The 144,179-nt window shown below is 44.6% G+C and overlaps 1 protein-coding gene across 1 annotated transcript; it reads right to left on the bottom strand.

The window, feature by feature from the left end:
* Nucleotides 1-44,745: 44,745 nt before the first annotated feature.
* Nucleotides 44,746-127,798, bottom strand: PELI2 (pellino E3 ubiquitin protein ligase family member 2). The gene is made up of 6 exons (XM_083618010.1): nt 127,224-127,798; nt 88,320-88,449; nt 59,046-59,147; nt 54,656-54,853; nt 52,932-53,120; nt 44,746-50,795 (listed from the first exon to the last, which is right to left on the bottom strand). The coding sequence occupies exons 1-6, from the start codon at nt 127,298-127,300 to the stop codon at nt 50,229-50,231; spliced, it is 1,263 nt and encodes a 420-aa protein (XP_083474136.1). The 5' UTR covers nt 127,301-127,798; the 3' UTR covers nt 44,746-50,228.
* Nucleotides 127,799-144,179: the final 16,381 nt, after the last annotated feature.

The raw sequence follows: 144,179 nt of genomic DNA, 5'->3' as shown, positions 1-144,179 counted from the left end.
CAGCAGTGGGAGGTCCCATAAGCAAAAGTGGTGCTTCAAGTTAAGAACAGTTTCAGGTTAAGAACGGACCTCCGGAAGGACTAAAACTGAGGATTTGCAGAAGAGCTGAGGGAACTCCAAAAAATGTATTTGTGAAAAATTGTGTTATGTGTTTTTATATTTTTGTATTGTAAAATGAATAAAAAATAATTCAAAAAAAAAAAAAAAGAACGGACCTCCGGAACGAATTAAGTACATAACCAGAGGTACCACTGTATTGGGAAATGGTTTATAATGAGCTGAAAAAAATGTTTAAAATAACTTCCCCCCAAAAAAACCAAAGTCCTTTTTGTTAGGAATAATCCGGACAGAAATTCCCAGATATCAGAGAAATTTATTTATGTATGCCACAACAGCAGCTCAAGTTTTGTTAACCCAAAACTGGAAAATGAAAGAGGTCACAGGTGAAGGGGACTGGCAACTTAAGGTGTTAGAATAGGCAGAACTTGCAGGTTTAACATATAAAATAAGAGAGCAAGAAGATCGTATATTTAAAGAAAAGTGGAAAATATTTAGTGTACCAGCTGAAAAGGCTGGCCGCATTAAGATAAAACCAACAGTGTAATTATTGTTTGAGGGATGTAAAAATAGAGAACTGACAATAATTGTTTTAGTAAAACATGAAGGAAGAGAAGGTAAATAAAATAAACCAAGGAAGGAGACAGAGGGAAGTCGCTGGATATTTAATGGTAAGTAAAATGTTTGGGACACAGGTGGCGCTGTGGGCTAAACCACAAAGCCTAGGACTTGCCGATCAGAAGGTCGGCGCTTTGAATCCCCACGATGGGGTGAGCTCCCGTTACCCGGTCCCTGCTCCTGCCAACCTAGCAGTTCGAAAGCACGTCAAAGTGCAAGTAGATAAATAGGTACTGCTCTGGCGGGAAGGTAAACGGCGTTTCCGTGCGCTGCTCTGGTTCGCCAGAAGCGGCTTAGTCATGCTGGCCACATGACCCGGAAGCTGTACTCCGGCTCCCTCGGCCAATAAAGCGAGATGAGCGCCACAACCCCAGAGTCGGTCACGACTGGACCTAATGGTCAGGGGTCCCTTTACCTTTAAACATTTGTTTTGTTTGTAAAATTGAAAATTCAATAAAAATTATTTTAAAAAGAAGAAGCAGGTCTTCATGCAGTGGATAGTTATATTGTGGAGCTTGCTCTCACAGAAGGCAGTGATGGCCATCAACTTCAATGTATTGTTATGCTCCACCCCAATTTCCACAAGCAGAGCTTGTTTACCAGAGTCTGTGTTCCCTTTGGGACAATGAGGCAAAACAGCGACTGTGGTGTCTTTATGATATTTGGTTTTCTTGTATCTACAACCTGCACCTAGATGGAGGGATTGCAGGGAAGATCCGAAACCAGTAAGATCAAGTATTTTCTAAAGACTGGAACAAATTTGCAATTTATTTAAAAGACCACTGTAAACAGTTAAAATCTTTGGCATGGATGTAAAGACACTTGTTATATGAAATTTGTTATGGCAATTATGGTTATATAACAGATAGATAAGGATAAAATGCAGTAAATTTAATCTTAGATGGAACCCATGGAGGGAGGGAAGGAGGTCAAAGGGTTCGAAATAACTCTGTATTTTAATATTTGAAATGGTTTTGGTTTTTATGTATAATTTTTTTAGGAAATGCAGAGCATTTACGTCTTATGAGGGTCTGGCTTCCCCATTAAGGGCAGCGTTGGATTCACAGGACAGCAAAGAGCCGTCTTTGTGTCTCTTTGTTCCAGCCTATCACAGAATTGTAGAGTTGGAAGGGACCCCAAGGGTCATCTAGTCCAACCCCCTGCAATGCAGGAATCTCAGCTAAAGCATCCATGGCAGATGGCCATCCAACCTCTGCTTACAAACCTACAAGGATGGAGAGTCCACAACTTCCCAAGGGAGACCATTCCACTGTCAAACAGCTCTTACTGTCAGAAAGTTCCCCCCAATGTTCTTGTAACTTGAAGCCCTTTGTTCGAGTTTTTCCCTCCAGACCAGGAGAAAACAAGCTTGCTCCATCTTCCATCTGGACGTTTATTGTTTGTTTACAGATAGTTGCCTTGGGGATATTATCTTGTGATGATTGCAATAGTCACTGCATCACCACCCTGTTCTTTCCTTTATTGCCATCTTCCATGTGACGGCCCTTGAAGATGGCTCTCATATCTCCTCTCAGTCTCCTCTTTTCCAGGCTAAACATACCCAGTTCCTTCGACCATTCCTCATCAGGCTTCGTTTCGAGATCCTTGATCCTCTTGGTTGCCCTCCTCTGCACATGTTCCAATACCCTTCCTAAATTGTGCTGCCCAGAATTGGACACAATATTCCAGGTGTGGTCTGTCATTGCCAGCTCACTGGGCATTCTGCCTCCCCCCTTCTCCTTCTTGCTGCTAACTGCCTCCAGGGGCCTCTTCCCAGCCTACGTCATTCAAAGTTGAAGCCCATAGCCTGTCCTTTCCCTCTGCCTACTAACATTCAGCAAAGAAGGGGACCCCCTTGCCTGGCAGCCTTGCCCTCTGATGGTTTCCCTGATGGGCCTGTAATAAACGAAAATCTGCCCTTATTCCCTTATGGGGGACACAAGAGCCCTTATAGAGTCCTTTGTAGGTTCTCCATCGGTCGGAGAAAAGAACAGAGGCCAACCAGAGAATATTGAGAAGCAAAGCAGCTCGTAAGCCTGATCTTTATTGAACTGTTGCAACAGGGTGCTCCCCTCACACGCAGGAAAGGAGAAGGACCCAGAAGCAAGGTGTGCCCGGCCTTATATAGACATTTTAAATTGCCCACCTTGGAGTCCAAGACCACCCCCAGAAACATCACAGAAGGGGGGTACCTCAAGACCACCACCCCAGATACATCATACCTACATCACAGAAAGGGAGGTCTACAGCAGAAATCTGAGTGCGTTGTTTACCTCCTGTCATTCTTTACCTCCTGTCTGGCAAGTTACCTGTTAATGCTTACTTGATTGGATACCCTGGGGAGCCTGGGCAGTCTTTTGTAATGATAAATACTTAGTTCCTGAGCCACGTCACAGGCTCACCCTATTCAAACACAGTCATACCCTTAAGACAGGATTTGTGAGGGAAAAGACAACGGGGAGGCTTTTCCATTTTCCTTTGACTTTGCAAAGAAAACATTTGGTCAGTTTGGGAGCCAAAATGGCTTCATGGCTGTTTTCCTGTTCTGCTTCAGATATGTGGTTTATATATTTATGTACACATTTGCTTGGTAGATTTATGAACATTTATTACATATATAAGACCTTTTTTATTATTTATTTCAGGCCACTGCTTTCCTTTGTCCCCTACTAATGGCCCATCCAGTGAGCTCTGCAGAGCAGTCTTGTCTTGTCAGCACAACTAAATCCAGGGGGTTTCCATGTTTGGCAAAGTTTAATCAAACCTTGATCAATCCTAACTTTTACTAAATCATAACACTTTTGTAACTAACACGGCTATCAATGGCTACTAGACAGAATGGCTCTGTTCTGTCCCCACAGTTAGAGGCAGCAATGCATCTGAATACTAGTTGCTGAAAACCACAGGAAGGGAGAGGTGTCTTGTGTTTGAATCCTGCTGGCAGTTTTCCCACAGGGATCTGGTCAGCCACTGTGAGAACAGGATGCTAGACAAAATGGCCACTGGCTTGATTCAGCAAGGGGTAGGTCAATAGACAGCAGCCACGAAATTAAAAGACGCCTGCTTCTTGGGAGAAAAGCAATGACAAACCTAGACAGCATCTTAAAAAGTGGAAACATCACCTTGCCAACAAAGGTGCGTATAGTAAAAGCTATGGTTTTCCCAGTAGTGATGTATGGAAGTGAGAGCTGGACCATAAAGAAGGCTGATCGCTGAAGAATTGATGCTTTTGAATTATGGTGCTGGAGGAGACTCTTGAGAGTCCCATGGACTGCAAGAAGATCAAACCTCTCCATTCTGAAGGAAATCAGCCCTGAGTGCTCACTGGAAGGACAGATCGTGAAGCTGAGGCTCCAAGACTTTGGCCACCTCATGAGAAGAGAAGACTCCCTGGAAAAGACCCTGATGTGGGGAAAGATGGAGGGCGCAAGGGGAAGGGGATGACAGAGGACGAGATGGTTGGACAGTGTTCTCGAAGCTACCAGCATGAGTTTGACCAAACTGCGGGAGGCAGTGGAAGACAGGAGTGCCTGGCGTCCTCTGGTCCAGGGGGTCACGAAGAGTCGGACACGACTAAACGACTAAACAACAACAACAACAACAACAACAACAACAAGGTCAACATTGTGTGGCAGGCTCAGTTCTCACAAGGCAGCTTTTACAGCCTCACACTTGTCTGCACATAATTCAGGAATTGTTGGCCAGGGCGAGGCACTGTTTGGAGAGGCATCACTCACTTTTTGCCATAGGTCGCCTGCCACTGACTCAAGCTCCATTCGGGACTCCTGAATAGAGCTAAAGAAACAGACATTCGTATTATCCAAACATTTGAGTCTCTCTGCAAATATTCACATGGAATAAAGGAGCCCAGGTAGGACAGGATCTCTCCACTAAGAGATTCCCTGCCCTCCTTTATTTACACTCGTACCTTGTTTTGCAACCGGGATCCATTCCGGAGCCTGGCCACTAGCCAAAAAGGACGGAGGGCAAAGCATCGCGTCTGCGCGTGGAGTGGTTTGCGCTTCTCCGCATGTATGAGCAGCAAACCCAAAAGTAACCCGTCCCGGTACTTCCGGGTTTGCCGTGGACGTAGAACGGATGCTAGACGAGGCGGACGTTCGCCGAGGTATTACTGTATTTCTGTTTCCCTGAACAATCTTTCTGAAACTGTGGTGTTGTGCGATTCTTAAACCTTTGTGCGCCACCTTCTGCCCAACTTCTCTCACTATCCATACATTTTCCTTTCTTTGCCTTTTGGCCAGAAGATGGCAGCAATACTTTATTTTTCCCTTTATGGCCAATTCATTCCCGACTTAGTTTGTCTGTTCCAGTTTAAGCTGCCGCTGGGGAATTGCTTGTTCAAATGCTCTCACTCCGTGCACATGGAGAAGCAACATACTTGGGAGAAGAGCCATGCCAGATAATTCATCCCAGACATACTAGCTTTCCTTGTAAAGTGCGTTGTAGTGGTTGAAAGTGGCAGACTAAGACCTGGGGTTCAAATCCCCATTCAGCCATGAAACTCTCTGGGTGACCTTACAGGGTTGTTGTGGAATTAAATGAAGAGGGGAAGAACCATCTACTTCACCTTGAGATCCTTGGCGAGACGTTGGGATAAGGTAAAGGTAAAGGTACACCTGACCATTAGGTCCAGTCGCGGATGACTCTGGGGTTGTGGCGCTCATCTCGCTTTATTGGCCGAGGGAGCCGGCATACAGCTTCCGGGTCATGTGGCCAGCATGACTAAGCTGCTTCTGGCGAACCAGAGCAGCGCACAGAAACGCCGTTTACCTTCCCACCGGAGCGGTGCCTATTTATCTACTTGCACTTTGATGTGCTTTCGAACTGCTAGGTTGGCAGGAGCAGGGACTGAGCAACGGGAGCTCACCCCATTGCGGGGATTCGAACCGCCAACCTTCTGATCGGCAAGTCCTAGGCTCTGTGGTTTAACCCACAGCGACACCCGCGTCCCTGAAGTTAGGGTATAAATGCAATAAATAAGTAAGTAAGTTCAAGAAGGTTTCCAGCCTTTACTACTTTTAGCACACCTGAATTAGTAATATGCACTAGTACTAAATGAGGCTAAGGCATATTTTGCAGCAGGCATTACAGCACATCCTGGGAAATTTAGGTTTTGCACGGTTAAAGTGTATTAAAGAGCTCCATAGCCCTAGTACAACAATTCCGCTTTTTTAAAAGGAACGGAAACGCATTGAAAAATGTTGGATGAATGAACGACTAACAGGAAGATGCATAAACTTTGCGCTAAGTGCATGAAATCCAGCGAGAGAGCACTAGACGTTTTCCGGCAAGTGCTGCCGGCGTGCTCTAAGTTCGTCTTTATCTGCTTCTTGTCCTGCCAACCTTTATCGCCCCCCCTCCAGCTGTCCCTAGGTGCTTTTCACCTGCTATGAAAGTCGCTTTTGCCTGGCTGACAGCAGAACAGTGATGCCTGGCGTGGGGGGTGGGAGTCAATGGAGATCTCTCGCCTCCTCTGGCAGTGCATGAGCTTTGAGTCACCCAGCGGAGTTCTTTGGCAGTACAGTCATACCTCGGGTTACAGCCACTTCAGGTTGCGTTTTTTCGGTTTGCGGACCGCCGAAACCCGGAAGTACTGGAACGGGTTACTTCCGGGTTTCAGCGGTCGTGCATGCACAGAAGTGCTAAATTGCCGCATGCACAGATGTGCCGAATCGCAACCCGTGCATGCGCAGACGTGGGTTGCGAACGCTGCGGGTTGCGAACGTGCATCCCGCACGGATCACATCCGCAACCCAAGCATCCACTGTAGATGCAGGGCAGACAAACTGAGCATCCTCCTTGCAGGGCACACCATTGGTTCCTGGGACTCACTGTCACAAGATGGGGTAATGGCCACTGGCCAGGATCTCTTTAAAGGTCACATTCCACTGATGGGTATGAGCCACAAGAACATAAGAAGAGCCCAAGGACTCATCTAGCCCAGCTTCCTGTTCTCACAGTGGCCAGCTGCAAGCAAGTTCCGAGAGCAATAGCCCTCTCCACTCCTGCAGTTCCCAACAACTGATATTCAGCCACTGAAAGCCTTCTCCTCCTCCATGAATTTGCCCGATTCTCTGTCCAGGTTGGTGGCCATCAATGCCTCTTATGGGAGGGAACTATGAGCCAATCTTCCAACATTTAGCTCCATAGGATTGTTAAGAATAATTATTTACTTGATACTGAAATGGCGAATGCCTAAATGTGCATTGCTAACTCTGGGGGAATTCCACTGCAGTGTTCTAAGGGACTCTGAGCTTTAACGGAGTTGATAATTAACTATTGCTGTTTTCTGCTAGCTAACACGGGAGTGTTTAACCTTAGATCACATGAGAGGTATGGAATTGCAAAATCGCTATCTTGCAAGGGTGGTGGCCAGAGTGTCCTTTGTTCTCTGTGGGAGTGAGGATGCGAATGAAGCTTTCTAAGAGCACACAGCCTCAGGCAGGATGCAGGCTTTGGGGAGAGACAGACTTCCGCTTCTAGGTCTGTTTGGAGTATTTCATATTTTGTAAGACGCTGAGCCTGTGTCTTGGACCAGCGTGTGTCTTACGGAACTGGTTGGATGTAACACTTGATGCTTTTGTTTTGAAGAAAGTTCTGCAAGCAGAGTTTTAATTGAACAATGTTCCGTTTGCAAAAAGGAGTCAGTTTTCACGCATCCAGTTGCTTCAAACTGCGCAATATTAATATCTCTAAGTTCTAGGGTTAGGCAATAGGGAGAAAAACCACTCTCCGTCCTTTTTCTCCGCAAAATAAAAAAATTCCAGTAGCACCTTAAAAGGGACCCCTGACTATTAGGTCCAGTCGTGACCGACTCTGGGGTTGCGGCGCTCATCTCGCTTTATTGGCCGAGGGAGCCAGCGTACAGCTTCTGGGTCATGTGGCCAGCATGACTAATCCACTTCTGGTGAACCAGAGCAGCGCACGGAAACGCCGTTTACCTTCCCACTGGAGCGGTACCTATTTATCTACTTGCACTTTGACGTGCTTTCGAACTGCTAGGTTGGCAGAAGCAGGGACTGAGCAATGGGAGCTCACCCCGTCGCAGGGATTCGAACCGCCGACCTTCTGATCGGCAAGTCCTATGCTCTGTGGTTTAACCCACAGCGCCACCCGCGTCCCCAGTAGCACCTTAGAGACCAACTAAGTTTGTTATTGGTATGAGCTTTTGTGTGCATGCACACTTCTTCAGATACTCTTCCTTCACATTATACATAATTTGATGCAGCCTCTTTCATGTCTCCTCTTACTTGGCTGTTCTCTAAAGAGCCCCCAATACAGCTACTTTCCTCGTAGGGGAGACACTGCATTCCCTGGATCAATTTTGCAGCCCTTTGCAGCACAAGGTGCTCCTGCAAAGGGTGGGCAATTCTCTCACAAACCCTTTCAGTGGGAAACGTAAGCTGTTTCGGCAGAGGCCAGACAGATATCTGCCAGGGATGCTACAGTTGCACCCTGAGTCGCAGGAGGCTCTGTTTGATGACCTCCCAGCTTCCTTCCAAGCACTATGATTTCCATGAATCCTGTTTAATCCCGGGGGGGAGGGAGGGGGGACTATCCCTTTGCTCTCAGCTGTTTGGAAAAAAACTGGGCTAACCAATATGGCCGTTTGTGTTCAAAGGTTAAAGGTAAAGGGACCCCTGACCATTAGGTCCAGTCATGACCGACTCTGGGGTTGTGGCGCTCATCTCGCTTTACTGGCCGAGGGAGCCGGCGTACAGCTTCCGGGTCATGTGGCCAGCAGGACTAAGCCGCTTCTGGCGAACCAGAGCAGCGCACAGAAATGCCGTTTACCTTCCCGCCGGAGCGGTACCTATTTATCTACTTGCACTTTGACATGCTTTCGAACTGCTAGGTCGGCAGGAGCAGGGACTGAGCAACGGGAGCTCACCCCGTCGCAGGGATTCGAACCGCCAACCTTCTGATCGGCAAGTCCTAGGCTCTGTGGTTTAACCCACAGCGCCACCCGCGCCCCAAAGGTTAGATACGGGGAAATGCAAAAATTTAAAGTAAAAGTCACTTAGGAGAAACAGGAGCTTTCCACGGCATGGGTGGATTGGACAAAAACGCCTTGCTGACTTCAGGCATGGGGAGGAAGGTGGGGGGGGGGGGAAGGATAAAAAAATGTTTGCAGGGGTAAAGATAGACTTGGGATCTGAGACAGGAGGTGGGGGTGGGCTATGGAAGAGCAGGAAATTTGGTCTGGGTGGGAGATTCTCCTTCCTTCCATTGTCTCTTCCTCCTCTCTGGCAGGCCTCTCCTGCGTCACGCTTGCCCTCTAAAAAATAACCTTCCGTCTGAGGTCATTTCCTTCCTCCGTTGCAATCGGCAGATACCAAAGCGGTGGCACCGAGGCACTGTGGGGGGAGCCCCAGGTGCGTAAAGGTTGCCTGGGGAGGAAGGCACCCGCAGCAATCAAAACAAGACAGCCCCCAGGCCCACCCAGGCCTTGGGTGGTCTTGAGAAAAGCCCTGCTTGTTTAAGCGATCTGGCTACCGGGAGCCTGTCAGGGTATGTTTTTTCGCCAGTGTTTGCTGAGAGAAAGGCTGTTTTGATGGGATTTCCAGATTATCTAGGAACAGGTGTTGGCAGGAACCAGCCTCCTGAGAAAAGCCTTTGAGGAAGTTTTCAGGACCCGTCTTCTTGACCTATTTTTCAGGCACAGCACTTCTTTCTCAAGGATGGTCGGATCCCACAGAAGACAGGCTTGCGGTTCCCTGAGCCTCGCAGCTCAAAAATTACCGTCTTCCCTCAGCCGGTCTCTGCCCCCCACCCCCCACCCCCCAAAAAGCCGAATTGAAAATAGGTTGTGTTTTACTGCTGCCGATTACTGCCGTTGGTAACTTTAGAATTCTATTTTAGAGGATTTGTCACAGTACTGCACACCGTCATGAGAAAGGCAGGATATGAATCCCATAAATAAAAATGAAATAATAAATAAATAAAAATGCGCAATTGGTTGGCTTTTCACTGGCTTTTCCATTTCAAGTGAATGCAGAAATCAAAACGAAACAAAAACACATCCAGATCCTTTAATGTTCAAAAGCTATAGGCTCCTTGGCATCTCTTAATTTATTTCTCTTCCATATCGATCTTTGTGGCCACATAAGGTGCTGTAGCTCTGCTACAATTTTGACTTCACCCCCAAAAGCCACACGCCTCCATTGTCTCACACAACAGATGGATGCCATCAACAAAACTGTCAAATGTTAAATGCCATTGCATGTCACACCGATCTGCCCTGCCAAATACTATATACCATTGCGTGCCCATTATCAAATGCACTCAAATACTATCGCGTGTCATCTCTCAAATATTCAGGTACTAATATAATAAATGTAAAATCATTTATGAAATCACTCTGAGCTGCAGAGTCTCACTCTATGTGTCTAATTTTTATATGGAATTCCATGCCATGGCCACTGATTTAGATGGCTTTGAAAGAGGATTAGTCAAATTTGTAAAGGATATGGCAAATAGGCAGGATGGCAAGGTGGAAATTCCTGATTCAGAGGCAGCTGAATCTCTGAAGAGCAGTTGTGGCACCAACACAGGAGAGACTGTTGTGTCATATCCTGCTTGCAGGCTTTCTAAAAGCACCTGACTGGATTATTTGACATTGTACTGGGAACTTGGATGCTGGATTTGATAGGCCTTTGGGTCTGATCCAGCAGGGCTCTTCTTAACATGCCATTGCACGTCAAGCTCTCAAACACGCTGAAATATCAAATGTTTAAATCAAATATCCCAGTGCATAAGAATTGCATCCGTTCCAAGATGGCGGCGCGTTCATACGCTGCGGCTCTGAGCTCCCAATACTTCACCTACTCCTGCACAAAACTGGCAATACAACCCAGATGGTTAAGAAAGCCCAACAGAGACTCCATCTCCTCAGAGTCTTGTGGAAGAACGATGTCAATCAACATTTGATGATCTCCTTCTACCAGTCAACAATAGAAAGTGTCCTTTCATACTGGATCACGGTGTGGTATGCTGGTTTGACATCTTCTGATAGGAAATGCCTACAGAGGGTGGTGAATACAGCACAAGATATTATGGGCTGGATGAAATAGCGGAAGAACGTTGCCTCAGGAGAGTGAGGAAAATTCTCAGGGATGATTATTCACACCCTGGCTGGCACTTTCTTGATCTCCTGCCCTTGGGCAGAAAATATAGAAGCATGATTAGTCGCACCAACAGGGTAAAGAACAGCTTCTATCCATGGGCTGTTAGGCTGCTGAATGAAAAGGTAACAACAGGGCAACTGACTTTTGGGTTTGGTGGGTGTGCGTCTGTAAACAAGGGGAATTAAGACTAAAAGAGCTGAGTGGGGGGTGCTGGTGTAATCTCGCTGTATACAAGTTGTACAAGTGACAATAAAGTATTTCAATTTCAATTCAATTTCAATGTAGACAGCCTAGTAACTGCTGACCGTACAGCAATTATTTGTTTTGTTTTTCTTTTGAAACCCTAAGAACATTGCTCTAAAATGTTCTGTTTTCTGACGTTTTAATCTATAAAGCATTACCTCTTGCTCTGATGCAATGCTGTCTAATGTCAAAGAGTGTGACGGCAGGAAATCACACCGTTGAAAGTTGGAGTTAACTCTTGATTAGCAAAAACACGGTCTTCACCTGGCAGAGTGTCAGGCCTAATGGGCACAGCAGCTCATCTCCAGTAGGTCTTGCCCCGTGAATCAGTTGCCCTGTCTTTCCACAGCCATATATGTCTCCTCCTCTCCCTGTCCCCCCCCCCAAGCAATCAGAGACTGTATCTGCATGAAGCCAACCTCTTCTCCTCCCTCTTCATGCCTCTTCTGGTCCTGGGAGACAAGGGGGAGGGAAAGCTTATCACAGCAAAAGGGGGACGCATCCATGACTCTTCACCAGCCTGACTCAGTTCTGCCTCTTGGCCCCCCTCCTCCCACTTGCCTGCTTCAGCTTCTGATTCTTGACTGCTCTCTGCCACAGACTCTCCCAGCTCACTTAGCCCTGTTACCCCTTCTGCTTCCGACACCTCCTCTTCCCAGTCTTCTCCCTCTTCTTCCTCTGACAACTCATTATAGTCCCACTACCACTCACTGGCCACTGGTCCCATCACCTCCTGGCAAGCAGAAGGGGAAGAAATGGAGGCAGTGAGAGATTTTGCTTTCTTGGGCTCCATGATCACTGCACACGGTGACAACAGTCACAAAATTAAAAGACACCTGCTTCTTGGCAGAAAAGCAATGACAAACCTAGACAGCATCTTAAAAAGCAGAGACATCGCCTTGCCAACAAAGGTCCATATAGTTAAAGCTATGGTTTTCCCAGTCGTGATGTACGGAAGTGAGAGCTGGACCATAAAGAAGGCTGATCGCCGAAGAATTGATGCTTTTGAATTATGGTGCTGGAGGAGACTCTTGAGAGTCCCATGGACTGCAAGAAGATCAAACCTCTCCATTCTGTTTTTTTTTATATAAGATTTTTATTAAGATTTTTACATTACAAAAAATAAAAACAAACAGAAAAAGAAAAAAAATATTTCCATCACATTATTTTTCATTTACTTGTTTCTTGGACCTCCTCATACCTCTCTTTTTTGTATTCCAGTTCAATTTAATAGCTCAGCAATTTGTTTCCCTCTTTATTCTACCCAAATCTTTATTCTTAAATTGTTGTGATCTTGAAATTTTACTTTTATAAACCCATTTTTTCATATTCTTTTAACCCATTACAGCTAGAAACCTCTTAATTTTAATTCAACATTATTCTAAAGTTCATTAATTTTACAATATCTCTGTAAATAATCTTTAAATTTCTTCCAATCTTCTTCCACTGACTCTTCCCCCTGATCTCGGATCCTGCCGGTCATTTCCGCCAATTCCATATAGTCCATCACCTTCATCTGCCATTCTTCCAAAGTGGGTAGATCTTGTGTCTTCCAATATTTTGCAATAAGTATTCTTGCTGCTGTTGTGGCATACATAAAGAAAGTTCTATCCTTCTTTAACACCGATTGGTCAGCTATGCCCAGAAGAAAGGCCTCTGGTTTCTTCAAGAAGGTATATTTAAATACCTTTTTCAGTTCATTATATATCGTCTCCCAGAAAGCCTTAATCCTTGGGCACGTCCACCAAAGGTGAAAGAATGTGCCTTCATTTTCTTTACATTTCCAACATTTATTATCAGGCAAATTATAAATTTTCGCAAGCTTGACTGGGGTCATGTACCACCTATAAACCATTTTTATAATATTCTCTCTTAAGGCATTACATGCCGTGAATTTCATACCTGTGATCCACAACTGTTCCCAGTCAGCAAACATTATGTCATGTCCAACATCTTGTGCCCATTTAAGCATTGCAGATTTCAAACCTCTCCATTCTGAAGGAAATCAGCCCTGAGTGCTCACTGGAAGGAGAGATCCTGAAGCTGAGGCTCCAAGACTTAGGCCACCTCATGAGAAGAGAAGACTCCCTGGAAAAGACCCTGATGTTGGGAAAGATGGAGGGCACAAGAAGAAGGGGACGACAGAGGACGAGATGGTGGGACAGTGTTCTCGAGGCTACCAGTATGGGTTTGACCAAACTGCGGGAGGCAGTGGAAGACAGAAGTGCCTGGCGTGCTCTGGTCCAGGGGGTCACGAAGAGTCGGACACAACTAAACGACTAAACAGCAACAACAACCACTCACTGGGCTCTGCACCTTCTTTCCTTGGTGGTTTCCCAGCTGGTTCCTCCCACCATTCCTCTGCGTCCAACCAGTCCATGACATCTAACCTGCCTCCAAACATCACCAGAAACCCCAGGAGCAGAAGCAGCGCTGTACAAGACCTTCTGCTTGCACAATGGGGCTTCCCTTCTTGTTGTCCTCCACCCCAAATTACCTTTAGGGGCATGTCAGGAGAACCCCTGAGACAGCGTTCAGAGAGAGGAGAAAGGGAATCATTCTGTCTGGCAAGCCGAAACCCTTGTACTAACAAAACATTATTCATAGCATGACGGTGAATTCCACCAGTGTGGTGTAGTGGTTAGGAGCGGTGGACTCGTAATCTGGTGAACCGGGTTCGCTTCCCCGCTCCTCCACATGCAGCTGCTGGGTGACCTTGAGCCAGTCACACTTCTCTGAAGTCTCTCAGCCCCACTCACCTCACAGAGTGTTTGTTGTGGGGGAGGAAGGGAAAGGAGAATGTTAGCCGCTTTGAGACTCTTTCGGGTAGTGATGAAGCAGGATATCAAATCCTAACTCTTCTTCTTCTTCTTGTCTGGATATTCTCCAACTAGGGAAGGAGGAGAGAACCAACTCAATTCACATTTACAGGTGAAGCGAGCAGATCCACACTTTCTGAAATAATTCGTTAGCAGAATCACAGATAGCTTCCAAAATTCATACTTCTCTGAATTTTGCATTGTAGTTCTCCTCTCTGAATTATATTTATAAAATGTCCATGATTTTTGGAGTGGGGGGGGGAGAGTGTGCACAGAAATGTACAGAATGGTGAAAATAACATGCAAAAAAAAATGCATTACATGGAGGGAAGCTGCTTGCCCAAATGCGCATGTTAAGCAAAATCGCTTGGAGAAAATTTCTAGAGTAGGAGAAAGGTAAATGCTAAAATGCTTGTGGATTTTCATGTGGACTTTTCTAAAATAATGAAAATAATATTGCAAAATGACACTGAAATGTGGAGAACCGGACTTAAAGCTGGAAATGGAGAGAAACCAAAATGGACCAATTTGCCCCCCCCCTCACCTCCTCCCTACGCCCAGAAACGGCTTCCTGCCATGTTTTCGCAAAGCCTTCGGTGTTTCTCTCCTGCTGCTCCAGCAATCCTGCTGTGGCACACAGTTCAGGAAATTACTGCCTGGCAAGTACCAGGGGACTTGATAGCAATTTGACTGTCGAAGACTGTGGCCATTCTGCAAATCTATCGTGACACCAACGCTTCCGTTTTCTCTTTCCTGCTCTCCTTTTTATTTCTTTACCCTGTCGCCGCCACCCCCCACCTTGCTGGAGTTTCCAGGCTTGCTTCCAAGGCCAGATTAAAGAGAAACACACAAGAGAGAGAGAGAGAGAGAGAGAGAGAGCGCGCACTCAGAAATTAAGCAGCTGGCTCTACTTCAAATCGAATTGATCAATATTGTGATTTTGCAATCAGATGGCACGCTTCTTGCTCAGGGGAGGGACTGGGGGGGAACCCTCAGCGAAATCAAAACAGCTCCTGGCAGACGGCAGCAAAATTGCTGGCATATTTCAGGCATAATGATCTTCGGTGCAAACCACCTCCTCCTTTCCCTGAAGTGCCATCGCTGGCAGGAAGGAGGGGAGGGAAATTATGGCACAGGCCTCTGGTTTTTCCTCTCGCGGGGCTCCGCCAGCATTAAATGAGCAGCCCTCGCTGCCGTTTGGCTGCCTGCAGGGGAGCAGGTAGATCCGAACAGAGGAAACTCTGCCTTGCCAGCTTCCTCCATCTCCGGGATTAATAACAAGGCGTTTATTGGAACAGAGAAAAAACCAACAGGCGAGAAACAAGCTGCAGAACTGCCGGAACAGACCTGGGTATTGTTTTGAGGCTTCTGCAGGCAGTTGAAAGCAGGGTTAATTTTACATGTCAGCAGTGGCACTGGGGGGGTGAGCATCAGCTGTAATCCCCCCCCCCCAGTTTCCATTTCAATCAACCTCCATGAGTGGGAGGGCAATCTTTTGGAGGGGCAGCTCCCCACACATTATAAAACATGGAAAACCAGGGGACTGTGGCCCCTGAGACCCCCCAAATGACATTAAAAGATTGACTGCCCTTGCAGATCCCCCACTGTGATCCCATGACGCCTAAAGCTTTTTGCTGGTCCCACCAAATCCCCATTTTTCTTCTTTAGGGTGTGCTTGTTCTCCAAGTTTACCCCACGCTTTTTCCATCTCTCTCTTGTTGGATGCTACTCATTCACAGGGTCCCCAGTGTAAGAGGTGGGAGAGCATGGTCCCAATCCCCAGCCCCGCCCTCAAAATTATGTCCCCTGATGACCTCGGCCTCCACACAACGGAAGAAAAAGTCTTGAGCAGGGAGCTTGCTCTATGGCATTTCACACTCTGAACAAACAGGGTCCAGCATTTCTGTGTGTGTGTGTTTGCAGGCTCACCAAGACAGGCCTTTGCCTCCAACATGTGGGCAGGCGGATTCATGAGGGATGGCCCCATCCTCTTCCTCCTCTGCCTGTGATGCATGGTTAAGTAATGCCTCAGCAGAACTGATTCTTCTTGCTCTTTTACACACACACACACACACAGAGAGAGAGAGAGAGAGAGAGAGAGAGAGAGAGAGAGAGAGTCGGAAGGAGTCAAAAACAGGAACAGCTGGCAGGCAGCAAAGAGGGAGATCCCTGGCCTTGTCCTGCCCCTTTATCATGCAGGCCATGCCCCCGAGTCATCCAATTGGCCTTGTGACTGCCTGGGATTCAGACTCGGAGGCTGAACCTGAGGAATCCCAGCCTGCACAGGAGTCCCCGCCTCCAAAACCAGCTGAGCCGGGGCTGGGGCCTGAGCCTGAAGGGTCCTTACCTGTGCTGGATCCTCAGGTGCAGGCACCAGCTGAGTCTGCTTTGGCTCCTGAGGGGATGGAGGACCCGTTGCCTGCAGGTGCTCCACTCTCAGCCCCGTCAGGGGAAGATGAGGTTGCCTCTGGGTCCGGTGACCCTCCAGCCTCTCCTGAGCTGCAGAGGCTCAGGGCAGAGAGGCGGAGGGAACTAAGTTCCCGCAGGAGGAGTGCTCGCCTCCAGGCCAGGAGAGGCGAGTCACCAGAGGATCGGGGCCGCCCTATGCCTCAGGGCAGATAAAAGCCAGCCAGCTCCAGTCCCAAGTTGCTGGAGCAACATTGTTGGTAGCCTGTTCCTGCCTGCACCCTGTCCTGCTCTTCTGCCAGAGTTCCTGACCTCACCCGACTCCCTGCCTTGGACCCAGCTTCAGCCTTGACGGACTGCCTCCATACCGCACCCTCGACCTCAGACTGGACTCGGACCTCGCCGCACGGTTAACCCTTGGGACCAGCACAGGCCGGCTAGGGGGTTACGCGGCCGGGAATTTTTTGTGCGCTCTCTCTCTCTCTCTCTCTCTCTCTCTCTCTCTCTCACACACACACACAGAGAGAGAGAGAGAGAGAGAGAGAGAGAGAGAGAGAAGCAGCTTATGTCTGCCTGCTCCCCCTTAGCTAGCTAAAGCACAGAGGGCATTCTCTGAACTCGGATATGGCACTGAAGCACAGAGATGCCTTTCTCATCAGGAAACCATCACGTAACCTAACCTTCTCCAACAAGGTGCTCCCCTCTCGATGTTTTGAACTACAATTCCCATCATCCCCAAGTCAGCACAGCTGTGTTGACTGGAGCCAGTGGAGAACCTACATTTTTAGAACGCTGGAAGCTCGAACTGTTATGGAGGCACCCAGGGGTGCCAACTATAGGGGGCTCTGGGTGCCCAAGCACCCGCAACAATTTTGTTGTGGGTGCTCAACACTCACACCACATGGCCCCCAACGCAACTTCTGGTGCCTCACAAGGCCTCAGAGATGCTTTCAGAGGTCTTGCGAGGTCACAGAACCTGACTTCCGGTGCCACCAGAAGTCAGGTTCTGAGGCTGGGGGGGGGGTGTGTGATGTCATGAGGTCACGTCACAACATGACATCATGACGTCATGTGCACTGGGCACCCATAACCTGGGGCCCAAGTTGTCTCCCTTGTGAGCCCCTTTGCAACCAGCAACGAGGTCTGGGTAACCTTTTATACATGGGTAAAGTTTTATTCTGTGAACCTCCCTGAGATCTTATGATGAAGGATGGTATATAAATCTAACTGACAACACCAACAACAACTGTTATCTTCTTCAGTGGGGTTGTTCCATGACAGATCACCACAATTAAAAAATAATAATAACTACCACATCTCAGTTTTTCCTTAAAATTGGCGCACAGTACTGGATTATCTCACACGTCAAAGTCATTGGTGTGAATAAAAATGTCCTATTCCTTATAGTTTTCAAGTTATGGTAGGGATGGAAATTACGGAAATTATATACAAACATGATGCCTCATAGAATGGTGAAACAAAACAAAACTAAGCAAAACAAAATAAAACAAAACACTACAGTCAATACAACATTTTATTTTAGACACCTATGAGACTAAATACTACATGAAGCACATTTGACAAAATACTATTTTTTCTGGTTTTTCTAGCAACATACATACAGTTTCATCATATGAGAACTTCCTTGCAATGTCATTTTTTAGAGACAATATGCTTGAAGAATTTAAGCACTCTTCAGTCATGGTAGACTGAAATTTGTTCTTTATAAAGGATAGCTTTGAAAAATCAATTTCTGCTTCATAGCTCACGATAGGCAATGTCAAGTACAGCTTAAGTGAAGTAGTAATATTGGGGAACACTTCAATTAGGTTTTGGTCACAAATAAGCTGCAGAACCTCTGTACATTGCATTTTAGATGGTTTTCTTCTGGGATTTCCCAAAGTGCAAATATTCTTTGAACTGATTACACTTATTTACTAATTTGAGGTCAATGTTGTCTTTGTGATACGATACTATCAGTTTAATACTGTCCTCATTAATTTCAGGATTGTTCACCAGTTCTGGGAGAAATTTTTCATAACCTGCTCAAAACCTCTTGCTCAGCTGGATTGTCAAGCAGTCATTGAGCTGATATAAATTTGTCAGCTCCTATCAAAGAAGCAATACCACTTTTCCATCTGAAAAATTATTTGTAACAATGTGTTTGGAAGCATCAGAATAACTTAGGGTGGTATCTTCACACTAACCTTTAGCTTCTGATTCACAGTGTGCAGTCCTATTGGCTGAATTTTCTCCGAGTTCTTCAACAAATGAAAGTACCGTATTTTTCGCTCTATAGGACGCACCCAACCGTAAGACACACCTTGTTTTAGAGGGGGAGAACAAGAAAAAAATAATATCTCCCCCTCTCTGCTCAGCGCCCCTTCAACGAAGCGGCAGAAGAAACGGAGCCCCTTCCATTTCTCCTCCCACTTCGCTGAAGGGGCGCCGCACAGCTCTCCCTCTCTGCTGAAGCCAGGAGAGTCTTGCTCTCCCAGCTTCAGTAAAGGGAACCCGAAGCCTTCGGAGCGCAGCGCGAGTTCCCGCTGTGCTCCAAAGGCTTCAGGCGGCTATCCCTGAAGCCTGCAGAGTGAGATGGGTCAGTGCGCACCAACCCCTCTCGCTCTCCAGGCTTCAGCGAAAGCAACGCGTAGCCTCCGGAGCGCGGAGGGAGAGCTCCCTCTGCGCTTTGGAGGCTTTGCATTGCTATCGCTGAAGCCAAGGAGCCTGCATTCGCTCCATAGGATGCACACACATTTCCCCTTAATTTTTGGAGGGGAAAAAGTGTGTCCTATAGAGCGAAAAATACGGTAGATAGCAGGAGACAACCTTTAAATACCAGGTGCTTGGAGTTTCCTACTTGTTTTTTTTTTTCCAAATGCTCTAGCACTTCTTCCCAAATGACTAAAAATAAATAAATAGCATATTCCATCTTTCCCAGCTTGTGGTATAAACTCCTTGCATCTCGTTTACATTCAGGCTTCTCTTCTGAGTCTTCAAAAATATGAGAGTTGTGTAACTAAAATTGGATCTGCTAGAGCCAAAATTTTAAAACTTCTGGGATTAAGGGCCCTGAATTTTAAGTTAGTTTCATAGTAGATCTGCCCCTAACTGGGGCTTATGACAATTATATTCCAAAACATCTAGGGGCTGCCCGGTTGACGAAAGTTGTCCTAACCTAACCTGTTGATGAAAACATAATCAGCTGATTTTCCTGGAATATTAACCTGCCATCTGCTTAACAAAGGAAATGGTCTGCTAGCATCCCTGATGATGTGTCAGTAGCTTAAATTGCAGAGCACCCGGTCAAAGCCGGCAAGTGTGGGACATGTTCTCTGAAATGGCTAAACACAAGACTTTCAAAGTCTGGAGTTGCTTCTGCCTCCTTCACAGCAGGATGGGGATGCTGTGATTTGCAGTAGAGAAGCTTCAGTCCGGATGTGGGCACTTAACCTTTTATCCTGCTAAGCACCTACTAGCTGGAGAGATGCAGGAAGAAACTGGTGCATGAAGAAAGGGTTAAGCAACCGAAGGATCTCCGATACAGATTGTATCCTTCCTTTTCACAGGAGGCAGCAGGCTTTGAAGAGGTGAGACAGGGCCAGAATGTCCTGTTCCCAACTAAGTTTGCTACTCATTCACAGTGTTAGTGGGGTTGTTGACTCATCTTTCCTAAGGTCTTTCAATGGGAAATGTATTCTGGGCAGAGCCTCCTTATGCTGCCATGGCTTTTGGTCGGTTGGTTTTGCAAAGGTCTTGAATCACAGAACTGTAGAGTTGGAAGGGAACCTGAGAGTCATCTAGTCCAACCTCCTGAAATGCAGGAATCACAGCTAAAAAATCTCTAACAGGTGGTCACCCAACCTCTGCTAAAAACCTCCAGTGAAGGAAAGTTCACCACCTCCCAAAGCAGTCTGTTCCACTGCTGAACAGTTCCTACTGTCCTAAAGTTTCTCCTGATGTTTAGCCAGAATCTCATTCCTTGTAATTTGAATGAATTGGTTCAAGTCCTACTGTGATAGGAATTTTATGGCCTTAGATATATGGTAATGTTCATAAGTGTACCAACCAAGCACATACATAGATCAGCACAGGAAGACCGACCTGGAACCATTTTGATTCCCAAACTGTCCCAAACTGACCAAATTTTTTCTCTGCAAGGTCAAAGGAAAATGGAAAAGCCTCCCCACTGTCTTTTCCTTCACAAATCCTATCTTAAGGGTATGTCTGTGTTTGAATAGGGCGTGAGCCTGTGACCTGGCCCAGGAACAAAGTATTTATCATTACAAAAGACTGGCTCGGCTCCCCAGGCAATCCAATCAAGTAACCTGCCAGACAGGAGAAAAACAACATTCAAATTTCTGTTTAGACCGCCTTTTCTGTGATGTATGTGTGATGTATCTGAGGGGTGGTCTTAGGTTACACCCCTTCTGTGATGTATGTATGATGTTTCTGGGGGTGGTCTTGATCTACAGGGTGGCAGTTTCAAAAGTCTTTATAAGGCCTTGCGCGCCATTTTTCTGGGTTCCTCTTCCTCTCCTGCGGGTGAGGGGAGCACCCTCTTGCAACAGATCAATAAAGATCAAGCTTACTAGCTGCTTTGCTTCTCAATATTCTCTGGTTGGCCTCTGTTATTCTCTCCTACCAATAGGGAACCTATGTAAGGACTCTATATGGGCTCTTGGATACCCCATAAGGGAAAAGGGCAATTTTTGTTTACAACACTAGCCTCCGGAGCAGCAGGAAACAAGCTTGCTCCATCTTCCATGGGACAGCCCTTCAGATATTTGATATCTCTGAAATTTCATCTTGCGTCCAGATTTTCGCCTGGTGCTTTGCGCCTTGAACATCTGCCTGATTTCAGCATGCAGAGATATCAGAAACCGAAGGGTTTCATGGCATGGAGATAAGCATTACTGCCTCCACACATCTGCACATCAAAGTGCTTTCAAAGACACAGTTGCGTGACCTGCCATTACAGTTAGCAACTATCACTGAAACATTAACCTGACTTGCTTTCATTTTACATTGTAAACTACTTTAACCAAAACCTAACAAATTAATTAACAAAAAACTGCAGCCTGACTGTAAAGTTGTCGTTAAAGTATTTGAATTATTAACGAAAGAGATGACCCCAATTAACCAGCCAGCAGATGTTTAATTATTATTTTTATGACTAATTCTAAAGCGTACAGACACAGTCTCCTTCTTAGGCAATGCTTCCTCGCCAGTAAGGGAGGCAAAGGAGGACAGTTCTTAAGATGACAGTTGTCATTTTAAAACAAAGTAAGTGTGCTTTTGTTCTTGAGAACATTTGGTTTTCTCCTTGATTTATTGTTTTATTATTTTTATTTATTTATACTCCGCCTTTCCCCCCGATGGGACGCAAAGCGACGTAGCGCTAAAAATAAGAACCGTTAAAAACAGAGGAGAAATACAATAATTAAAAAACAACTGAACATTGGTAGAATCAAAACTATGCATCTATATAAAAAATCTATTAAAACCATTACAAATAATTAACAATAAAAATAGCACAGCACCAGCCCTTTCATTGAAAGCAGTCGGTTCCCAAAAAACCTATTGGAACAAGAAAGTCTTCACCTGCTTGCATAAGTACTCAGAGTTCGTTAATTAATCTGGTCAATAACAGACATGATAGATATTTGTCGAAGGATGGTCTATGCTACAAATCAGTCCTAAATTGAAGACCCATATTGTTAGATCCACACTTTTGAAGCCCCACCCCATAGAGCTGTTTTAACTGGTCTCTTTTAATTTTTCTTATTGGTTTTTACTCACTCATTAAAGGTAAAGGTAAAGGTAAAGGTACCCCTGCCCGTATGGGCCAGTCGTGACCGACTCTAGGGTTGCGCGCTCATCTCGCTCAAGATGCCGGGAGCCGGAGCCGTCCGAAGACACTTCCGGGTCACGTGGCCAGCGTGACGAAGCTGCAACTGGCGAGCCAGCACCAGCGCCGCACACGGAAACGCCGTTTACCTTCCCGCTATAAAGCAGTACCTATTTATCTACTTGCACTTAGGGGTGCTTTTGAACTGCTAGGTGGGCAGGAGCTGGGACCGAACGACGGGAGCTCACCCCGCCGCGGGGATTCGAACCGCCAACCTTACGATCAGCAAGTCCTAGGCACTGAGGTTTTACCCACAGCGCCACCCGCGTCACTCATTACTTATGCTTAATTAAGTATTCTATATATATGTTTCAATCTACGTTTGGCTTTTGCTCCCATTTATTTAATAATTACCCGCTTAGATTCATACTGTTGTGCTATTTATTTAGATGTTTTGCCTATGCTGGTCTGTGACCGCAATAAAGTAAATTCATTCAGTAACAGACAAGACATGCACTTTGCAGGAGGCCTGGCTTAAAACTGGTCTGGACACACAAACAGCTCAAGGTTGCCAAGAAGAGTGAACACATTTCCCTCCAAAAAAATAAATAAATAAACCCACACAGTTCCTAAGGAAAATATACAGTGGGCTTTGCCTCGCATGAGCTCTTTCCAAATGAATTATCAGAGGGGAAGGGATGTTTATCAAGAGCCCGGTTTTGCAGCGCTGACGTGAAGCTAATGCAGCTGGAAGTACAAGTTATCGTGGAGCATCTACACTCTGGAAACAAACTACTGGAAGGCACCCAAAGTTCACCCAGACCACACAGTGAGCCTCGTTTCACAGAAGCGAAGAAATTCCTCCATGGATGGAGCTGCCGCATGGGGACATGCATGCACGGCTCTTGCACGTCGATCGCTGAGCGAGATCGTGTACATGCAAATGTGTGTAATTCAGTGGCAGCCAATGGTGATGCCCCCCAAAGTAGAGATGAATGGATCTGCCACTTTCATCTCACCTTCCCCATCTTAATTTCAGTTCTCCATGTTGCCACAACAATTTGTATTTGCAACCTTGGAAATTCAACAGCATTTCAGCACAATTTTCTCCTCATACAGTCATACCTCATGTTACGTTTGCTTCAGGTTGAGCATTTTCAGGTTGTGTCCCGTGGCGACCCGGAAGTACCGGAACGGGTTACTTCTGGGTTTCGCCGCTTGTGCATGCGCAGACGCGCAAAATGACGTCACACGCATGCACAGAAGTGGCAAATTGCAACCCGCGTGTGCGCAGACGTGGGTTGTGTTCTTTTCAGGTTGCGAACGGGCCTCCGGAACGGATCCCGTTTGCAACCAGAGGTACTACTGTATACTATTCTTGTATGCCGTTTTGACTGGGAGAGATGGGCACCAGGTTGGGCAAGGCTGCCCTCATCCAGTCATGGTTCTCCTCACCTCTGATGGCAGTGAGACCTGGGGAAGGGCCTCCAAGGTAGATTCGAAGCAGTTGCCCTCACTTGCCCCCAGTGATGTCATCATGTCCTGTAGCCAAATCTGACTGGTTATTTGGAGCTGTGAGTACTAAAATTCACTACACAATCTCTGATCAGGATCACCCACTTGTCTAACCAAAAAAAGGGGGGGACACATCAGGTAGAAAGAATATTTAGCCACCACAGCAAAAAGAAAAAAAGAAAATGGAGCCAAATTGGACTGGGGGAAAGGCAGGCATTCACCCCATCTTCCAGTTTTCTCTGCCATGAATATTGCTAGAATTTCTCCTCTTCCCCACCCAAAAAACAACAACCCCACAACCAAATCTGAGAATATTCAGTATAGTCTGGATAATTGAAATTCAGAAACTGGATTTCTGGTTGAAGAAGGCAAGGTGATTTTTATCCTAGGATACTAAAATCTAGGACTCTTGATCACAGTGTAAGGAACGGGGAACTGAGAGTGACTCATGCGCTCCAGAACAAAAACGGCCCATGAACTGTAGAGACCTCTTGTGTGATGATACTTTCAGAATGAAAATGAAGGTTTGACAAAATGGAGGTTCCTCCAGGAGACACATGGCAGGAAGACCTTATAAAAGCAGACACACACCCCCCCCAATGAGGAGGACACCACAGTTAATAAATCAACAATACCCTAGAATCATAGAATCATAGAATCACAGAGTTGGAAGAGACCACAAGGGCCATCGAGTCCAACCCCCTGCCAAGCAGGAAACTGTTACGAAAAAGGAGCAATGCTGCTGAGTGCTCCAGATGGCTGGAAAGCCAAACAGGATGTTGATGTTTTGGGACTGTACCGTGGGAAGCAGGGACAGTCTATTATGTGCACTGAGCACCGGATGTTAGCTCAGAGTGGCACATGACCCTGTACTGGAAGTACATGGGTGGAGTTATTCCCTCTCTGCAGCTGGGTATCAGAGGGTGCAGACATGTTGTTCTCTGCACTGAGGAAAGACAGAAATAAAGGCATGTAAATACATTTCTGTCTGTCTCTTTCCCCTCCCTGGGGATGGCAGGGAGTGAGGGAGGAGGAGTGGCTGTGTTCTTCTTTCACGTTTGAAGAAGGATCGGCCGATAAAGACCTCGCCTTGTCTTGCCGGGAGTCGCTGACGGGGGAGGCCAACAAGGGATCAAGCCGGGCACCTGGAGAGTGCCAAATGCCTCTGATTGATGGGCTTGATATCAACATATGGTAGCATATGCTGCTGGTTATCTGATCCATGGGAATCAGCATGAGAGGTGAGAGGTTGATGGATCGTGTGCCATCCTCTGCACCAAGGAAAGAATATAACGTCTGCAATTGCAGCCAGAAGCTGAACAGACAGCTGGCCCCAAGAGGGGGTGTTTTCCAAGCAACGGAGCCCCAAAAAGGTATGCTGAATATCGGGCTAAAAGTGTGAATGCAGATTGATTTATTCTCTGGTTCACGAGAGCTGCGTTTGAAAAAAAACAAGCTCTGAAAGAAAGGCTTGCATACCAGGAATTCCTGTGGTGAGATAAGGATTCCCGTCCCGGGGAAGGTTGCTAAGCAACGACAGTCAGGGCAGTGGAAAACTACTGACACCTGGTGCTGGCTCAGTCAGAGCCGGGAAAGCGAAAGTTGTTTTGACTTTGAGGCAGTTTGAAGATTGCCTGCCTGCCTGAGAGAGAGGCAGAAAGACAGCTCAAAAGGAGCTTTTGGATTTTTACTAGCTCGAGAGTGGAGAGCTGAGGCTTGAGTTCAGCATGGATGCCAAGAAGGGGGGAGTGCCCCTGAGTGCCGTGGTTCAGGATGAACACGACAGGCATGCTGCACTGGAGGTGAAGGACAGGGGGAGGGAAGAACGGAGTTCTAATTCCCCCACTGATGTTGCTACTGGAGAGGATGCTGTAGCTTTGAACGTTGTCCGATGCTACAATTGCGGACAGACTGGGCATCTTCAGCGGAACTGCAAGAAGCCACGCCAGCCGAAAGGAGCGAAGGGCCGCTCAGCAAAGCCTGAGGCAGCAGGCAAAGGTCATACCAAGTCTTCGGTGAAACCTGCAAAGGCCCTGATGGCGAAAGGAACCACGCCAGATGTTGGACACTCTTTTGTAATCGATACGGGCTGTAATTTTCATATGTCCCCGCACAGAGGACTCTTTTCGACGTTTAAGAAGCAAAGCTTCGCTGTGGAACAAGCCAACGGTCAGAAGCTGGAGGCGACTGGGGTTGGATCTGTGTATCTTAAGAGTCTGAACTTGACAATACACAATGTTTACTTGGTTCCTGAACTGAAGCTCAATCTGCTGAGTGTTTCGCAGATTGCAAAGAAAGGACTGAGACTGTCCTATGATGATAAGAACTGCGAGATCTTCAAAGATGGAGAGTTATATCTTTCTGCCAGACAGAAAGGTGGACTGTATTTGTTGGACTTTGAGCAAAGTGATTACATGGAATGTAATTCTGAGTCTAACTTGATTTCTCTTGCAGGTGTGACCAAAACGAGCACCAAGAAGGTGACCGGGGTCAACAGAGCGTTTCAGCGGGTGTATGCTGATGTGATTGGTCCTCTAGAACCATCTAGAGGCAATGCAAGATTTTATCTTGTGTGTGTGGATCATTTCTCTAACTATGTCTGGGTTTATGTGTTAAAGAGGCCACAGGAAGCCTTAGAAAGGTTTCGGGAGTTTTGTGACAAAGTTAAAGACATGCATGATGCTAACATTGATTGTCTTTTGACAGATGAGAAGCAGATTTTTCTTTTACAGGATTTCCAGAGGTTCCTGCAGAAGAAGGGGATCAGACACAAGATTGCTGTTTCAGCGGAAGCGTGGAACAGGGGTGTTTGTGTAAAAGTGAACAAAGAATTGCAAAAGGGAATGAATGCGCAATTGCTTTGTTCACATCTGCCACATGAGTACTGGGCGGAGTCACTCATGTCGTTTTGTCATGCGTGGGTGAGAAAGGTTTCAAAAGAGTTGGGAAGTTCTCCTTTTGAGAAACTGTTCCGGAGAAAACCTTCTGTTGCCCATTTCAAGGTTTTTGGGTCTCATGTGAGGACAGAAGCTCCAGGTGGAGTAAAGAATGCCAGAGGCATTTTTGTGGGATATGAAAAGGGTCTCTACAGAGTAATTTTGTCTGAATCTGGTCAGGTGATTCTTACAAAATTTCTAGAGAGTGCTCCTGAAAAGGAGAGAGTGATAGTGCACACATTTCCCACAGAGGACGATTCTGATGATGATGATTTCACAGAGTACAGTGGTACTGAGAGTGATGACACTGATAGCTCGGAGAGCTCAGTTGTCACAGTCATTGAGAGGAAGTCTCACACAATGGATAGGCCTTCACAGGTGAAGGATGAACCACTGTTTGCTATTGGAACTGGTTCTCCTAAGAGTCCTGAGACAGGACCAGTGAGCAGAGAGGATCAGCACCTCATACGTAGGTCTGAGAGAGTTACAAAGGGTCAACCACCTAAGAGGTACTCAAAAGAGTTTGCTAACTTAGCTGTTGCATGTGTTGCTGTTGTAAACAACCAAGGACAGGTTGGAGCTGTGTCTAAGTCAGAGACAAAGACACAACAGAGAGTTGCTAGCCAAGGTAATGCAGATGCACTCATTCCTTGGAAGCCAGACAACCAGAGAGGTACACTGGGGAAACCAGTGGCGGGTAGTTCCAAGGGTGGAACTGAAACAACAGGGGAGTGTTATGTGTATAACAACTGTTTGTTTTCTTCTCTGGATCACGCTTTGCTTGCCGCAACACGCATTGATTCTTTTGGGGGAGGTTGTTACGAAAAAGGAGCAATGCTGCTGAGTGCTCCAGATGGCTGGAAAGCCAAACAGGATGTTGATGTTTTGGGACTGTACCGTGGGAAGCAGGGACAGTCTATTATGTGCACTGAGCACCGGATGTTAGCTCAGAGTGGCACATGACCCTGTACTGGAAGTACATGGGTGGAGTTATTCCCTCTCTGCAGCTGGGTATCAGAGGGTGCAGACATGTTGTTCTCTGCACTGAGGAAAGACAGAAATAAAGGCATGTAAATACATTTCTGTCTGTCTCTTTCCCCTCCCTGGGGATGGCAGGGAGTGAGGGAGGAGGAGTGGCTGTGTTCTTCTTTCACGTTTGAAGAAGGATCGGCCGATAAAGACCTCGCCTTGTCTTGCCGGGAGTCGCTGACGGGGGAGGCCAACAAGGGATCAAGCCGGGCACCTGGAGAGTGCCAAATGCCTCTGATTGATGGGCTTGATATCAACAGAAACACCATCAGAGCACTCCTGACATATGGTTGTCAAGCCTCTGCTTAAAGACCTCCAAAGAAGGAGACTCCACCACACTCCTTGGCAGCAAATTCCACTGTCGAACAGCTCTTACTGTCAGGAAGTTCTTCCTAATGTTTAGGTGGAATCTTCTTTCTTGTAGTTTGGATCCATTGCTCCGTGTCCGCTTCTCTGGAGCAGCAGAAAACAACCTTTCTCCCTCCTCTATGTGACATCCTTTTATATATTTGAACATGGCTATCATATCACCCCTTAACCTCCTCTTCTCCAGGCTAAACATGCCCAGCTCCCTTAGCCGTTCCTCATAAGGCATCGTTTCCAGGCCTTTGACCATTTTGGTTGCCCTCCTCTGGACACGTTCCAGTTTGTCAGTGTCCTTCTTGAACTGTGGTGCCCAGAACTGGACACAGTACTCCAGGTGAGGTCTGACCAGAGCAGAATACAGTGGCACTATTCCTTCCCTTGATCTAGATGCTATACTCCTATTGATGCAGCCCAGAGTTGCATTGGCTTTTTTAGCTGCCGCATCACACTGTTGGCTCATGTCAAGTTTGTGGTCAACCAAGACTCCTAGATCCTTTTCACATGTACTGCTCTCAAGCCAGGTGTCACCCATCTTGTATTTGTGCCTCTCGTTTTTTTTGCCCAAGTGCAATACTTTACACTTCTCCCTGTTAAAATTCATCTTGTTTGTTTTGGCCCAGTTCTCTAATCTGTCAAGGTCGTTTTGAAGTGTGATCCTGTCCTCACTTATAAATTAACCCTCTTAGCTTAATTTATAGTTCATGCAAGTAGTTCCCCCCAGTGTCTTTTTGTGTGCGCGCTGTGCTTTTTCTTTTCTCTGAAAGACACACAAAGAGAACAAAAATTTAGTCGTGGATTCCATTATTTCTGCTTGCAATAAGGTTACATCGCATTGAGGTTTTTTCTGTGCTGCGTTTACCATTCCGATTAATCTCTGTTGCTTGTTTTGGGGGAGTTTTTATTTCCGCCTTATGAGGAATACAAAAGGGGGTTTGAAGAGAGGGGGGAGCTTCCCCCGACCCATGGTTCCTCGAGGGGACGCATGTGACAGGAAGGCACTATAAAAGCGCCCCCCTCCAATAACTAAGACATCATTAATAAATCAATGGCAGGGGAGATGGATCACTGAGCCGTTTGGGTCACACATGAAAGACGAACCCATCAAGCGCTCGCTCAGCGCATTAACACATAAGGCCCCTGGATCAGTCGGGCTAATGGACAGCATAATGAAGCCCTGAGACCGATTAAAGCATAAATCAATTTCTAAAATGGATTTGGTCCTACCCCCCTTCAAATGTCAGGAGAGAGACACACACGGTTCCTTTGCAAGCCTCTCCGGCAGCTGCTCCACGTCAGAGCCGCTGATCTCTTCCTGCCATAAGCGGGAGGGTTTGTGTGTCGTAAAACACACACATGCAGGGAATTGATCGTTGCACCTGAAACAGCTACAGGCGCCAAACACTCCCTAATCAATACGATCAATTCCTGCCCGTCTGAGAGATGTGCACCAGCCAGCGGCCGAGCGGCCGGGAAGAGCTCAAAACGCTCTGTGTTCGATATGCGCCTTGTTACGCAGCAGCAGGGTCGACTACTCCATGCGGACAAATAGGAAAACTTGGCTCAGAATCCCAATTGCTACTTCCTAAAAAGCCACTTCCGCCCTGCAGAGGAGGTGGAGGTTGCGGGAGTCATGCCCCCCCTCCCCGCGCGATTGGGGGAATCCCCGGCCGTGTCACCCCCTGGCCAGCCAATCGGCTGGCTCTGGGGGCGTGGCCTGCCCTATATAAGGAAGGCACGGCAGGGGATCTCCCTCTTTTGCCTCCTACCAGCTGTTCCTGCTTTTCCCACCCTCCCGCCCTATAAGGTTTTCGTTCCTTGACCTTGCTATGGACCTTGGTTGGTCGCCATTGAAGGGCCTGGTAGGAATTTTCCCACTTGGCAAATTGGCACCAGCCACTTGGTTTTCGCCTACCTCGTAGCAAATCGCCACAACTTCCTGGGTATTGGCGGTTAGGTATTGGTATAATTCTGTAGTTGGAAGAGGGGAGGAAGCGCCATCACCTGCCCCGCATTTTGAAGGGTAGTCCGGTAAAGGATTCTGGGGGGCATGGCCCTGTCCGAAGCCTATAGAGGTGAGGGCCTAAGGCACGCCCCCGAGCAGTGATGCCAGGGGAGTTCCTAGTTGACGTGCATCAGCAAGGCTCCCCCTACTGGTGGTTAACCCTTCCCAGACTTCAAGCGGACGGGCTGAAGCCGGATATAGTCAGTTAGGACCAATGCCTAAGCCAATACCACTCATCACCTGTAACCAATAAAGTTGTGGCCTTATTTAGCCCATTAACCTTAATAATTGTGTCATGTGTCTTTATTTCTACGGGGGGAGGTGCGGGAACTCGCCACACAACGTTTCTCAGCAGCCATAGACCTCTCCAAAGCGCACGAGAAATGAAACTCTCAGGAGCCGAATGCACTTTCTTGGAATATTACGGGAGCAGATTTCACAACCAGTGCGATGAACGTGGCAAACTCATGCTCCCAGATCAGGGCCAGATGCGGATAGCTGCACCCCCTCGCTTAAAATTCCCCACAATGCACTGGAGTGAGTTGGCGGGGAAATTAAAAGGGTGGCTCACGCCACCTCAAGGCCCAAGACCCCGCTGAGACCATGGGACCCTGATAGTTACTATTGCTGTTGATGAACTGATCACCTTCTGTGATGGATAGATGGACTCTGGGCCAGCCTCCTGGTGACCCAGCAACCAATTGGAGATGGTTCGAACACCAGCCAATCAGGAGGAGCTGGCAATTCAAAAATTCAGAACTGGCAGTTAAACTGCCAGTCAGGGATCAGGGAGGGTTTGGGAAAGCACCTACATAGGAATCTGGATAGAGAGGGACCTGTTTTGTTATTTTATTTATTTTTATTTATTAAATTTCTATAGCATCTGCACCAAACCCTGAAGTGACTAAAAACGTCATAAAAAGGGGCAGAATGGGGAGGGGGCTGGATGGGGTGTTCGCAGGCTTTCTCAATGGTGTTTCAAATATACGTGATTTCACGGATGCGTGTGGTGCCCCAGAACGTAACCCCCGTGTAAATACATAACACAGTAAGAAATCACACAGAGAGAGATTTTTAAAAGCCAAAGCTTGTTTAATTAGTCAAAGGCCTGGGAGAAGAGGAACATTTTCACCTGGCACCTAAAGATATGCAATGAAGGGGCCAGGCAAGGCTCTCTGGGGAGAGCATTCCACAAATGGGGAGCCACCACAGAAAAGTCCCTGTTCTCATGTTGCCGTCCTCTGGACCTCCCGTGGAGGGGGGCACACAAGGAAGGGCCTTGTGAGAAATTAGGGGTTAACTAGGCAGGGCAACCTGGTTTAATTCCCTGAGGGGAAAGAAAAAATCCCAGAAGAAGCTGTGAGAGTGTTGCTGATATTGTGATACTAATAACCGTTCTATTAGTATCCACAGACTAGGTTTCAAATTAGAGTACTCAATAAGGTTTTAAAGCTCTGTGTAGACAGCATTTGCCTGAAATTAAGAATTGTGCCTCACTTGAATAACCATCGAGCTTAAAAACCTCACTGAGTGTAAAGAAATAAAAAGTCTAGTTTTGTTCCAGATGTGCCTCCTCATTAAAATGAACCTCTGCTTGGGGGGAATAAGCAGCCAAAAAGCATCCTTCACACAAGTAAAACACTTGGCTGTGGAAAACACTACCACAGAAAACTGAAACAGACCTCTCTAGTGTTGCTAACAGGGAGAGCTGGTTTTTTTAAAACAGCCAGAAAAACAGTCAAGTTACCCAGTTCTCATTCTGAGGGAGTGAGGGAGTTTGTCACGCCTTCCACACCCCAAGGCAATGTACAAAATATAATAAAAACAGCTTTAAAAAACAGGTTAAACAAACAGAGCACAACTTAAAAAAATAAATAAATTACCAAGTAGACACCCATGGTAAAAACTCGTTCACCCACCATTTGGAAAGGCTTGCCAGAACAAAAATATCTGGAAATTAAAGATAGTGGGCGCCAGTTTGGAAAGGGGCGATAAAAAATGGATCCAGCAAATAAATAAGATGGCGACATTCTGTTCAGCAGCTTTTGAAAGGTTCGAAACAATTTTGGCATGGTGCTTACAAGCTTGCTGTTTAGGAGGGTCAGGGCAGAGAGAAAACGAGAGAGATCCTGCTCCTTTTGGATTTCCTAGTCTGAATCCTGCAGGATCCTACAACCTTCCAGGTGCCACGCTCCATTTTGGGGGAAGCTGCCAATGTTTTCTAAAACTGGAAATGGGGTCTGCTGCCGGCCACCCTCCTCTCTCTTGAAGACAGGCTGCTGCAGACATGCCTGTTTGGGCTGAGATTACCTGTTTGTGAGTTATATTAATCGCTGGAGCAAAAACTAATTATTTGGTTCGCTTGCGATGTCTTTCCCGTAGAGGCTAAGGCTTAGACAATTACTTCATGGAATCCAAGGGCCTTGAACTACAGGGGAGGGAGGGAGGGAGGGAGGAAAAGGGAAGTTGCTCTCTTGCAACATTGCTTCATGTTATTTTATACGTATATTTTTGAACACGCATCTATGAGCCACAATAGTATTTTCACTGTGCAGTGCTGGGGTGAACTATAGGCAACGGACGGCCATTTCCCCATAAATCTCCTACTAAACTCTGAGAGATAAATTCATTGACTCGTGTGACCAAATTCAAAGTGCTGGCTATGACCTTTAAAGCACTACTCGGCTTAGGGCTGCTAAAAGGCCCCCACTGCTCACATAAGCCTGCTTGCTTTATTAGGATCACATATGGGGCTCCCCTTGTCAGTTCCAAACCCCTGTTCAGTTGAGACTAAGGATGTGTGAATCTGTGATATTTTAGTGTATTTTTGGTTTCTATGGAAGCCGCCCAGATGGGCGGGGTACAAATAATAAATTATTATTATTATTATTATTATTATTATTATTATTATTATTATTATTATTACTGTCAATTTTGGTTTCTCTCCATTTCTCATTTTCCCAGTCGTAAATTCACGTTTGCATATTCCTGCAGCAAATTGCAATTTTATTTTTTTCAAAAACAAAACCTCATAGGCAGCATTTGAGAGCGAATGTCTCCTAATTACACACATTTTGGTACACAGTTTTGATTGACATGCACATCTTTGCAAAACAATTTGCTATAATGTACAGTAATGCATGTTGCTTGTCTTTTTAATGACCGTGCGGACTTTTGTGCAAACTTATGTGCCTTTATTGGTTGGAGAGCTGCATTGCAAAATTCAGAGAAAAATCACAAATTGAAATGTGGAGAACAGAAACTGAGAGAAACCAAAATTGTGACAGACTAACCCATCCCTAGTTGAGTGGTATCGAAATTTTAACAATTCAATGAACTATGCCAAGGATTGAACCCATAGCTTCTGCATGCTCTATCACTGAACTACTAGGAGACAAGTGATGCGTACGCATGTCTCCCAGTAGCTCTATTTCATAGATACTTTCCTTTTTTTAAAGAAATCACCATTGGCTTGAAAAATTCTAACAGATTAACAACGTGGATCTAGGCAGGCAGGTGTAAACTGCAGTGACCTCACCATGTCTCAGTAAGCACATTGGCAGGTAAAGCAAACCAATCGTTCTGGTGGTCACTGTTTGAGGTCACTTTAATTCAGGGATAGCAGCCCCTGCTTGGCTTGGGGAGAACAATTGATGGGTAAGGATGTAATTCCCCAAGCCAGCCTGTCAGAGCCTCTGTCAAGAGGTGGCCTTTCCTGCCCTCCCCTCCAAATCAGCACTCATCTCTGAACGGCAAGGCTTAAAACCAATCACTTTCCAACAACAGGAGACGCAGCTAATCAAACAGGGCAGGCGATGAAAGGAAGATGAAGTATGCTGACATAAATAAAAGTTTGAGGATAGAATCATAGAAGCATGGAACTGAAGAGCTGGAAGGGACCCCGAGGGCTATAGTTCAACTCCCTGCAATGCAGGAATCTCAACCAAAGCACCCATGACAGATGGCCATCCAACCTCTGCTTTAAAACCTCCAAGGAAGGAGACTCCACAACCTCCCGTGAGAGGCGGTTCCACTGTCAAACAGCTCTTACTGCCAGAACGTTCTTCCTGATGTTTAGTCAGAATCTCCTTTCTTGTAGTTTGAAGTAACTGGTTCAAGTCCTGCCCTCCAGAGCAGGAGAAAAAGCTTACTCCATGTTCCATGTGACAGTCCTTGAGATATTTGAAGATGGCTCTCATATCTCCTCTCAGCCTCCTCTTTTCCAGGCTAAACATACCCAGCTCCTTCAACCATTCCTCATAAGTCTTGGTTTCCAGACCACTGGTCATCTTGGTTGCCCTCCTCTGTACATGTTCCAGCTTGTCAGCATCCTCTTCCTTGGCTATTTCCAAAGATTACCAATAGGTAGACATGAAACCACTTTATCCTGGAGGTTAGACCATTTGTCTACCCGGACCAGTGCATATTTGTGTGTGTGTGTGTGTGTGTGTGAGAGAGAGAGAGAGAGAGAGAGAGAGAGAGAGAGAAACTACTTTTTAAAAAGAAAGAAAAAGAAAGAAAAGATAAAAGCCCAGGATTTACAAGATATTGGGGTTTGGTTTTTTTATTTCCTAAGTGACCCCAATTAATTAACAACCCGACAACAATTCCACTGCCATATGTAGCAGCACTTTGATGATAAGATCTACAACAGCTCAGGCTAGAAAGTCAATCGCTTATCAAATGTTCTAATCAACGTGAACATGCCGAGATCACTGGCAAGGTCACGTCTACAGCGATTTTCATCTGTCCTCAGCTACTCCCTCAGTCGATACTCTGAACATGTTAATTAACACATTCCCTCCCCCCCCCCATTGTAACATATCCTACCTTTGGACCAACAGCCTGGATGGCTCAGTTGGTTAGAATTTGGTGCTGATAATACCAAGGTTGCAGGTTTTATCCCCGTATGGGACAGCTGCATATTCCTGCATCGCATGGGGTTGGGATAGATTATCCTCAGGCTCCCTTTGATGATTCTATGATATTTCAAAACTTTCCCTCGAAACCCAAACTTGGCCAATGGTCAGAGATGATAGGGAATTGTGGGGTAGGAGCCAGAGTTTCTCCCCACCCCCCTGGACTAGATAATCTTATGCTTCTAAGGCCGTACTCTGCCATGCCACATATTCTACATCTTTCAGGTGAGGGGAAGTACAAACTGTTCTCACATCTGCCGCACTTGAAAAGAACAACGTGTGCAACTTGGCCTCCGGTTGGATTAGCCCAAAGTAAACAACCTTTGTGATGTGGTCCAGAGACCACTTAAGGCTCATAAACTGCCTCTGCCTCACTGACGTCTGCAGAAGCGAAAAACACTGAAGCCCGGCTATACCACCTTCATTGGCTTGCAGATCACTGCCTAGAAGCTCACAAATCTATCCCAAATGCCTCCGAGTCCATTTCGCATTCCTCTTGCCTTGGTTTTACTGCAGAAAATATTTATATCGGGCATAAAAAATAGTGAAGCGGCAGCGATAAGGGGGCGGGGGGGGGGAGCAGCTATTAAACATAGAAGCACAGCATCCTTCAGTTTCCTGCATGAGTAATTTTATGTTTCATAAGCGGGGTTCTCCTCCAAGGAGGAGAAGGAGGAAAAGAGGATGACAGAAACATGAGATTGCACCAGGCTACAGAAGAACTTCCTGGTAGACAGCGCTGGGTGCAAAAATAAGGGCTTGGTCCAAGCTACTGACAATTTTTCACAAAGCTTGTTTGTTTGTGTAATTAGACAAAGGCCAGGAAGAATAATGGAATCATAGAGTTATCTTAAAAAGTAGAGACATCACCTTGCCAACAAAGGTCCGTATAGTAAAATCTATAGTTTTCCCAGTGGTGATGCATGGAAGTGAGAGCTGCACCATAAAGAAGGCTGATCGCCGAAGAATGGATGCTTTTGAATTCTGGTGCTGGAGGAGACTCTTGAGAGTCCCATGGACTGCAAGAAGATCAAACCCATCCATTCTTAAGGAAATCAGCCCTGAGTGCTCACTGGAAGGACAGATCGTGAAGCTGAGGCTCCAGTACTTTGGCCACCTCATGAGAAGAGAAGACTCCCTGGAAAAGACCCTGACGTTGGGAAAGATAGAGGGCACAAGGAGAAGGGGACGACAGAGGGCGAGATGGTTGGATAGTGTTCTCGAAGCTACCAGCATGAGTCTGACCAAACTGTGGGAGGCAGTGGAAGACAGAAGTGCCTGGCGTGCTCTGGTCCATGGGGTCACGAGGAGTCGGACACGACTAAACGACTAAACAACAACAGAGTTGTAGAGGTGGAAGGGACCCTGAGGGGCTTCTAGTCCAACCTCCTGCAATGCAGGAATCTCAAGGAAGAGAAATGCTTTTGCTTAGTGACTAAAGATATCAAGGTGCCAGGTGAGCTTCCATGGGGAGGGCACGCCACCAATGGGGAACCACTGCAGAAAAGGCCCATTCTTGTGCCGGACCCTCCAGGCTGCTCGTGGAGCAGGCACACGAAGGGGAGCCTCTGGTGATGATTGCAGGGTCTGTATAGGTTCGTATTGCAGAACTACAATTCCCATCACCTACAGTAAGCATGGCCAATAGCCAAGAATGATGGGAGGTGTGTTTCAACAACCTCTGGAAGACCAAAGCTTCCACACACCTGTTCTACTTGGATACAGCCCAATACGAATACGCTTAAGACTATCTTGCAAATATTTCATCACTTACCTTTTTTGCAACGTTTTCCCAAGTAGGAGCTTAGTATGCCTTTGTCCTCCAACGACATCTCTTCTACTCAGCTGGGGTTCGTGTCACTTTTTGCTTCCAGTGCATTTGGAAACCCATTTGCCACTTCTATCATGGGACACCATTTGCAGCACTCCCTGTGTGGAGTGTGCATGTGTTGAAGTGCGAGAAATATGAAAGTTATTTATATATTTTAAGAAGACCCGTGACATCAATGCATGTTGTTGTTGTACATGTGGCTCTATCCACTGTTGTCCCTCCCCATCCCAAGGCAGCCAGATATATTTTCTGGGTGCATATCACATATGCACAGACACTGTGCAAGGCGAAGGACTTTTGCTGACCATTTGGCGATTCCTGTGCTTTGATTTATTGTGCCAATTGCTTAGGAGACGTTGTCTCCTCTCTGGCCAGAGTGAATGCTGACAGCTTAATTTATCACACATGCTGTTTGGTAGTCCAATTCTTTATATAAGCTGCTAAGCAAAGATCTGGCCAGTTTAACAAACTGATTACTAATAAACCTTTTGCCTCATCCAGCACATTGATAACTAATTTTTCTTTGATAAGAACTGGAGACACAAAGTCAAGAATACTCCTAATTGAAGAGCTGCCCTAGGTTTTGTCTAAATGGAATTGGCCCTCTAAGAGGATGTTGAAAACAGAATTGATCTATTATTGCTATTGGTGACTGCCATACATTGCAACAAAAGGGCAGCAATGGGATCAGTCAAAACTAAGTGTAGCTTCTCTATTAGAACTTAATCAGCATGGTATATTTGGACTTTATCCAGGGAGATTTGGCTCAGTGCATGGCTGGGTATTCAGTGCATTTAAAAACAGAACCAGCCAGAATGGCCAAAAGTCAGAGATGAAAGGAGTTCAAGTCCAACAACATCTGGAAGGCAACAGATGAGCCAACCTTGCTTTAAAATAAATAAATAAATAGCTGCTGTTGAAGTATTGCAAGAAGATTGGATCAGGGAGGTTAAAGGGGCCACAGTAGACCTCACTGAATTCATCATCATGTCCTGCTCTTCCAGGAACTTATCCCCATGCTGTCAATATGTTTGCACGATGAGCCCTCCATGGATCTGACGGGCAAGCTACCATAAAGGTAAAGGGGACCCCGACCTTTAGGTCCAGTTGTGGACGACTCTGGGGTTGCGGTGCTCATCTTGCTTTATTGGCCAAGGGAGCCAGCGTACAGCTTCCAGGACATATGGCCAATATGACTAAGCCACTTCTGGTGATCCAGAGCAGCGCACGGAAATGCCGTTTACCTTCCTGCTGGAGTGGTACCTAGTTATCTACTTGCACTTTGACGTGCTTTCGAACTGTTAGGTTGGCAGGAGCAGAGACCGAGCAACGGGAGCTCACCCCGTCAGGGGGATTTGAACCGCCGACCTTCTGATCGGCAAGCCCTAGGCTCTGTGGTTTAGACCACAACGCCACCCGGATCCCAGCAAGCTACCATACTATATAATTATTGATATTACTGATATTACTTGCATTAAAAACAATTAAGAACCAACAAAAAAACCCTAAAAACACAGCTATACAATTAAAAGGCAGGACTAACAAATCCCGCCCCATTAAAAGAGGCCAAAATGTCACCCTTTGAACGAAAGGCCAAAAGGCTGGCGAAAGAGAAAAGTCTTTGACTGGTGCTTAAACATAAAGAGAATGCCGGGCACATCTGACCCTTGAGATCACTAGCCAATCCCACCACGGGAAGCTACAAAATTACTAAATCAACAGGTAACATGCATGCAAACATGAGTTCTATCACACATTTCTGGATAGAATCTACCAGTTTTCTTGGGCTAGTGATCCCCCCCCTAAATACCCCACCTTTTTGAAAATATTGTGCCACTTGGGTTTTGCCCCTTGGGTACCAAGATGTCTTGGGCAACCCTGATGGAAGATGCAGCCCAATGGCCCCGGGCATCCCACCCCAGTCAATATTTGCACAAGTTTTTGAATTTTTTTGAGGCAGGGGTTGGATGGCTGCACCTGCTCTGTGTAGGGTTTGGGGGGGTAGATGGATGGATGGATGGAGAAAGGACAGCTCTTCACATGCGTAGAAAAGCTTCAAGAAAAAGCACAGGTGAGTTGATCTGTGTGTGCTTGTAGCATGCAAAAGAAGGACAACGAGCATTTTCTCAAGATGAACAAGCTGATCTTATTTTAGTAGCTCCACTTTTCACATTTACCCAGTTTTTTTTTTTAAAAGCACTCCAATGATTTCTTTGGGGGCTTCCAATAAAGACCTAATACTATTTCTGCAGCAGGGTCCTGACTCCAGGGTACGAGAGCCACCCGATAAGCATGGAAGGGCTTTTTAGCCACTGTGCGCCACAAAGCTAAGCATTTAGAAACACTGAAAGCAGAACGTGCTTCAGTTCCAAGAGAACGGTGTGCAAGTTCTGTTATATCCCATGGAACTTAAGAGGAAAACACTCCTGAAGTGACTCCGAAAGAATATATTGCAGCACTCCAAATCACTTGCCCACGTACGTGCACCGAAAAAGAGTACATCTAGCAAAAAGGCAACGAACAGAGATCCGCATCCATCATTGCAGCGCATCCCTAATTATTATCCAATTATAGTATTAGCGTATAATATTAGCAGGGCTGTGGCTATTATTGAGGGACCCTGCACTCCTGAATTTGCACATTCTCAGGATTATCAAAAAGGATAGGGCTGACCGCAGCTCAGAAGCTCCTTACCACCCAAAATCACGCCAAGTACGCTGACTTAGTCATTTCTCAAATGCCAGTGCTGTGGAGGTGGTGTTCCTTGAACGCCAGGCTCTGAAAGCTCAGTTATTTTAGGATAAAGCTTTGTTGTCTCATCATTGGGATGAGGCAGCCAGCCACCCGTAGCTTCCCAGACAAGTCGTACGCTGCCTAAAGCCTGATAGATGCTGCAAGCCATATGGTCCTTGGGAAAGCTCATGGCTATTGGAACCGGGTTAACTCCTTCCATGCAGAGACCTTGCCCTTCACGGTCCAGTTGATAACCTGGCAATCTTTGCGTGGCCAGCTGGTGCAAGGCTGTGTGGCAGGTGTCTGCACCACAGGTGATAATTGAGAGCCAATATATATGCATATGTACAAAAGGCCTGACATGTAATATGGCAAAACACATTCCCTGAAAATCAAAGCAGCAGAAGCTCTAGGGTCTACAAGCAGCTATTTTGCGCATGCCCATTAACATGTAGATAATGAACATAATCTTCAAGAGGCCTCTTTTTAGCCTATATTTAATGACAAGTGTCCACCAAACCTCATGAATCACTCACCCCTGTCCCGTCAGATACTGAGAACACCCGCCTTCCACCTGGCCCTTATATCCAGAAAGCAAAGCAAGTGAGCATTATTTTAAGGCTTCCATATACTGTAAATTCCATCCTGCTCTAAGATACTGAAAACAGATAATGCAACAACAGCACAACACATGCACCTTAAGATTCTAGTCTGTTTTATCTCCATCCCTTTCTGTATAATAAGGCTGGAGTTAGCCTTAAAAAAAAAAAAAAAGAATTCCCCAAGCTCAGGTAGGTAGCTGTGTTGGTCTGACGCAGTCGAAATAAATTAAAAAATTGTCCAGTAGCACCTTAGAGACCAACTAAGTTTGTTCTAAAGACAGGAGTGCCTGGAGTGCTCTGGTCCATGGGGTCACAAAGTCGGACACGAATAAACAACAACAAAGTTTGTTCTGGGTATAAGCTTTTGTGTGCCAGCACACTTCTTCAGATACACTGTGTATCTGAAGAAGTGTGCATGCACACAAGAGCTTATACCCAGAACAAACTTAGTTGGTCTGCAAGGTGCTACTGGACAATTTTTATTATTATTATTTATTCCCCAAGCTCAGTTGGTTAGAGCATGGTGCTGATTAACACCAAGGTTGCAGGTTCGATCCCTGTATGGGACAGCTGCATAGTCCTGCATAGCAAGAGATTGGCCTAGATGATCCTTAGGGTCCCTTCTGATTCTACAATTCTGTGATATAAAATCACACAATACCTACCTGGATATTGAGCCTGAGGCCTTCTGCACGCAAATTAGATGCTCTGGCCCATCACTCTCCCTTCCTTAAAATGCACCAATTCCCCATGTTTCATTTCAGCTGGGGCTGAGCATTAAAGGGTTAAGCCGGGGATAGACATGTGGAGGGCCACAGGTTTCCTAACCTCCATTAGCCCTGCTCCATGAGCCATATTGGCTGGGGCTGATGGAAGCTGGGAGTCCAAGAACATCAAAAGAGCATGCATCAGGTTCTCCATAGACCAAACGCTCATCATTTCACTACACTTGTACCTTCCCTTTGCTAACCTGGCCCACCGACGTCCACTACTCCACTCATTGTGTTAAGGCTTCAGGATCTCCACCCCACAGGCACCCCTACACACCCTTTTAAACTGCACCCTCACCCCAGCTTCCCCATCCAGAAGGGTGCTTTGTTTTTGCTGCCGCTTTGCTTGCTGTTCTCACAGGGCTGCAGAAATTAAAGCAGCGAAGCGAGCCAGTATAATAATTTCTCCCCGTGTTCCCGTTTGATCTCTTTGGGGTATTATTGAGCATTTTACATAATAATCCTATTAATAGAAGTGATAGGCAGCTTAACGCAGTGTGAGGTCACCCACACTAGAAGAGTGAGACTGGTATTAGTTAATCACCAGAAGAGAGAAAATGAGGACTTTGATCAGAGAAAGAGATTTGCCACACTCTAAAAGCTCCTACCTGATCAAGCCAGGAATATTTCATAGGAGGGGAGCCAAGAGAAACAGAATATAGGCTATTGTGAGAGATTCAGAGCAAGTTGCCGTTGTAACAGTGATGGCAGCCAAGGCAGATTGATTCTGTGTGTGAAGTTGACAGAGCAGTCGAGAGTTGGAAGGCACTTCAAAGGTCCTTTTCATAAGCATTGGATATCATAGAATCATAGAATCATAGAGTTGGAAGAGACCACAAGGGCCATCAAGTCCAACCCCCTGCCAAGCAGGAAACACCATCAGAGCACTCCTGACATATGGCTGTCAAGCCTCTGCTTAAAGACCTCCAAAGAAGGAGACTCCACCACACTCCTTGGCAGCAAATTCCACTGTCAAACAGCTGTCAGGAAGTTCTTCCTAATGTTTAGGTGGAATCTTCTTTCTTGTAGTTTGGATCCATTGCTCCATGTCCATTTCTCTGGAGCAGCAGAAAACAACCTTTTTCCCTCCTCTATGTGACATCCTTTTATATATTTGAACATGGCTATCATATCACCCCTTAACCTCCTCTTCTCCAGGCTAAACATGCCCAGCTCCCTTAGCCGTTCCTCATAAGGCATTGTTTCCAGGCCTTTGACCATTTTGGTTGCCCTCCTCTGGACACGTTCCAGTTTGTCAGTGTCCTTCTTGAACTGTGGTGCCCAGAACTGGACACAGTACTCCAGGTGAGGTCTGACCAGAGCAGAATACAGTGGCACTATTACTTCCCTTGATCTAGATGCTATACTCCTATTGATGCAGCCCAGAGTTGCATTGGCTTTTTTAGCTGCCGCGTCACACTGTTGGCTCATGTCAAGTTTGTGGTCAACCAAGACTCCTAGATCCTTTTCACATGTAGTGCTCTCAAGCCAGGTGTCACCCATCTTGTATTTGTGCCTCTCATTTTTTTTGCCCAAGTGCAATACTTTACATTTCTCCCTGTTAAAATTCATCTTGTTTGTTTTGGCCCAGTTCTCTCATCTGTCAAGGTCGTTTTGAAGTGTGATCCTGTCCTCTGGGGTGTTAGCCACCCCTCCCAGTTTGGTGTCATCTGCAAATTTGATCAGGATGCCCTTGAGTCCATCATCCAAGTCGTTGATAAAGATGTTGAATAAGACCGGGCCCAAGACAGAACCCTGTGGTACCCCACTAGTCACTCTTCTCCAGGATGAAGAGGAACCATTGATGAGCACCCTTTGGGTTCGGTCAGTCAGCCAGATATGAGGCAGACTTTAGTATCTTCAGAATCTTCATATTTTCCATCCCTATATTTTTTTAAAACCCACAAAGTTTCTAGTCCTTAGGGGTTTTTTATACCAACTTGGTGGGGAGGGGGGAGGGAATAGACTGCAAGTCTTGAAAACCGAGAAGCTCGGAAACTGAATACCTGCCAGAGTTAGCTCAGTTGGTTAGACCATGGAGCTGATTAACTCCAAGGTTGCAGATTTGATCCCCGCATTAGCCAGCTGCATATTCCTGCATTGTAGGGGGTTGGACTAGATGATCCTTGGGGTCCCTTCCAAATCTATGATTCTGTGATAAGCCAGAAGAGGATGTAGCTGCAGTGGCCATAAAGCTGTGTGTTTCATTCACATCTCTTAACTGGGCTTCTTAGAACAGAATGTGAACATTCAAGTTTTGCTAAAATTGGCAAATACCATTGATATGATATCTAAGAACCTGTCAGAGGCCTCGTGCCTTATTTCCCAAAGCCCAGTGTCTCACTTGCATGGCTTTGGAAAGGCAGCATGAGGGCTGGGGGTTGGGAGTCAGGTTTTGGTCTTACTTCCCCTTGCAACTAGGTAGTGTGCGGCTCACAGATTCCGTGTCAAAGTACTCTTACAGCTCACTTGGTATGAAAAGTTGGGACGCCCTGTCCTAGAGGATCTGCCCACCCTCCATCCCTTTCTACTTGTATGCGTTAAGTTATTGAGATAAAAAGAAAAGCTCTGAGCTGAGAATTGGTGGAAGCTGCGTCCAAGCTGCTGCGCTAAGTTTTCAGGAAGAATTGTCAGAAAAGTGGATTTCCTAAAGCCCTGGATTCCTCTCCTGCTGAATCTTTCTCCTTCGACATTTTCCATTCCTCATCATCCAGCCATTCCCTTTCAATCTCCTTACATGAAGACAGGGAACAGCTAGCAAGCAAAGCTGCGCCAATATATATTGCCAATGGCCTGGTTCACACATTATGCTAAGCCATGGTTTGACCATGAGTTGCCCCACAGACGATAAAAACAAACCATGGCTTGTTTCTGCATTATTTAGCTTGTTTTCTAACTGCTCTTACCTACTGCCTTTGTAGCTTGGTAAGCATTAGGGGTGCAGTGGCCAAAAAAACACACACTTAAGGAAGGATGCTGTGTTCACACGCAATACCAGCCGTACTTAAAGCAAACAAAGTTTTGTAAAACAAGATACCATGGTTTCAGACAATGTTAAAGGGATCAATAGCTAAGTGGCTGGGCAGGGTTTAATAAAGTATGGCTTGGTGTTGTTTTTTATCTGGGCCAACAAAGGCAGCCCAAGGATGGCATATACTCTGGGAACTCATCTGACGTAAGGCTTCCTCTTTTGCACAAGAAGAAAGTTAACAATGCAGAGTTTCACAACACCTAATTCCCATGAAACTGGATTTGTCCAAATTATGCCACACAGACTTCAGTTTTACATCAAACTTTCCGGACGCCTCTATTCCTCATTTGACCAAGATTTGACTGCTAGTATTTCTGGGTGTTTGTAAATGTGTGCACTTGTAGGGGTAATTTCTACCCAACTGACACCCAGCTAGGAAAGACCCACCTGATCAGCCCCTCCCACCAGGTTACCGCAGCAGGACTTAGCACTTAGGCACAGGGAGCTGAACTGCAGCCAAGTGGTTCCCAAATAAAAGAGGCAGTTAGAGACAGACCACATTAGCCTTCTTGCTCCTTCGCTTGACCCAATGCTCAATTTTCACCATATTAACCATAGTCTAGAGAAGCTTTCATTTTTGTTTTCCTTTGAAATCTTATGTCAAAATACCTAAATTTGTGTCATTCAAATATCGTTGCCAGCATTTTAAATGAATTAGGGTCCACTAAAGAGGTCCGTCCATCCATGGCACTAGCATAACTACTCAGATCTAGTAAGAGGGCGTTCTCACTTGCTCTTTCACTCTCACACAAATATTTATTCAACTGGTCACACAATGCAGCGCTGCCTTTAAGCATTATTCACAAAGCAAACACTGAATTCCTCTGACAGCTCTGAAGAGTGAAAAAGAATCAAAAGGAGTCAGGTGGTAATACTCGAATACCTTTTATTCCCCCCTCCTGTAAAATGGCTTGTACTTCCAAAACGTACAACAGTTAAATTGTGTTAATATCCATTCACATTGATGTATATAAAAGGCCAGCTTTCACAAACATAACTCAGAACGTTCAACAGCTGGTAACACTTTTGAAGTAAACATTGCCATTACCCCCATTCCCAGTGGGCTCATGGGAATGAGATGCAGTTCTGAAATTTGGGCTTGGGTTTTTGTTTTGTTTTTAAGAAATGTATTTAGAGCATAGCAAAAATAGACTTTTACTTGTTGGATCATGCTACAATTTTATCCAGGTGCCGAGTTCACAAGGAGAATGTCAAAAAGTCATGTGTGCCTTGAAATGCGTTTGCAGAGGGCTTGCTGCTGAAATCTCTCTCAGATACATGGCAAACTACCATAGGAGCCTCAGGAAAATCCATAGCTCATTGGCAAAGGCATGGCTTTGCAGGCAAACAGTCTCAGATTCCGTCCCTGGCACCTTTGTTGAAAGAACCTTGAAGATCAGGCTGGGCAGGGGGCATCAGAGGGAAGAGCCACTGCTTGTTCTAGACAGTATTCAGCAAGTATCTGGAAACTTACGCCAGAGGCTGTGTGCTATGGTCTGAAACAAGACTGAAATGGTATTGCCATTGATGGGGAAGAGATGTGGCAAAATAAAATAAAATAAATGCTTTTCACGACTTCTGGGTGACCATCTCAGCCCTCAGTCACCTCCTGTTTATGGCTCAGAGAAGATCAAGTACTTTGATCGCTTTTCTTTCTCTGAAATAGGCTTTTCTGACAAAGTTAAACACCACCACCATTCTGGTCAAGAAACAGCACAGGTTGGCTAGGTTAAAATCCCAAATCACTCCGATTCCACAACTACCCACTGCCCTGCTTTGCTCTTCCTTCCAGATTGCCCTTCAAACAATTATCACATGCATTTTCTGCGCCAGCAAGATCAACAGCTATCAAAAACTAGAAAGTGCTCTAAACCACACAAAGTCTTGGGGCAAATTAAATACCAGTTAATTTATCGCGGCATGAGCTTTCATGGGCTCATCAAGCCTGACAAAGTGTGTTTGAGTCTCTGAAAGCTGATGCCACAATAAATTTGATATTCTTTAAGGTGCCACAAGACTCCTTGCTTGCTTTGCTGCAAAGAAACCACCTCTCTCAAAACAATGAATGCTCTTTTTTCCCCCCAAGCAAGCTTCTCAGTGAAGCCAAGGAGAAATTTGCATAAGCAACTTGGGATCGATAGGAATTTTTGTTTTTTGTTTTGCTTATTTTAAAGGGAAATGGTTTGCTGATCTCTGCAGGGGAAAGTTACATCTCAAGAACAATTTAGGACTGTTCACTAAATTTTTAAGGGACCAAAGTTGCTGCTGGGCTCAAATTATTTTCCAGAGTCGTTTGGATCATGGGGTTGATATGACTGGTTAAGGCACGCCCATTTAAAATCAAATCTGGGGCAAAAAGGAGAGCTGGGGCTAGAAGAGTAAGTTATTATGGATTTTCTAAATTAGGCTATTCTCTAAAAACAGGTGCACCAAAAAGGGTTATCCAGAACTGGAGAGCCAACTTCCATGGAACATGTAGCCATCATAAATCAATCTTAGGCAGTTCAAAATGAACTTCCTCTCTACAGACATTAACTACTCCTGTACTTTCTACCTAGAAATAGTGAGAAAGACATACAAGCATCAGCAGCAAAAGAGGTTTAGAGCCAGAAGTTGGAGTTTAGACAAAGCTTGTTTGGAAGCAGCTAAACAAGAACAGTTCAGTGGAAAAAAACCCAGATTTCATATTGTTATGATGCTTTCAGAGACAGATGCACACAACATAGGTAAAACTATTGTTTACTAAACCAGTCAATGTCTTACAACATGGAGGTATGAAAGCTTTCAATGGCAAAAAATTGTGAAGTCTACCTATGCCCTACACGCCAGCAGTATCACTCACTCGTGTTAGCCACAATGAGACTTTGTTCAACAAAATCTGGATTGATTCAGAGAGAACTTAACTCCTCTGACTTCAGTATTTCTCGTGCTAATCAGCAATGGAGCATGGGTCCGGATTCAATGTGCTCTCAAACACTGACAATCATGGCAGCACAACAGAGATCTTATACACTAGTTTTGCCATTCATGGTAAAGTCTGGGATAATCTAAACTTCAACTAGGAAGTTTAGGAACTACGAGAAGAGTGAAAAGCAATGCAATTTGGACAACTCTTTGGATATACAGAACACTGGAAAACTTTATGGAAATGAGCATGCCAGAGAAGTCAGTGCTTCAGAGCTACTGAACACAGCCTGAGCATTATGGAAACCTGGGAAATCTTCCAACTGTTCCAACATCATTCTCCTTCTCACAAAAATGCAATGAAAACAGGGGTGAATCCATCACGTTTGACGTTAATGTTACAGTAAATCAGTTCCTCTTGTTTCTCAAAGCGGCCCACCAGCAATCCACCCACTAGGTGCACCTGTCACCGTGCGGAGCCTAGGTCACAAAAAAGGATTCAGAATGACAGGCTGGACAGTCCAATGGATCCTTCTTGAAAGAGTCTGGAGTAGCTTCAATGTAATCCACAACTGAAGTGGGAACAATCTCTAGGTATACATTCACACATGGAAGGAAACCTAATTGTGGGAATATTCTACACCTGAGCAGGGCCTGAGTCATCGCTACTGTGTTTTTTCTGCCCTTGAAGTTGGCAAGCAAGGCAGATTTCAAAACTCTGATTTTATGATATTTTGCCAGTCGGCAAAAGGCCTCTTTATAACAGAGCCTGGAGAGCAGCAGACAGAATAAAGGAGGGGTCTGAGGCACCTATGATAAAAGATCAGGATGGGGTTGCAAACCTTACAAACCATGACACAAAAACAGGGATATCGTCAGAATTTGAGCTACACATTTGTCTTGAGGAATATCAAAGGTGAGGAGCACTCATTTTAAAAAGGCACTAGGACAAAGTGTTTATAAAACAATTGGCCCTATTTCCCAACCTACTGAGTGGGGCAGGCAAGCTACGGAGTATGGCATTTGACAGAAAATGCAGCAGAGTGAGTGAAACCTTTCCAAACAAAAGAAATTGGTGCATCAACTTAAAATGCTGAACTTTTTTATACAGCAAAATTGTATTAAACAGCAGCAGATAAAAACAACATGCCCCATCACCCAGTGGGCAATGAACATCTGAAAATGTTTAAAAGGTTAACTATAAAACAATATTACATCCAAAATATGAACAGGCCAGTTCAAGTATATACACAATATATTAAAATCATATAAATTATATATTTATACAAAGGGCACACACATAGCAAGGGGTTGCTGTGAATTTAACAAAATGGAGATCCAAACTGCCAGAATCACTTCAGATGTGCAATTAATTTTTCCCTGTGGGTTCTTTTTTCATGTCAACATTGAAGAACTAATACCTCTGATACCACAAGTACGGTGGGAGGGGGATGGAGAAGCATAAAAATACCCCAAGCAGATGAAAATGCGAATATGGTAAGGGCATTATAGCACATGAAATCCCAGTCAGTTCACAATGAGCACTGAGTTGCCTCCTTTCCCACAACTCCACCCACCCACTTCAAACCAGGAATTTCAAACCACATAGGGGATGAATTAATTCTGGGTATTTAATAGTAACATTTGGTGTTTCTCTGAATCTCAAAATAGAGAAAAGGAGGGTGGGGAGGACAGATGGCAAACTGAAAAGTTAATAAACTGTGTTAAACTATTGCAGGATGTTTGCACATTGGACAGCATCATAGAAGGAAGCTCAGCAAAACAGCTTATTTTTAATTACTGATTTCAAAATAGCTACCAAATATTTAACCATCTGTAGGAGGATTCTTGTTGACTCGCATGCTTAAGACTCAAAGAGTGTCCCAAACCAGCCATCACATCTTGGCCAGCATGTCTTACGTTTTGCAAGAGAGCAGACCGAAACCTTCTTGCTGATGTAGCAAAGCAGCCACTTAAATAACTAGATTTATAACAAGTCAGTTTGCTCACAGGGCCAAGACATGCAAGGGGAAACGATATCAAGTGGCAATAAAGCCAAAAAGGCAGAATTAGAAACGGACAGAAAACTGTGAACATGGCGAATGTAACTGCATATATGTAAAAAGTAACACAAATTGCATCAGATGCAAAGCTGAAAAGGGCTGATATCATATTGTGCCTTACCATCCCTGGGTTTTCATGAAAGCTGTTTTCATGTTATCGCAAAATCCTGTGTTCCCACATTGGTGAAGGAGCCAGTTTTCATTGGCTTCAACCCATGGTGCTGCAGCAACACCAGAAAATGATGGAGCCATGTAGGCAAGACCAGCCTTGGTGGAAAGGGCATGCACAACACGGCACAGCCATATAACAAAGTCATTCAAACACACAGTAAGGGCAAAGGATAAAGCCATAGAAAAGTGGCTATTGCAACGCTATGACAACGTATGAAGGGGCCCAAGGTTGGTCACAAATTAGCTTAATGTTGGTGCGAAATCTATAAAACACATGGCAGGGTGGTAGTACAGTGGCTGTCAGAGAGTTGTGCTGCCTCAGGAAAGTCAGAAGCAAACTAATCTTTTTGCACATAAAAAAAGTGACCTAACACATCTGTTGGACCAGATAACCCGTATCTTAAATCTTCCCACATTATGTTTCACGCGTAATGCTAAATACAGGAAGAACATGCAAGGGTAACTTCTGTGTCAAAAAGACATTAATATGCGAAGTGACAGCGATCTCCAAATTTCAAGTAATTTTGAGTATTTTTTCTTTCTTTTTGGACAGCTGCATTACACCACACTGCAGAATTCCATAATATTTTTGTGCTATTGTTTATGAAGCCAACCTTTCGTGTTCACGGCTTGTTTAATGCATGTATCTAGTGAACATTCACCCAGGTTTGCTCACACATTCAGTACATCCTCTTTGAGAATGAACTATTCAAGTTAATTATATTGCAAATTAAAAAGAGAGAGAGAGAGAGAGAGAAAAGGACAGACAAATTACATTCTGTATGCTCCTTTTAGCTTGAAAAAATATGTGTCTTAAAGGCTTGTCAAAGTTTAGAAGAAAAGCATTTCTGTTAAAAAATCCAAGATTAAAAAATCATTAAGACATTGGTATCTTTTTTTTTTCTTCTTCTGATCAAGGGTACTAAGAAAAAAATATTACAAATATACTACAATTTTACCAAGAAGATGTCATCATGAACATGCTTCTGTTGAGCATGCAATGCCACTGATATCTGTTTGGTTCCAGGTATCAGTGTATCACCACACTCCACATTACTCCCAGCTGGTTTCTCCCCCCAACCCGCCCCCGAAAAGCCCTCATTAATAACAATCCTATAAAAAGGTAAAATCTAGAGTTAGTGGCAAATTCTTTATCTTCACAGTAAATTGTTAACCATGTGAGCTTTATCGTGGTCATCTGTAAAATGGTGTCGTCAGTCAATTGGACCCTGAAAAATAAGTTTGACACAGTTCTGATCTCCGGACAGCTGGGTAGCGCAGAAAGGGCAGGCAGCATGGAACGCATGAGTACCATGTGGCAGTGGGATCTGGGACCAGTATTTGGCAGACTTCTCCGAGCACACATGCCCACAAGGGGTGAAAGCATACGTTGGAGGACCAGCATCAACATAAAAGCCTGCCTCGCACCCGAGCCAGAGAGGCACATAGGGACCAACGGTTCTGCACATAGGACACTCACGCTCGTTGGCTTCTGTGTCGCTACGGTGCCCCCAGTTGTGATAGCCATGGACGTGGCCACAGCTGAGGTAAGCCCAGGGCTGTTTCTCTTCCACCACTTCCTTGCGGTTGATGCTGGGAAACGCCAGCGTGTTCAGCCCCACGGGGCACTGGGGTCTCGCTGCATTGATCTCTTGCCGTAGAGCCTCTATGTGTTTCTGAGTCGGTGTATGAAATAAACCATCTGCTGTTCTCCACAGGAGTGTGGCTCCACACAGATCAATGAGAGAACCATCTTGCAGGACGTTGGTTTCATTTTCCACCTAAAAGGGCAGACGGAGATGGAGAACGGTTTGACAGCTAATTCATTCTGAAGCGAAGTGACCCCACCCCACGCAATGCATTTTCCACACACACCCCTTTTCTGTCAGCCTCTTGTACATCCAATGTAGCGTTCAGCTTCCTTCTCTTCTCCTACATGGATTTTATGTAGAAATGTTGATGCAATAGCCCCTCTTCTACAGCAAGCTGCTACAGATTAAACAAAAAAAGCAAAACCAAATTCCTTTCTGTCCTGGTATCTCCATTTCCTCCTCAACTGTTGTCGTCTTGCTTACTGCTAAATTAGGCAAAAGGAGTGGAACTTACAATGCACATGTCATTCAATGTGTCATGTAAACTGATGTAACTGAATAAACAAGAGTAATATCTTTTGACAGATCCTGCAGGATAGCCATGATACTATGATGTTGTGGCAAGGGTCTTGTGGCCTCTTATAAGTCTAAACACATTTACTGTAACAAAGCCCACTTTGTCAGAGGCATAACATGGCAAGTTGGCAAGAGTACAGTGGTACCTCGGGTTAAGAAATTAATTCGTTCTGGAGGTCCGTTTTTAACCTGAAACTGTTCTTAACTTGAGGTACCACTTTAGCTAATGGGACCTCCTGCTGCCGCCGCACCACCGCCATGCGATTTCTGTTCTCATCCTGAAGCAAAGTTCTTAACCCGAGGTACTATTTCTGGGTTAGCAGAGTCTGTAACCTGAAGCGTCTGTAACCTGAAGTATCTGTAACCTGAGGTATCACTATATATGCATGCACAGTGAGTCTGGCCACAATTGTACACAACTGTGGCCAAAAAGTGCAAGAAATCATCAACAGGCATGTCTTCACACATTCAGAAGAAGAAGAGGAGGAGTTTGGATTTGATATCCCGCTTTATCACTACCCGAAGGAGTCTCAAAGCGGCTAACATTCTCCTTTCCCTTCCTCCCCCACAACAAACACTCTGTGAGGTGAGTGGGGCTGAGAGACTTCAGAGAAGTGTGACTGGCCTAAGGTCACCCAGCAGCTGCATGTGGAGGAGCGGGGAATCAAACCCGGTTCACCAGATTACGAGTCCACCTCTCTTAACCACTACACCACACTGGCTCAGCTTATTAGGAGACAAGGCCAGAATTACTTCAAGATTGTCACGCGCATTGTGTTCAAAACTAAAACTCTTCTGAAACTTTTGTTCTTTTGGCACGCAATTCGTCAGCAACAAGTTTGGATTTAAATGAAGCAGAAAGGTCATACTGCAGACTCTCACAGTCATGGTCAGAACCATCCATCACATAAACTGCAGGCTGAGAAGAATGCAAAGCAGCATTTTCTGCCTAGCATTCAGGAGACATTCCATTTTTGGAGCAAGATGGATTTTTCCCCTCCCTTATAAGGCCACAGGATAGGACAAAACATTAAGCCACCATTCAAGTTAACCTGCGACATACCACAAGGCAACCACTGTGAGCCCAGTAAGGGACAATTCCCAGTGGTATGGAAAGACTTGGCTACCATCATGCACACTTTGGTAACATCAAGGTGAGATTACTGCAACATGCTCTATTGGGGCTGCCACTGAGGCTACAAGTATTGCAAAACATCACGAGTCCTAGCTGGAAGCTGGTGTGAGGGCACCCAACAGAATTATTACCCCAACTTCAGTGGCTTATTAGCTACTTCTATGCTTTATTGAAAATGGCAGCATTGAGCTTTAGGCCTAGGATCAGTATATTTTTACTGTAGTTTTACAGTTTGTTAGAAGCTGGCCACAGTGGCTGGGGCAACCCAGACGGGCAGCATATAAATAATAATTATTCCATTATTATTATATCTTAAGGGCTGTTATCTCAATAATTAACTGATAATTAATTAGCTACCACATTTTCAAGGATTGCTAGCTAGGTCTTCCTGGCCCCTTTCTCCTGGTGCTAAGACACTTTTATTTAGGAGATTTTTAGGACTAGAGGATTAGTGCTTTGTTTGCTGTATTGTTTCTGTTGCTTTACTCCTTATGCTATCTAGGTTGCATTTTTAATTATGGTTTCTTTTCATATGGAAGCCGATTTGAGTAATATGGAGAAATATGGCTAGAAAGTTTTGAAATAAAACCGCTGTCATGAACTTCCCAACTTACTAGTTTGCCTCTTTGCTGAGCAGATCTTGTTTCCCGCAGAGTATACACATCACCACAAACCGAAATTTCCCGCCAGACTCCCGGTTTCGATTCTTCAGTGAACCCTCCTTTTGGATGCATGACTAGAACGCCATTGGTTGTTAATCCATCCATGTGTCCGTCGGGATTCTTCCATTTTGCTGCTTTTTCCTATATAGAAGGCCACAGGAAGAAATAAAAGATAAATTACTCAGCCTTTCCACATTCAAAACTTGTAACGGTATTCAAGATTGCAACCACAAGTAAGTTTCCCAAAGAAAAATAGCTATAATAAAGGAAGGGTTGCTTCGAATTCTAAACTCAACATTTAGCACAGAACAGCAAAGTAAACATCTGCACACAATTACAACTATTACTAATAGTTTGGCTAAAAAAACAGGTTGCCTCTATATCAGAAGGGACAGAAAGAAAATCACATTAGTGTTTAAAGTCCTAAACAGCCTAGCCCCAACTATCTGAAAAACTGCCTCCTTCCCTACTCTCAATCTGCCTTCCATGTTCCAAGCCATGGATCTCTTCACAAGTGTACACATCATTTACATATATTGCTACTCTTCCTCCCTTCCTGTTTGATCTATTCCATTTGAGCAGGTTGTACCCCTCACTTTCTACATTCCATTCATGAGTCTCACCCCAGCAGCCTATATTTGCCATCCTGTATTAAGAGCTCAAGTTCTTCTTGCTTGTTTCTCATACTCTGTGCATTTGTGTAGAGATAAATGAAACCATGAAACACACTGCTGCTGCCTCTATAACACTCAATAAGGAGTCACCTGCCGCCACCACCACATGACTCCTCCTTCTCTGGGAAGCAGCAGGAATTGTTCTGTACGCTGTACCTTCTGCTGCCACCTTGATGTTTTCTGAGGTCTGCAACCACTGTTCTTGTTTCTCTGGCCAAGAATCAGAGTCTGAGGTGAGGGCATAGAATCAATTTTGTAGCTCCAGAGACACAGCATGGCTCCTGATAGTCCTACTTTTTGTGTCATGTTCCTCCAGAGTATTGTCTCCTGAACTGGGCAATCTTCCTCCTCCCTAGGGGTACTCTGCCTACATCTCTGTTCCAGCACAGTCCACTCTAGTCTAGCAAGAATGTCCTCATGCTACCCAGTGGCTTGAAGTGTGGACAGGTGGGCCTCAAGTTGCCGGACCTCCTCTTTCAGCGTGGTAACCAAGCTTACAGACAGCAGTTCCAGCACCTCTCAAGCAAATGGAAGGATGGGCCTTTCTGCAATTCCACTAGCATTCCATCACCTCCTCTATCGTCAATTTTGCCCAATTGGGAACTTGATTCCACATTGCAATGAGGAAGCAAAGGGTGAGATTAATCAATCCTACTTTCAGATTTACTATGGTAACATTAGCTCATGATGCAGCACATAGTCTTGCATGGAGAAGATCCCAAATTGATATTCTAGAATATCCAGTTTAAAAGATCAAGTAGCAAGTGATAGGAAAGATTTTGGACTGCAGAGACACTGCAAAGCTGCTGCCATTCAGAGTAGACTATGCTGGGGCTAGATGGACAATAATCTGACAGTTTCCTATGTACTATGTGTTCATATTAAGAAAAAATAATCAGCAGTTGAATGCCAGCAAACAGCCATCAAGTTGTGATAAGAGGGCTGGTTTATGCAACAAGTTATCACGACAGAAAGGCTTGCAGAGAAACTACATGTACTTACCCCAAGGAATATGTTTTTAGAAGAGTCAAATCCTGCTGCAAAGATTCTGGCTGTGTATGGTGTGTTCCTATCACAGACAATGCGGCACGCAAACCTGGAGATGGTGCTTTGGGTGATCTGAGTTTCATCACCATTTTGACTGCCAGAAATTGTATCTGTTACAACAAAATCTATGGGGCTCTCTGTCGATCTGCCAACCTGAAGACATTGAAAACATATTTTAGAGAAATACCTTAGATGATACTGTTACATTATACATTATGTGTAGAAAGGTTGTTTGCTAAAACACAATAAACTGACTGACTGACTCTTTGGAGAACTACGCAATGTGAGAGCATGTGAAACCTTAAATAAGAAAAATCTATGGGTAACTTGTACATCCAGGTAGATTCAAGTATTATCCACAAATCAACAATAAACGTAAGTAGGCATCTTGCTCTCATTCCAAAACTGTTTTAGTTACGTGGGGTACCTTCAAAATTTGAATGACTTGTAATAAAAGCAAGCCCGTCAGAAAATCCCCCTGCTCCCCACAAAAATGTATAAAAGCTTTTGTCTGTTTTTAGATTTAAAAGATCCACTCTACAAAACAATGTTAAGTGATCCTGAATTACTTTTAAGACACCCTTAAATTATAACACAATGGGTTCAATTAATGAGTTCCATTAGCAGAAGGCCTTCTCGGTGGGACTTTCCCCCTCCTCTCCTCGCATGGCTCCCACCAAAATAATTCCTGGTCTTCTGGGGGGAGAACGCCCAGAACAGCATGGTGCATTGGTGGATTGGGGGGGGGTCACTCTATCTGACAAGCTGAAATTGCTTGCCATGGTAGAACAATACCTTAGCACAAGAATGAATTCTCCTAATGTCTCTTAAAAGGTAAAGGTAAAGGACCCCTGGCAGTCCAGTCGCGAACAACTCTGGCTCTCATCTTGCTTTACTGGCCGAGGGAGCCGACGTTTGTCCACAGACAGTTTTTCCAGTTTGTGTGGCCAGCATGACTAAGCCGCTTCTGGCGAAACCAGAGCAGCGCACGGAAATGCCGTTTACCTTCCCGCCGGAGTGGTACCTATTTATCTACTTGCACTTTGATGCGCTTTCGAACTACTAGGTTAGCAGGAGCAGGGACCAAGCAACGGGAGCTCACCCCGTCACAGGGATTTGAACCACTGACCTTCTGATTGGTAGGCCCTAGGCTCAGTGGTTTAGACCACAGCGCCTTTCACTAAATGCTAAGGAGGAAATCATTTCACCCAGAGAGGGAGCTATATTGCAGCATGCATACGTGCTCATGGCTCCACCTTTCTATGAAATATTTTAGGAGCACAGAATGTAAGAAGGTGACTTATACTGAGTCAGAACATTGCTCCATCTTGCTCAGTACTGTCTACACTAACTGGAAGTGGCTCTCCAGGGTTTCATGCTGGAGTCCCTTCCAGCCCTGGAGTTACTAGGAATTGAATTTGGGACCTTCTGTACACAGGGCAGATGCTCTACCACTGAGCTTAAGCCCTCCCCAAATTTTCTGCTTCATTGGTATTACTTGACTCCTTTTGGCATCAAGATGTCAACGGCTGCACTTGAATGTTTCACTTATTAAAAGAAGAGGTATTAGGGGTGTGCATAAAAACTATTACAGATTGCTCAGAAGCAGAAACACTGTGATGGGTGAAAATGAACGTGGCAAACCCTGAATTTCTGTTACCGCTTTAACTGCAGTAAAAGTAATATATATTTGTCTTGCTCTTGAAGAGACTAATGTTGCTTCTTGGAGCTATGCCATAAACCAGAATTAGGAACTTCCTAGACAACAGCAAGGAAATCAACAGATTTTAAGTTGGGTCTCTGTGCATCTAAGAATTGGAAAGAAACATGCGGCAAATTAAATATCAGATTAAATATCTGAATCGCATGGATTCTTTCTTCCAAAAAAGAGGATTCGATTTAAAGCTGTCTTCTAATATTTGACATTGACTACCAAGCTACAGGGTTGTGCTGTTTTGCTGTGTCATTTGAGTTTATGAAACATTCTAACTGCAAAATTCTGCCGGATTTATTATTTGCTAGAAATATTTGCTGTGGAAGACAGGGTAGCGAAGATAAGCCCTCTTGCTTTTATTCTACTAAAATGCTAATCAAGCACCTCTGTAGAAAAGATGAAAATATAGTACAGGCGACTTTCAATTTACGCTGGGATTATGGTCCAGGAATAGCGCATAAAGCCAAAATCGTGTATTGTCAAAACACATCGGGTTCAATGGTGGGTGGGATTGCCAAAGTTTTTATTCCCGGGTGCCTGTCCCTTTCCACCCTCTCTTTCTTTAAAAAAAAATGCTTGCAGGATTCGGGGGGAAACTGGCTGGCGGCTGTGAGAACAGGGTAGGACTATATGGGCCACTGGCAGATCCAGCAAGTTCTACTTATGTTCTTAGTTCAACAGTTAAGGAAATACCACCCCCTCTATGTCTAAAGGCCAACTGTAATAGTCCAACATTTGTAATATAAATCACCTAGAAAGCTTCACACATTGTCTGCTATTCGATCTAGCATAACACAACCACTTCACTCCTTGAAGATATTCAACAACTTTGGCTCAAGTGGGGTGATCAAAGCAAGACCACAGGGTGTTGGAGTAAAGGGAGCCAATGTGGAACATTGTATATGGTGAGTCTTTTAAAAAATGCCCCGTGGAACATGTGTACTCTGTATCCACGGGGCCTCTTTTAAAGGACTCACCCTGTATTTCTCCCTGCCCCAAAACAAATCGAACCCAGCTGAAAATCCTACAGTTTATGAATCAATGAACTGTCAGCTCATTTTAGACATATTTATCCCAAACATGAGCCTTGCATTTTCAGTACAAATTGGCATTCTCAGAAAGCCCAGATATGTATAAAGGTAAAGGTAAAGGACCCCTGACAGTTAAGTCCAGTCGCGAACGACTCTAGGGTTGTGGCGCTCATCTTGCTTTACTGGCCGGGGGAGCCAACGTTTCTCCGCAGACAGTTATTCCGGGTCATGTGGCCAGCATGACTAAGCTGCTTCTGGCGAAACCAGAGCAGCGCACGGAAACACTGTTTACCTTTCCGCTGGAGCGGTACCTATTTATCTACTTGCACTGGTGTGCTTTCAAACTGCTAGGTTGGCAGGAGCTGGGACCAAGCAACGGGAGCTCACCCCATCGCGGGGATTCGAACCGCCAATCTTCTGATCGGCAAGCCCAAGGCTCAGTGGTTTACACCACAGCACCACCCATGTCCCCTTAGATATGTATAGGATCGCATATTACTAATAAATAAATTAATAATAATTGTATACTGCCCTTTATCCATAGATCTCAGGATGGTTCACAGCATAGAAATACAGTATTTTGTGTGGCATAAGATAGTACTGTATACATCATGACTGTGAATGGACCAAGGAGCATCTAATCCCCTAACACTAGTGAATCTAAAGAGAAATGGACCCACATAGTGGAAGAATAGGACAACACTGGGAGCTCCATGTAATATGTTGAGTTTTCCAAAAGACAGGCAGGTTTTTAAATTAACAAACAATATTCTAGTACGCACTGTGCTTTGAAAGCACAAGAGACCTCTCATCGCTGCGAAGCACATAGGGATGTGGAAGAAAGTATTTTAACTGAATCTAGGTACATGCAGGAACAAAGAAAAACAGATGAACCCATCCACTGTCTAAACGCTCCAGAACTACCTCTGCCACGAATGAAAATCTGAAACAATGCGTTTAAGTAATGGCTTTGTTTGTGCTCCTGGAAGAAAACCAACAACCTATTTTTGAGCATCTGTAACTCAGTATATTTACTGCTGAATGAATATGTCATTGGAAAGACCTAGAGAGCATCACTAAATGAAAGTATAAATAATGCAGCCACCACCAGTTCCCACTGGGAGTGCTTTCAAAAGAGCAAGAGTGGGACACAGTCCAGGCTCAAGATTATTATTGAAAGGCCTGTAGAATGCCTTTACACTTTTGCCAGCAACAAAAGCCAGTAGTGAATTTTGAAAGGATGACACACTGAGCAAAAAAAGAGCTGTGACAGTTCAGAGTGAGATAGTGGGAAAGCTTTTCAGTGTCAGAAAAACAAGTATGCAAGTAGTTAGTGTGCAGTCACATATGACAACAAAGCACATACTTTGCTGCATGTACGTGTACCAAAGCTTCCCAGTGTGCACTTCTAAAACCAATGTGCAACCTGCCCATGTAGGAACCAGCAGGTGAGACCCTTCCTTCAGAGAGAGCAACATCTGAGAATAAACCCTGTACTCCAGGACACCATTTCTGTAAGCCATTTCAGGACATCTTCACACAGGAAATACGCTGTAAAAGCCCACAAACAGCTGTTTTTAGGTCATGCAAATGCACTTACCTGAAACATATCTGTATCTTTGTCGTGTGTATATTCCACTACCACCGTCTGGCTTCTTGACAACGTGTAGGATATACTGTGCTGCCCTTTACAACTGATGGCCTGTGGAATAAGACAGTTCCTGCTTTATTTAAGTAACGCCCGAGTCAGCAAAAAGCACATCACTTCAACATTTGTAAATGCTGTTACAGCCATTACCGAGTTTCTCCCTATCCTGGCTAATTCAATTTGTTTATGCGGTTTGCAGCAAGTGTGGCTCAGCCGCAACTCTGGATCCCAACAAAGAGCATAGCTAAGGGACTTCCCATGCAAGGTGTGACCCTTCCCCCTCACGAGCAAAGCTCTTGTTTATGAACAGAAAATTACGAAGATCTGTCCTTTAAAAAACAAACCAAGATAGAATCAAGACAAACGAATATTGAATGCAACCATGCAAGTTTCACTTTTCACACTTTCTCTCTTTTGGGCACACAATTTTTTTCAAATGACCCACTTCCATAATCAAAAAAGAAAAACAGCCTGTTTTCTTTACCATGTCTACCAAATCTAACCCAGATGCCTTGAAGGAGCAGTGGCTTTCAAAGACAGGTACTGTACCTTTTCCAGGCCTATTCTGCTTCTAGAGAGTCTTTAACTAGAGATATCAGGGACCAAACCGAAAAGCATCCATGTACTGAGCGACAGGTGAAAACAGATTTGCCAAATTTGCCAAATACTGGTCAGATATTTTAAAAGCATTTTTAGAACAAAAAGGTATTTTCATCAACTTGCTTGATAGCTGAGCTAATCACAAATGAAATTAACTTTTAAAAAAATTATAAACAAATAATTTGGGATAGCAGTCAGCTATGTTTTATTCAGAGTAAACATTGAAATCAATGTTCATTAAGTTCAATTGGTCTACTATGAGTAAAACTTACTGACTACCACCCACAGCTTTTAACTACCGTATTTTTTGCTCTATAAGACGCACCAGACCATAAGACGCACGTAGTTTTGGGGGGAGGAAAACAAGGGGGGGAAAGATTCTGAATCCCAGAAGCCAAAACAGCAAGAGGGATCGAACAGCGTTCTTCCTGCTGCCCTGAAGAGGCTTTGCATTGCTATCCCAGAAGCCAGAACAGCCAGAAGGATCGCTGCACAGCGAAAGCAGCAATCCCTCTTGCTCTTCTGGCTTATGGGATAGCTGCGCAACCTGCATTCGCTCCATAAGACGCACACACATTTCCCCTTACTTTTTAGGAGGGGAAAAGTGTGTCTTATAGAGCAAAAAATACGGTATGTTCTGGGAGGAATTCAATGTGATTGTTCAGCCAGGGCAGGCATTATGGCTTACCAGACAGAACTCTTTCCCCTTTCTCCTCCCACATGCTGTTGCAGGGATTTTTCCAACGCCCCCCCCCCCCACAGTGGGGGGGGGGGGAAAGCCCCATTGCACAAGAGAAAATCTTCTCATAGGACTTCCACTGATGGAACCCATTAGTTGAATCCCACCCTTTTCTCCTTTGGCTTTTATACAGAAATTCCAGGATCATAAAATTAAAGCAACAGTGCCTATGAAAAGCAGAAATGATTTTTGAAAGCAATTTTACTAAGGCAGCTTCTCTGAAGCACAGTTAAATAAAAAGCAGTCAGCTGGCATTCACTGACCAGTCTCTGACACTGAGCTAAGGACCCTCCCATAATAAAGGGGAAAGATGAAGCCACAGTGGTGACAGATATGCTTCAAAAGCTGGAACTTTCCATAAAAGAGAACAGAGTCTGGCGGCCAGTTCACTAGAGATAAATGACCCTAAATTCTGTTCTGTCTCTGTCTGTTTAGATATTTGATTAGAAGTGGAAGAAAGTTGAAAGAATATCAGCCAACACCCAGGGCTTCTCAGCTATTGGATGATAAGGGCCATTTCACTGGTTTTTATTTGTTTGGGTGCACACCTAAGGTGCATTAAGCATACATCTAACAATGTAAAGTACAACTTCAAAAAACCCCCAAATAGTTAAGAGAAACAGACACTTCATACAAAGCACAACAGTCAGAAAACCACAACTGTCTTCTTGTTGAGCACATACACTGTGACAAACCAATTCTGTTGCTGAGCAATATTCTAAATGGCCCCAAGTGGCTATGCAAACAATGAAAGGATTGTTTAGGACTGGAGTTCACACAAGGAACTGTGAAATATTCAAAGACATAGGAGCCAACTCCTAGGCTCTGAGGTCTCTTCAGCCCCCACCCCCATTTTTGAGGTGGACGGGGGGGCCCAAAGTTAATGGACACTGCCATTCAAATGGTATGTTGTTTGCTGCATCTTCTGATGGGTTTTGCAGGGCGGGGCTTACCTGTCCCCCCCCCCCCCAATATTTTATTCAAGTTGGCATCCTTGCTCAATGAAAAGTCTTAACATAACATTCTGAGATGCTCCAAGATAGAAGCTCCTCTTTCAGGGATTTCAAAATGTTACTGAATTTGTGTGTGGTACTGAGTAAAAAATGCATCAAAAGTAGAGAACGGTGAGTGCATCTGACTCTGCCTTAGCTTTAAGTTCAATTTTATTTTTATTTTTTTAAGGGGTTCTCTCCTCCCTAAGACTGTGCCCTTTTGATTTCTGCTGCAGTAATAAATTGGGAACAATAAAGGGCTACCATCTGTACAGGTCAGAAACAGACTTCACTTTGATGAAGGCTTTACAGATGACTTGGCTTGATAAAGGGTGCAAGGGACTGGGAGACTAGTTAAAAGACCTTTGTGTCTACAGAAGCTACTAGCCCACATGGAAGGGCAAACTGCAACGAGACACCTGCTCATAATTAGAAAAGGGGTCAGTGCAGCTTTACCAGGCATAGTAGCCTGATTTACATAGTCAAGGACTCCGGTGGCTTGTTAGGAGTGAACTGCCAAAGTGCCATAATCATTACAAACTCTGGATCCTAGGCTGAACATGCTTAAGAATAAGGGCAGCATAGCAGAAAACGTGCAGCCCAGTGCTATACACAACTGGAAAACAAAATAAGACGCTAAGTGAGAGTCTGGCACAAAATGCTGCTTCGGTGAAACAAATTCATTTTTATTTTTCTAATGCCCCCATCCCATTTAAACTGAGAATTTGGCATCATTAATATGAATGACAATTGTTCAAGCAAATTTGACTCCTTTTCCTCTAGGGAACTAATTGGGGCAGGATATTCCTAATAAGTTATTTTTAGCTCTGCTGCCTAGGGTACTAGAGTGGAATTCTGTCCTCATTAGCTTGTGAAAGGCCATGGCAGACTTCCACACAAATCCAACTGATGCATGAGCTGACATTTAAGACCTGGTGAAAACTTCTCATTTATTCTAAATATCCTATAGCACATTGCTAATGTTCAAACTCCACTTCTTAAATGAATATTTGGTTCTTGTTAAAATAACCACTCACAGATTTACTTTTGTTATTTTCCTAAACCCTTTATATGTCCGTTGGTTCTCTAGACCAACTGTATAGATTTATTGTTAACTATTACTAACAGATGTTGTTCAACTGGTCATTTTGCTTAACAGATAAGAAAGCTGTGGTATTTGGAATCATTAAAACTGAATTATGAGCAGACCTGTAGAACAACTTGAACTAAAAATGGTTGATTTTTGTAACAAAATACAGGACTAATGTAATTAAGAGTATATGGTACCCCATCATGCAGAAAGAAAACTGCTCAAAGTTCAACCAAAAAAAGCCAATTAAGTTCACCAAGAATTTTGATACATTATGCATTTATGGCTACAAGATTCCTAGTAATCAAAAATCAAGGTCTATGCCGTTTTTCTTAGGACTTGTTTTCACTGAGGAGCCACTTCTACCAATGGGGGGTGGGGTGGGCACATGCCTGTGTTAGAAACTGGGAATAGAAATGGCTTCTGGAACCTAGGTTATGGAAGCAAAAACAGAATAGCTAGTTGCCATTCCCCACCCCCAACCCCGTTCAGCAACACTTTCTATTTATTCTTTCGAAATGCATGAACTAATTCACTATTCACATCACTGACACATGGTTAATATCATATTTTCAATAGCAATTCTTAATTGGACACCACAGACATAAAAGGGGCTCAGCCCCTGCAATGGCAGCCAAAACCCTAAGTCATGAGAATAATGAATATTTTCAAATACCAGCATATGTGTGTGTAGGATGCGTTATGTAAAGTATTGTGCTGGATTTAAACTTAGTTTAAACAGTACTACTTTTATAACAAAAGCAGCCCTTTCACCCTAGCCCTAGTCACATGCACGCGGCTTTAGACACTGAGGTCCCCAATCCATGCACGTTTTACTTGGGAGTCTCCAGTGCCACTGCAGAAGCCTTCCCACTGTTATTGGAGAAGTCCCAGCATCAGCAAGAGATTGCCCCCCCCCCCACTGCCACTGCTCCTTTAATCTGGTGGTGGCAGGTGGGGTGCATAGCTGTCAACTTACAGATTTAAAAATAAGGGACCAGCAGGCTCGAAAATAAGGGATCAGCAGCCAAAATAAGGGATTTTAGTCAACCAGCAGCCAAACGAAGCCTCAAGTGCTGGTTCCCACAGCGCAGCAACCCGGCAAAGGGGATGCAGCAAGGAAAACCACCGTCACCTCTCTGCTGGGAAGCGCTGAGCAAAGGCGAGTCCCCAGGCAACACGGCTGATTTGATCGGCACAAGGCATGCAAGCTCCACCCCCCAGTTGTTCTTAGACTCCTTATTGGGTGAGCAACGCAGCCAAGCAACACAGTTGGAGCCTCCCTCCTCCCTGGCCGGCAGGGAGGGAGGGAGAGGAGCTGCTTCCTTTGAAACCCGGGAAATTTAAAGGACATCATCAATAAGGGACAGCAGCGGGACATGGCGCTGGGATAAGAGACTGTCCCGCCAAATAAGGGACGCTTGACAGCTATGGTGGGGTTCCACCACCTAAGTGTGCAGTGTGCCTTATGGCTGGGCTGGCCCTGGCATTATCAAGTCTATTCCTCTTGCTAAACAGCAGTCGTTGGAAATGGGAGGGCGGTGAAATGGACAGATGAGGGATGTCACCATCTGTCTTTGGACTGCCACCACTTTATATGTAGAGAAGACTGCTATTTTGTTAAACACACACCAGATGAAAATTAATTGGCCAGAATTACTGCTTCTATGTTGTAAGACAACAGTAAATCTGGGAAGTGAAATTGATCTGTATTGCCAATAAAGCCATTAAGTGTAATTTTCTGGTAACCTTTAGCAAAAGAGAACATTGCCATGGAAACCTCATGAGCTTTGAGTGCCGAGAAGGAAGCCCATCTGAAGCAGAATATTAGAAACCATTTTTAAAAGAATTCCCACATGTTTTTAACCACACACCTGGCCATCTTCAGTGTTTTTTCTTGCAAGATAAGGTCTTTTAAAAAATAACTCAGCTAAGCATGTGCATTTTGGAAGCGCTTAAAACACTTTGAATCCCACTGAGAATTTAATGCTGCAGAACATAAAGGTGAAAAATATTTTTTAAAGTAGGACTAAGTCAAAACTACTCATTATTTTAAAAAACATTTTGGCAGTGCCTTCACCTCCACCCCACAAAATCTCCCTCCCTTGAGAGTTTTTCTGTACTTCTGGTGAAAATGCCCATATACATTTAAATTGTTCTCACCTGCTCACAACAGCACAGCCAAATTTATTTACTAGTTATGTGGTGTGTATGAATTTGTGGTTGGAAATGGGAGAGCACATCCATTACAATGATATTCGTATTAATTCTAAATTGCATTTTTATTTTCAATTGAGAAAAAAGAGTCTGAGAGCACACTTTAGGGTGTGCTCAATTTCTACATATAGGAAGTTTGATTTTTATGTACAATTCTCCACCAGTCTGAACTGTACTTGTCCCCAACCTCCAACATTGCTGAGGTACACCATGCAGTTGTTCTGAACAGGTAAAGTGGCTTGCCCCTTTGGAATGGCTGCACAGAAAACTTCAAAGGAAATAATTTATAAAATTTATACTTTACCTGCACATAAATGTCTGACTTAAATCCAGAGAAGATTGATCAATTATTCCAATAACAATTGCTCCCCAACCAATTCATTGCACCATCAGGCAGAGAGAGATAGTGAAAAATTAATTGCAGTCACCACAAGGTACATAGCAAATGTTGTCTGTTGAGTCCTCTCACCACAACACATGGTTTCGTGCAAAACTAAGAGAGTCAATTTTGGATAGGTGTCAAAACCAGTTGAACCAGCATAGTGCAACTATCAATATTCGCTTCCTTTAACTCACAGAGAGAGAGTCTCATAGCTGGTAACAATCAAGACCAAACATGTCAGATTAGATTTCATATTATTGAGCCCAAATAGCTATAATGCCAAATCCTTCATTAGAACTATGAATATACACACATTCCACTGTAAATTGGGATCAGAGCAGGAAAAATAAAGTGATGGTTTGTAAGTTCTGTAATACTGCTTCCAATGAGGTCAGAGTCTGAGTGGGTAAACAGCAGGCGCTCTCATTGGTATAGCACGCTAATGAGATAAGACCCATCAAATAACTCCATTATTTTCGGACACTACAAACTGAATCTGACGCAAATCTATTTTGTATTGACAGCCAAAGATACTCTCGATAGGCACTTTAAGAGAGACCTTTAAACAGCTTCCCAATCTCTCTCGTGAGAAATGAGCAGAGACAAGAAATTAACCCTTGCCAAAATGCCATCGATTACGCACACAACTGGCATCCCTTAATGCTGTGCAATAGCAAAACACAAACGGGGGGAGGGGGGGACAGCTGGTTGAAGGCTGCTTTTCCATGAGAAGAAGAAAAAAACAGCGGGGAAATATATCTGCCTTTTGATCTCCAAGCACTAGAATTTAGCACAAAACAGCCATAAGCGATATTACTATCAGGGGCTTGAAACAGCAGCCGCAGGGACCTATCACAGGTATTAAGATCCAGCTCCTACCCCTGCTTCCAGGAAACAGCACTGTATCTCAACAGGGCCATTCATTCACAGAGGCAGCTTGAGTGTTCTCATACTGCATATGCCAGCCCTCCCCAATCTGGTGCCCTTCAGATGTCTGGAGTGCATCATCCCATCAGGAAGGCTGCTATACAATCCACTGAACATCTTGAGCTCAGTGTTTCCTTTCTCAAATATTTATGACTATCTGTCAGCCAACCAGAACATTTACTTTCTGTCCCATGGAAAATAGCGCCATAGGGAACATCCACACCACACATTCAACACACAGTTTCCATCAAAGAATCCTGAAAAATTTAGTTTACCCCTCACAGAGCTACAATTTCCAGCACCCTAAACAACCTTCAATTCTCAGGATTCTTTGGGGGAAACCAAGCGATTTAAATGTATGGTGAGGATGTGACCTATATCCCCAGTAGCACCTAGTTCTTTCTTTTGGAAAGCCTTGTGTACTTATATCTTCAACTCTTGTTCAAGAGATTCAAATGTAATTATAGAGGGTCAACCAGAAGTCCATTAATTTTGCAGATGTTCTCAACTCTCTCTTCAGATGACATGTGAGCGCAAGTTTTGAATTACCACCTTAGGTTGTGTAATCATGCTTTAATGGTGAAAGTAATTGATTTCTATGTGGTTTTGTCTAGGAAGTATCTAAAATACAAATAGGAAAACATTTAAATCAGCAGTCTTCCAGTCTTTCAGACTTGGGATCCCCCCCCCATCATGACCCACTCTGTCCTTCTCCCCCATCCTACTTGTCCTCGTATTAAGCAATATAAACAAAAAGGAGAGTGGCACTGGGATGCCAATTCCCTGCTACAGTTCTACCAGCTGAAGACCAATTAAGTGGTCTTGATATAAAATTAGTCCACCCTGCTTCCTATAGCTTTACGTATCTGCTCTCAGGCACAAACATCCGAAATGCAACAGAAACTCTAGCACATTAGTACAGTGGTACCTCGGGTTAAGTACTTAATTCGTTCCGGAGGTCCGTTCTTAACCTGAAACTGTTATTAACCTGAAGCACCACTTTAGCTAATGGGGCCTCCTGCTGCTGCCGCGCCACCACAGCACAATTTCTGTTCTTATCCTGAAGCAAAGTTCTTAACCTGAAGCACTGTTTCTGGGTTAGCGGAGTCTGTAACCTGAAGCGTATGTAACCCGAGGTACCACTGTAAAGAGCTCAAAAGGGGAAGCCTTTCCTTAAATTCACTCTGCAGCAGGTCTTGGGTAGCCTCATCTTTTTTTAAGGAAAACAAAAACAACAACCAAAACCCTTAAAATTATGTCATTTTATAACATAAAGTTAGCACTACTAACATCTCTCTATAGTCCTTGCTTTTGGTAACCCAACACACTCCTAACATTTTTGGGGCTATGCATAATAATGTAAGCCTTACTCTTTGCCCTTGGTACAATTTACCATTAGGTAAAGGTAAAGGGACCCCTGACCATTAGGTCCAGTCGTGACCGACTCTGGGGTTGCGGCGCTCATCTCACTTTACTGGCCGAGGGAGCCGGTGTACAGCTTCCGGGTCATGTGGCCAGCATGACAAAGCTGCTTCTGGCAAACCAGAGCAGCGCACAGAAACGCCATTTACCTTCCCGCCAGAGTGGTACCTATTTATCTACTTGCACTTTGACGTGCTTTCGAACTGCTAGGTTGGCAGGAGCTGGGACTGAGCAACAGGAGCTCACCCCGTTGTGGGGATTTGAACTGCCGACCTTCTGATTGGCAAGTTCTAGGCTCTGTGGTTTAACCCACAGTGCCACCCATGTCCCGTTTACCAATTTACCATTATCTGTTGCTAAATGATTTTGGCTATGCCTGTGCAATACAACCAAAACTTATTTAATATTATTGTACTAAATAATTTTATAATCAGAACACTTTAGCCGTAATGATGTAGAGATAAAATATTTATGACGTACAGATAAAAGGTCTTCTAAGTTGAAGTAAAAAGACGTAGTATGAGAAGACATGCTGGTGTGGGACAAACAAATGCCTTTGAAAAAGTCTCTAAATGTCACTGATGCTGAAAGAAAGCCCTCAGTTCTGCTGCTCAAAAATAGACCGAAAACTCATTTGTGCTTATGTCAAAGTGACTTGCCCATAAATCATCATGCTCGGAATAGGTTTTCAAAGCCACTTAATGTTCTTGAAGTTAAGTCTTACGTTGTGCTATCCCCAGGCTTTGTTAACTCTGCAATATCGGCTGATATAATATACCTATTTTGAAATGTCTGGTTACATTGAACAACAAGTAAAGTAATGCATAATGAACATTAAATATACTGCCTAGCCATAAATTCACCACTGAAGTGCCTGTTCATGAGATTTCAAACACATTTGGTTGGCCACTTTTAGGAAACAGAATGTTGAGCAAGGTAGATCTTCAACAGATGCAGCAAGGAAATTCTTGAGTTCTGAGCGAAAATGTCATTCTGCTGGCACAACTGGATGTAGTCTTCCTCTCATCTACCCTGTGTGCACCCAAAATCTCCAGAGAGCCTACCCCCAATCCTCTGGAGTAGATTTTGAAGGTGCACAAGGGAATGAAAGAAAGGAGAAGCCTTGTTGCACAAGCAGATGTCTGTCACTTGAGTGAAACAGCAAAACAGGACACAACTCCTACTACTACTATACTAAGGGGTCAATTTGTCTTTCATGGATAATAGCCATTTTATATACCTAGAATAAGAGTTTGGATTTGATATCCCGCCTTTCACTCCCTTTAAGGAGTCTCAAAGCGGCTAACATTCTCCTTTCCCTTCCTCCCCCACAACAAACACTCTGTGAGGTGAGTGGGGCTGAGAGACTTCAAAGAAGCGTGACTAGACCAAGGTCACCCAGCATGTGGAGGAGCGGGGAAGCGAACCCGGTTCCCCAGATTACGAGTCTACCGCTCTTAACCACTACACCACACTGGCTCTCCTACAGTCAATTATACCTACAGTCAATTAATTTCCCCAATCCTTTTTAAAAACCAAGTGAGTTGGCAGCCACTCAGAAACTTTTCTTTTTTTTTTTAATGATATTAATTCAAAATTTCAAAAGTACATATATAAAAAAAAGAAAAATACAACAGAAAAGCAAAAAGATAAAACCAAAAACAAAAAACAAAAAAAAGAAAACACAATTCTCAAATTACATCTTTTCATCTGCTTGTTTCTTGACTTCCTCACACCTCCCTTTTTGTATTCTAATTTAATTCATTGTTTCAGCAAATTCTTCCCATATTTCTCAATTCTTATTTAAATATTTTGTCTTAACAGTCTGTCTTATTTAATTAACTCAACAAATCCTTTCCATCATTTACCATATTCTGTTATTCAGTTTACCTTAATTTGTTTAACTTTATTCAAAATGTAAACCATAACTCCTTAAATCCTTTTTACTAAAGCCAAATAATTCCTTTCCAACATTTTCCCAAATATTTCATTAGTATTACACTAATTCCAAAAATAAAAAGAAATTCCCTTTTTATAAACTCCCCCCCCCCTAGTTTTTCTCCAACGTCCCTTCTTCCTGGTCTCGGGTTATGTCAGTCCTTTCTGTCCATATCCAGTCCATCAACCTGGTGACCTTATGTCCGAGGCCCTTAAGTCTCTTCTATGCCCCTTCTGCAGATTTTCTTCTTGTTGTTTGTACTTACACTCTTCCTTGCCCTTTGTTGATTTCTTTCTTAATTTCTTCCCTTTCTCCTTGAGGAGTAGGTCTCTGGGGAGTTCCAACCGGTAATAATCTCCATTTTCCTTCATCAAACTAGCCCATTCCCCACAGTCCAAGTGAGTTGGCAGCCACTCAGAAACTTTTTGTCTGCTCTACGTCTTTCGAGAGGAAACATTACCTCCAGCATAATGTCACTGCTTCTCTCAAACATAGGATAACCATCTTATTCTGCTGGAAACAGTTAAAGCCCAACATCAATAAAGCAAGACAAATTTCGATTGTTAACAAAGGGGACATTCATCAGGCATAGCTAGTGTGCACATCTATAAAATCTGAGGCACAGTACATCTGAAATCTTGAGAACAAGGGTTGTTTCTGACAAATTTGAAAGAAAATACATTCAACCTATATGTAACTTTTCTTACTACATATAGTCTTCCCCCATAATTTGGACTTCCTTGACTTGGCAGTCTGAGGTGGTAAAGTATTTACAGAAGTAAACACTGTTATTATGAACTTGACAAAAATTGTAGAGGTGTCAAAGACATAGGTAAGAAACCTATGCAGTTGACAACCAAAACAAGCAGGATTAATTAACAGTGCTTCAGAGCTGTTTCAACACTCCAGTCAAGTGTTGTTGTTTAGTCGTTTAGTCGTGTCCGACTCTTCGTGACCCCCTGGACCAGAGCACGCCAGGCACTCCTGTCTTCCCCTGCCTCCCCCAGTTTGGGCAAACTCATGCTGGTAGCTTCAAGAACACTGTCTCACCATCTCGTCCTCTGTCGTCCCCTTCTCCTTGTGCCCTCCATCTTTCCCAGCATCAGGGTCTTTTCCAGGGAGTCTTCTCTTCTCATGAGGTGGCCAAAGTCTTGGAGCCTCAGCTTCACGACCTGTCCTTCCAGTGAGCACTCAGGGCTGATTTCCTTAAGAATGGATGCGTTTGATCTTCTTGCAGTCCATGGGACTCTCAAGAGTCTCCTCCAGCACCAGAATTCAAAAGAATCAATTCTTCGGCGATCAGCCTTCTTTATGGTCCAGCTCTCCAGTCAAGTACATGGACTAAAACAGTTGGTATTACTAGGCAAGTAATTTGCCCAATATATACCAATGAATGAGTATTAGAATGAATCAGTAGAAGAGCTGTCTGGCTGTTTTGTGGGGATTTTGTAGGATTATGCATTAAATATGATATCTAAATTCTAGTTAAGAATTTAATCTCAACCACAATAAGCAAATTCTCAAGAAAAATTACTATGGCTGAAGCTCCCATAACTTGGCAGCAGCTGTTTACCCTATTACCCATGTCACTGAGTTAATTATGCTCAGAGCAAGATGTCTCTTGAATATCATTCAATGTAGCATCTACACAGGTGCTTAGCCTTGCTCATGAGTAAGCCATAAGTATTTTTATTTACCTTTGTGTAACCACAAAACAAAATATCACAGAGCCATGTTCAAAAAGAAAAACTGAATTTCTCATCTCAAAGTTATAGAGATATCTGGAAACAGCCCGTTTATAAAGGGAGTACAAGGCAAACCCAGTTTAATAGAAGCATCTCAGATATCCTTTAATACTAATAATTTCCAAGTTTTAATTCTCACTAGGTGGCTTAATACACATGTTCTTCTACACACATAACTCCAGATTGCCTTTAGTTCATAATAACAGATAATGGATGCCCTGTGCTTCTAAAATAGCTGTTCATTTAGCACAAGTTGTACTTAATCTTGTTTCAATGAAGCTATTTGTACAACACCAAAACTGCATCCTGTGAGTTGTTTATCTGATGGTGGCCAGGAGAGATATATTGGGAGTTGTGGCAGGAAGCTCAATGAAAATGCCAACCCAGTGTGCAGCAGCTGTGATAAAAGGCAAACTCCATGTTAGGGATCACACTTGGAATACTGTGTACTGTTTGGGTCATCACAGCTTGAGGAGGTTATTACTGAGTCCACAAAGGGCAACAAAACAAAGGGCTGAAGCATTTCTCATATTAAGAACATTTGGAGCTTTTTCATTTATGGAAAAGGTGAGTAGAGGTGGGGGACAGGATAGAGGTGTATTCAATGTATTCAACTATGCATAGGGAGGGGGATGTGGATAGAGAAATTTTCCTCGCTCTTACATAATACTAGAACCAGGGGTCATCCAATGAAACCGAATGCTGGAAGACTCACGACAGACAAAAGAAGGTACTTCTTCACACACGACTTGGATGGCTTTTAAAGGAAATTGGACAATGACACAGAAGGCTATCAACAGCTGCTAACTTTGATGACTATATACTTCATCTGGTATCAGAGACAGCATGCCTGCAAATACCAGCTGCTAGGAATCACTAGTGGGAGGGAGTTTTTGTACTCAGGTCCTGTTTATGGATTTTCCATACACATCTGGTTAGCCACCACAAGAACAGAATGCAGGACTAAGTGTGCCTTCAGTTCGATCTAGCAAGGCATTTCTTATTCTCATAGCTCACTACCACCATTTGCTAAACATGTCTGATGAGTGTATTCTATGGACGTCCAACTCCCAAAAGACTGCAATCTACTCCTGGGGGAAAAAACTGGCAGTGAACTACTCATGGGGGGGGGTGGAGTTCAGAGTTGTTGAGCTTTTTTAGGGGGGGCAGGTCAAAGTTGTTGAACTATTTTTAAAAAGTGAATATGCAGAATTATAAAAAAAAGACACTCATCCGGGAATCAACCTGCCGATTGCAGTCGACCGGTTAGACACCCCTGGTGTATTCCAATAACTGTTTGTAGGCTGGTTCTTTATGGCTGAAGTCTCCCCTTTTTAAAATAGAAAAGGACATACGTAAATCATCAACAAGAAGAAAACGAAATGTAAACATGATTATTTGCCACTTCACAAGCAGGTTGCCAACTGCAACCCACACATACTGTGCTTTCCAGGATTTCTGAAGGTTAGGAGAGGAGGCGGCAGCACTGGCATGACTTTGCATAACAAAGCCCTTCAGGAGAAAGAGACAAATTAAAGCGTTAAGAGCTTCTTCATTTATTTTCTACCAGTATATAGCCAACTGGGTCTTTGCCTGAAATAAGCTTTACACAGCACACACTGATTCCTGTCAGTTTACTGAGATGAGCAGAGAAAAGAAGGTGCAAAAAGGTCTATGTCCAACACGGGAGATCATGCCTCCACCCTATCAGTGTCAGCAGACATGCAAACTGATCTGAGGATGGAAAGAGGCACAAATACTGCACATCTAGAGAAGAGGAGAAGCTGGCCAAAATCATTGCTCCACAGCCAGAGAGATTCCTCCACTTGCTCACTCAGCTAATTTTCAAACCGTCCCATCAATTCACTGAAGTATTGTGGCTCCTCAGTCTCTGAGGAACACCAAATGTTCCAGAAGTAGTTCAAGGATGACCAAGAAACAGAAGGGCCACACAACCTTCCCTTGACCTCTTCCTCTCCACCTCCACCAGATTATTCTCCTTTTTACTGTCTGGCTATCCCCCCTCCCCTCAATTTCTTCCCTTCTGACCACCCCATGCATTCTTTCTAAAGGGGCAGTGTTCTTTGTTTGGATCCTGTCTCTCTGCAGGAAACCATTCTGCTCTCTCCTCCTTCCTTCATCCCTATGTTCAAATGCAATGGCCCCTTCTTTTCTTGTCTCCCCAAATTTTGTAGGATAATTCCCCTTTTCTTTCAAATCTAAACCTCCCCCACCCCGTCCCTTTTATGATGGCAGCCTATTTCTCCCCTTTTGGATTTTTCTGCACCCTAAAAACCTGGCCAGCTTTGTGAGTGGAGAAATTCTTGATAGGAAGCTGCTTCTGTAATCAAATTTAAAATAATTGTTTAGTGGTGTGAAGAATAGCTAAGCTACAAGTGCTTATTTTTTATTCTAGTTATCTGGTACCAGCATTCAGAACCTGGTACTTTTCTTCGTGAACTGAGCCCCGAAGACGTTGTATATCTCTAGTGCATAGAGTAGAAATAGAAAACAACAACAACAACCCCAGAGCAAAAAGCAATTCAGTAAAAGATAGTTACAGCCTAGGCTGAAGACATTTTATAGTACAGTAAGACTGCAAATGTAAATAATGGTTTGGATTCTTCCCTTCATTCACCGCCTGCCCCCCCCAACCCCAAAGAGTGGATTTATTTTATTTGTAGCAATGTGTATCAGTAAAGGGAGCTCTCTGCCATTTATCATACAGATGACTTATCTGGCTGGAAGCTAGAATTAGAAGAAAAATATGACAGAAAAAATGATAGTTTTGAGCAATGGCAGCTATAAAGCACAGCATGCATCCTACACTCTTCTCCTTAAGTGAAGCAACGTCAAAATCTAAATAATCTCAGGAAAGACAGCAGACTGGGAGGTCGGATGCTTCAATATAGTCATCTGAAGTAAATTTTTATATAGACCTTCAGCCTACTAGTTCTTTCAAAAATATTCTACTTACACATATTGATACCCTATACCGAGTCAAGTTAGCCTATCATTGTCCTGTTAGCACAGTACTGCTGACAATGACTAGCAGCTATGTCTCCAGAGTCTCAGGTAGTAGATAACTGTTGATGCCAGACCTGGGAATTTGTGAAGTAATACCATGAGCCAGTGTTAAGAAACTCTGATATATACAGTAAGTTAACTGACAAATGGAACCTTAAACCTGGGTTGTGGTTGCCACAATGGTATGTCTAGGTGCCCGTTCCACCTCACTGGATCAACATCATCATCATCATCATCTGTATTTCTATACCTTGGTACCTCGGGTTAAGAACTTAATTCGTTCTGGAGGTCTGTTCTTAACCTGAAGCACCACTTTAGCTAATGGGGCCTCCTGCTGCCGCTGCGCCGCAGGAGCTTGATTTCTGTTCTCATCCTGAAGCAAAGTTCTTAACCCGAGGTAATATTTCTGGGTTAGCGGAGTCTGTAACCTGAAGCGTCTGTAACCCGAGGTACCACTGTACTGCTTTGGATTTTAAAGCAGTTGACAGCACATTAAAACATCAAATAAAACAATCCAGAAGAAAACAAATTCAAAATTCCAGGAAAAGATTTCCAATTCTTCTTGAAGTGACATTTTGCTTTCCCCATACTTATTCACCTGCTAGAAAGCCAGTGGGTTAGACTCAAGAGTGTCAGACTAGGAACTGGGAGATCGGGGTTCAAACCCCCCTCGGTCAACTGGGTGACCTTGGAGTCAGTAGCATTCTCCTAACCTACCTCACAGGGTATTTGGAGGGTCATTGAAGAAAAAGGTGGGAGATAAATGCAATAAATAAGCTCTTCTGCTTGATGGAGACATCAGTCGCTTGGCATCCAGAGATCTCCGCATGGTCACAAATGGACCTGCGCCTGGTGCCCGGCTAATTGTTAACACTGTCCTGAGCTGGCAAATTAATAACAGCAGGGCGAGGGGAACCAAATCCAGAAGACATTCACCTAGGAGTTCTTAAAGAATTAAAAAAGAAGAAGAAATTGCTGGTCTTCTAATAAAATAAGCTCTATATCCAAGGACTGGCCAGTGGCTAAATTAACACTGAGTTTTAAAAGGGATCAAGGAAACTGGTGGAAACATTATTAAAGATAGAATAAGTCTTGCCAGAGCAGAACTAGCATGGATTCTGCAAGGGTTAGTCCAGTCTCACTAACCTATCTGCCCAAGGCCAAAGTTCTTATGATGCCATCTCAGTTTCATATATGAAGAGGCCAACTCAAGAGTGCCACAAATCTGGCACCAAGCAATTCCAAACTATGATCCAGTTGCACCAACACTAGTTCTGTGGGGTGCTTTGGTTCTTCTATAACAGGCTTCCTCAACCTCGGCCCTCCAGATGTTTTGAAACTACAATTCCCATCATCCGATTGGTTCCCAAACTTCCGAGGTACCACTGTATTCTGTTGTTGTTGTTGTTGTTTAGTCGTGTCCGACTCTTCGTGACCCCATGGACCAGAGCACGCCAGGCACTCCTGTCTTCCACTGCCTCCCGCAGTTTGGTCAAATTCATGCTGGTAGTTTCGAGAACACTATCCAACCATCTCGTCCTCTGTCATCCCCTTCTCCTTGTGCCCTCCATCTTTCCCAACATCAGGGTCTTTTCCAGGGAGTCTTCTCTTCTCATGAGGTGGCCAAAGTATTGGAGCCTCAGCTTCACGATCTGTCCTTCCAGTGAGCACTCAGGGCTGATTTCCTTCAGAATGGAGAGGTTTGATCTTCTTGCAGTCCATGGGACTCTCAAGAGTCTCCTCCAGCACCAGAATTCAAAAGCATCAATTCTTCGGCGATCAGCCTTCTTTACGGTCCAGCTCTCACTTCCATACATCACTACTGGGAAAACCAAAGCTTTTACTATATGGACCTTTGTTGGCACCGCTGTATTCTAGGAGACCTCAAACAATTAAAATGTCTAGTTCTGTTCAATTAACCAGAAAGTGGTTTTTAATGCAATGTGGCAAGCTGTTGCCTGGGCCTTTCTGGCTTCTAGTTCCTATCATATTCTGCTCAGAACTTTCCACTGTTGACTCCCAATCAACCCAATCCTCCATGAGGAACCATTGGTGTTACATGTTACATGCCTTCTTACTCAAGCTATTTTCTCATGCTTAGTTGTGATCTTTTAGAGAAAGAGACAGCCTTCTGGTTTCTATTTTAAGCAAAGGGGTACAAGAAGCCAGAAAGAAATAATAAATAAAATTATTAAGCGCCCAAGTATTATTCCCTCTCTACATCCAGAAATCTGCATGACCACAAGAAGGCTGCAGACCATGGAATGTGAAATCCATTGGAGAGCGGCCATTTGCCTTTCACAATGCCAACAGAGTTGAAATCAAAGCCCATTTCAAATGTTCATTATTATATTTCTTTATAAATCACTTTCCATGAAGCATCTCAAAGAGATTTCACAATATAGCATAAAACAATTTTGCCTATAATAATTAATATGGGGGGCAGCATTACAGCAGGTTCCATCACCCCTCATACATGTGTTCACAGTAAGGTCAAGGAATACCCCATGCATACAAGTATAATTACACAGAATACTTTCTGCGCAGTTGGAAACCCTCTTTGAGAACAATCGTATGTGTGTGGGTTTTACAAATATATATATATATATATATATATAAAATACGTAGAGATTAGAAGCAGAACTTGCCACTTAGATACAGCACACCCACATAGTGCAATAACTGCATACACTATGGATATCGGGAAAGGGTAAACACACATGCATTTTAGCTCACATGACTGCAGAGGAAACTTCCATGACGAGCAGTTTTTGCTCATACCTGGAGATGACCCACCAACTGATAATCCTTTCCCCAAGATTTCTTGCCTATGTTCAAATTTTGTACAGAAAAGCTTTTGGAATTTAACCCACTTTTCTTCACTTGACACAAACTATAGGTTCTGGTCCAGAGAAAGAGAAAGAGAGTTTCAAGCACAGACTGTTTTAGATATAATTTTATTACATTATTTATTTATATTATTATTATTATTATTATTATTATTATTATTATTATTAGATCAACATGTTAAAGTTGCAGAAGTCCACCTACAAACGCTGCAGCATTTTTCTCAGCAAAGAAAAATTGGGACCTTTCTCTACAACTCCTAGTCCCAAGGTATGGGGTGGGAATCTCCGTTCTGATCATAAAGGGGGAGTAAAGAAGAAGTCTCCCTTTCTTGTATACTGGCTTATTAGAAAGAATCCTGCTCCTCAAGGTCTGTAATTCTTTGAGGACAAAATGAGTGGCTACCTACTATGTACTAAGGAAACATCTAGTTTGGCTCTTAACCTCTCCAAGTTCAAGAGCTGTTTAATGCACATGTAAGAGGCCAAAGATTATGGCATTTTACCAACAGGTTAGCTTTCAATCAGGAAAGTTCAGGAAGATGAAGAAACTGAGAATATAGATGACCTCCAAACACACTTTGATCAAGTGAAGCACAGTGAAGGGGGGGGTCAGAAAAACCTTAAGTGCCATTTCCAGCTGTTTTATTTAAGACAAGAGGAAGACCGATAGTGCCTCACTAGAGAATGCCTAAATGGAAATACATAATAAAAAACTGCACATATAAAAACTTCAAGGCACTGTGAATGCTAAGAGAAGGGAAACAATTACATGAGAATGGTGTTGAATGTAATTTTCATCGAGACATCTCAGTAAAGAGTTCCACCATTGACTTCCAACTGGATGATGAATGCACCCTTTGTAGGATAAAGCAAGGCCTGAGAATCCAAAAATGTGGTTGGAATTTCAAGTACAGTGGGACCTTGGTTCTTGAACTTAATCTGTTCCCGGAGTCCTTTCGACTCCCGGAACTGTTCAAAAACCAAGGCACGGCTTCCGATAGGTTGCAGGAGCTTCCTGCACTCAATCAGAAACCACATTGGACGTTAGGCTTCCGAAAAACGTTCACAAACCGGAACACTTACTTCCAAGTTTGCAGCAATCAGGAGCCGATTGTTTGACAACTAAGTCGTTTGGGAACCAAGGTAGCACTGTATCCTCCACCACCACCTCTGCGAGCGTGGATCTAAAGCCTCTGTTTCTCCTGAGCGAAGAAGCCCCATGCAAAATCCACCTGAGAACTGAAACACACCAGCACTGGCCCGTATCTGGCAGAACAGCAATGCGGGAAAAGCTACTGAGAACACCTTTTTAAAAAAGGTAAAGGGACCCCTGACCATTAGGTCCAGTCGTGGCCGACTCTGGGGTTGTGGCGCTCATCTCGCTTTATTGGCCGAGGGAGCCGGCGTACAGCTTCCGGGTCATGTGGCCAGCATGACTAAGCCGCTTCTGGCGAACCAGAGCAGTGCACGGAAACGCCATTTACCTTCCCGCCGGAGTGGTACCTATTTATCTACTTGCAGTTTGACGTGCTTTCAAACTGCTAGGTGGGCAGGAGCAGGGACCGAGCAACAGGAGCTCACCCCGTCACAGGGATTCGAACCACTGACCTTCTGATCAGCAAGCCCTAGGCTCTGTGGTTTAACCCACAGTGCCACCCGCGTCCCAAGAACACCTTTACCTGGTATTTTATTGGTTTTTATATTAAGAAGCATGCTTCATGTACTGTTCGAATAAATGTGCAGCTGTTACTTAATTATTGCAAGAAAAAAGGACATTCTCTCTGAAGGATGATGTTCCTATGGCAGCAGTATCACATTTGGCCAGCATTTAAACACAACAATATTTTGTCACTGGGAAAAAATGCAATCTTCACCAGCAAATAATGGGAAACACAGAGCAAAGTGTATTTTAAGGACTTTGGAAGCTAAACATTGCCCTCCTCACACTGCCTCTCAAGAGGGACACTTGAAAAAAATCTGTTTTTCTTCTCTCCCACGCCCCTTCAATTTATCTACTCACTTTTATTTTCTTTCATAAACAGGAAGGAAATATAACCAGAAATATTGGTACTGAAAGGTCCCGAATTCAGTTTAACTTAATTAAGCAATGCCAAAGATTATTTGTTTTGATTTTGGCTCATTAATAGTTTTCCTACAGGAGCACTCGGTAAATGAAAAGGGGATGGGGGGCCCTGGTTCCAACCCCGATCAAACAGACTAGCCTACTAGTGTCAGGTGTGAGCCAGCAATAAATCACATAAAGTAAGTGAAATTAATTCTCTATTAGAAGAAACAGGCTCTGCTCAGGAGTGCCAGGCCTAATGAGAACAGCAAGTCTTCTTTGGTAGCTCTTGCTCCTATGAGGCAGTTGTGGAGATAGGAGGTCCCCGCCTTCCCACAGCAGCCTAAGTCTCCTCCTCTCCTGGAACTTTCCCAAGCCATCTGAGACTATGCCAGTGTGCCTGCCTTTGCTCCTATCACTTCATACCTCTCCTGGTCTTGGGAGACTAGGGGGAGGGGAGCTTAGAAGGCAAGACACCTCCGCTTCTTCACCAGTCTGACTCATCTCTGCCTCTTGGCCTCCTTCCTCTCCTGCTTTAGCTTCTGCGTCCAATTCTGGACTTCTCTCTGCCAGATTCTCCTTGCCCATTAAACCTTATTACCTCTTCGGCTTCTGACACCTCCTCTTCCCAAGTCTTCTCCCTCTGATCACTCATCATTGTCCCACCACCAATCCCCAGGCTCTAAGCCTTCTTCCCTTGGGAGTTCACCAGCTGGTGCCTCCCATCATTCCTTTGTGTCCTGTCCATGGCAACTCGTAACTTCTACAGCCACACATGCTGCTCCTTCCACATCACTCTTTGGGAAGATCTGCCTAGAGTTGGATGTTGCTAATTGCAATCAATACCTCCAAAATGTACAACCTGAGTGCTTTTACTCAGGGAGGCCACAGCCCCTACAAATTTGTTCTTCAGGATTTGGAAAAGAGTGAAGACTGAAAGAGCTCCTGCACAGTAAGAGCCAATTTTGATGGCTGTTTCTTTCTTCCCACACCCAACCTTGTGCACATAACCTCTCCTTTCTACTCTTAATGACTTGAGTAATAACAGTTTATGGAAGGGGCCATGTGTGAAGTCCCACCTCTGCCTAAGAATATGGAAAGGTGCTGCCAGTTAGAGTAGGCAATGCAAGAAAAGACTAGAAGGACAAATAGGCTGACCTGGTATTAGGAATGCAAATCTATTTCCAGTCCATGTTCCTTTTGCATGTGTTCCTCAATATTCCCATGTTCATACTAACTGTGTGGTATTTGAATACTTACCTTAAAATGTATTTTTCTCAAAACATACATGTCTAAACATATTCTCTCTCCATTTATTCATTTTAAGTGTATTTGATACTTTTTTTAAAGCCAATAATTCCTTTGAAACATTCAGGAAGTGAAAAAGCCGGTAAATAACTAAGTTCCAATGTGTACTTTGGTCCAGGCGCACATCAGGTCAATTTGTCTCAGAATTCACAAAACTTAACTGTTCAAGCACTCCTATCTGCTATAAAGCAATTTCCTATGAGAGTTCTTGATGTTAGCTTTTATACTTGGAAATGTTCATCATTTTGATAGATGGGCCACATACAATTTACCTGTGCACAAAGACACATGCTGACATACCACACTCTATAGAATCATGGAATGTCCAGTTACCTGGGTGGGAAGCAGATTTTGTTTCCACCACAGGGACATCACTAAATGAAACACAAGTGAATCACAACTATTGTGATTCATGTTCATGGAAAAAAGAGAAGTGGGCAACTATGAAAACCTGTTGGGGTGGGGACTAAACAGCTTCCTGCCCCTATCCACCCAGTCAATCAGATTTAGGCCGCCCCATGTTGCCTTCAGTTTCTTGGTCATGCTAGAGTACAATAAGATATTGGAGACCAGCAGAAATAACTTACTTAGCCCTCTAAATACAGATCAAAGGAAACTATTATGATGCCCCAAGCGGCTCACATAAGTAAGAAACCGACGGCAGCTTGTCATCTCAACCCAAGAAAAACACTGCTGACAGTGACTGATGACATGATAGAAGAGTGAAAAGTCAGAGAGATCTATCTTGCACCTTACTGCCTTGGTGTCTCTCTTTGCCTCGGCCACATCTGTTTTCTGAAATGTATATTCAACACAAAATTGTAAGTTCATTTCTAATGGCTAAGGCTTGTTTCTCCTTTTTAAAAGTTCAAGGCCTCCTGCTGGTCTAGCTGCTATTAAGTAAAGCCTATTTTCTTCTGATTTCATGGTTTGACACCACAGACACCCCCCACCCCCCATTTACACGTATTTCAATAACTGCAGGTATTCCTGGATGACACTGATTATCTAAATCCACTACAATCTGGGTTCAGACCCAGCTTCGGAACTTAATCAGCCTTGGTCGCCCTGATGGATACCTTTATCATGAGAGGGGCAAAGGGAGTGCAACCCTGTTACTTCCACTCAGTCTCTCAGTGGCTTTTGATACCATGGACCATGGTCTCTCTCCTCCTGGACTAACGCAGTAGGATGGGTATCAGAGGCACAGTTTTATTGTGGCTCTGTTCATATCTTCAGGGCTGTATCCAGATAGGAGGACTGGGTGAGTGCTCCTCGGTCCCCTCTGGTTTTCTGCAGAGAACTATCCTCCTCTCAGTGCTATTTAACATCTATATGAAGACACTGGGAGAAGTCATTAGGAGTTTTGGAGCAAGATGTCACCAGTACACTGATGGCACGCATCTCCACTTCTCCATAACAACTGAATCAGGAGAAGGTGTGAAAGCTCTGGATCGGTGTATGAATGAAGTGATGGACCAGATGAGGGCCAATAAACTGTGCTTAAATCCTGGGGAAATGGAGCCTCTTTGAGTTGGCTAGCTCCCATGTTTAGAAGACAGGCAAGTTGCCTGTTCTGAATGGGGTTGCACTTCCTCTGAAGGAGCAAGCACCACCTTTGTCTGGTTCACCAGCTATGGCTGTTCCTGGACAGGGATAGCTTGACCACTGTAGCCTTTGTCTTGGTAACCTTTAGGCTGGATCACTGCAATGTTCTCCATATGGGGCTGTCCTTGCATCTGGTTCTGAAGCTCCAGCGGGTGCAGAATGCAAAAACTGGTGGAAGCATATAGCCCCACCATATCTACACTTAAATATAATCATAAGATGGTGATCAGCATCTTATGATTCTGCATACCAGAGATACTCTGATCACAATCTTCCTAAGAGGGTTCATATCCAAGACATTGCTCTCCAGGTGCCTCTCATGAGTCCGGAAAGCAGAAAAAATGCAATAATTCAAAATATAAATCTGACAGGTTCTATCTAGATTTTGTTTATATTCCATGCTTCCTCAAAACTTAAAAATGCAGCACATACAGTGTTCTGAAGCAGTCTCCCATCCAGACTTTGACTAGACTCAGACCTGTTTAGCTTCATATCAAGACGGCCGCATTACGTGCTTTTAGAATGAGTCCTAACCATCTGGAAGGAAGACCCCATTTTCAGTTAGGTCAATTTCAATATCTGAGCCAACACATCACATTTCATGCTTTGTAAGTTCAACTATCCACAAGACATTATCAAAACAGCCCTTGTTGTTTACATTCCTAAACATTCACCACAGTTGATGGGCTGACATTATCGAAAAGATAATACAGGAGTGCACATGAGCCTTTATCTTTCACTCACCGCTGTGCACTAACCTAAGCACTGGGTTACACTACACTGACTTCTGACAAGCAACTACCAACACCGGGTAACAATATATGTTTACTCCAAATCCAGGCATGTGTTTTTGCGCACATATGCACACACACACATTTTAGAACCTACAAAGAAAAGTGCAGACTTATTTGCTTCTGTGCATCTACCACATGCATGGAGGAGAACTGCACCGGCCAGCACCACTCCCAACAGTCCCTAATGTCTGTGCATTGAACAGAATGACAAAAAGGATAGAAATTTGATAATTAATTAATACAGAGCACTGTGTATGTAGGTTCTGCTTTCTGAAGTTCAACTGGAAGAGAGTTCCCCAAAACTGGGTCCACAATACTGAATGCATGGCTACTTGTAGTTACAAGCTGTGCATCTGAGTCATGGGGGAGCACTAACAGTGACTCCCCCAGATACCTCTATACTGGAGCAGAGATATAAGTTATCAGGTGGTCCCTGAGGTATCCTGGACCCAAGTTGCTAGGGCCTTGTAAATTAATACAAGAACCATCTTGACCAGTTGCATATGAGCAGCTGGTGCAAGATTTTGAGTGCCTGGGTTATGTGCTGGTGATAGTCTGTCTTCATCAACAGTTCAGCGCCGAGGGCCTTCTGGCGGTTCCCTCATTGCGAGAAGCAAAGCTACAGGGAACCAGGCAGAGGGCCTTCTCGGTAGTGGCGCCTGCCCTGTGGAACGCCCTCCCATCGGATGTCAAAGCGATAAATAACTACCTGACATTCAGAAGACATCTTAAGGCAGCCCTGTTCAGGGAAGTTTTTAATCTGTGGTATTTTAGTGTATTTTTGGTTTTCTATGGAAGCCGCCCAGAGTGGCTGGGGAAACCCAGCCAGATGGGCGGGGTACAAATAATAAATTATTATTATTATTATTATTATTATTATTATTATTATTATTATTATTATTCAGCTGCAACAATTTGCACCAGCTAGAGCCTCTGGATCAGGTCCAAGGGTAGCACCACACAGAGCACATTGCAATAATCAGGTCTTGCGGTTTCGGGTGATTAAGGACAGAATAAACAGAAAAATGCAATTTTTGTTTTGGCAAACAACTCAGAAATACATGCCGGGCATTAAGAAAGAAACATGACACAGAGGCCAGAATGCATTAATATTCTGTAAAGTGAGAATTGCATTTAGTCTCTTGCAGATGCTAAAGGTCAATGCTGAAAGAGCTAGAGCAGAACCCAAAGTTTTAATGTTAGTCTGGAAATTATTTCTAAGAACAAAGCATGTTTCTTGTTCTTCTGTATTTGAGTTTGGAAATCATATGACTATGGAACATGCAAAAATAATTCCTGGCCCTCTTGATTTAGTTTCAGGCTCCATAAGCTCCAAGAAAAGCTATATTTCAATTTATTTTATTATTTATTTTTTTAAATTCAAATCTGCTTTTGCACTTTGGAAACAGCAATAGCTGTAACCCATTTCATCACTGTTCTCTGGGCAGACATCCAGAAACCATACCTTACACAGCGATTTAAAAAGCACAAAAGCTCTTTCATAAGGGTTCAAAGAAAGTGCAAGAGAATTATGTTGAACCTGGCATCAATTTCCACTGAAATGCAAAATAATAAAGGATTTTAATTACCATATCTCACTTAACTTTTATTGTCTTTGTACTCACAAAAGCCAGTATTCTGCATATGAAATTCAAGGTGCATGATATGTAATCAGGATGAAGCTGTTTTTAGGTAACAAGGTGCCTCTGGCACTCTCAACAGGCTTTTGGCAAAGTGATTAGCTATTGTGAAATCCAGATGTTAGAAAATATGGTATTGGGTGCAATTTCCCCTTTCTGTTACCCTCATGAAAACTGAGAGTGCAAACAAGCAAGGCTTGTGCATAGAAATGTTAATTTTCCTCTGATCTTAATTCCTCATTTTGACAATACACATGTACAAAAGAGTAGAATTTGTTGTATCTGATTCCCAAGAGAATAACCCTACAACATGGAACTGTGGATATGAAAAAAAATCACCCCAAGTAGTTATACATGAAGAATGCTGTGTTCTCAGAGAGCTGTGCACTCCACCTAAAAGCGTGCAGCAAAGAACTCAAGTAAGAAATAGTAATGCAGCAGCAGCATCTATCCAAATCACCTGATAACATCAGAAACATTTACCGTATTGGTCTGAATATAAGCCGCACCCGAATATAAGCCACACCTTTAAAATTGAAGGGGGGGGGGAAACAATACCCAAATATAAGCCGCTCCCTTAAAATAGTGCAGGCACTCACACCCGTTCTGTTTTACCGTATGACTATTTCAGCAGCGATATCGTAAAAGCCAATTTTTGTAAGGTCACAAATTTAAGCCGCACTTTAGCTTTTCATGGTAGGAATTTGGGGGGGATACAGTATATCAGGCACAGAACTTCTTTATATACAACTCCCATTTCCTCAGAAATTACTGGATCCTCAAATGTGCTCTTCAGGGGTCAAGTTGTAATCAGTGCCTGTTCACTATTAAGACTCTACCTGCTATACCCCACCCCCCCAAAATATACACCCACTCACTCTGAACAGTACTTGCACTTGAAACTGAAATCCACAATAAGCTTATTGCCATTTGCTTCATGTGTACACATCCCAAAGGATTTCTAGTTCTCTTAACCAGTTCTTTAATTTTTGTGTGGTATTTGTGGTACTTTTCATTCTTTCTTCTTGCTTCCTCCGCTCCCTTTCAGACAATATTCCATCACTTGAACTCCTAAGCAGACTGCAAGATGGTCTTGGACTTACATAATAATAATAATCTATTACTTATTATTTATACCTCGCCCATCCGGCTGGGTTTCTCCAGCCACTCTGGGCAGCTTCCAACAAAACACTAAAATACAATAACCTCTTAAATATTAAAAGCTTCCCTAAACAGGGCTGCCTTCAGATGTCTTCTAAAAGTTTGATAGTTATTTTTCTCTTTGACATATTAATAATTTATTATTATTATGCATCAATCTAGCAAATTCTGTTAACAGAATGTCAGAAAGAACCCAGAGTCCAATAAGGATGAGATTTCCTCGTGTAACTGTCCCTATATAAGCATGGGGAAGCTAGGAAGTGAAAGGTGTAGAGTCGTCCAGGGGTGTGGGGAGAAGAGAACCAACTGGATTTCAAACAGGCACCACATTTTGGGCTCTCATTCATGCGCAATGGATTTTCTCCTTCCTTGCTGTCCTTCTGCCAGCAGGAGAAGACTTTCTTGTTCCAACACTGTTTGGGGAAGAGACTGCTTTTCATGAAAGGGCTGGTTCCATGCTGTTTTTATTGTAATTATTTGTATGAGATATAGATAGATGATAGATAGATAGATAGATAGATAGATAGATGATAGATATAGATAATTCTATTAGTGTTTAATTGTTTTTTAAATATTCTCCTTCTGCATGTTTTTATCTGTAAGTTGCTCTGAGTCAGGGAAAACGGCAGAGTATTAATAATAATAATAATAATAATAATAATAATAATAGCCTTTTATCTGTGAGAGTAGGTTTTCTGGTGCATTCGCCTTATATCAGAACTGCTAAAAAATATATCATTTCCCATAACATCACAAAGATTTATTCTTTATAAAGAACATTCCATCAATTCTGGAAATCTATATATTCTTCTATCTGAATTCACAAATGTACATACAGTTTACATATCACAGATTTCAGATCATCAGTATTTTTTTTCTTTCCAGGATGCAGATATCGGCATTTCCATCGCAAACAAGGTTCCTCTACAGAGTGAATATCATACAGAACCACTGTGTACGTTCCATAAATAGTTTGCTATCATTTGGCTCTTTGGAGGTCTTGTTTTATTGAAAAGCAAACTAAAATAACATCTTACATTAGGAATGGCCAAGTTCAGCAAGTACGCATGGGGAAAGAGGAGGTATGCTTTAGATTCAAGCTGCTCAGCCATATTGTGAATTTCCTCACACCAGTCAGCTATAATGCAGTCTGCACTAGGGGAAACCCAGAAACTCTCCAGTCTTTCCTCAACTGTGACATCATTACGGAAGTATGGGCAACGTCCCATGGAGAAAGATTCTGCTCATGGCATCATCCATGCCTTAACAAAATTACCAGATAAGGTTTCTAAAGATGAAGGCGGACATTGCAAAGTTCCTTTTTGTTAAGCAAGTAGGTATTAAGAAAAGCAGGATATGAATGCAAGAATAAACCAACAACAGTCAGTCATCTTTTAAACCCCTACAGCAGAGGAACTGAGGATCCCCCTATTTCAGCTCATCCTTTCAACAGAAGAGCAGTGTATTTCAGTGACTGCAGAATACCATGCCAGATCATGTTTAGACAGCTATTTTTTTTTCTTGAGCCTTTCAGTTTTAATCTAAACTCCTCCCAATGGCATTACACAGACAGACAGCAGGACAGACCTCTAAAGTCCTCTGCACATTCTAAGAAGGAGCCCAACTTTCCTGTCTGCTCTTAGTAAGATGAGAAATAAAAAATACTTGCAAACATGTTTAGATCCAGCATTTGAATTTTACTGCGAGAAACATTCGAAATTTATGAAGTACAACTGGCTGTTGCATGGACTCGTAACATTCCAATAGCTATTATTAAATTGCCATCACGGTATAAGAGTGAATAGCTTAATTTGTGTACTCAGTTTCACATCCACATTGTTCCTTCATTTAGACTATCTTTATGTGTCCTTAAATCTGCGGTGATCCTCTCTTAATGCAATATAGTTGCCTAGCAGATGGATTGAGAGTATTTCAGATTTGGGGATACTATAATTAAATTCTGTGTGTCTGGGCAACAAGGTATGTTGGATTTTTCCAGTCCACTATCCACTGTCATTCAGACACAACCAAACACAATCAGCTTTCCAAGTCCCTGTCCACATGGCTTTTGCCTTGGGTATCAGAGACTTGGGCAGGATTTTAAAGAGAAAACATAAAACTCAACTACACTGATGAACTGCTCTTGCAAAAAGATATATCAGAAAGAAAAAAAGCTATTCCTTAGTTTACAGTAGTGATATATTAGCTAAGTAGCGCATGACAGTATATAAACTGTATAACTAAGTAAGTTCTATATCTTGTCAAACAAAAAAATTAACCATGAATTGGGTTTTCAGTAAGAGGAGTGGGGTCTGGCTTTGGTTAACGATTTGTTATGAGAGAATGCAGAACACTATTCTTGATGGAACCGAAAATATCTTCTCAATGAACAAATGTATTCCAACTGCAAAAGAAGATACATATCTAGAAAGGCAAGCAATGGCAAGGCAGAAAAACACAGGAGAGGGGGATTCACCTAACCAGCCCCATCAGCAGAAGGCCTGTACAAGGACTTCTGCTTATTCAACAGGGCTCTCTTCTCCATAAAAAAGAGAGAGAGAAAGCCAAGAAAAGCATGCAGTGGGAGGAGAAGGGAATCATTCCATTGGGCAAACTGCATTGCTCTCAAATGATTGGAAGACTGCAAGATTGAATTCCACCCCTAATCACCAATACTCTGTAAGATCAGCATCCTTTTGCAATCTCAGAGGCTTAAGTGCTTACCTTAGATGCTTGAGGTGTTGAAATCACATGAACTGTGCTGGGTTTGACGCCGTTTGCTTTGGGTCTCTTATAGAGAGCAAACCTGCTTTTCCTACGCCCCCTATCACCATTAGGGAGGGAGCCATTGTACCTAGGAAGACAAATGCAAAAGTTATTTGAGAGACTGTTTTACATGTAGTGGAAAAGGAAGTTGAAAATCATAAAGACGGCAGTAAGAGATGCATGGTCAGGCTTCCTCAACCTCGGCCCTCCAGATGTTTTGAGACTACAAGTCCCATCATCCCTGACCATTGGTCCTGCTAGCTGGGGATCATGGGAGTTGTAGGCCAAAAACATCTGGAGGGCCAAGGTTGAGGAAGCCTGGTCTAGGTCATAGATTCCTAAAGTGTGGACTGTGGACCATCAGTTGTATGCATGCAAACTTCATTCGATGACTGGTGGTATGTTTGCGGGTTTGTGGCTAGGGGATGGGAGATGGCATATCCAGAGTATTAACTATGTATATAGATTTTAAATTGTATTTTTGTTGCTTCTTTTATTGTATTACAATCTGAATTCTATAAATTTGAAATGGTAATACATGAGAAATAAAACAAGTAATAAAAATGCAATTAAAAATTATACAGGATCCAGCAAAGTGCATTACATTTGCTACAGCAGGCAGAAAAATCATTACGTGGTCCACCAAAAGCCTCAGCAATGTTCAATGGCCCATGAAGAACAAGCCTGGGAACTGCTGGTCTGCTTCTATGGAAATGGAAGTACTCCTTCCATTTTCAAGCCATTTGTTAAGCTGGTTGGCATCCATGATCGTACAGACTACTGTTCACTAAGCTTGTTGCTATTCTAAGTACAAGATTTTGCTTAATTCAAGTACTGTGTCTAGTTAAAACAGAGCAGAAGTTGCAGGAGACAGCTAATGCTTGCCAACAAAAGGCTTCAAAATTGTCCAGCCAGCCATACCGATATGAAAGCTCATGACATGCTGATTTAGCCATACCTGTTTAGCTAATCGAAAGCTCATCATGGAATAATGTTTCCAAAATCTTCCACAGGCACCCATCTGTCTGACACCAGCTCAGATATAGCCCAAGAATAACCCAATTTCAAGGGAAATATTCCTTTGCTGCTTTGTGCTGAGAACTCCATGCTATAAATTACTTAGAACCAACACTTTGCAGTGGAGTTTTTAAAACCACACATTCCCTTAGTTCTTGAATAACATTCAATTTTTATTATGGATTTTAAGCACAGGAGCTGCTTTCAATAAGCACAAAACCTTGTTCTTCTTCTTATAATTATAATTATTATTTGAATTTGTATACCGCCCTATACCCGGAGGTCTCAGGGCAGTTCACAGAACAAAATCAAAATATAAAACCACAAAATATATAATCAAAATAAAGACAACAACCCAATAACCCTAATAAGATCATTTCCATTAGTGGCAGCTGCATTCAAGTCCCCTATAACAACAAAGTGTAACCTTAGCTATGTAATGATAGAATCCTAGCATTCAGTCCTGAAAGGAGTAATTACCAGCGGAAATTCTACATTCATATTTATACACACACCATGTCCCAGCAGCAAAACACAAATCGAGCCACTCATTGGAATAAATGGGGCTGCTGAAGCTGGCACATATTACCCACATGTAAACCATCTGCCCATCAACAGTCAGTTTAGCCCTGTCTATTATTATATTTTCACAATTTCATCACTCTTTACTATAGGAAGAGTGTAGACAATTATGTCGCTTTCACTCCCCTTCACTCATCCTACAACCCAGTTCTTACAAAAAAAAAAACCTGTCAAAACACAATGATGCCAAGTGTAAACACTATTTATGAATTAGCCCTTGCTGTGTCATATTAAAATAAAAAGTAGCCCTAAATTTATCCTCAACTCATAGCCTTGCACACAAACGAACTGTGTCTACACACAGGAAGATGTTCAATGCTTCTCCTTTTTGTCTTTCACTCTGCAGCAGTTATTCAAGGAATGTAGATAAAAAGCTCCACGGCATCAGGCAGAAAAATTATTAAGAGAAACAAGATGATGCATTTAGCACTTAAAGGACCTTCACAGTATTTCCATAAAAGAAGCAAGTTAAACTGAATGGAGTGCTAAAGAACACAACCTAAGAACATAAGAAGAGCCTGTTAGATCAGGCCAATGACACATCTACAAGCAGGACAAAAGCACTCTGCCGACTTGTGATTCCCAGCAACTGGTATTAAGAGGCATGCTGCCTCTGACCATGAGAGTAAAGATAAAGGGTAAAGGGACCCCTGACCATTAGGTCCAGTCGTGACCGACTCTGGAGTTGTGGCGCTCATCTTGCTTTATTGGCCGAGGGAGCCGGCATACAGCTTCTGGGTCATGTGGCCAGCATGACTAAGCCGCTTCTGGTGAACCAGAGCAGCGCACAGAAATGCCGTTTACCTTCCCGCCGGAGCGGTACCTATTTATCTACTTGCACTTTGACGTGCTTTCGAACTGCTAGGTTGGCAGGAGCAGGGACCAAGAAACGGGAGCTCACCCCGTCGCGGGGATTCGAACCGCCGACCTTCTGATCGGCTAGTCCTAGGCGCTGTGGTTTAACCCACAGAGCCACCCGAGTCCCTGACCATGAGGGTACAACACTGCTAAAATGGCTAGTAGTTACTGACAGCCTTGTGCGCTGTGATTTTGTCTAAACCTCTTTTAAAGTCACCCGGGTTGATAGTCATCACGGCCTCCTGTGGGAGGGAGTTCCATTGTCCATAGTTCATGTGCTGCATGAAGAAGTAACATATTTTTCCATGTATAAGACTAGGTTTTTCCCCCTAAAAAAGAATGTCAAAAATTGGGGGGGGGCGTCTTATACTCCGGGCCACCTCCCCCCATTTTCTTAAATCTGAGTCCCCCAAAATAGGGGGTGTCTTATACATGGGGGCGTCGTATACATGGAAAAATACGGTACTTCATTTTATCTATCTTGAATCCTCCAACATTCGAACAACTGATTCACAGCCATATTTCATTGCTGCAAATTCCCACTTTATCCATTTCTTAGTGTGTGTGTGTATCCTGCCTTATCGTAAAAGTCAAAGTGGCTAACAAAGCATTTGTTTTTAATCATCAGATAGACCAAGAGACACACAGTGGAAGAATGTAAAATAAATAGTTCTTCAAAGAGGAACTCTTTCCCCACCAAAGGCGTAGTAACTGTAGCCAACTGGACGATGACCAAAGGGTGACTAATACTAAAACATGGACTAGTACAGAGAAATGTAAGTGGAAATATACAAAGAAAGAATGAAAATGTTGTCCCCTGAGGTAATTATCAGACAGCAGTTTCCTACAAGGATTCTGCAGTGACAGTCAAAACAAAATTGGATGGTGGGCCGATGGGGGCACATAGCCCAGGCTGAGAATGTTCCCAAATAAGGAACTACGTAGGCACAGAATCAATATGTATGACCACACCAAAACCATGAAGTAGAACAGAGAATAACCCATACCACAGAGCAGCAAAACAGATTTGACACTAATACCTTCTTAAATAGCCATGGTTCTGACTGTGACATTCAGACTTAAGGCCAGACTGTTTTTTCAATGTGGATGTGCTCCTTCCCAAGAGATTCTTCCCACACCGCTCTGGTAATATGTGGATGGGGTCAACTGAATCATCACTTCCCATTCAAATATTGATGGACTGGGAGAAGACAATATTCAGGGTAGAAGAGAACTATAGGACTGGTCCTAGTCATGTATTTCCAAGTCACCAAAGAAGCATGAGAAAAAAGGCAACAAGATATGGGCTCAAACTATGAAAGTTTTCCACTTGCTTTCCACATACAGTGGTACCCCAGGTTAAGTACTTAATTTGTTCCAGAAGTCTATTCTTATCCTGAAGCAAAGTTCTTAACCTGAAGCACCACTTTAGCCAATGGGGCCTCCTGCTGCCGCTGCGCCGCCAGAGTACGATTTCTATTCTTATCCTGAAGCAAAGTTCTTAACCTGAAGCACTACTTTAGCCAATGGGGCCTCCTGCTGCCGCCGTGCCGCCGGAGCACAATTTCTGTTCTTAACCTGAAACTGTTCTTAACCTGAAGCACCACTTTAGCCAGTGGGGCCTCCTGCTGCCGCTGCGCTGCCGGACCACGATTTCTGTTCTTATCCTGAAGCAAAGTTCTTAACCTGAAGCACTATTTCTGGGTTAGCAGCGTCTGTAACCTGAAGCTTATGTAACCCGGGGTACCACTGTACTTTGATGGTGGCCTAGCTCTGATCCCCTAAAACAATAGAGGACTCAGAATTATACTTAGGCAAAGCAAGTTCCATCTCCTTGGCCCCAACTCCTTTGCCTCAGAAGACCCGCGGTTTGCCAATTGCCAGGAAGGAAGGACTGCTTACATTATCAGCTGAGTGATATCCTGCAACTTAAGACAATCTGGTGGGAGCTGCTGCCTGATATGACCAGGAAAGGACAATGAAGGCAGGAAATGCTGCATGAATAATCTTAATCCTATAGGGAAACCTTGTAATTTCTGTTACTACACTACAAAATTGAGGAACCTGTGGCCCTCCAGATGTTGCTGGACTTTAATTCCATTAGCCCTGACCATTAGGCTGGATACGATGTCTGGTCCAACAACATCCAGAGGGTCGCAGTTTTCCCATCTCCGCTGTGCTAGATTTTAGCATGATTTTACTTTGAGAACATTTCGTAAGCTGCTATGAGAGTGCCTCTCGAGGCTGCAAAGCAGATTAGTATTCTAAATAAAATATCACTTAACTGAGCTATCAAAAACCACTTTGCAAGTAATGCCATTGCTGACGACATTTCACATTCAAAACCAGAAAGGTATGAAACAACAACTCCAGGCATCAAGTAGTTAGATAATGCCTTGAGTTGTGAAAAATCAAATGAAATCATTTGAATAATTTTTGATTAAAGTAGTTATAGACGGGAAGTCTACAAAAAAAAAAAAAAAACCCCACAACAACAAACCAGCAGCCCCTGCAAAATATGCAGGCAGGTTTCAGCTTGCAAAAAAAAAAAAAAGTCAATCTGATATTTCAACTCAACCCAAAACTGAAGCTTCTGAACATTCCACTTACTTATTAGGACAACATTCTGTAAACTCTGAATTCAGCCCCACACTGTAGGTAAATACAGATGTAAGTGAAATACACAAAAGATCCCATAACTAACATTTTAAGCCTACCTTTTTGCTATACCTGTTCTGCAGAAAAGTTAGCACAACCAATCTTTTATATATAGTAGTAATTCTTAATCTGAGCACACTTTACTTTTTTTTTGCAGTAACTGTAGCAATGAAACCACCCCATTTTGAATTCTTCTTGCTCCCTAAAGCCCAAGTATTCTCAATTCTACTTAGTCTTTATTGACATTGATGTCTTCTTTTTATCAGTACAAGCTACAGTTTTTTTATAAAAAAAGTTGCCTGGAAGGCCTGCAGCTGCTAGCAAGCTTTAACATTTGGTCCTTTGTGGAATAGTTTTAAAAAATAGCAGTACAACAAAACACCCTACTGCTGGCTTTCATATGTCATTAATGTTGGAATGACATCTATCTAGCTTATAATTTAAAGAACTACTAAAAGCGTTTAAGCGTTCAATTATGCAAGGCTTTTAAAATTCACAACCATTTGAGGCTATGCCCAGCTATTTATAGCAAGGGATACTCTGTTCACCATTTCAAAAGATCAAACTCTAGTTTGTTATGCAGCAAATCAATAATGGAAGGCCATAACATTGTTGTTTTGTGTCCATCATTGGTCCCTATATATAAAGATCTATAGCAGCCCAACAGGTTTGGGTGAAACTGTTGTTCTGAGTGAGGTTTAAGCATATGAATAATGTGTCCACACATTCTTAGAAGAGGAACATTAGTATCTTCTGACCCTTTTCTAAACCACCTCCCGATGTGCACACATCACTCTGTAGAAACTTAGGTATGTTCCATTTGCACTGCAGATAGACTTAAATGCATCTGATCAATTACTTTATTGCTATGTGTTTTGTTAAAAGTTGGATTTATAAAATCCCACTCTTTAAATTTGCCCATACTACTATGAAAACTCCTGAGAGGTTTTTAATCACCCCCTGTAGTAATGGGAAATGCCAGTTTATTTATTATAGCTTTTTAAAAATATGATTCTGTCTACAGATTCCAATCAGCGAAATAATGATTGGAGAAAGGAGGTTTTTCACCTGTATGTGATGTTCTTTAAAGGGTCATCTGTGCAGTCACATAGATAGGGATGCTGATCATATGCTGACTGTGATTTGCAACCTACCTAGCACTCAAGCTGAGGAGCTAGCACTCAGGCTTCTTCCCTCAAGAGGAAATTTTTCCTCTTCAAGGGGTAGGAAAAACATCTTTCTGCTGCATTCCTTCATGACCACCACAGGAATACCCCTTGTAAACATGGGAGGTGCGAGCAACAGAGATGGAGAGTGGGTTTGTGAGTACAACAAAGACTCCTCAGAGGACATCTGTTAAAGACAAGCAAACTGCATTTTCTTCATCAACATCTTTTTGAGAGGCAACATAATACAGGATGGCAACCCTGCAGCGGAAGCCTTAAACAGGAGTTTGGCTCTGTTGCTGAGTTTGGCTCTATCACTGACTATATCTGCTGCTTTCATGTCCAAAGTGTAGCATTTTACAAGGGGTGGCAGGATGGATCAGGTAGCTTAGTTGCATAGTTGTGGAATAAATATGCAATTGCAAGTAAGGGACAAGAGAGGAAGCCATGCCTCTACATAACCTTTGACAATACAGTGGTACCTCCGGTTGCAAACGGGATCCGTTCCAGAGGCCCGCTCGCAACATGAAAAGCCCGCAACCTGAAGCGCCGTATCTGCGCAGGCGCACGGTATGAGCTCCTGCCGTCGGGACGGAGATACAGGACGATGAAGACAAGAACGAGCCGTCTTAAGAACAGCTTCTTCTCCAGAGCGATCTCGGCCCTGAATGGGAAGCCTGGACTTTGAAAGTCATCTAATCTTCCTTGCTGTACTATACTGTATTGTTTTAATTAGTGTTTTTATGGAGCAGTCAAGTAATTTCGTTGTCCCTGAGAGGGGGCAATGACAATAAAGATATTATTATTATTATTATTATTATTATTATTATTATTATTATTATTATTTGGTGCTTGTGCGCATGCACGAAGTGTGATTTAGCGCTACTGCGCATGCGCGAGCAGCAAAACCCGGAAGTAAACCTTTTCGGTACTTCCAGGTCACCGCGGGACGCAACCTGAAAAAACGTAACATGAAGCAAACGTAACATGAGGTATGACTGTACATGAGAGATTCTCCTAATACCAGAGGTAATATTTCTGGGTTAGCGGAGTCTATAACCTGAAGCGTATGTAACCTGAAGCGTATGTAACCCGAGGTACCACTGTACCAGACTTTTAAAAGACATCTGAAGGCAGCCCTGTTTAGGGAAGCTTTTAATGTTTAACAGACTATTGTATTTTAATATTTTGTTGGAAACCGCCCAGAGTGGCTGGGGAAACCCAGCCAGATGGGCGGGGTATAAATAATAAATTTTATTATTATTATTATTATTATTATTATTATTATTATTATACAATAGAATCAAGAGCTCATTACCAACTTCTGGCTGGTGCATAAACTATAACCATTACTGGGCAGCGACAGACTTCTCATGGTCATTCATATATTGGTATCCTCATGATCAGACAACTGTAATGATCTGTATGTGGCGGTACCCTTGCACCTGGTTTAGGAGCTGCAGCAAGTAGAAAATGCAGCTGCTAGAGAAACCCAGTTTTACACATTTTACACTGGTGTTGAAAGACTGGCACTGGCTGCACATTAGCTAACAAGTTCAAGGTTTTGTGACTGACAGGATACTCAGGAGCACAAGAAGCTAACTTATAGGAAGTTAGACCACTGGGTATATCTAGCTTAGTATTGTCTACACTGACCAGCAGCAGCTCTCCAGGGTTTCAGGCAGAGGCTGTCTCCCAGTCCTACCTGGAGATGCTGGGGAATGAACCAGGGGCCTTCTGCAGGCAAAGCAGATGCTCTGCCAATGAACTGTGTCTAAGAAATAAATTCGTTTCAGAAATTAACACAGCAGGGTTCTAAAAGCATTTCCATAGTCTGAAGAGGGACTATGAATGCACACATCTCTAAGATAAGGCAGATAATTACTGTAGGAAAACACCCTTCTCCGTCACTCTATGCACTGTAGAGAAAAAGAGCAGGGAAGAGGGGATTTAAAACCATTTAACTGAACTACTTTGGCAAGGCTCTGCTCCCACCGCAGGAAGCTGTAATCTGAAGAGCTGGTGCTTCCCATCGTGGTTAATTATAAAAGGAAAAGAGACTGTGCAAAAGGCAACTGATAACTGTGGTAAACAATGGAGGCTATTTGTGGAATAAAAAGTAAAAGTCTTGACCACTCCACATCAACAAGGAACTCCAGAGTCTCAGCAACATCCTTCATAAGCATTCACATTTTAAAAACAAAATGATCTGGAACACAGGCTTTGGAGACAAGGCAGTGCACCACTGGCCCATGCAACTGCAGGATGTCGGCATACACACAAGTGTGGGAAACAGATCTCCAATAAAACTCAAGCTCCCTTCACCCCCTTCACACGTGGGTGCTGCTCACCCGGTGGCCTGAATTGTGCCAATGCATTTTTCAGCATTGATAGTGGAAGTACGTGCAGAAGACCTAAGTACAAGAAGCTGTCCTAAGTATCTTCACAGAACTCTGAACTTCACCCACTTCTGCATAGTGACAGCACTGCCCTGTCCCTATTTCATGACTTAACCCAGAAAGTGCACCTGGTCCAGACAGGGCAACTGGCACGTGCACCAGATTCTTCCCATGAAAATCAAGCAGCCACCAGAAAGAACCATGCTCACAAATGGTAACATTCTATGTTTAATTCAAACCCTGGTGCTATGGACTGGGTGGGGGGACTTGCATGAGGAAAATGGGAGGGTTTGAGTATCATAAACAAACAAATTCTCAGCAGCTTTCAGTACCATTGACCATGATATTATTCAGCCTGCTCTAGTTGGGGTCACATGCCCTATGACAGAGGGTCTGTAGTTTAGGGCTCCTCCTCAATCCATAATAATAATAGAGCCAGTGTGGTGTAGTGGTTAAGAGCGGTAGTCTCGTAATCTGGGGAACCGGGTTCGCGTCTCCGCTCCTCCACATGCAGCTGCTGGGTGACCTTGGGCCAGTCACACTTCTCTGAAGTCCCTCAGCCCCACTCACCTCACAGTGTTTGTTGTGGGGGAGGAAGGGAAAGGAGAATGTTAGCCACTTTGAGACTCCTGAAGGGGAGTGAAAGGCGGGATATCAAATCCAAACTCTTCTTCTTCTTCTATTTATACTCCGCCCATCTGGCTGGGTTTCCCCAGCCACTCTGGGCAGCTTCCAACAAAAGATTAAAATACATGAATCCACTGCTTTTACCTGAGGCACAGACAGCCTGGGGGACACAAAGTACATTCCATCAGTTTAGGCTGATGACCCAACTACAACACTATCTGGGTAAGGATTTCTGACAGCAGTAATCTGTGTTATGGTAACGTATTGACTGGATTACTGCAGGGTGCTTTACGTGAGGCTGCCTTTGAAGACTGTCCAGAAACTGCAGCTAGTACAGAATGCAACCACCCAACTGCCAAGTCTCTAGGCAAGCCAGATATAACACTGACCCTGCCACAGCTGCACTGGATGCATGCCTATTTTCAGGTCCAGTCCAAAGTGATGGTTTTGACCTATAAAACCTTGTAAAGCTCAGTATTCCAAAATGCATCTTCTGATATGAACCTACCAAGGCTCTTTAGTCTTCAGCCGAGGGAAATGTAGAAGATGGCAAAAGAGAGAGAGGGCCTTTTCAGTTGTAGCTCCCCTCTTGCGCACCATAATTAACATCCTTCGGGTATTAGGTAAAATACAGTGGTACCTCGTGTTATGTACTTAATCCATTCTGAAACTGCTCGTAACATGAGGCGTGCTTTCTCTAATGGCGCCTCCCTCTGCTGCCGCGCCGCCGGAGTGCAACTTCCGCTAGCATCCCGGGGCAAAGGTCGCAACAAGGGGCATCTATATGGTATTGTATTGTTCTTTTTCGTTGTTTTACATTCCTCTAATTGTGCAAGTTCCCTGGAAAAGTCCCTGATGTTGGGAAAGATGGAGGGCACAAGGAGAAGGGGACGACAGAGGACGAGATGGTTGGATAGTGTTCTCGAAGCTACCAGCATGAGTTTGACCAAACTGCGGGAGGCAGTGGAAGACAGAAGTGCCTGGCGTGCTCTGGTCCAGGGGGTCACGAAGAGTCGGACACGACTAAACGACTAAACGACAACAACAATTGTGCAAGTGACTTGGAGAGTCTGTATGCAGTAAGCGACTTCTAAATTGAATAAATAAACTACTTTGTAAACTGCTTTGAGGGTTGTTGTTGTTTACAATCAAGCAGTGCATAACTTCTGTGAAATAAATAAATGCCAACAACGGCAAACAACAACTTAGTAAATAGAAGGCAGCTCCATTCAGAGGAATTATTGAACCAACAAGCAAGCTAATGTCCTGCCTTAATTTGGAATCATTACACAATGGTGGCCCCTTTGATGCGGATGATCACCATTCCTACTAAACCACGACTGCCCATGATGGTGTTTATCTAGTTTATGCTGTTTTTAATAATAATTTTAATAATAATAATAATAACAAAAAGATAGGAGAGGGGTTGGAACTTGAACCCACCTTTCCTAGTTGCTGAGGCACAATTCAAGCTGTGGTTTTAACTTGAAGGCCTAAGAAACTTGAAGCCTGAACAGTCAGTCATCTGTTCCTTCATCATTATCTCTGCTTAGGGAAATCCAACACCACAAGGGTGGGCGAGCAAGCTGGTAAACATCAGAGTCCAGGCATGTGAATGTTACAGGTATAAACCGTGGAAAAAGACGCCCAGCTTCTAGTGTCTTGTCACACGCAGGTCTCTCCACTCCGAGTCAGACACAGATCTTTTACTGCCTCATATTACATTTTCCCATAGCTTCAAATACGGGGTATCATTCACTAGACTATACTGAGTCTTCAGAAGGTAAGATGAGAAACAGTCCTGATTATAATCTCTCACTTTATGAGTGCAACATACAAATGGTGCATACCAAAAAAAGGAGCACTCAAGGCTCCCCGCCCCAACTCTAAACCGTTTCCCCCCAAAGCTTAGTTGAACCTGAACCTCAGCCTGATTACCTTCTGGGCAATACAGTATCTTGTGGTGTGCATTTAACTGCCAGGAATGTTTACATCATGATTTGCATTTGCACTTCCTCCTCCACCACCAATATTTACTGTATTTGCATATCTTAATAGATTGGAAAACAATGAAAAGATCTTCATAATAAGCGCCTGTGGAAATAAAAAGGCTGCATGAAGTGTCTTTAAACTCAGTGCCTGCTCCCAAGGAAGCCATTGGTTTCCCTATCTGACTGCTCTGCTGTAGCCACAAACTAATCTTGAGCACTCAGGAGGCTACATTTTAGGCAACTCGTTGAAAACAAAAACCTTGAAGCCTGGCAGTATGATATGGTTGGAAACACCACCCCACCTTGCTCAGTTTTATCTGATGCCATTCTCAAGCTAACGGTTTCCATTAATTACAATATTATATCTCAGTCGGGAAGTAAAGGTAGCATGCACAGCTGAACCCTTATTAGCAGGAACTGTAGATTAGGGAAGGATAGGTTTCCCACCCTGTTTTATTTCTAAGTATTAATTCTAATTAATGCAGTATTAATTGTAAGAGCAATTAAGTAAATGAAGTATTTGTGCAACTGTAAATAGAAGCAGCAACTTCATTTTGCATACCAGATGGAATATACACAACAGATAATCACCAATCACTGATGCTATATAACCTCAAAACATCCTCCAGTCACATCAGAGTGGGCTTGAAAGTCCTTGGAGACTTAGCTGCCACAGCGTCTGCTGCCTATAGATTTGCTGAGGTGAAGAAACTTGTTATCCATGTGAAAGTGTGTCCAACACTAAAACTTAAGTTCTGGGTTGCTGTAGGACAGCGTTTTAAACAGGTCAGGCACCAGTCACATTTTACGACTGGCAACCGGCCTTTTGGAAGGAAGTGGAGATGTCCGGGTGCCAGGTTTGATACTTGATTTCTCCACCTGGCTCCACAGGTACCTTTTCATGTTGAGCAAACATTCTGTTTCGGCTGCCAAAACCAGGTTCCAGGTACCCTGTGCCCGAATAGCTTTCCTATCCCAGTTTTCTCCCACTGCTATAGGGAAGATCTAATGCATAATTCATTATTTTTGCCCTTTTATAAGCTTTTACGCAAAGGAAGAAGGAATGCCACATTCAAGTGATGCATTACTCACCTTCTCCTTTGGATACGTATATATTCAGGAGAGTTGCCGCGTCCTGCGCTTAAAAACATCTCAAGGCTCAAACACAGGGGTCCCTAAACCAAGGCCCGTGGGCCGGATAAGGCCTGAGGGACTTGTTTTTCTGGCCCGTGGCAATCCCCGCCGCCTGCTGCCACCACCCGCTCTTACCGACGCTGCGCTGCGCGGCTGCCCACTTCCGGGTCGGAGGAGCACCGGAAATAGCTTGTGCGCATGTGTAAGCATTGTATGCACGCGCAAGCATTATTTCCGCTGCACTTCCGGGTCAGAGGAGGCCCATGCACATGCGCACAAGCTATTTCTGGTGCTCCTCTGACCCGGAAGTGCAGCGGAAATAGTGTGTGCGCACGCGTATAGGCATGCATTCCCCCGCCCTCCGCGCGATCGGCGATGGAGACACTGGTCTGAGGTGCGGTAAGTTTTCTGACCCCTGCTCTAACACCATGACCCCCCCCCCTCCACCTGGTCACTAGCTTTATTTTAAGTAGAACTGGGGTGACAGGGACCAGGAAGAATGAAGAAAAGAATTAGCGGAATAATGAGTTCTTTTGTAAATCTGGTCATAAAATTAAGTACAGACAGCTACATGTACAATATTAAGCAAACTTTGCACACTCAAAGAAAAACATTGACATTTAACCCTATTGTTCTCAATCCACAATATACTTCACACTGAGGATCCATAGTTAGATGAAGCAGAACTCATGCTTCCAGTCAAATGATCTCAGGTCAGAGGGTTGAGAGAGACCTCTGACAAAGTAGATAACACTAAGTTTGATGAACCAATCTTCCTCCAAGGATGAGAGATTTCTTTAGCCATTTCAAACTCACATTCTGTGCCAACATGTATCGTCTGAAGTGATCCATGTAACGATAAGGTTGTTGTAGGGAAGGCATTTACTATGACCAGGCAACTGCAAAGAACAGCCATGACCAATGCTAATATTATAATGGAGGCAAATCACTACTGCTTCCCTTCGTTTCTGCAAACCTGGGCAACACATACCGAGACAAACCCGAAATGGGAACTGTCAGGGAATCAGGAGCAGGAGCACTGGGGAGAGAGGATTGGGAGAGCGAAGGGGAAGAATCCGAGGGCAGCGTAGGGGAGTATGACAGTGGCCCGAGAGATTCCATGAGCTTCTCCAGCGAATCAGAAGATTCCCAGAAGGGGGCGCCGATGGTCAGGGCAAGGGGGGTCCCAGGGGGGACGCACCAGAAACAAGGAGCCAGAGGGGAACCCCAAAGCAGCAGTGGAGGATCAGGACCAGTTTCCCCACCAGAGCGTAGTGGGGGGGAGGAGTCACATGTGTCAGGAGCAGTGTCTCCTCCAGAGAGGGAGTCAGGGCTGACCACGCCTCCAACGGAGGGGAGGTCAGTTGCAGCTAGCCCCCCCGATGGGGGAAGCAGTGACAGCAGCAGTGGAACGGTCAGGAGGAAAGTTGCTGGCTGGGCGCGCGCGCCAAGTTCAAATGTGCAGGCGCGCGGAACAGCAGGAGACCCGGATGGGGAACCAGCTCCTAAAGCCCGCCGGAGGGAGGGAGAAGGCTCAGGGGAATCAGCGGGAGAAGAGGCTAGAAAGGGCGGAACCCCGGCGGGCAGGCGGACCCAGAGGAGGAAGGAGCAGCGGAGAAGGTGGAGCAAGGCTAGACTCTTAAATTGGTGTCAAGGGGGAGGAGACTCAGACGGAGCATCAGTGGTCTGACACTTTAGACGTGGGGCTGCGCGCTGCGGCTCTGGAAGTGAAACTGAACTTCAATAAAGGCTTTTATACTTAACAACGAAGCAGCGTTGGTCCTTTGTGAGCTGGGACCTAGGGTAGCCCTGACAGTATGCTCCGTCCCTCATAAAAACCTCGCAGCGTGAGTTGGTGCAGCGAGGGGCAAGACTTGGTGTTTTGCGAGCTCACGAAGATAGGCAAAGATGACTACAGAGAGCCAGGTGAAGGAACTGCAAGAAGCAGTCACGACGCTTTACGCGGAAGTAGCAGCATCCAGGAAAAGAGAAGAAGAAGCAGTAGCGCTCTGCCGGGATCTCCAAGCCAGGTGGGACCGTTGGGGGAAAGAGGGGCTGCCAGGACCCAAACCGGAGGGAGTTGGCCTCGGGAAGAGGGGGGGCAGCCTGGTGGCGCACTTTGATGGGAACCTGCAGCAATACCCTAACTTCAGAGCTGACGTGGTTTACGCGCTCAATTTGCTTCGGAAAGACTTTAGAGATGAGGAAGAGAAGGTGGGCTTCATAATCACTCATTTGCATGGGGAAGCAAAAGCGTGGCTGCGGAATTTGTGGCGCGAAAAAGACCCTGCCCTCAAAGATTCCGATGCATTTATCAAAGCTATGGACGCTTGCTTTAAATCTACGGTAGATGTAGATATTGCTCGGAGGGAAATGCATGGACTACAGCAAGGGAAAGCGACGGTGAGGCAGTATCACTCGCGCTTTTTTGCCTTACTGAACGTGCTGGGCTGGGAGAAGGACTCCATTGCTGTCAGAGACCTGTTCTGGGAGGGGCTAAGTGGAGAGGTGAAAGATGAACTGGCAAGAGGAGAAAGACCCCAAAATACCCAAGAAGTTGCCCAAAGAGCGTTGGCAATTGGTGTGCGCCTGGAAGGACGTAAGGGAAGCACCCCAGCCAGGACAACCCCTTTCTTTCCCAGAGAGGCGGGGCGGGCGCTGTCCATGCCTCCTTTGGGAAGGGGAGAAGAGCCGATGGAGATTGGTGGTGCAAGGGCTCAGACTGCCAGCAGAGCCCAAACACCGGGAGCAGTCAAGGGGAAGGCTCCTAGAGGGACCAGGAAGTGTTACATCTGCGACAGTGCACAGCACATGGCCAAAGAGTGTCCCCAGAGGCTCCAGAAGCACACTGCAGCCTCAGCAACAGTAAAGGGAACAGGTGAGCAGCTGAAACAGCTGCAGGGGGAAGAAGAAGCCTGGTTGGAAACAGAGCCACTGGGGCCCAACCAGGCAAGTCAGTGAAGCAGTCCCCAGAGATTTTACAGCCCACAGACCCCCTCCCACCCAAACCAGTGGTGCAACTCACCGCATCGCTCCAGTTGCCCAATGGGCACACCATGCAAGTACCAATAACCATTGACTCTGGGAGCAACGCAGACTTTATTGGAGTGGACTTTATCAAGCAACATCGCATAGCACTCATGCCAGCCACGATGCCCCTAAACGTCGTCACGGTCGATGGCAGGAAGCTACTGGGAGGAGAGGTGGTACAGCAAACACCACCGATGGTGATGCAAATTGGAAACCACCGCGAAGTCATCAGCTTCAACGTCACCCACCTGTCGGACACGCCCATAGTGTTGGGTATGAGTTGGCTGGATAGGCACAGCCCGGCATTGGCATGGTACCAGCGGCAGTTGACCTTCTGTTCCTCCTACTGCGCAGAACACTGCATCCAGACCCGCCAGGAGGAGGAGGGGCAAGAGGATGAACCGCAGCTACACCTAGGCATGGTGCAAGCGGTACCCAACAAGTACAAGGAGTTTTTGGAGGTCTTCTGCGAGAGGGAAGCGGATAAGCTGCCTCCCCACAGGCCTTACGACTGCAAGATTGACCTCCTGCCGGGAGCGACGCTGCCGACTGGGAAACTGTATTCCATGTCTGAAGATGAACTGCAAGAACTCAGGGAGTTCATAGATCACAACTTGAAGCGGGGGTTCATCCAAGAATCTAAAGCAGTGGGGGGCAGTCCCGTGTTTTTCGTGAAGAAGAAGGACACGCCCCAACGGAGACTCATAGTTGATTTTAGGACCATAAATTCCAAAACAAAGCCCGCAGCATTCCCCATGCCCAAGATCGACGACCTGCTCGCGACGGTGAGGAAGGGACGGATCTTCACCAAGTTGGATCTACGAGGGGCGTACAACCTTATACGCATGCGGGAGGGCGATGAGTGGAAGACAGCCATGTTTACACCTTTAGGCACCTATGAATATCGCGTAATGCCTTTTGGTCTGCAAAATGGCTCCCATACCTTCCAAGCTTTCATGCATCACGTGTTAGCGGGACTCCTCTACAAGAAGTGCGTCTGCTTCCTGGACGATATCCTGATCTTCTCGGAATCGCAGGAGGCTCACGAGAGGGACGTCAAGGAGGTCTTGCAGAGGCTACGGGAGCACAGACTTTACGCCAAATTAGAGAAGTGCCAGTTCGACATGACGGAGGTGGATTTTCTGGGCTACAAGCTGTCCGACAAGGGACTCGCCATGGACAGCGCCAAGGTCCGCGCGGTGTTGGACTGGAAGAGCCCGCGCAATCGGAAGGAGGTCCAGAGGTTCGTCGGCTTCGCCAACTTTTATCGCAAGTTCATCAAAGGGTTCGCGAAGGAGACGGCGGCCATCACGGACACCCTCAGCTCCAAGAAGAAGAAGTTCACCTGGACGGACCAGGCGGAGCAGTCCTTTCGGAGACTCAAGCGTCTCTTCGCGTCCGAAGAACAGCTGCTACATGTAAACCCCAGCAGACCAATGAGGGTTGAGACGGACGCCTCAGACAGAGCAGTGGGGGCCGTCCTGTTGCAGCAAGATCCGCAAGGGGAATGGAGGCCGTGCGCATTCTACTCCAGGAAACTCAGCAAGGCGGAACAGAACTACACCATCTGGGACAGGGAGTTGCTGGCCATTCATGCAGCTTTCAGGGCGTGGCGGCACTTCCTCGTTGGAGCCAGACACACAGTGCAAGTCCGCACGGACCATAAGAACCTGGAGTACTGGCGCACGGCGCGGTTCCTGAACCAGAGACACATCCGCTGGGCGGAGTTCTTTGCGGATTTCGATTTCCGGATAGAATACATCCCGGGAGACAACAACGTCATGGCGGATGCACTATCCAGGAAGCCGCAGTATCTCGAGGAAGCGGCGCCGGTGGCGGCCAAGCACATTTTCGCACCGAAAGCGTGGGCGTGCGCTTCAGCTGCCGTGGACCTGGACGCGGTGCGTCGAGCGCTGCAGACGGATTCGTTCGCACAATCCAAGATTGAGGAGGTGCGAAGAGGCACAGCGAAGGACGACGAGTTCCAGATACGAGACGGACTGCTCATCCGCAAAGGGGCTCTCTACGTGCCCGGAGACGACCTCCGCGCGAAAGTCTTGCAGCAGCTACACGACGCGCCCAGCGCTGGGCACTTCGGCAAGGACAAAACGGCGGAATTAGTAACCAGAGACTTTTGGTGGCCCAAGGTGAGGGGAGAAGTCGCGGATTACGTCTCCAGGTGTGACACCTGCCAAAGGGCCAAGCCAGTACACAGGAAGCCGGCGGGTCTACTAGAACCCCTACAGACGCCGCTCGAACCGTGGGAGAGAGTGGCCCTGGACTTTGTCACAGATCTGCCCAGCTCGCGAGGCAAAACAGCGGTGCTCGTGGTCGTAGACATGTTCACCAAGATGGCACACTTTATTCCGTGCGCGAAGGTGGCCACAGCGGAACAGACCGCCAAGCTGTTCATAGACCACGTGTTCAAAGCTCACGGCTTGCCGCGGTCCATCCTGTCCGACCGGGGTCGCCAATTCGTCTCGAGCTTCTGGCAGAAGCTGCTGGGCATCCTGAACGTCAAGATCAACTTAGCGTCGGCACGACACCCGCAGACCAACGGACAAGCGGAGAGGGTCAACGCCATCATGCAGCAGTACCTGCGATGCTACGCCAATCAACAACCCTCGACCTGGGTGGACTACCTACCGCTGGCCGAGTTTGCCTACAACAACACGAAGCACGGGTCTACGGGAGTGACACCGTTCTTCGCCAATAATGGGCGGCATCCCAGAACTTTCCCGGGGTTAGAGACGACGGGGGAGGGGGAGCCAAGGGGAGCAGAGCACTTAGCAGCAGAGTTACAGGAGGTCCACGAGCAACTCCGAAGGCAATTGGAACTGGCGAAACACGCCTACAAGATGCAGGCAGACAAGCACAGGAGGGTCGGGGAGGACATCCAGGTGGGGGACTGGGTCTGGTTAGCAGCCCAGGCAGTGCCGGCCAGGACGCTAGCTAAGAGGAAGCTCAAGCACAAGCAGCTGGGACCTTACCAGGTCGCGGCGCAAATCAATCCAGTGGCCTTCCGGTTGACACTCCCGGAGGGCTCCAGAATGCACCCAGTCTTTCATAGGTCAGTGCTCACACCCTACAGGGAACCCCACAGGTTTCAGGCGACAGGGAACGCGCCAGACACACTTAGTGAATCTCCGAAGAGGGAGGGGTCACGGAGGGCGACGCCACTCAACGAGGTCACGGAGATTTTGGACTCGAGGTGGGGGGAAGAGGGGGTGGAATACCTCCTCGCCAGGGAAGGTACCCCAGCCAGTGCCAACAGGTGGGTACCGTGCTATGCCGTGGAGGAGCACTATCTTAAAGACGAGTTCCATGCACTCTTCCCACACAGACCTATGCCGGCAGAGTATTTCGACGACTGGCTCTTCACGCCCACACTGTCAGCCAGTACGTTCCAGGGTTTTTCATCAGCTGAAGAGACGACGCCAGACACTAGCTCCTCGGAGGGGTCTCTCTCGGGGTTTGCCACAGACCGCTCCTATTGGTGGGACACTCAACCGGAGGTGGGGTGGCGCAGGGAGCTGCTGCGGGGACCTTTGCAAGCTGTCTCACCAGAGGTACCCGGGGGAGGGGAGGACATGGACGTGTTGGGGGAGGATCCTGGATTCGAGCACATCAGCAGAGAGATGGAAGCAGAGGAAATCGACGTCGACGAGCCCGTTGCGGTTGGGCCGGATCCAGTGGACCGGCTACACACCAGGGGGGAAGAATGGTATCCCGCACTCACACCCACTGGACTGGAGCACCCGGAACCCACACCCGAAGAGGGGGAGGGGGGAAGGGGGGGCTTCGAGGGGGGGATGGATGTCAGGGAATCAGGAGCAGGAGCACTGGGGAGAGAGGATTGGGAGAGCGAAGGGGAAGAATCCGAGGGCAGCGTAGGGGAGTATGACAGTGGCCCGAGAGATTCCATGAGCTTCTCCAGCGAATCAGAAGATTCCCAGAAGGGGGCGCCGATGGTCAGGGCAAGGGGGGTCCCAGGGGGGACGCACCAGAAACAAGGAGCCAGAGGGGAACCCCAAAGCAGCAGTGGAGGATCAGGACCAGTTTCCCCACCAGAGCGTAGTGGGGGGGAGGAGTCACATGTGTCAGGAGCAGTGTCTCCTCCAGAGAGGGAGTCAGGGCTGACCACGCCTCCAACGGAGGGGAGGTCAGTTGCAGCTAGCCCCCCCGATGGGGGAAGCAGTGACAGCAGCAGTGGAACGGTCAGGAGGAAAGTTGCTGGCTGGGCGCGCGCGCCAAGTTCAAATGTGCAGGCGCGCGGAACAGCAGGAGACCCGGATGGGGAACCAGCTCCTAAAGCCCGCCGGAGGGAGGGAGAAGGCTCAGGGGAATCAGCGGGAGAAGAGGCTAGAAAGGGCGGAACCCCGGCGGGCAGGCGGACCCAGAGGAGGAAGGAGCAGCGGAGAAGGTGGAGCAAGGCTAGACTCTTAAATTGGTGTCAAGGGGGAGGAGACTCAGACGGAGCATCAGTGGTCTGACACTTTAGACGTGGGGCTGCGCGCTGCGGCTCTGGAAGTGAAACTGAACTTCAATAAAGGCTTTTATACTTAACAACGAAGCAGCGTTGGTCCTTTGTGAGCTGGGACCTAGGGTAGCCCTGACAGGAACAATATTCATTTGTCATCTATTTGTTAAGCAAAAACAGAGAAGGCGCTCCAACAATCTATGGCTTAATTCAGCACCCAATGTGCAGGCACATATTTCCTTAATTCAAGAGAATGAAGATAAATACTCTGCTTTACCCAAGACCAAGGCTGTCCCTTAAGAGTTAAATGAGTGGCATCAGTGGCCATGGCTGGTGTCCCTGCTGCCTCCCACATACAAGCAATATTCACAACCTCTTCCCTTCCAAAGCAAGGCAGAGGGAGGTGGCAAAGGCTGCATATGTGACAGGTATGCAACAACCCCTACCTACTCTAGCCACCGACTCCTTGGGAACTTCACCTGAGGAATATTTTTAATTTCAGCACAATTTTAGCTTTGTTTTAAATGCAATTTAATTGTGCACATTGCTTAGAGAGCTCTTCAATTAAGCGTTTTATAAAACTTTCTCCATAAATAATTTCCTAGGTTGTTTAAGTTTTTGAATTTTTAAAAAGAACTGACATGTCCATTATTCACAAATACTATCAGTCACAGGAGCTACATCAGAAGTATCCTACATAAGAAACAACTGCAAGGATTTAGAATGAGAATGATTTTGTCGTTGCAGAAAAGGTATGTGAACAATTCCTCAGAACTGCAAAACCATTTTAGTTCAAGTTCTTGGTCAAGAAAAAACAATAGCCCGAATGCACTCAGATTTATTCAAATATAAGTTGACTGACGAGCTGGGTTCTCAAGGAAATTCCTGTACTAATCACAGGATTCTTATTCTGATGGAGGGATAAATATAAGGTTCCATACAGACAAACCTGCAAAAAGAAGCGGGGGGGGGGGGGTGTCCTGTCTGCTCCAAGGTTATCTCTCCTTCCTATCACTGCCCCTTTTCAATAATATAATATAATATAATATAACATAATACTGATTGCTGTTACTGCTTCACAACTCTTCTCCTGCTGCAGAGAGGGCTGTCTACTTTGTCTCCCACTGTGAACAAAGCATTTTTATCCAGTCAAATTTTGGGGGGAGCTTTATTCATTTAAATCAGCATTTTGAAATCTCAAGGACGGGATGAGGAAATGTGAGAGGGAATAGATGGCTTCCTAACTGCTTATTGTGATGGACAATCTGCACTGTGCAGTCTCTTCAGCCCCAAACAGGAAGAACAGTTTCCCACTCCAGCTACATCTGACAAAAAAACTGTAGGTCAGTCCAAAATGCAGGAAGAGTGTTTCCACAGCAAGCTCACCATTGAAAGAATATCTGGGTGTATCCTGAAGGACATATAATACATAATGAAACACAACTTTTAAAAAGTAGAAGCAAGTTTTTAAAATTAGAAGATTAAGTGTAAGTTAATTTATATATTCAGAAGGTTCCAGGAAGGTACTTTCAGGAGACTGCAGAAAGAGGACAATCTTCTTGAGTATAAAGTAATTTAGTTTAATGAACAAAAGCTATTACTTGTAAATAAAATACAGTCACACTTGGGGGGGTATTTAGGATGGAAAAACTGAATATTCCAGTAACACACCAGAGCTAAAATAGCTTCAGAAAAGTTGAGATTCTTTACTATGGTAAACAATATTTCAAGTTCAACTGGGCGCTATTAATGCGAGCTACCCATGTTGGTTCTTTGCATTAAAAATGAAAACCATACAATGTGTCCAATGGAAAGATAAATCATCTAGGTTTTTCACCTAGCATAGAGAAGAGAGGACAAACACGTCTGCGAAGCTCTCCACTCCAAGTCACATAAAACAGGCAGTAGAGAGGAACCCAAGATGGCTCAGAACACCTTGCTCATTTCCCCAGGAAATGAACAACTCACCCACCCAACACAACTCTCTTAAGGCCACCTGCCAGTTCTCAACACAGACTTGCAAAACATTTGATGTTTTCTAAAGGGCACCCATGACATGTGAAGGTAGGTCCAACAAGTCCTAGGCCTAGCTAGATGGCATTTAGGATGCCTTAATCTGTCTCACTACATCTCCTCTCCTGATAAGCCTTTTGTAAAACAGACTAAGTTCCAAACCATTCTATCGCTGGGAATCACAGTACAGGTTCTGACCCATAATTTTTGTTGTGGGGGGGGGGGACCTCGGTTTATGCATGCAGAAGGTCCTAGGTTCAAACCTCAATATCACCAATTAAAAAGCATCAGTTAACAAACCATCTAATCCAATAGAAGGTAGTTTCCTATGGCACTGACCATATTATCAAGCTCTATGTGACACACCTGGAATTTTGCCACTGTCATCTCCTAGCCATCTGTAGTTGCTCCATATCTATTACATGATCAACCATTTCTACCTTCCCCAACTCTAGACCGACACACTGATTTCCTCAGCCAATTTCCACAAAGGCACTTCATGTATTTACCCCTCACTAGGCCAATGAACTCCACCCCATCTGTTTCAGTAGCTCAGAAAGGCACATGAAAGAGCAGGTAGCAAGCATTCTGAGCACCAGGAAGCCTCAATAGCCATAGCCAGACGCAAGGTGCTAAAGACAGTCAACCTGAAATCAGCCTGCAATCCATGTTCTGCCCACCCACATTTTGAATGAGTTGTTCCTCAATGTAAGCAGTTTTCCTCCCACAAGCCTTTCTGGGGCTTTGAAAAACAAGCACGATTACATATTCATTGTGTTTAATGAACAAGCCTCGAGGCCCTTTTTCTTCTGTATTCAAGAACAAGGTTCCTTCAACTGCCTTTCCGCCACCACCCTGTAAAACTGGTGCACTTTCTGGTGCTACAAGCACCACATCATCTGTGTAATCCCAAAAGACCTCCACAAATTTGATCACCGAGAGCAATAGCCTCTGGCCAGGATGCCGAGCAAATTCCTTGCCCTCAGTTCCCCATGAAATGAAGAGAATATGGGCAGCGGAATCTCATGCCACACTGAGCATGCAGAAAATGCAGAAGATTATGTCAGCTCAAAACTTCAGCACGTTGTGAAAGGTGGGCAAGGGATCTCCCCAGCTTTGGAAAAGCAGAAGCGGCAAAACGGAGATAATAGATTGCCAAGAATATCCAAGAGAGTTTGTGGTTGCCAGCTCCCTATGCTTTTAAAAGACAAAAATTCAGCTGGTGAAACTTTTTCCATATTGTATCTCCAGAAATCTTCAGCTGTTGTGTTTCTCCTTTTCAAAAAGAATAGAAGTCTGTCTGGAATAGAAGCTTCTCATCCCTATTTAGGGTGCTTTCAAGTTGCTTTCAACAATAGGGCTCTCATTCCTGAGGGTATCCGAAAAGATGACTGTGCACCGCAGAAGCATTAATGGACTAGGACACAGCCATTCTTTGCTCCAAGGAATATTGCATCACACACTCTTACAGATTAGAAAGCAGTGATAACTTTTCTTATGAGAGGGCTTGCAAAAAAAAAAATCCCCTTTGAACTTTGAGAAGAAAAAAATCCACAGCTACTGGGTTCAAAAAATTTCCATCACATGATATGCTTCTTAGACTTAACAGTAATCTCTTAGACCAACTATGCCCAAAGGTTTACTAAGTCCACAAACACAATTTTGCCTTTGTTTTGGGCTTTGCTGGTAGTTTCAAACTCTGCCCTTGGAAATAAACCCTCTCTCACCCTCCGTATGGCATGTGACAAAAAAAAAGATGCAGCACATGTTCCATGTTTCTGTGTAAGCACAAAATGGTGACTACAGAACTGGTAGAAATGTAAAGTATTTAATATCTCAGCTTTCTTTTTTAAGAAGTATCTTAGCCCTTATGGTTACAAATATATGTTTAAAACTTGTGCAGGCAAAATGACTATGACCGCAAAAAACAACAACACACCTATGAAAACACCACTATTAAAGAGACACACAAAAATAAGAGACCCTGAAAATAAATATAATGCAAAGCAAAACTAGGCCCCTAAAACCTCCATCTATATGTTACACGAAAGATCCAGAATTTGATCTACCAACTTCTTTTTAGTGAAATGCAGTAATGGGGTTGCCAATTTGATTAGACATAGTGCTGGGTGAAAGGTGTTCAATACTTCCCCTTCCTAACATAGTTTTCAGAGTCAAAGGTCACACACCTCAGCTAATGTTCTGCCCCGAGGCCCAAGGACAAGCATCCACATAGCCACTCTCTGTGAAGAAGGACACCTGACACCACACAGATCCCTATATTTGAGACCTCATTTCATTAGTTTTTAAACTGGTGAGAAACAGCAGGAGCCCCCTCAAAGCAAGGAGAGAGAGGAGAGAGAGAGAGAGAGAGAGAGAGAGAGAGAGAGAGAGACTCCTGCTGTTTCTTAATGTCAACCAAACACAACAAGTGCCTAGTAAGCTAAGCCAACATTTGTGGACATCTTTTAAAAGATAACAGTATTTACCCCCGCAAGACAAATGACAGCGTGAGGATGATTTTGATTGGGGTCAAAAAATGAGCAGAAAGGGGTGGGAAAGCCCTCTTCCAGCACCCTAGTTCTTACCAAACATGTTTTTTTTAAAAAAAACAAGCATCAGATAATCAGCATGGCTGTTTTGTGTATTATTCTTTATTTCTTATTTAGTTTTTATCTTACTGAAAAAGGAATCAGTCTCAAATACTCTGAAAGGGTTCAGGACAACCCAGTCAGATGGGTGGCATAAAAAATAAGTGTGTTGTTGTTGTTGTTGTTATCTGGCCCTCATCCAGCCCACCAATAAGTGCAGGCACACTGGCCCAGGGCTTGCATGGCTTCTCTCAATTCAGATATTCCAGAGAAATAGAGCTCAGTATCATCATCTCCCTGAATCTCATAATGGCCACTCCCACCAATTTCATGTAGATTGGCACCACCATAAAACCATGGCTAGGCTATGTTCAGGTGAAGAATAAATGGAAGTAGGGTGTAGCAAAAAAAGGCCACCCACTGAAGCATTAATACACACAACAAACACCCTAAACAAACAAACAAACAGAACATGTTAATGGGCTGCCCTTGAGACTGACCCAGAAACTCCAGCGGGCGCAGAATGCCGCGGCGAGACTCCTTATGGGGTCTTCGCTGCGAGATCATATTCACCCGGTGCTATACCAGCTGCACTGGCTCCCGGTGGAGTACAGGATCAGGTTTAAGGTGCTGGTTTTAACCTTTAAAGCCCTATACGGCCTAGGACCCTTGTACCTACGGGACCGCCTCTCCTGGTATGTCCCACAGAGAAATTTACGGTCTGCAAATAAAAACATCCTGAAGGTCCCAGGCCACAGAGAGGTTAGGCTGGCCTCAACTAGAGCCAGGGCTTTCTCAGCCGCGGCTCCAATCTGGTGGAACGCTCTGTCACAAGAGACTAGGGCCCTGCGGGACCTGACATCTTTCCGCAAGGCCTGCAAGACAGAGCTGTTCCACCAGGCCTTTGGTCAGGGCGCAGCCTGACCCCCTCCTCTGGCAATCTGCACAGAATTTTGCTTAATGGTTGCCATCAATTTGATTTTAATTTGATTTTAATTAATTTTATAATGAATGTTTTTAGAATGTTGGATTATTTTGATTGTTGTTAGCCGCCCTGAGCCCAGCTTCGGCTGGGGAGGGCGGGATATAAATAAAATTTATTATTATTATTATTATTATTATTATTATTATTATTATTATTATTTCACACTAGCAGCTTCTGAAGATGTAAAAAAACCATTATGCTTGGCTGTTAAATAAAGTATGGGCTGGCATTTAGATGATGATGAGATCCTGTGGACAATGCAAAGACTTCCAAGCACCAGAAGCACACAATTCCACAATAAACTTATGTCTGGAAGTTTCCTAAGCAAGCAGCTCTTTCTCTGCCTTCCTGCTAAAGCAGAAAGCTGGGCAGGGCTGCCACCTCAGCCTTGCGCCAGAAGGCAAAGACAACCATGGGAGCTACTGCTGGAGGGTTAGAGAAGGCGAGAGTCCTGCCAAATGATCAAGACACCTGCTGTATTTCCAGCAGCTGCACGCTGGGACTTGGCACCACTGTATCAATCTGTACACCTGCCTTTAAGAGTTCTTTCCCACTAAAAAGGGCCCATAATCCTTAAGGCGGAGGAAAGACAGAGGAAATGTAGAGGCATGCAGACAGACAGACACAGTCCTAGGTTTTCCTCTCAGAAGCAAAAAAGAAAAAAGATGACACCAAAACAGAAAAAAATAGGGGGGAGGAGACTTCTAAGGTACACTGAATATTATTTATTTAGCCAATATGCATGGCTTTAATCACCTTCCCCTACAGAATCTAGAGTTCACACCCTGAGGATTGAAATATTCTAAGCCAGAGGTGCGAGAATCTGACCTGTCCCACCCAACACGGGTCATTTTGACAGGCCGCCCACCTGTCAATCATGTAGTGTCACAATCTATTAGGTGACGCCAGAATACATATTTTTTTCAGATGCAGGCACAGCTCAAACCACACCTTTGCATAACCTGCTTGAATTTGAGCTGGTGATAAAAAGGAATATTTGTGCTTACAGCAAGCCCCACTGTGGGAAGGGATCAGCTTCCCTATGGAGTTCCTGAGCAGGACTCCTGTAGCACAGCAAATCCCTCCAGAGCATACTGCAAGTCTCATTGGCACTGACAGCAATCCTCACTTGCCAAGGAACAATCAGGAGCACATTTTGAGAGTCCCAATTGTTATCTTACAATCATCCCCAAACCCGGCATTACATGTGACAGGCATGGAGCAGGCAGCGAGGTTTGGAGACAACAATTCCTCTTCAGTTCTTTGTGAATTAGGAGGACATAAGGCCCCCATCCACAGGGACACTGGGGCAGGGCATATGCACCCCCTACACAATTTGAGTCCTCATTTTTCTCTTGACACGAGAAGAGAGCTAAAGATATTGGGCATTATTATATATCAGTAGACATGAAATGTCCTGAAGTGATCCTGGAAAACCTACTAAGTTATATTAGCAACATACCAACTCAGTAATTTTTAGGTCTGCTGAAAAACTTTCCTCTTACAGTACATTTTGGAAGCCTCAAATCCTTTCAGAACTTGAAACTCAGGTTATGCTCTTTTTGGCTTGAGGCAGAGCAGGAAGAAAGTGTGACATTCTACTCCAGTTATTGCATTAGTAATTCAATACAGACAACAGGCCAGAAACCTAATGTGGTTACGGCTCATGAGTTCCCAAACCTAGGGGAAAATAGGTAGCAGAGAACAGAAGACCCACTCTATCTTGTCTCACTCTATCCACCTTCCACATCTTTCCCATCCCTCTCACATGTACACACCCCGCCATAGGAAACCACATACACAATGGCAGAAAGGAAGATAAAGGGGGTTGGGGGTGGAGGAAAGGCCTGCCTACCTGCAAGGAAGGAATGTCAACTTTTTTCTAAATTAAGATGAATTAAGATGAAAGCTAACAAAACCTTTTTTCCTCTTAAGGGGCTCACTATGGCAAGGTAAGTGAAGAAAAACCAACCACATGGTTTTAAAAACAGCTGAGAAACTTTCCACTATGTATATGAATTGCAAAATTTATGCTCATAGTTTGCTGTTATCAGAAGTCACTAGCTGACTAGCATTATCAGAAATGTCTAAAGTGCATATTTTACTATCATATTTAATTTTACTTAAGCAGCAGCTAAGTTTAACTTTTCTTGGTAAGTGACTACAATTTGTTTATTTAACAAAATTTGTATACTGCTTAACTGTAATGAAAACCTCTAAGCAGTTTATATAGAACATAAAACGTGAATTAGAAATGTCAGGAAAACCAATGGTAAAAGCAAGTAATAAAAGGCATAATAATAAAGATATAGTGTTAAAAGTATAACCTAAAATTACAGATTAAAACACACATCAGTTCCACACATCTGGAGTACAATGAGGCGTATACTAAATCCACAAATCAGGTAGAACAACTACTCTTATGCAATGCTGCCCAAGGCAGCTACTACAGTAGTAATGTCTAACTCAGTTACTGCATAAACCAAGAGAGCAGTAGAAATGTATTATGCAGTTCTATCAGAGATAAGGCAGAGAAATCATTCAGGTCCTTTGAGCATCTCAACAAGTTAGGAAAGAGCTCACCAATGAGTTGCCTTGAAGGTATATACTTATCTGTGTGGTGTAGTATATAATACAGTTGTACCTTGGTTCTCGAACAGAATGCATTCCGGGAGTTCGCCGGATGTTCGGCTTCTGAAAATCGTTCAAAAACCGGAACACTCACTTCCGGGTTTCTATCGTTCAGGAGCCAATTTGTTTGGGAGCCAAGGCATTTGAGATCCAAGGTACAACTGTATCCCCATTTGTACTGAAGAATAATGGAAAACTCACTTTGAAGTTTGAAGCCAAGAACAAACCCTGGCTATAGCTTGTCATTACTTTGATGCAACCCAGAGTATGGAACACATACAATGCTAAGGACAAACCATGGCTTAGTGCAGCAGCAGGAGGACTGAGGGAGGAGTAAAGTGGCTGTGACTTTCTTACTGTTCACTTGCTCCCTCATAGAATCATAGAGTTAGAAGAGACCACAAGGGCCATCGAGTCCAACCCCCTGCCATGCTAAATCATAGTTTAGCTTAGCATTGTGTGCCAACCAGGCCATTGCTATATGTAATAAAATTAAACTTAAAGAGGAGAAGTCCACAAATATCTAACTGTAACAGATTTGCAAGGAACTTTTCAACGGGCTGGGCTGATTGCAAATTTCAGTGAAGCCTCCGGGACTCCTCCTATCCAAAATACAGCCTCAGGGCTACAACTTGTAGAAGACTGTTCAAGCCAAGTGTGTGTGAAAACAATGCTGTCATTTTCTGCCCAGAGGCAATGTTCAGTTTAAATCCATTCTCAGATCTCTTCAAAAATTCTAAATCACAGTTCAAGAGGAGTGAACTGCTAGAATAATGTTTAAATTTAAAAGGCTCTGTTTCATTTAATATTTATTTTCCCTAGTGCAGCCAGATCAGGGTAAAAGTCTGGCAATTTAAGTTCAGATAAGCTACAGCAAAGGAAGCAAAGGCAAATAAGACATGTGCAGCACAATCCTATGGTCTTCTGTGGTGCAATGGGTCAGTGTGTCCGGCTCTTAACCAGAAGATTGGTGGTTCAAGCCCACCCAGGGATGGCTGTGGGCAGGATTGGACTAGATGATCCTCGGGTCCCTTCTAGCTCTACAATTCTATGGTTCTATGTATGTTTACTCTGAAGTAAATTCCATTTTTGAAGTAAAATTAATTTTCCAGGTAAGTTTACAAAGGTATATGCATTTATCCAGGAGCAAGTCCTAGTGAGTTCAATGTAATCCTCTACATGTCCACTGAGAAGAAAATATGGGATCATGCCCAGAGCTGTGGTGTTGCATTATGGAGCCCCCTTTTTCCTTCTAGAACACAGAACTGGGAAAAGGGGCAAGTCATTGATAGATTCATATATGGGCCCAAGAAAGAAAATAAGAACCAGACCATGCTTGGGGGAAAAAACCTAAACCATTTTTGTCTGCTCAGGGTCAGTTCTCACTTTTTTAAAAAAAAAAATAAATTCTTACAAGGCACATTATGATCTAAAAGCAATTTATGGTGTCATGCCAGAAGTATAATACACACATACTATTATTACATCTGTCTCTGAGCAAAAAGAAACCTTGAGAGCAAAAAGTCCTGCCGTACACATAGATTCTTTTCTTGGAGTCAGCTGGAGGTCTTGCAATTCCCATCTATCCTCAGACTGATGTAAATGTACCCTATTTCTTAAACTAAATAACTTGAGAAGCAAATCCTGAGCAGGGAGAAGAGGAGCTCTTTCAAAACATCCAAGTAGACTGAATATTTTGTCACTGCAGATGGGGGGCGGGGACAGGAAGTGAGGTTAGTCAGCATATCTGAAGTATCTGCATTCTTTACTAAGACCTTAAGTGTAAATGTCTTGGAAGCCACAACCAAATAGTACTTTCCTGCAGCATACCAGCTTTCTGGTTTTGGCATACAAACTATAGGGGCTATTTTTAGGAGGGGGAGGGCACAGGTGGTAGATAAAACCAAAGAGGAGACTGATTCGATGGCCTCTGTTCTCTTTCCAGATCAATTAATCAGACTCGCAGAAGCAAAGAGGAAGTAGAATGTCTCAGTGTTGGGGGGGGGGGTGAAAAGAGAGGACAGTTAGCTATTACTATTAGGAAGGACATTACCAGCATATACGCTCACCAAAAAATAGCACTCCCACTGACCCGGGAATAAAACCATCATACTGTCAAGTCAGCCAGTCAAGGTTTCATCACATGCCTTGTATGAATACATGCAAATGTACTGAATAGGTAACAACACTGCACAAATAAAATAAGAACACCTGTGTTTTTAATGAGTTTCATCAAAGATGCAAGTAGTACAATAAATGCTAGGGAGAAAACAATGGACCAAACAAAGAAATAAACTAAAAACGAAACACAGACAACTCAGTTGGATAATACAGGTGTTTGACCTGCAGGAAAACAGAGCTTTGCCTCTGTTAGTGACCTATTCAGTCAGTAAAAATGCACCGTGTAACAGTTCAATAAAACACTAATTTCTATCAACACCTACTGCTCCCAAGCATCTTCATGAACGTACTCACACAAACCCAACCCATCAATACAGACTTATTCATTTATATTCATTCACCATATAGATTTTCTTTTCCTTCGGAAAACTTCATACAGAAAAGAAAAGAAACCATAAATAGCAAAAGTAGACCACGATCCACTAGAAATAAGAATTCCAAAATCCACAGCTGGGCAAAGCTTTTATGGGTCTACCTTCATATGTTATAGCTTCTCAGCTCCAGGCTGAGAAGAATAATTAAGAATATTTCTTACCCCTGAAGACCTATTTATTTATTTATTTGCATCTTTGTTACATTTGTATCCTGCCTATCAACCAAAAGGGAGTTAAAACATCAGCAAGAACAAGAACACAATTTCAATACAGCAGTCCAGAAGAAAGTGAGGAAAGGGAAAACAAAAGGAGGTGAGGTATTAGAAGCAACAAAGAATTATCTTTCAGCATCCTGACTGGTGCTGGTGTTAGGGATTGTGTCCAGTATGGCAAGCATGACTGGCAGACTGTGCAGTAATGTGCAGTTGCACTGGGGTCTAGTGCGCATGTGCCAGTTCTTGCATTATGTTTAACTTTGTGATTTTAGGCGGAGGACTGGGCAAGATGGTGCTGGCTGAGCACAGGATACCGAATAGCTGGTACAGTGGTACCTCTGGTTATGCACGCTTCTGTTTACGCACGCTTTGGGTTATGAGCTCCACTAACCCGGAAGTAGTTGCTCCCGGTTGCGAACTTTGCCCCGGGATGCACTTTCACTAATGGCACCTCAGGATAAGAACTGTTTCAACTTAAGAAAGGATCTCCGGAACGAATTTAGTTCATAACCAGAGGTACCACTGTACTAATGTAACCAGGGGCACAACGATTCCCATTTTAGCTGGACTGTAGCTCTAGAAGGCAGATTCTAAATCCCTTGAAATACATGTGCTCTGCATCAAAATATTACGCCTGAGGAACAAAGTCAATCCTAAGGAGAAGCTTCTCAAGTGCCCTTTTAATATACTGTATCTTCCATAAAAATTGATTCTTTGAAGAGGACAGGATGCAGAGTGCTAGGGCAGTTTGAAAGTGTGTTTGCCACCTAAATATTTCAGGATCTTCAAAGTATGAGAACTCTTTCAGAGCAATAGGCCACCATCAGTACCTTTAGCTCTCCCTCTTCCTTTTTCTTTTTCTTAAAGCAAAGCACCTAAAGGTATGCAGCCTATTTTAAACATTTACAGTGGTACCTCGGGTTAAGTACTTAATTCGTTCCGGAGGTCTGTTCTTAACCTGAAGCACCACTTTAGCTAATGGGGCCTGCTGCTGCCGCCGCGCCACCAGCGCACGATTTCTGTTCTCATCCTGAAGCAAAGTTCTTAACCTGAGGTATTATTTCTGGGTTAGCAGAGTCTAACGTATGAAGCGTATGTAACCCAAGGTACCACTGTATATATACTATAGAGGCAAACTATTGATTGCTGCTTACTTATTTTACTGCATTTACATACTGCCTTTCTGCTGAGGAACCCAAGGTGGTTTACAATTAAAATGTTAAACAAACAAATGGTACAAAACATTTTGAGGCTGACTTCAGGAGCTGAAGTCCAGGCCTGAGCTTCTTTTCTGCCTTCCCTTACGGCAGAGAAACCTGGGGTTCCATGCTTCTGTTACTTAAGAAGAGAAGAAGAGTTTGGATTTGATATCCCGCCTTTCACTCCCCTTCAGGAGTCTCAAAGCGGCTAACAATCTCCTTTCCCATCCTCCCCCACAACAAACACTCTGTGAGGTGAGTGGGGCTGAGAGACTTCAAAGAAGTGTGACTGGCCCAAGGCCACCCAGCAGCTGCATGTGGAGGAGCGGAGACGCGAACCCGGTTCCCCAGATTACGTGACTACCGCTCTTAACCACTACACCACACTGGCTACTGACTTTAAACCAGTGATTACCGTATTTTTCGCTCCATTGGACGCAGTTTTTCCCCTCCAAAAATTGAGGGGAAATGTGTGTGCGTCCCATGGAGCGAATGCAGGCTTGTGCCATAGCCGCGCGCAACCCCTCCGGCATGGAGAGGCTGCACGGGGCTATGGCTTCTTTAGCCCTGCGCAGCCTCTCCCGGCAGGGAGGAATTGCGCTGGGTTAAAGAGGAAGCCAAAGCAGCCAGCGGGATCCATCCTGCTCGCTGCCTTGGCTTGTTCCATAGCCGCACGCAACCCCTCCGGCATGGAGAGGCTGCACGGGGCTATGGCTTTTTAAGCCCCGCGCAGCCTCTCCCGGCAGGGAGGGATTGCGCGGGGCTAAAGAGGAAGCCAAAGCAGCCAGCGGGATCCATCCCGCTTGCTGCCTTGGCTTGTTCCATAGCCGTGCACAACCCCTCCGGCAGGGAGAGGTTGTGCGCAGCCTGTACGCTGCTCTTTGGGGCTGGGGGGGAAAAAGATTTTTTTAAATTGATTTCCCCGTCTAAAAACTAGGTGCGCCCTATGGTCCGGTGTGCCCTATGGTGCGAAAAATATGGTACTATATGAAGACAGAGATTGCTTTGCATCAGCAACATCATGACAAAAGTAAAAGTAAGCATGCACACTCAAACAGCATGCTCAAAATCAACACCCATTTTGATTCTTGCACCCTGTACTTATAAAAATGCTTTTCCATCCTTCTCAAGGATAAGCAAGGGGAAATAGATTCACATTTAAAGGCAAACCTACTTAATTCACACATTCTGAAACCATACAGAAACTGAAACAGTCATTCTTTGAAATTTCCACTCCTTCTCCAAATCTTGCAATGCAGTTCTCCAACCAAGTAATGCATACAAAAATATAGTGAGGTAAAGTGTGCATAAAAATGCATATAATTATTCTAAAAATAAATTTTTTAAATGGCATTATATTGGGAGGGCAATTGCTTTGCAAACATGTGAATATTATGACAAATTTGCATGAAAAAGCTGGTGAAATTTCATGACTTTTTTTAAGCAAACTGATGTGAAAGTGTGTATAACTGAACTTAAGATTGGGAAAATGAGAAACAGATTCAGCCATCCTTAATACTAAAATTAAGTATTCAACTGACACTGTGTGCTTTGTCAGAAGCATTTTAAAAGTCTTAGTACCTTGCAAAAGACTTTTGAGTAACCTTAACAGTTATGGAACAAAAGAATTCCTCCTGTGGTTAAGAAACAGGAAACACAGAGTAGGAAAAAAATCAACAGTTCAGTGCTATCCCTAGGGATTGATATTGGTGCCTATGCCTATTCACCCAAAGTTATATACTGGTATGTTTTAGAAACGTGCATGAACACACATACATGGATGCAGACTTGCTGACTAGCTAAGTCTCTTGCACTTCCTAGGTTTCATATCTGAGGCAGGCTGCTCTGCTTCCCAATTAGTGGACCAATGTATTATATATATTATCAGGAATAGGCAACTCTGCTGAATATTCTTACAAATCACAAAGATGGTCCTTCTCAACTAGTTGTTTTACTGGTCTGGCTTAATTTACAGGAGCATGCATTTTCTTCATCACAGTATCAGCCACATAAAAGTATACTGTACAAGAAAGCCTTTCCCACACATTTACTACCACATTACTTATATTTACAAAGAATCAAGCTAGGCTACTGGGGAAAGGTCATTAAAATGCATTTACAGCAGCAATAACATGCTATTTTTGGCAAGTGTGCACAGTTCTTCCAGCGCAATTAATTTTTCCCAAGTTTACATTTGTACAGAGAACTATCCCTATACAGACATGTCTGAATGTGAAGCAGTCACTGAAGGGTGGAGATAACTCAATCAGACAGAAGGTCCGAAATTATTTCCTTTAGTATTACTACTCACTCACTTCAGTCTTCTTATATTTTTAAAGTTACTTCCAGCACAACCCGTCTTTGCTATTTAAGGGAAATAAGCTAGTTTTATTTGTTTCTTTGCTTGTTTGTTTATTATTAAACAGATCACTTTACTATATCTACAGTTCAGCAATTGTCACAACAAGATGCACTGGTATGATTACATTAACACCTCTAAACCACAAACCATTCAAGTTATTTCTAATCCTCCAAGGATGTGATTATCTCATTCAAAACCTTGTTACCTGGAGTTCTTCATTTTAAGGCACTGGTAATAGCATAAGATTACACAAAGATTACTTATTCTGTATTTTTTTTAAAGAATGCTGAACAGATGTTCAAGCTGTTCTGTGATTATTTCCTACTAATGATCCAATTCTGGGGGAAAAACAGCAAAATGCTATTTGTAGCACTGTACTGAATGATTAAGCATCTTGAAAAAAGAAGAGAGGAAGATGTTTTGAGTAAAACAACAACTTAAAATCTCCTCTTCTTTTTCCAAAATAGACTACTATAAATTGGTTCAGGCTCAAGAAGAAAACCTCACCCTCAATCTGCTCAACTGATTTTTATTGTCCAGATATTCTAGCCCTAATGGCACCTTGTGTTTCAAAACGTGGTTTGCTACAATCCAGCCAGGAGAGGATTAGATGTATCACTGGCATAGCTGAAGAACTGTTTCAGTAAAAAGCATAAATCTTCTTTAATATCAGTGTTATTAATATTGGTGGCTGGTACTTTTATAAAATAATTAAAATTGTGTATCAGTTACGTAGATATAGTTTAAAATATCAAATGCTTCACAACACACAGCTGGGGGAGGTGGGCTTTCTGGGGGGGGGGCACACAACACAAACCCCTAAATCCAACACTGAGGACTACTGAGAAAGGGGACACACATTGTTTTTATTATTTCACAATGCAGTAAAATACAGCTACAGGATACATTTGTTCATAGAAAGCAATCATAGAAAGCAATATCCCTTAACAAATGTTTTGAAACTAAACCAAAGTTCAAATTGCAACCAAAGTGTCCTGCACCTCTGTACTTTCAATTACTATTAAAAACCACAACAGCTAATTCCTTTCCGTTCCAGCTGTGACCAAGCAAGCAGCTGCAGCACAAAATGAATCTGTCCTACCTAATTAAATTAAGAATTTGACATTAAATGGGAGTTCCAGAAATGACACAACCTGAACAGCACAGCTGAGGTTCCCCCTCTGCTTTCAGCATGCCACCACTCCAAGTAAACCACTCTCTGCTGTTAGCAACTTAACATGGATTTTTCCACCTGAAACTGCTGAGATAAACAGCTTTGCCACATCTCAAGCCTTTCAAGTATTTGAAGTCGTGTTACATTTTCACAGCGATTGCTAAAATAATCCATTCCTTAGTAACCAGATTTTGACAGATTCCTTGTGCTGCCAAACACAGAATAGTGTTAAGAAACTCACACCACAGGCTACAAAGGTTTACCAAGAACAGGCGGCTAAAGTAAGAGCAGTTTTCTGCTGCTGGCTTTGTTTCAAGCCCACTGATCCCGTATCCTTTCGGATATGTCCAAAAACAGCTAATGCTTACTGGAGTGTACTCCAGAGCCTTATTTCATAGGCGGGGTGGGTTTTCCATGCAGAGGACTATGCCTCACAGAGTGTTTCATGCTTTGTTTATTCGATCAAACAAGTTCACTTGCCCACTGTACATCATATGCACGCTCAGCTATCGAGATTAAACACACTTGCAGGGCTCGCTGGGGCTCAGTGAACATGGGCTTAGATGCCTTACGTTCAGCATCAGTTTCTGTGGCACTCAGCAGCGAGGCTCCAAGCTAGAACAGCAGGGCTGAAGCATAACACCAAGCGGATTACACAAATAACCCCCTCCCCATGAACTGGCAGTGAAGGAGGAGTGTTGTCCATCTCTTATATATCCCTCCCTCCCCCATCTGCCATCCACTATGCATCAGCAACACCACATAGCATCTGGGGAAACAAAACAATGTCTATCACAGTAAATAATACACTGCCAGGAGTCAGGAAGTGGATGGCACGAAGCCTTTAATTACAAAGAGCATCATAAAGGCAGGGAGTAGCCATCTGCAGACTAGGATCTGTGCAGAGATGGATAATCTCCTTTTGCACATTCCTCTGTATGTGACGAACTTAGAAAAAGAGAGTCTGTCACCATCTCTGCTGCTGTCATATTGCATACTTGGGAACGTTGCAAGTTTTCTTTGAGATCCGTCCAAGCTGGAAGCAGCTCCTGTATCTTACGACACTGATAGCTTTCTCCCTTGCCCTGAAACAGTGGCATGCCTGAGAGGGCTAAGCACACAGCCCTCAGCTCTACTGCTCCCATGTAACAAGCCAAGCTATTATGCCTGGCAATCCTGCAGGCTCAGCCAAGATAGGAGGGGGAATTCAGTCCTAGATACATATTAGGCCAGAGGCAAACACAAGCTCCAAGGGAACTGACTAAGCTGTGGGTCAAGGATTAACCAAAGCACATGTCCTCCTGACAAGCTGTGACTACCGTCTGCAGAAAGCAAGCCCCCCCCCCCCGACAATTGTAGGGCCACACAACCAGCCCCTAACCCCAACACACTCGCAAAAGCACAAAAGCCATGCTTATTGGCCGAAGTTTCAGAAGTCCATTGAATCCCCTCCTCACTTCACCCTGGGGGTGTTTTCTTCCTGAACAGTGCACCCTCCCACATCCTTGCATCCCAGGAGAAAATGAGGGGCAGGCAGCTGGAGGATCAGCCCCCCTGTTAATGAATGGGGGCTCCTCTCCTGAAGCCAAACATGAACGAATCAACTTTAGGATCTGTCTCTATCTGTTAACTTCAAGCACAAAGCATACAGGGCCCCAGGCGTGCTAGCACCTGCCTGCCCCTCCCTCTGCACCCTTTCCACCCCTCCCACATGCAAACTACTCCTACCCCTCAAGCACACTCACTAATCCTCCTGCCTCCCCCCCTCTGCTTACTTCTCACACAGACTAGACCCCCATTAGCTTCTTTCCCTTTGCAGGGGGTCTTCCTCCAGCCACCAAACTCCTCTTTACCTCCTCCCTGCCAGCTGACACACAAGACTCCTCTCCCCACAACGAACACACACACACACTCCTGGCAGATGTCTTCCCATCCCACCAACAGCCCCCAGAGGCTTTCCTGCTTCCAAAAATTAATGGGGGGGGGGAGAAAGATGTAATTTTCCAAGGGAAAGCAACCTCACCCCCCCCACTCACCCCAAGAGCTAAACACAATCTTTTCCAACCATCCTTTCCCAAGATCCATTTGTATCTCAAAGCAAACAAACAGCCGTAGTAACAGATATATTACTATTATTTTATGCTATAGATGGGTGGGAAAGAACAGAGGAGATTAACACATATCCTCCCTTGCACGCCCAAACCCTCCCCATCACTTCAGGGGTCTCTCTCATGGGGCACGTCTGGGTCCCACTCCAGAGTCACTTCCCAGGGGAAACCCTTCTTCTCTTCCCTCCCTCCCTGCATGTTCCTCACCTCCACCCTTCCCTTAATTGGGGAGAAAGGGATCCCCAATAAGACCCCCCTCACCCGCCCAATATATTACTTACTTCTCTACACAAACGCACAAGGGTCCTGGCACCCCTGGTGGGCACTCTCTCTGAACAATCCCCCCAAAAAAACATTGTGGGGGTGCCAGCAGCCCTCGCCCAACAGACCCCCCAGTTTTCTCCAAGACAAACAAGACCCCCCCCCCAAGTATCTCTCCACTTTATCAACATCCCCACACCCAGGCCAACTCCAAAGGCCTCCACCCCCAAAAAATCAGGGTCAGGAAGGCACCAAGGGACACCCCACCACCAGCACTATGTCTCTCCCCCCCCGTTTCTCAACACACCCTTCAAAAAAGAGGGGAGAGACCCCAATCTCTGAACAGAACCTCACCAACACAACAGAACAACACACTTCCACACATTGTGAATTCACAAGAGGGGGGTCCCTCAACAAGGCCGATCAATCACAACAGGCACCCCCATAGTAAACGAGTCACCCACCCCTCAAAAAAGACCGCCCCCCTCGAATTTAACCCACCCTTTCTATCATACACACACACACACACACACACACACACACAATGGGGGTCCCCCCACAAACAAGCCTCTCTCAAAAAAACACACACAACACCACCAGGCAGGATTCCTCAGGAAACACGCGCACACACGTGAACGCGCGTTCACACGACACACACACACACAATAGAGGGGGGCCCCACAAACAAACAAACAAGGGTCCGCACACACACACACACCCCCATCGCAACGGCACCACCGGCGGGATTCCTCGCGAAACACGCGCACACACGTGAACGCGCGTCCACACGAGACACAGAGGTGTGCGCGCGCGCGCGTCGACTCACCCGAGCACCACGAGCTCCCCATATTTGACGGGCTCCTTGTTGGGCGCGCAGTGCTCCTCCTGGCTGGGAGAAAACATGGGGCCGCCGCCGCCGCCGCCTCCGCTATAATCCCATGCGGGACAACAACCACAACAACAACAACGACAACAAAACCTGACGGGGGGCGGGTAAAACGAAGAATAATAATTTATTCTTGTTATTTATCTATATAAAAAAGAAGTCCGTCCGGCGTCGTCTCTTTCTTCCCCTCCGCTTCTCGGCCCTCTCTCTTTCTTTCTTTCTTTCTCTCTTTCTTCCCTCAGTCAGTCGCTCGGTCGGTCGAAATCGTCCCCCGTTTCCCCCACTCTTCGCGCGCCCGCCCGCCGCGGACTCCTCGCTCTTCCCTCCTCAGCGAGCGCCCAGCGACAACAGCCCCCAACTGCCGGAGGGGGAGGTCGGGAGAGACCAAGTCAGCAAGCGCCGCCTCCGAAGAGGGGGAGGGGGAGGAGGCGTGGAATGGCCCCGCCCCCTCGGCTCTCAGCCTCTCCTTCGACACACACCCCCTCCGTTCCCGGCCCAAAAGCCGCGATGGTATCGTCCGCTCTGTTATGTAAACAGAGGAGTAAAGGGGAAGGGAGGGGGAGGCGCTTAAAGGGCCCGCCGCCCCTTAAAGTCAATGCCGCCTTTCATAAACCATAGGGATAGGATTGGGAGTGGGCGAGGAGGAGGAGCGCCCCCTATGGGCGACGTTGGAAACTGCGTGAAATTATTATTATTATTATTATTATTATATTATTATTATTATTATTATTATTATCATCATCATCATCTATATTATCTATTATTAACTATCCTCCACCTGACTCAAGGCGGTTTGTAGGCAAGAATAGGAACAGCTAAAAACACAGCTGTGGAAATAGCCATCAAAACATAATTAGAAATTTATAGAATTAAAACTAGATACAGATATATATCTATATATATATATGCAGGTGGCGCTGTGGGTTAAACCACAGAACCTAGGATTTGCCGATCAGAAGGTCGGTGGTTCGAATCCCCGCGACGGGGTGAGCTCCTGTTGCTCGGTCCCAGCTCCTGCCAACCTAGCAGTTTGAAAGCACATCAAAGTGCAAGTAGATAAATAGGTTCCACTCTGGCGGGAAGGTAAACAACGTTTCCGTGCGCTGCTCTGTTTCACCAGAAGCTGCTTGGTCATGCTGGCCACATGACCCGGAAGCTGCACGCTGGCTCCCTCGGCCAATAAAGCGAGATGAGCACCGCAACCCCAGAGTCGGTCACGACTGGACCTAATGGTCAGGGGTCCCTTTACCTTTTTATAGATACATATGTCACCTGATTATGTGTATATATTATTATTATCATCATCATCATCATCATCATCATCATTGTTATCTTATTTTTATTATTCATAAAACTCATATGAAACACTTCATCCATAGACGTCAGAGCAGTTCATGGCAGAAAAATACAAGATAAAAACTCAAAATACACAACAAAAAAGAAAGCAGAGCAATAAATGGTATAGAATCATAGAATAAAAAACTGTAGAGTTGGAAAGGATGCTGAGGGTCACGTATTCCAACCCCCCGCAATGCAGGAATTTCAACAGGATCATGTACACACACATAAAAAATCTATGCAAATCCATACAAATTATTACAATTAAAAACAGCACAACACCAGGCCTTTCATTAAAACTGTAGAGCTAATGCCAGCAAGGAAGGCAGAGCTCTAGGGCTACTGAGTGCACACTGCCGCATAAGAGGAAATATTGACTTGTGCCAGAATAGCTTTCCTTCAAAGATTTAGGCTGTGTAATATATATAATAATAATAATTTATTATTTATACCTCACCCGTCTGGTTGGGTTTCCCCAGCCACTCTGGGCGGCTTCCAACCAAATATTAAAAACAATACAGCGTCAGACATTAAAAACTCCCCTAAACAGGGCCACCTTCAGTTGTCTTTTAAAAGTAAAATAGCTGTTTACACATTCTCCCATTGACTCTGGTTTGTGCTGGTTTGGAAAGCAGTGTCCACATTTAATTTTATTTGTTTTATTTATTAAATTTATATACCAACCTTTATCCAAGGAGCACACGGCCAATTTCCAACTCTGTGATTCTGTGTTTTTCCCCAAACCAGCTTTGATCCAAACTGAGAAAAGGAACAATCTAGCTGTGTTTTTTAAGTTGGTAATGTGTACGCAGAAGAAAAGTTTTGTGCACCTGTTTAGAATAGCAGTAGTGTTTGGCTATCAGCATAAACCCCACCACCAGAGACTGCTTCCTGACCTACAGCGGATACAGGATTTAAGCAAACTTTCTTCCACCGCCACCACTCTTCTGCTCAGGATGTCAGCCACCAAGCCTGTTTTTCAATAGAGTATACAGAAAAATCAAGGGAAAGAAATATCCAGCTGCGTGTAACCTGGAGTCTGCCCTAAGAAGGGCATCAAAGGCAGAGAAGAAGTGCCGGTTTAAATCCAGTGTGGCTTGTTTGGGGGATCAAGAAGTTCGGTGTGCAGCTGAGGTAAGTGACTTTTCTTCTCTGGGCTTTAATTTATCAGCAATTGGAAACGACAGTTTTAAATTCTCTGGTCTCAACCGCTTCCATTCTGTTTCATCTTCTGAGACGAAAATAAATTGTCTTAACTGCTGGATTCTTTGTTCTTCAGGGAGTTTTATTTTTTTTTAGAAAAACACACACACTTTTTAAATGAACAATTTAAAGTGAAAATGTTTAAAGTCCATGTTCCCTCTTTGGAGTCATTTATATGCTGTTTTATCTTTCCAGCCTTAACAAGTATCCTGAGCTTTACAGCTCTTTCTCTTTAGGGAGCTGAGCAGGGTTATTATATCATTCTTTTCTCTCTTTTTTATGTAAAGGAACATTTTTCTCCATCCTTCTCTCTCATTTTTTGGTTTGGACTTGTGGATAAAAGCAGTTGATCAAATTATTAATGTCTGTTGGGCTACGTGACAGACAAGTAGATATCCCAAGCCAAGTTTATTTTCCTGCCTTGAGCGTCTGGGATAGGAACATTTGGCTTGTATGACTTATTTATGGGATACCTGATCCCTGGTTAGCTTTCAAATCAGGGTGGCTACATTCAGCCCTTGCTCCCTGCTACCACTTAGGAATCATAGAATTGTAAAGTTGGATGGAACCCAAGAGTCATCGAGTCCAATCACCTGCAATGCAAGAATTGCAACTAAAGCATCCATGACAGATGTCCATCCAACCTCTGCTTAAAAACCTCCAAGGAAGGAGAGTCCACTGTTAGAATATTCCATTCCACCTTAAGAACAGATGTGTGGATTGTTGTATGTCACATGTCTGTTTACACTCCAGCACTGCTTGCTGGGAAGTTCCGTTTTGTGTATAGCTATTGCTTATGCCTGTTGTCTTTGTCCATGGGGTTTTCTTGGCGGGGATACTGGAGTGGCTTGCTGGTTCCTGCTCCAGGTGGATCACGTTTGGTCAAAACTCTCCACTATGACCTGTCCATCTTGGGTGACCCTGCACGGCATAGCTCTCTGAGTTATTCAAGCCCCTTCGCCGTGGCAATCCAGTGATCCCTGAAGGAGAAGGGGAAGAAATGGAGGCAGTGAGAGATTTTACCTTCTTGGGCTCCATGATCACTGCAGGTGGTGACAGCAGTCACGAAATTAAAAGGCACCTGCTTCTTGGGAGAAAAGCAATGACCAACCTAGACAGCATCTTAAAAAGCAGAGACATCACCTTGCCAACAAAGGTCTGTATAGTTAAAGCTATGGTTTTCCCAGTAGTGATGTATGGAAGTGAGAGCTGGATCATAAAGAAGGCTGATCGCCGAAGAATTGATGCTTTTGAATTATGGTGCTGGAGGAGACTCTTGAGAGTCCCATGGACTGCAAGAAGATCAAACCTCTCCATTCTGAAGGAAATCAGCCCTGAGTGATCACTGGAAGGACAGATCGTGAAGCTGAGGCTCCAGTACTTTGGCCACCTCATGAGAAGAGAAGACTCCCTGGAAAAGACCTGATGTTGGGAAAGATGGAGGGCACAGCTGGGGCAGATGAAGGCATCTGGTGCTGCTGCTGCTGCTGCTCCATGGCGTTTCTTCTCTGTGTGCTCCTCCCAGCAGTAATCCTTCCTCTGGTCACTCCCGTGGATGCACAACCTGTCTGTCTCCAGGCTCTGCTGTCATCTGCAAGGGATTCCCACAGGGCAGGGTTGGCTTTGCCAGCCTTCATACGTCACGTTCGCAGACACCTTTGTTTGAATAAATGCACAGTTCATGGTTACTATTCTGAATATTCTCTCCATTTCTAATTTTTCCACTTGATTTTGGTCCTCCACATTTCCACATCAGTTTGCTGCAACAAGAAGAAGTCCTTGTGAAAATTCCCCATCGTTTCAGTGCAAATTCCTCCTAATACAGCACACATTTGTATGCAATTTCCACTAATGTACACATTTTTGCAGCACAACTTCCCCCTAATATAACGCATTTTGCTATATTGTTTTCACTAATAGATGCACACTTAACCCTGATGCATAAGCATGTATGTACATATTACTTGGCTGGAGGGGAGGGGTTTTAGCTCCTGGGATAGTTTGTCCACCTTTCATAGAATCGTAGAATTTTAGTCCCCACCCTGCACTCAGCTCTCACCTGTGGCTCCTAGAAGCTGCCAGCATGCCACAGCGGCCACACCCTGAGAAATGGCTTTGACTGGCCAGCAAAACCAGGTGAGGGTAGCCGATGGCTCTCAAACCCTCTGTGAGTTATGGACTTTCAGGCTGGTGCAAAGGCTTCAGGAACCCAAAGGACTAGCCTGCTTGACTGAGGGGTTTTTGCTTTCCTTGACTGAAATGATCTCCAGCTATTCATTTCCCTGGTGCAGACCTGCCCCTGTCATTTCCAGAGATAAGGAAATGTGGGGGAACGCATCTAATCTTAAAAACACTGAGGGTTTTTCTGGCGTCTTCCGAGGGAGAAGGGAGAAAGATGAGATTTTATTAAAAACCAGGAGCTGAATTATTACAGATTTATCTTCTTTATTAGGCCTGGTTAGCGTCGAAGAAAGCTGTGCCTGTAACTCGCTGTCAGAGAAAGCAAACACGTTTTGGCAAGCAACGTGAGAAATCAAACCAGCCAGCTTGCCTTCATTGAGCATCCCCACATTTTACTCCAAACGCAAACACCTCTTCTGCCTCCCCTAAATCAGTCTCACTTTCCATGTCCCACAGGCTGTCCCTAGAGCAAGGAGTGGGGAACCTCAGCCCCCAGGGGCTCCTACACGGCCCTCCACATGCCTCAGCCTGGCCCCCCGGACACTATACAGCCCATGCCCCCTCTTCCAAGGTCACACTCTTCACCAGCCCCACTTTGCACCCTCTTGTCTGGGTGGGGTGTGTAGACTAGGCAAAAGTGGGCGGAGAAACATTGCATCGCAGGGGGTTGGACTAGATGACCTTGGGGTTCCTTCCAACTCTACAATTCTATGATTCTGTGATATGTGGCTCTAATAATAATAATAATAATAATAATAGTAATAATTTTATTTATACCCCGCCCTCCCTCAGGGCGGCTAACACCCAATATAAAAACAATTGATTGAAATACAACTTAAAAACAAGATTAAAATACAACATTAAAATGCAGCCTCATTTCAGTAGAAACTCAAATCAAAAACTTTGGGGGGGATGAAAACATCAAATCTTCACCAAGGCCAACTATCCAGACTAGTCCTACGTGGGCCAGAAAAAAGCCAGGGAAGTCCCCAAATAGGAGTTCCATCACAGAAGGAAAAAGGAAAGAGGGGAAGGGGATCAAGTTGATTCCAAGCCAAAGGCCAGGCGGAACAGCTCTGTGTTACAGGCCCTGCAGAAAGAAATCAGATCCCGCAGGGCCCTGGTCTCATGAGGCAGAGCGTTCCACCAGGCCGGGGCCAGCGTTGAGAAGGCCCTGCCTCTGGTTGAGGCTAATCTGACTTAGGGCCCGGAACCTCTACGGTGTTGCTGTTTATGGACCTTAAGATCCTCCGTGGGGCATACCGGGAGAGGCGGTCCCGTAGGTATGAGGGTCCTAGGCCTTGAGGGGCATTAATACAGAAGCAGGAGCCTTAGCTCAGGGGCAGAACAAATGCTTGCCATGCAGGTTACAGGTTCAACCCCTGGTATCCCCAGGTAGCGCTGGGAAAGATTCCTGCCTTAAACTCCCAAGAGCTGCTGCTGGCTGGTGTCAACCATGCTGAGCTGCATGGCATACCCTCCAACCTGCACAAAAACCAGGACACACGTCTTCCGTGGCTGGACTCCCATGTGAGTCATTTATTGATTTTATGATTACATACTATACATATACACATTACTTTACATTTACATTTACTCCTAAGAGTTGACTTCCCTCCTTCCTTCTTCTGGCTTTTTTATGTCGTCTCTAAGTTTTTCGCATTGTCTTTATCAATTTTGTATACTGTTGTTGTTCTTTCAACTTTATCCGTACAGTGTCTATATACAAATAAATCTTTCTGTATATACACGTCTTGTTGCTTGTCTATATTCATTTACAGATACAATTAGTTACCTTGATTGTATTTTACATTTTAATTCATATTGTCAGTAACATCCAATAAAGTTTCTTTTAATTTCCCGTTATGAGGTTTATTTCCATTCTACTGATTTCACTATTTCACCTTATCCTATGCATAACATACATTTTTCCCATTCTTTTTGAAATGTTTCATCACCCTGTTGTCGAATTGTCCCCGTTAATTTGGCTATTTCGGCTTATTCCATGACCTTGTGCTGCCACTCATCTACTGTTGGCAATTGTTGTTGTTTTCCACACCTGAGCCGTTTTGGGGCACCTCGTGAGATCGTAGCTCCAGAAGAAGCACCTTTTTAGGATGAGGTCACAGCGCCCCAAATGGTCACCGTGCTCTCGTGTGAAGAAACGGGGTGACCCAGTTTTACCAAGACAGTTGAGGCATATGAGATGCACCAATTGTCTGATTTGGTATTAGGCAACTTCCGATGTTCCTACAGTCCATGGACTTGTTCCAGCCAGCCAGAAACACGAAAGGAGGGTGGAGAACAAGGCTGATGAGGGCAATTCCTGAGGTCCAGAGAGGGAGAGACTTGGATACCTTGATCCACAGTTCCTCAGCCCCTGCAGTCAAGTATTCTCAGTCTCCATTGTAGCTCCATCCTCCCAGGTTGGCTGTTGGGCTCTCCTGGGCAGGAAGAGCTATAAACAGCTTCCTGTGTGGATAGGGACTCTTCCTGGGCAGCAACAGTTGTCCTCCCTCTGGTGCATTTCTGCTCTTTGGTGCTATTACTTGGCCCTGGCTTCACTCTAGTAGCTGCCTATGGCTCAGCCCTAACACCCGGGGCGAGCCCTGCTACACACACAAATTTACACGTCGCTGGTGGCGCTGTGGGTTAAACCACAGAGCCTAGGGCTTGCCGATCAGAAGGTCGCAGGTCGAATCCCCACAATGGGGTGATCTCCCGTTGCTCGGTCCCTGCTCCTGCCAACCTAGCAGTTCGAAAGCACACCAGTGCAAGTAGATAAATAGGTACCGCTCTGGCAGGAAGGTAAACGGCGTTTCCGTGCACTGCTCTGGTTCGCCAGAAGTGGCTTAGTCATGCTGGGCACATGACCCGAAAGCTGTATGCCGGCTCGCTCGGCCAATAAAGCAAGATGAGCGCCGCAACCCCAGAGTCAGTCACGACTGGACCTAATGGCCAGGGGTCCCTTTACCTTTACCTTTAAGAGACAGAAGATAGGGTGCAGCAAAGGGGGGGAAAGGAAAAAATACCATGGAAAACGGGGTGGGAAGTCAACAAAATGAAAGAAAAAATTATTGTGGATTGGAGTGTATATGTGAAACTTCTGAAATTTAATAAAATATAACTAAAATAGAAAGGGACGCGGGTGGTACTGTGGGTTAAACCACAGAGCCTAGGACTTGCCAATCAGAAGGTCGGTGGTTCGAATCCCCGCAATGGGGTGAGCTCCCGTTGCTCGGTCCCTGTTCCTGCCAACCTAGCAGTTCGAAAGCACGTCAAAGTGCAAGTAGATCAATAGGTACCACTCCAGCGGGAAGGTAAATGGTGTTTCCGTGTGCTGCTCTGGTTCGCCAGAAGTGGCTTAGTCATGCTGGGCACATGACCCGGAAGCTGTACGCCGGCTCGCTCGGCCAGTAAAGCGAGATGAGCGCCGCAACCCCAGAGTCGGTCACGATTGGACCTAATGGCCAGGGGTCCCTTTACCTTTACCTTACACTTGCTGCAACTATCCTGATTTACTGGACAGAAATCTTCTTCTGCAATACGTGCTGCTGCTAAATCATTGTCCCAATTTTATTCATATTCTGCTTTTGTGGGCACTTGCAGATGACCTACTTACTGAGCCTTCATCCTGATTTGCTTGCACAAGACTTACACGGGGGTTAGACTATGCCTGGTGTTTAATTGAGCATTTGCCCTTATTTGTTTGAGGGGCAGTTATACGACTATGGGGATTCATCTTGAGTTGCTCATGGGGTTGTTGATGATTCATTCATCCCGTACTCTCCAGTGCGTTTTCCCCATCACTTTCCTAACCGCAAAAAGTCCATTGCATTTTAGGTAGATTTGTTGCATTGGGGCAGCAGAGCACTTTAATTCACGTTGTTTGAGCAAATAAAATTTCTGGTACATTTGTGAATGCTTACATTCCAAGGTGAACTGAATGACTGGAGAGTCCTTCTTTAAATTTCTTAGGTACGGATTGCTGGAGTTTCCATCCTCAGGATTTCAATTCTCTTCTTCTCCCTTGATTTTCTAGAGACGGAATCTAGTTTTTGGGTGCCTCCCATATTAAGGAACCAAGTAGCCATTTAACACATTCCAGCTGGGGAGATTCCCTTAGAACTGCTAAAACCAGTAACATATTTTAGGACAATCCCAGTTTTCTGGTGTACATTATTGACCGAAATAACACTCTTTAATTTGAATCAGATATCCAGATGTGTTGTTGCTATGGGGTTTTTTTTTGATACAATTGAATGAGGGTGTCCCTGTTTTCCAGCTGTGAAATATTAGAGAGTATGCGAGTAATCACAACGGGACATGTCTGGTCAAGTCAGATTGATGTGGTGGCCTCAGAACCAAGGTTATTGCAAAGGGGCGTCTTTTTGTTGTTGCTGTTGTTGGAAACTCGTGTTGCAAAATACAAGCCTGTTGTTAGAAGCCAACACATCTGGAAACTCCACCCTTTTGGATCAGAGCTGGCTTGGCTAAAAAAAGAAGAGTTAAAGGCTTGTATTCTTCTCATTACTTGCAGAATCTACCTCAGAGATAACCTCAGGAGCCCAGGCATCCAGCACTGGGTTAATGTGGTTTTTTGTTTTCGAAAAGCTTTTGTCTGTTGTTTTGACAGTGACTTATGTGGAACTGTCTCTGCTACGGAGCTGGGGCAGCGAAGAGGGTGAGGCGGAATAATAGCCTCTTCATCTTTAAATTACATTTTCTCTACTTCAGAGCAGAGGGGCGGGGGGTGAGGGAGGAGAAGGCAGAGAGACGAGAGGCAGCCTCGCATCCAGAAAATAGAAATAAGCAATGGAAGGAGCGGCTGGAGAGGCACCACACATTTGTTTGTTTTAGGGATAATGTTAAGGATAACCAAGTACAGTATTGCATTAATTCGATTGATTATTGATCGATCTTAACAGTTTACATATCACTTAAGGTTGAGACTGAAGTGATCAGGCAGCGATATAAGGAGCCATGCTTGTACATTAAGGTACCCTGGACCCACGTTGTTAGGGGCCCTGTAAATTAATACGCTTTGAACTTGGCCCAGTAACAGACGGGCATCCTGTGCAAGCTCTTAAGCCCATAAGTTGCTGGAGCAGAGGTACTTTGCCCCCACCAACAGTCTAGCTGCAGCATTTTACACCAGCTGGTGCTTCTGGACCTGGTCCAAGGGCATTAATAATATGAATAATCAAGTGCTTTTTTAAAAAAACGAGCTAGTCTACAAAGAGAACAGAACAAGGCCTTGTCTACAGGCTTATAATCTAGGGCACGAATGGGTAGATGTCAGACTTGTGGGCTATGTTTGGGGGGAGGGTGGTCTGTCACACCAAGGTCCATCAAGAAAACAGTAGGTCGGGGGGGGCAAATACACAGGAAAAGTGTGCCTCTGAGCACATGCACAGCCCAGGGAATTTTTTTCCATTAGAGTCAAACCTCGGATCCCGAACGGCTCCATTTTTGAATGTTTCCGCTCCCGAATGCCGAAAACCAGGAAGTAAATGCTCCGGTTTTCGAACGCTTTTCGGAAGCTGAATGTCTGACGCGGCTTCCGCTTGAGTGCAGGAAGCTCTTGCAACCAATCAGAAGCTGTGCCTCGGTTGTCGAACATTTCGGAAGTCAAATGAGCTTCCAGAACGGATTGCGTTCGACAACCGAGGTTTGACTGTACCAGAACTGAGTGCTTGCCCCTTTTGCAAAAAATAAAAATAAAAATTCCACTCTTGATTTCTCCCAGAACTTCCTTTATTTCAGCAGCCCGACTTAGAAGGAGATGGAAACTCCAAAAGGCATTTTGTTGTTGCCATTGCTAAATAAACAGAGAGAGTCTGAGACCTACCCAATCTGCAGGAATGGAAAGGGAGCATTAAGAGTTTGTGTGGAATTACATTCCAAGCTGCGCTTTGATCTTGCTCTGATTCAGCCGTTGTAAGGCAGGGGCAGACTGGCTTCTTTGTTTGCATCCCTGTGGTCCACCAGAGCGCTGTAAATTTGCAAAAGAGGAGTGCGTACTCAGGACCTCTTAATGGCTGAAGCACAAGTGCCTGGACGCATCAGGCCAAGGCAAAGTTCATCTCGCCCAGCAAGAATTGCAACAGCTGGAAAACACAAAGTGGACAACTAGAAATTGGCTAGGGGTCCACCCATCACCCAACCATGACCTCCCTTCTATCTAGCCCTTGTTCCAGAGTTTGCTGTAAGCAGGGGCAAGTGAAGGCTTAACAGGCCAGTTCTCTACATGAATGGCGTCTGTGCACTACAATGAACCCTGACAATGCTGGTTTTTGGGCGGTATGGGCAGTTCCCCCACACAGGGCACCAAAGTGAGGGGGTGCATCATCATCATCATCATCATCATCATACCTACATTTATACAGGTACTTACTGAGAAGATCCATAAAATCAATTGTACTGTTATGTACTGAGTTGAATAGGATCAAAAATGCAGCAGTCTGATTGGTCCTAGAACAATAGGATTCAGAATGCAGCAGTCTGATTGGTCTGCAGGAGCCACCCAATCCAGCTCCAGGTGGAAGTGAATCCACAACCTGATTGGCCTACAGGAGAATCCCAGAATTAGCCAATCACGTGCAGCCCATTGTGTAAATAATGTATATAAAGTAGATATTGTGGGGGAACTTCCATTCCTCCTCACCACGATGAGCTGAATAAAGAGCATGAAAACCATTCTCGACTCCGAGTATATTTCATGTACCAAAAGGAATTACGAAATATTTGCAAAAGTGCATTCGCCAAATTTTGTCCTTGCTCAGGGCTCCATAATACCAGTCTGCCCCCGATCCCAGAATCTCGAACAACAGGCAGTGATGGCCACTAACTTGGATGGCTTTAAAACAGAGGCAAATTCATGGAGGAGAGGGCTGTTAAAGACTTCTAGCCATGATGGCTGTACTCTGCCAGCGGTGAAATTTGGGGCTTGCAAATATCAGCATCAACACTAAAATTCAGCGCCCCCCTTCCCAAGCAGTCTCTTCTTATGGTCTTAACGCACAGGCAGACATAGGGAGCTGCCTTATTCAGAGTCAGGCCAATGGCCCATCTAGCTCAGCATTGCCTAGAACAGCGCTTCTCAAACTTCTTTTGCCCTGCAGACCACTTAAGAATTGCTGATACCTTTTGGTGGACCGTTTAATGAATTTTCCTTCCTGTTGTGGAAACAGTTAGATTTGCTATGCTAGCGGCTGCATGATGTGAAATTCTGTTTCTATAGCTTCTTTTATTTCTCATGTTGCGTTGCAAGAAATAAAAGAAGCAACAGAACGCCATAAAAAATCAATGTGAATATTTAATGTGGACATTAGAACGTAAGACAAGAGTCAGTTACATCACAGAGCACAGAGAAACTGTGAGCAACTTCTAGGGAAGAGTGTTTCTAGGACTCAGGTAAAACTGTGACGCTCCCTAGTTATTTTTGCTATCGCATGCTGCATGTTGTTTAAGTAATCTTTTGTTTCTAGCATTGAAAAGTGGGGTTTGTGTTATTACATTTACTATTGTTTTGCTGAAGGACAGATCGTGAAGCTGAGGCTCCAATACTTTGGCCACCTCATGAGAAGAGAAGACTCCCTGGAAAAGACCCTGATGTTGGGAAAGATGGAGGGCACAAGGAGAAGGGGACGACAGAGGATGAGATGGTTGGACAGTGTTCTCGAAGCTACCAGCTTGAGTTTGACCAAACTGCGGGAGGCAGTGGAAGACAGGAGTGCCTGGTGTGCTCTGGTCCAGGGGGTCACGAAGAGTCGGACACAACTAAACAACAACAACAACAACAATTGTTTTGCTATGTTATTATGAAATTGTGGTGTACAAACAACCCCAGCTCCCTTGCCTTTCTGAAGTCCTACCAGGCCACTCTGTGGATGTCAGGTCTGTTTGACGTGAAAACTCTCTCGTTCCTGTGGCTAGTCAGGCAGGTTGGAAACAGAAAGTCCCAATCTGTGTCTCTCATGAGTTGTGGGTCAACTTGTCCTCCCAGCGTGGCCTCCCGCAAGGAGGAACAGTAACTATGATTTCCAGCAGTTGCAGAAAATTCCTCCTTGTAACTGAAGCAACAAATGCAGCAGTCGCTTAGGAGTGCTCTCACAGCTGCAGTCAATTATCGGCAAGAACTTTAAATATCTCGTGGTTTCTGCTTTTGGGATTACTCATGCCGACTTCCTAAAGTGGTGAAGGAGGCCTTTTGTTGAAGTTTTCCTCCGTACTGACATTTACAAATAGCTCTGGCAAAAGTGCCTCTCTTTTTCCGCCCCGCCTCCCCCTTTTTCTGTTTTGCCATTGGCATCGTTGCAGCGGTTACAAAAAAAAATGCAAAATAAAAATCTGGCTTCTTGTTTTGACAGAGCAAGGAGAAGGGCTATGTTTAGGGATGCCATCTCATGACCCAGCCACCGTCCATGTGCTCATCGATACTGATGCTCATCGTTGCCGGTGAGAAAGCCTCTGATGGTGATTGGCTGAGCTGCCCTTATGTCACAGAGTGACAGGGCAGCTGCCATTGGCCAAACTGCTTCAATGCTGTGAAGGGAAGGGCCAAAGGTCAATGGCAGGGGTCGAGAAGGGAAATGGAGAGAGAACAGGCAGAGTGAAGAGATCCCTTGGCCTGGAGGTGGAGAGTTACATCGTTATTTAAAGATTGTAAGCTCTTTGGGGCAGGGGTCTATCATCTTGAACTCCATAATCCATTGTAATAGCACTATGTTAAGTGAAAGCCTGCAGGCTTGCCATCCAAACCTATTTCAAAATGGCCCATCAACTAGCACTAAGGCTGCGTTCAACAGGTAGTCCTAGAGAGGTCATTTAGGATGGTGTCCGTTCCTCCTGAGCAAAATTCGTGGCTTCTTCCCATACAAAGATTCAACCGGAGCACAGGGAACCTCCATTGAACAGTCTAAGTAGAACTTCCATTGAACAAGAGAGTCTACCTGAGCAGTGGGGTGTCTTGCTTTTGGGGCCTGCTTTCTAGTTTGACCTCCTGTCTTGATTGATCTTCGACCCAGCCAATGGAGGATGGTTCCCTAGAGTGCAAAGGGCATTGTCCCACAAGCCTCAACCCACCCTCACCTACCTGCCTTCTTCCTTACAGGTGGTCCAGGGAGTGGCATTGCCTGTCAGTCTCCTCCTCCTCCTCCTCCTCCTCCTCCAACTCAACGTTGCTTTCTGGAACTTAGCAGGAATCAGGGTGGTTCAAAACAGAGGTGCTCCAGGGAGCTCCCTCGGGGTGCTGGGCTCTCAGCCCAATAACCTTTTACCAAAACACTTACCCAAGAGAGTGAGACTCAAGGAGCAGCATGGTCTTGACAAGCCAAGGACATGCACAAGGAATTAGTCCAGCTCTACAAACCTAAGGTTAGGAAACAGCCCAGGGACAATTATCGCAGGGAGCTCACCACTAAGGGGGAAACGGGGGGAAAGGAGCCGGAGACATGTATGCCCCACAGAGGACCTTAAGGTCCATAAATAGCAACACCCTAGAGGTCCCGGGCTCTAAGTCAGATTAGCCTCAACCAGAGCCAGGGCCTTTTCAACACTGGCCCCGGCCTGGTGAAACGCTCTGCCTCATGAGACCAGGGTCCTGTAGGATCTGATTTCTTTCCGCAGGGCCTGTAAGACGGAGTTGTTCCGCCTGGCCTTTGGCTTGGAATCAACTTGATCCTCTCCCCCTCTTTCCTTCTTCCTTTCTCTTTCTGTGGTGGAACTCCTATTTGGGGACTTCCCTGGCTTTTTTCTGGCCCACGTAGGACCAGTCTGGATAGTTAGCCTTGGTGAAGACTTGACGTTTTCATCCCCAAAAAAGTTTTTTATTTGAGTTTCCACTGAAATGAGGCTGTATTTTAATGTTGTGATGTTGTATTTTAATCTTGTTTTTAAGTTGCATTTTAATCAATTGTTTTTATATCGGGTGTGAGCCGCCCTGAGCCCGGTCTTGGCTGGGGAGGGCAGGGTATAAATATTATTATTATTATTATTATTATTATTATTATTATTATTATTATTATTTGTTTCTATCAGCTAGAAGGCTCAACAGGGAGACCTTACATACTAGTTCAAACACCCTAACCCAGCCACTGGTAGTAAAGGAGTTCCAGACATTTGGATGGGCATGTTTAGCCTGGAGAAGAGGAGGTTAAGGGGTGATATGATAGCCATGTTCAAATATATAAAAGGATGTCACATAGAGGAGGGAGAAAGGTTGTTTTCTGCTGCTCCAGAGAAGCGGACACGGAGCAATGGATCCAAACTACAAGAAAGAAGATTCCACCTAAACATTAGGAAGAACTTCCTGACAGTAAGAGCTGTTCGACAGTGGAATTTGCTGCCAAGGAGTGTGGTGGAGTCTCCTTCTTTGGAGGTCTTTAAGCAGAGGCTTGACAACCATATGTCAGGAGTGCTCTGATGGTGTTTCCTGCTTGGCAGGGGGCTGGACTCGATGGCCCTTGTGGTCTCTTCCAACTCTATGATTCTATGATTCTAGGGACTTCTTTACTCATGAGTAGACCCCCTACTCACAAGCTACACAATCACTCTGGGTCTGTAGATGCACGCTGTCACTGCTCTTTGGCCTGGAGCTTTTGATGCTGGCTTGGGTGGCTGCACTTCCTCATCTGACACAGACAGCGAACTTTGGGCTGCATGAGCTAGATCTTACCTTGGAAGCTGCCAAGTCTGAGCCATTGATCAATCTAGCTTAGTACGGCCTACACCGGCTGGCAGTAGCACTCCAGGGTTTCAGGCAGGAGACTCTGTCATCTGCCTACCTGGGTTTGAACCTGAGACCTTCTGCCGCTGGGCCAGCCAATCAGCACTCTGCACAGCCAGGCTCCTTCTGCAGATTGGAAGAACCTGCTTTTCCCAAGCAGAATGCAAGGCGGTGGTTTGCACATCTGTCCGGAAAAGGGCGAGGAGGGATTCCTGGTGTTCTCGCACTCTTAATCTACATGCAAGTTCAAAGCCTTCAGTTGGCAGTGCTCCTAATTTGCCTTGGCCGAGCCTTGAATTTAAAAACCAGAAGCACCCAGCGAGAGCCCCGCAGTGTCAGAATTTCCTCCCCTGCTCCTCGATCGAGCTGCTGAGTTTGGCCAAAAGCACACCTTTCTGCAAGTGAATTAAATCTTGATTTGAAGAATGCAAACCACGGCGAAGTCCGAGTCTCCTTGGGTGGACTCTTTCCGGTGATTAATTACTCGCACAGGGACGCAAGCTTTCCTTTCTTTCTCATTTGAATTTAACCTGTTGCATTCACTTCCTTTGCTGGGAGAGAAGAGAAAGACGCAAACTGTCCTATAGCGGTGATATTTAGGCACCCAGATCCAAACCCTGTTTAGGGATAAACCACAAAAAACAACCCCACAGATTCCACTGAATGTGTTTTGCCCTGTGCATCAGACAGAATTTGCCGCTAACGAAGACATTTTTCATTGTGCATTCATGATTGTTTTTGCCTATCATGGTTATCAGGGCAGTAATATGTGATCCTGTTTTCAGTAGGGATAGCACCTGCAAAGGTTTTTGGGGCAGAAAGATTGCTTCGTCTCCAATTAGGGCTTGTCCTATAACTTCCTGCCCAAATACAGTAATTTTTATACCACAAATGTTCCGGATTAATAATAATAATAATAATAATAATAATAATAATAATAATAATTTTTATTTATATCCCGCCATCCCCAGCCAAAGCCAGGCTCAGAGCGGCTAACATCAAATGTATAAACACATTAACATAAAATCAGACAATCAATTAAAATACATCCTCAAATCAGATCAGGATCAGAATAGCTTCTGTCCTGCCGTTGTTGCCTCCCCAGATGGCAATAATGGAATAACACCAGGGGAAGCACTGCCTGTGTGCTGTGGTGGTTGGAGTGTCAGGCTAGGATCTAGGAGACCAGAGCTCAAATCCCTGAAGCTCACTGGGTATCACAGAGTGTGCTGGTGAGTAGTCACTCAATTCACAGTGGACGTTAACTCTTTATGAGCAAAGACTTGGCTGAGCGTCAGGCATAATTAGCAACAGCAGCTCATTCTCTATACAGTAGTCTTGCTGCATGAAATCAGTTGCCGAGACTGGAAGTTCCTTCGTCCTCAGAGCTGTCTAAGTCCCCGAGCAATCAGAGACTGTAACTGCTCTGCCCATTTCAGCCCTCT

This window comes from Podarcis filfolensis (assembly GCF_964270895.1).
Source record: "Podarcis filfolensis genome assembly, chromosome: 1".
NCBI lineage: Eukaryota > Metazoa > Chordata > Lepidosauria > Squamata > Lacertidae > Podarcis > Podarcis filfolensis.
Note: the sequence above shows the minus strand (reverse complement) of the source record. Positions and strands in the feature narration are given on the sequence as shown.

Excerpts from the sequence above, each read along its gene's own strand:
- PELI2 (XM_083618010.1), bottom strand. The coding sequence starts at position 127,300 with ATGTTTTCTCCCAGCCAGGAGGAGCACTGCGCGCCCAACAAGGAGCCC. Across the intron at positions 88,450-127,223 it reads GGGGAGCTCGTGGTGCTCGG|GTACAATGGCTCCCTCCCTA; the intron begins GTGAGTCGACGC and ends TTGTCTTCCTAG. Across the intron at positions 54,854-59,045 it reads AAGATACAGATATGTTTCAG|GTTGGCAGATCGACAGAGAG; the intron begins GTAAGTGCATTT and ends CAATGTCTTCAG.